The 144,179-nt window shown below is 32.2% G+C and overlaps 6 protein-coding genes and 3 long non-coding RNA genes across 9 annotated transcripts; all 9 read right to left on the reverse strand.

The window, feature by feature from the left end:
- Nucleotides 1-8,421: 8,421 nt before the first annotated feature.
- On the reverse strand, nucleotides 8,422-12,683 carry LOC136269911 (receptor-type tyrosine-protein phosphatase C-like). Its single transcript, XM_066065780.1, has 4 exons — nucleotides 12,579-12,683; nucleotides 12,337-12,482; nucleotides 10,103-10,238; nucleotides 8,422-9,584 (listed from the first exon to the last, which is right to left on the reverse strand). The coding sequence occupies exons 1-4, from the start codon at nucleotides 12,675-12,677 to the stop codon at nucleotides 9,504-9,506; spliced, it is 462 nt and encodes a 153-aa protein (XP_065921852.1). The 5' UTR covers nucleotides 12,678-12,683; the 3' UTR covers nucleotides 8,422-9,503.
- Nucleotides 12,684-12,689: 6 nt separating this feature from the next.
- On the reverse strand, nucleotides 12,690-16,077 carry LOC105334356 (receptor-type tyrosine-protein phosphatase mu-like). Its single transcript, XM_066085829.1, has 8 exons — nucleotides 15,955-16,077; nucleotides 15,715-15,843; nucleotides 15,344-15,492; nucleotides 14,164-14,299; nucleotides 13,718-13,864; nucleotides 13,207-13,294; nucleotides 13,027-13,100; nucleotides 12,690-12,920 (listed from the first exon to the last, which is right to left on the reverse strand). Exons 1-8 carry the CDS (start codon nucleotides 16,015-16,017, stop codon nucleotides 12,690-12,692), a joined length of 1,017 nt encoding a protein of 338 aa, XP_065941901.1. The 5' UTR covers nucleotides 16,018-16,077.
- Nucleotides 16,078-16,142: 65 nt separating this feature from the next.
- LOC136269912 (uncharacterized) lies at nucleotides 16,143-17,501 on the reverse strand. The gene is made up of 4 exons (XR_010707535.1): nucleotides 17,196-17,501; nucleotides 16,965-17,052; nucleotides 16,287-16,351; nucleotides 16,143-16,180 (listed from the first exon to the last, which is right to left on the reverse strand). It is a non-coding gene; the product is annotated as an uncharacterized lncRNA (long non-coding RNA).
- A 257-nt stretch (nucleotides 17,502-17,758) lies between these two features.
- Nucleotides 17,759-19,621, reverse strand: LOC136269914 (uncharacterized). The gene is made up of 5 exons (XR_010707537.1): nucleotides 19,335-19,621; nucleotides 18,941-19,060; nucleotides 18,359-18,487; nucleotides 18,005-18,111; nucleotides 17,759-17,865 (listed from the first exon to the last, which is right to left on the reverse strand). It is a non-coding gene; the product is annotated as an uncharacterized lncRNA (long non-coding RNA).
- A 4,416-nt stretch (nucleotides 19,622-24,037) lies between these two features.
- On the reverse strand, nucleotides 24,038-50,292 carry LOC105334358 (uncharacterized). The gene is made up of 27 exons (XM_034466187.2): nucleotides 50,160-50,292; nucleotides 46,785-46,846; nucleotides 46,486-46,554; nucleotides 45,495-45,569; nucleotides 45,129-45,236; nucleotides 44,624-44,705; nucleotides 42,944-43,070; nucleotides 42,565-42,646; nucleotides 38,673-38,855; nucleotides 38,220-38,343; nucleotides 37,895-38,011; nucleotides 36,564-36,691; nucleotides 36,227-36,351; nucleotides 35,278-35,420; nucleotides 34,110-34,226; nucleotides 33,647-33,741; nucleotides 33,022-33,151; nucleotides 32,715-32,890; nucleotides 32,409-32,490; nucleotides 32,089-32,211; nucleotides 29,532-29,648; nucleotides 28,176-28,409; nucleotides 27,656-27,757; nucleotides 27,085-27,213; nucleotides 26,758-26,880; nucleotides 26,346-26,579; nucleotides 24,038-24,402 (listed from the first exon to the last, which is right to left on the reverse strand). The coding sequence occupies exons 1-27, from the start codon at nucleotides 50,242-50,244 to the stop codon at nucleotides 24,155-24,157; spliced, it is 3,420 nt and encodes a 1,139-aa protein (XP_034322078.2). The 5' UTR covers nucleotides 50,245-50,292; the 3' UTR covers nucleotides 24,038-24,154.
- A 3,381-nt stretch (nucleotides 50,293-53,673) lies between these two features.
- LOC136269918 (uncharacterized) lies at nucleotides 53,674-55,582 on the reverse strand. The gene is made up of 2 exons (XR_010707540.1): nucleotides 54,938-55,582; nucleotides 53,674-54,822 (listed from the first exon to the last, which is right to left on the reverse strand). It is a non-coding gene; the product is annotated as an uncharacterized lncRNA (long non-coding RNA).
- A 7-nt stretch (nucleotides 55,583-55,589) lies between these two features.
- Nucleotides 55,590-78,191, reverse strand: LOC136269915 (uncharacterized). The gene is made up of 27 exons (XM_066065786.1): nucleotides 78,065-78,191; nucleotides 75,663-75,724; nucleotides 74,563-74,631; nucleotides 74,067-74,141; nucleotides 73,709-73,816; nucleotides 73,490-73,571; nucleotides 73,120-73,246; nucleotides 71,424-71,505; nucleotides 70,827-71,009; nucleotides 68,275-68,398; nucleotides 67,946-68,062; nucleotides 67,620-67,747; nucleotides 67,258-67,382; nucleotides 65,489-65,631; nucleotides 64,709-64,825; nucleotides 64,064-64,158; nucleotides 63,096-63,225; nucleotides 62,741-62,916; nucleotides 61,823-61,904; nucleotides 61,233-61,355; nucleotides 60,189-60,305; nucleotides 59,855-60,088; nucleotides 59,316-59,417; nucleotides 58,776-58,904; nucleotides 58,059-58,181; nucleotides 57,659-57,892; nucleotides 55,590-55,998 (listed from the first exon to the last, which is right to left on the reverse strand). The coding sequence occupies exons 1-27, from the start codon at nucleotides 78,147-78,149 to the stop codon at nucleotides 55,751-55,753; spliced, it is 3,420 nt and encodes a 1,139-aa protein (XP_065921858.1). The 5' UTR covers nucleotides 78,150-78,191; the 3' UTR covers nucleotides 55,590-55,750.
- A 5,303-nt stretch (nucleotides 78,192-83,494) lies between these two features.
- On the reverse strand, nucleotides 83,495-101,978 carry LOC105334384 (uncharacterized). Its single transcript, XM_034466188.2, has 27 exons — nucleotides 101,801-101,978; nucleotides 100,299-100,348; nucleotides 100,115-100,180; nucleotides 99,219-99,293; nucleotides 98,835-98,945; nucleotides 98,513-98,597; nucleotides 98,275-98,401; nucleotides 97,763-97,844; nucleotides 97,310-97,501; nucleotides 96,863-96,983; nucleotides 96,346-96,462; nucleotides 95,423-95,550; nucleotides 94,966-95,090; nucleotides 94,402-94,544; nucleotides 93,767-93,883; nucleotides 93,354-93,448; nucleotides 92,920-93,049; nucleotides 92,340-92,515; nucleotides 91,736-91,817; nucleotides 91,081-91,203; nucleotides 90,747-90,863; nucleotides 89,407-89,640; nucleotides 88,547-88,648; nucleotides 88,062-88,178; nucleotides 86,896-87,012; nucleotides 85,617-85,853; nucleotides 83,495-84,276 (listed from the first exon to the last, which is right to left on the reverse strand). Exons 1-27 carry the CDS (start codon nucleotides 101,892-101,894, stop codon nucleotides 84,029-84,031), a joined length of 3,411 nt encoding a protein of 1,136 aa, XP_034322079.2. The 5' UTR covers nucleotides 101,895-101,978; the 3' UTR covers nucleotides 83,495-84,028.
- Nucleotides 101,979-111,269: 9,291 nt separating this feature from the next.
- On the reverse strand, nucleotides 111,270-114,050 carry LOC105334385 (uncharacterized). The gene is made up of 3 exons (XM_011437836.4): nucleotides 113,934-114,050; nucleotides 112,500-112,659; nucleotides 111,270-111,929 (listed from the first exon to the last, which is right to left on the reverse strand). The coding sequence occupies exons 1-3, from the start codon at nucleotides 114,000-114,002 to the stop codon at nucleotides 111,388-111,390; spliced, it is 771 nt and encodes a 256-aa protein (XP_011436138.3). The 5' UTR covers nucleotides 114,003-114,050; the 3' UTR covers nucleotides 111,270-111,387.
- Between the last annotated feature and the right edge of the window lie 30,129 nt (nucleotides 114,051-144,179).

The raw sequence follows: 144,179 nt of genomic DNA on the forward strand, positions 1-144,179 counted from the left end.
ATTTCTTTGATATTTTAATGGAATCGTTTAAAAAATTGAACGGAAGACCTACTCGTTACTCGTAACGAGATCGTATCTAGTTATTATTATTATTTTTTTCCACAAATTTTGTGCACGAGATTTCTCGAAAACTATTCGACCGATTTCGACCATTTTTTCATCGAAGATGAGTCTTGATGTAAACTTCATACGTTTTCGAGATTTTTCCTGTCGGCACTTCCGGTACTGATTTATCGGCCATTTTGTACATTTTTACGACCTATTTTGTGCAGAGCTGATCTCAGAAACTATCAGAGATATGACTATGAAATTTTCAGGATAAGTAGTCTATAGTCTGAAGTTGTGCACTATTATTTTGTTTTACGCCAGTGGCGCCATTTTTTGGAGCACGCCTAGGCACGAAAATTGGGTACGAATTTTCATTCAAATTCATCATACGTTTTCATCTGTATCTTTTTATCAGTTGATATTTTGTTAAGACATATATAACAAAAATAGTAGATAATTAAACGTTCTTTCTAACAAAATCAAGAAAAAGGGGCTGGCCCCTTAAATTAGGGGCCAAGACACTTGTAAACTCTATTGCAAATAACTTAAAAACGATCAAAATTTTGTAATGCAATATAGAAGCAAAGTTGTTGATTGTAGCAATATTTATCAGGTAAAATCATTTTCACACCCATTTATGACGTAATTAGGGATTTTAAGGGGCCAAAGTACTTAAACTTTGATGCAATATATCTAGAGAAGGAGACATATTTTGTTAGGCAATGTAGAAAAGAAAATGTTTGCATTGATGATTCTAATCAATTCCACTAATCAAAACTCCAAAGTCTGTCCCCATTAAGGATCTATAGGACTGGCCCCTAAAATATTCAATCATTTGTATCTCAAAAATGAACAACAATTTTAGATGGGTGGAAGAACAAAAAATGTTAGTATTCGTGAGAACTTTCGATTGAACTCAAGAAAAAGGGGCTGGCCCCTTAAATGAGGAGCCAAGACACTCGTAAACTATATTACAGATAACTTGAAAACAAGCAAGATTTCAAATATCTTTGGTACTTAGCCTTTTTTACAAAATTGATACCAGCGAGATTTTAGTCACTGTAAGTGATTGAGACACAAACTTTTATAAATGATAGACAATCGATTGAAGATATATTTAACGGGTTTTCTTTTGTCAACCGTCACTTCCGGTACTCACCAGAAGAGTTCAAACAATTCATTTTTTTCACAAGTTTAACTGATTATCTTTGGTGTTTCATCTGCTATGATTAACAGTAGTGTACACTAAACATATGTATAAAAAACCCTAGCTTTTATTTTCATAAACCTCTTTTGTTCGTCCGTTTTCGGTCTCGAGACAAAAAACCTAGATTCACCAAGATCGCAGATTTGGCAGAGAATATCGATATTTCATCGTATCATATGAAAACAAAATCGGACGGAAGACCTACTCGTTACTCGTAACGAGATCTAGTTATTATTATTTTTTTCCACAAATTTTGTGCACGCGATTTCTCAAAAACTATTCGACCGATTTCAATCATTTTTTCACAGAAGATGGGACTTGATGTAAACTTAATACATTTTTGAGATTTTTTCTGTCGGCACTTCCGGTACCGATTTATCGGCCATTTTGCACATTTTCAAGACCTATTTTGTGCAGAGCTGATCTCAGAAACTATCAGAGATATGACAATGACATTTTCAGAATAGGTAGTCTATAGTTTGAAGTTGTGCACTATTATGTTGTTTTACGCCAGTGGCGCCATTTCTTGGAGCTCGCCTGGGCTCGAAAATTGAGTACGAATTTTCATTCAAAATTTTCATACGTTTTCATCTGTATTTTTTTATCAGTTGATATTTTGTTAAGACAGATATAACAAAAGTAGTAGATAATTAAACATTATTTCCAACAAAATCACGAAAAAGGGACTGGCCCCTTAAATTAGGGGCCAAAACACTCGTAAACTCTTTTACAAATAACTTTAAAACGATCAAAATTTTGTAATGCAATATAGAAGCAAAGTTGTTGATTGTAGCAATATTTATCAGGTTAAATCATTTTCACACCCATTTATGACGTAATTAGGGATTTTAAGGGGCCAAAGTTCTTAAACTTTGATGCAATATATCTAGAGAAAGAGACATATTTTGTTAGGCAATGTAGAAAAGAAAATGTTTGCATTGATGATTCTAATCGATTCCACTAATTAAAACTCTAAAGTCTGTCCCCATTAAGGATCTAGAGGGCCGGCCTCATGTATTTCATTTGTATCTCAAAAATGAACGACAATTTTAGATGGGTGTAAGAACAAAAAATGTTAGTATTCGTGAGACTTTTCGATTGAACTCAAGAAAAAGGGGCTGGCCCCTTAAATGAGGGGCCAACACTCGTAAACTATATTACAGATAACTTGAAAACAATCAAGATTTCAAATATTTTTGGTACCTAGCCTTTTTACAATATTGATACCAGCGAGATTTTAGTCACTGTAAGTGCTTGAGACACAAACTTTTATAAATGATAGACAATCGATTGAAGATATATTAAACGGTTTTCTTTTGTCAACCGTCACTTCCGGTACTCATCAGAAGAGTTCAAACAATTCATTTTTTTCACAAGTTTAACTGATTATCTTTGGTGTTTCATCTGCCATGATTAACAGTGGTGTACACTAAACAAATGTATAAAAAAAACCTAGCTTTTATTTTCATAAACCTCTTTTGTTCGTCCGTTTTCGGTCTCGAGACAAAAGACCTAGATTCACTAAGATCGCAGATTTGGCAGAAAATATAGATATTTCATCGTATCATATGAAAACAAAATCGGACGGAAGACCTACTCGTTACTCGTAACGAGATCTAGTTATTATTATTTTTTTCCACAAATTTTGTGCACGAGATTTCTCGAAAACTATTCGACCGATTTCGACCATTTTTTCAGAGAAGATGAGTCTTGATGTAAACTTCATACGTTTTTGAGATTTTTCCTGTCGGCACTTCCGGTACCGATTTATCGGCCATTTTGTACATTTTTACGACCTATTTTGTGCAGAGCTGATCTCAGAAACTATCAGAGATATGACTATGAAATTTTCAGGATAGGTAGTCTATAGTCTGAAGTTGTGCACTATTATTTTGTTTTACGCCAATGGCGCCATTTTTTTGAGCTCGCCTAGGCACGAAAATTGGGTACGAATTTTCATTCAAATTCTTCATACGTTTTCATCTGTATCTTTTTATCAGTTGATATTTTGTTAAGACATATATAACAAAAATAGTAGATAATTAAACGTTCTTTCCAACAAAATCAAGAAAAAGGGGCTGGCCCCTAAAATTAGGGGCCAAGACACTCGTAAACTCTATTGCAAATAACTTTAAAACGATCAAAATTTTGCAATGCAATATAGAAGCAAAGTTGTTGATTGTAGCAATATTAATCAGGTAAAATCATTTTCACACCCATTTATGACGTAATTAGGGATTTTAAGGGGCCAAAGTACTTAAACTTTGATGCAATATATCTAGAGAAGGAGACATATTTTGTTAGGCAATGTAGAAAAGAAAATGTTTGCATTGATGATTCTAATCAATTCCACTAATCAAAACTCCAAAGTCTGTCCCCATTAAGGATCTATAGGGCTGGCCCCTAAAATATTCAATCATTTGTATCTCAAAAATGAACAACAATTTTAGATGGGTGTAAGAACATAAAATGTTAGTATTCGTGAGACCTTTCGATTGAACTCAAGAAAAAGGGGCTGGCCCCTTAAATGAGGAGCCAAGACACTCGTAAACTATATTACAGATAACTTGAAAACAAGCAAGATTTCAAATATCTTTGGTACTTAGCCTATTTTACAAAATTGATACCAGCGAGATTTTAGTCACTGTAAGTGATTGAGACACAAACTTTTATAAATGATAGACAATCGATTGAAGATATATTTAACGAGTTTTCTTTTGTCAACCGTCACTTCCGGTACTCACCAGAAGAGTTGAAACAATTCATTTATTTCACAAGTTTAACTGATTATCTTTGGTGTTTCATCTGCTATGATTAACAGTAGTGTACACTAAACATATGTATAAAAAACCCTAGCTTTTATTTTCATAAACCTCTTTTGTTCGTCCGTTTTCGGTCTCGAGACAAAAAACCTAGATTCACCAAGATCGCAGATTTGGCAGAGAATATCGATATTTCATCGTATCATATGAAAACAAAATCGGACGGAAGACCTACTCGTTACTCGTAACGAGATCTAGTTATTAATCTTTTTCTTATATTTAAAATAAATGTCATATGCCTAATTATACAAGATACCCATCGCCGACATCTTGGATTTATTTCAAACTGTCACATTAGATGGAAAGTTTGCTTAAAACTCATCGGTGAAACTATTTTGCGACCCTCCTTGTCTCCCGATCGGAGCTTCAATACCATACATGTAGCTGACTACCGATTCTACCAAAACGACGCGTCACATCTGTTTTTAATAAAAAGTTCCCATCAGTTTGCGTCTACTGTCATGGATATGCGACAAAACGCTGAAGGGTGAAGTCTCCTACAGGACCAAAATAACGCAACGGCATGTTCAGTCGTCATAATGGATCTCCTAGAACATTGCATAACGCCATGCGACGATACACACTTTGAGAATGCAAGAAGTAGGCACCATGGCTCTTCGTTATGATAAACAAGCAGTAAAAACAAATTAGGGTCGCCGTGACAGCGCCGTAAGATATAAACAACAGCGCCACTAGATAGCTCCGTTGGCGTGCTCATTTTATTGACATAAGCACAGTTTAACGGCAGATTAAGTCGATTGCGCTTGCATAGGGACCCCTATTCTGTGATTTCACTGCGTCATTAAGGTGCTCTTTCAGCGCATTCACAGCTTTTGAACATGTTGTTTTTCATTTTGCTGTGTTATCAAAGCGAACCCAAAGAGCCGTTGTTACAATCATCGCACTGTCTTGACGTTTCTTTTGCGTTCTTTAGGGTTTAAACTGTCTTATTTGCTAGTCATAGATTTCAATAATTTTGTGTCTTTCCCGTAAAATTGTACAAATTAAATTTAAAGAGACAGTACAGCTGAAAACATATGTGTGAATAACTTCAGATTTACCTATTGTATCGTTAGGAAATAAGAAATAACGTTGATTGTATTAGTTGAAATACATAAAAAAAATGCCTTTTCATACTTAATTAACGTAATTATGACCTTCCGGAAATTTAAGGGTCGTACAAACCGGAATCATCATATCGTTTATTTGTACCACGTGGACTTTAATTGACAGTAATTGACACGTGCTGAAAACTACAAGATCTTCGTCCGACTACGGTCATACGAGGTTAAAGGGACTCTCTAAACGGAACACATCTTCTATTACTCGATAATTTATAAATGGTTTACCAATTTCGGTTCATTTTAAAATGAAAAGACATAAATATGTAAAATAACCTCTCAAGGGGCCTCATTTACAAAAATGAATTAAGATTGTAGCAACTCCTATGATAAACACGAAAGATATATGATTACCAAAAAATAATTCTGATTATTTTAAAAAAAAAACTTTGAACAAATCCTACCTGGGAAAAGAAGAAAAGACATATTTTTATCAACAAAAATGTCCAGGAGAATCTTCGCGAGCCCTGCATGTGTTTTGTTTACAGTAAATACGCATGAATAATAGTATAGAAGGCTGTACCCCATAACACGTTGTGATGTAAATATGTGATAGGTTATACGTAATTATTAATTTTAATGAAATAATTAAATTTATTTCATGGACAACTTTGTAATTTTCTGAAAGTTTATACATTCATGAGGAGTACAAAAATTCCGAACCCGATCGGAAAATGTTTTCAAGTTGGGTTTTTGATAAGATGTGCCGTGCTGTCTCTTTAAATATCAATAAGAAAAGAGCGACTTGAGCACGCAGTCAGCGCGCATAGCACGCCGTAAACGCGAGGTAAAAAACTCGTAGCACGTAATTAAAGTTGTAGGATACTCAGCAATGCGCAGTCAATCGCGAAATAGAACTCTAAAGAAACGCAGTTACACGCCGCGGGAGTTCCGTGTAAACGCCCCAGTCGCCGTTAGGAGGCCTTGACATCTTCACTTGAAAAAAATTCAATAAAATTGAAACTTTTTTCTGAAGCTAAGAACTACACTGGTCTTGTGCAGTAAGCGAATTCTTCGCTACACTCCAGTGATCTATTATTTTTTCCCTATATAAATATTTTGAAAATAATACATTAATGTCTTCTTTTTCAACAAGGAATACAACTGATCTGAAAAAGAACATTGTGGTATTCACAGGATGCAACTTTTCCCATTTTAGAGAGGAATTGATTCATAATTCAAAATATGTCTTTACACTACGTGCACACAAAGAACGAATCTTAATCGGTCAATGTCACATTATTGATAACATTATCAGGTAGGAGAAGCCTTTCACCCCCGAAGATTACACACCCGCACTCGTGCAAAATCGCATATTTAATGTAATATTTAATTTAATGATCAATAAAAAGTGGGTGAATGAATTTTTCTCCATGTGTACTTTAACTATGCAAACATTTTTATATGGTGGTTTTTTTTTACAAAATAAATTTCTAGAGATTGAAAAGGACTCTCTTCGGCAACTAGAAAATTATGTTAAACTAAAAGTGCATTGTCGGTTTGGAAAAGTAATTTAAACTACTAACCAAATCAAAACACATATCTTCAAGTTTTTAATGCGATTCTTTTTTGTGGATAACAGTTGTTTTTCCTGCCTTAACAAGTGACGCGATGTATGGACAAACACTTGTAACAAGATATCTGTGAGCCAATGCTCACTAGTAATACATGTGCAACCGCTCTGATGTGAATGTGAAAAATACGCAAAGACGTCATTAAACAGGAAGTTGACGTTCGATTGGTACAAATATATATCCCACGATATGACATGCTTAAACAAATAGTGTGGCAAAATTTCAAGCGTATGCGATGAATAGTTGCTAAGAAAAATGCAAGACAATGTTAGTTACGGACAGACAGACAGATGGGCGGGCGGACGGACGGACAGACAGACAGACACACAAGGGTTAAACAGTATACCCCCTTTCTCCTTTGGAGCGGGGGGGGGGGTAATAAAATTAGTCGTTAGATTCTAAAACTGTTATATTTTATACCTTTTGATACCTTATGTAAAGATCTTTTCTACTCATTCTGTAAAGAGCGATTTTTCTGCTGCTGATGTTGTTAGTATTAAGTACAATTTTTCGAAACTCAAGGTTCCCATTGTGATGATTTTTACCTGATATTTTAAAATTTTAAAATGCAATGACATTTTGTACGGATTAAATACCAATGGCAGGGCAAACATTGGATTAGCATACGACGCGCGATACCTTTATTTATTTGATAACGATGATTTTAATATTTCACGATAAAAAAGTACTTACTGACTTGCTCGTGGAATTGGACTGCAGTGTACTGATATATAAGTGAAGTGCAAGGACAAATAACTCCCAATATCTATTTGAATTACCCAACGGTCAGATTTCTGTTCTAAAAGTATATAAACTACGCAGACATGTATACATTTTTAAAAATAATCAAGAAAGTATGTATATAAACAATGAGACGTAACTCTTTGATCTAAATATCATGATTAACTGTCCGAATCGGATCACACAAAATACACAAACCCACTTCTTGGACAATAGCCACGGTTTGTAATTTATATAACGACTTGACTACACGTTAGGGAATTTCTGCTCAAGTCAAACCTCATCTTGTTTTAGTTCTCTTTATTCCATTGCTGTATTGCTCTAATTATGTTCCAGCTCAGTTGCTCCTGGTGATTACTACAACCCGTGGGTGTCTTAATGTAAGACACACATATGATATTCTAGTGCAAAAATCTTGTTGACTCAAATGACCTGAAGCTTGAAAAAAAAATAATCAGTGCAGGTAAGTCCAATCATTGGAGTTCCAGATATGGTCCTTTTTATAAAGTATGCTAAATCCGCATTCCTTTCAATTGAGTCGCCGAAAAACTCTGTACAAGAAAAAAAAACCAGTTGGACGTGACCGATGAACGGAAATGAGAACTGAAATTAATGAAAGTGCACTACAACAGCTTTTTTTTCCATCACCTTTGAACGTTTTCTTTTTTTTTTGTAATTTAAAGGGTCCATCTCTACGTGGGAAGAACGCGATATTTATGCAAGTTATCAAAAATTAAAGCGGAAAAGAAAATCATACACTGTTTCAAAAATTAACTGAAAAGGGGAAACATGATATGAAATTCCTTGAAATCGAACACGGGTTATCTGCCCCCCCCCCCCCAAAAAAAAAAAACAACAACAACAACAACAAAACAAAACAAAAACAGCATGCGAACAAATACTGCTTTGAAATTTCAATAACAAAAATAACGTTTTCAATTTCAAATCCATGATTTCCATTTCACAGTGTAGTGGTAAAATCAATAACGGAAGCAGTCAATGACCAGTCAAATGAACGCTCATAAAACTTTTAAAATATTTCTTTAGTTTTTTATTATGAGAATTCCTTGTGGCATAGGCTATTTGCACTTACATTTGTTAAAACAATTCATTACGAAAAAAAAAACTCTTCGTGTGTATTGTGACTCTACGCTCAGTTGACAATGAAAATGACAAAGATAATTTTTAATGCGGTGACCTGTATCATCTTGAAGATTCAAAATTGATAAAGACTTTTCATTTCTGCCTTGTACCAATTAGGTTTGGACTAATAAAAAGTCGATTTGATGGAATGAATTGGAATCTTTTGATTTACACAGAGGTTTTTAAAACAAGCATACGATTGAATAAAACTGTTTAATGCGGCAATTTTTTTTAACCATTTAAATATACTTAAATTGTAATATGATTTGTAGTACATCGCTGAGAATTACACAAAAATGACATACGTAATAAAAATAGAAACAACAGAGATAAAAGTTTTAGGAACAAATACAGGTTATGAAACAACTTCACATAGGTATCTGCTCATATAAAAATAATAATTGTGTTACAAAACAAAATACGGGTTTCAGTTTTGGAGAAATCGTTTAAGTTATTATAAAATATCTTATAATCCTAAGGTAAAAATATGACTCACATAAACTTTTCTACAGAAAAAAAACAAATGACACAGCAATGCAAATCATATGCAATGTAAATCATAAAAAAACAAATTCGTTAAAAAAAATAAGTGCAAACAAAGTGCAGAAATTGTTACACGAAAAAAAATAAATCAACTTTTTAGAAAACACTCCTTGTGCAGCGATGATTTGGCTGATCACGAGTCGCAAAAGGTATTTTTTGTCTAATTTCTCAAATGGTGTTTGAAATCAAACGCAGGTCTCCGATCAGATATTAAGTTTATCCATATAGAGTAGATCGACTTTGGATAGTTTGTTTCAAATCTTTTCACTTAAAAGCCATCGTCATAGAACTCCATGGTGTGTATTCATTGATTGTAGTAGATGTGTTCTCCCAATCGCGAGCGAATAAAACTCATCAAGATGTCGTGGATCAGTGTGTATTCTTCCTAATAAGAATAAGATAAACACCTTCTTTAATACATTGTATAATTATTGATGTAGTATTACAATATTATACTTGCCTATTATATGCGCACCGTATTGTATTTGTATTTCTTTCATGTAAATTTTTTTTTTAAAAAACGATAATTTGTATTGTTTGGGTATGTACCTGCATTTGTGGTTATTAAAATATTGGACAATTTAGTTTATTTTATGTATTTTTTTTATTCAACCTTTGTAAAAGTAAAAATGAATTGTTTATTTATTTACCCACTGGCAAATAGTTGTCTTTAGTTATGGGCTGTTGATATAATTGACATCAAATCTGAGTAAGAAAACCTGATATTTCTATCTACTAACTTTCTCGGATTGAAGTTAATACATTTACGAAATAGAAGTGTAAAGTATTTAATATGAATTGTAGATAAAGTTTAGTTTATACAATGTCACTCATCTAAGCCTTAGTTTTAACTTTAATCTGAAGTCGATCTATTAGTGTATTTTTAAACCACATAAACGTTACCAAGGTTGAGCACAGCTCCGGACGTCGAGTTTGTAGTAGTCTGACCACAGAGAACACGTCTATCTCCTCGTCCATTGTCAGTTGTTGTATCATGTTGTATACAGCACAGAACACTCCACACAGAGCAGCTCCATCCCTTACAAGGAAATAACATTCTATTATTAAGGAAATGGTTTATTTTGTTTATATTGAAAATTACGGAATAGAATAGAAAACATACTGATTGTTTTTCTTTTGTTACATGAGACTATTATTTATTATAAATATATTATGCATATAACAATGTTTTATGGTGATGTGAGGCTGGTAAAATGAAGATTTTAATTTTTGAAATAGTACGCCCTTAAGTGGTATTGTAACGATTTATGCAAATACAAACACGACACAAGCCTTCTCCACATGACAATGAACCAACACAGAAGATTTTGATTATCATAAAAATGTCATGAATATTTCATACGTTTGATAAGATTCTAAAATTTGTATAAGACTCTCGACAAAAAATCTGTAATTTTGGTGAAAAAAGGACGTAAACATGAAATCTTTAACTTAAGTGAGGACGAACTTAATACGTCTGCCTTTGTCATACTTAGCTATGTTACAACGCACTTTGAAAGATTACACACTTTTAAAAAAAAAATTCAAAGTGCGTTAATTTTTGGACCAAGTCAACGCACTTTGAAAAAAAATTCAAAGTGCGTTTATATCGTCGATATTAACGGACTTTGAAAAAAATAAGTCGAGATAATATATAATTTTAGATACAATAAATAATTGTTTTAATCTTGTGTAGCTTAGTGGGATATATTTTAGAAAGAACCCACTGCATTCTCAGCTAACTTGATAAACAGTTTCTAGATTAGAAATTTCCCCTTTCCTCATAAGCTTAAGGAGTTTGACAATTTACAGATAGAACAGCTTGGGAGATTTGAATTATCCAAATATGACATAAACTGCATCGCTTAGCAAATGTTTTTTCTTTTTCTTTTTTGTGTATGCAGCAAACTCATTATCTGGTACATTGTGCATTGTGCTGTGCCAGAAACGAAAACTGTTTAATTTGTTTATTTATAATGGAGATAACGTAAAATTATATTTTTACTGTCTTCAATTGCATGTGCTCATAAACAAGCATAATGTGAGAAAAGGATACTTAGTTATGATATCATAAACAATATGATCTTTTAGAGGATCAGCGCGAGAAAAAAAAAAACCCTCACACCCTAATGCTTATTTTTAAGTTTATAATAATTTAATGTTTGTCAACGTACATGTATTTTTTATAATGATGTGATTAATTTGATTAGAATTTCAAAAGAGAGTTTATGTTGAAACAGCTATAGATTTTTTTAACATACCGTTAGAGAAATTATTGTTTGAGCAGCTCGTTTCTTTTTTCAATATCAGTATACATGTACTTAATTAACAACAAAGGGTATTTCTTTTTTCTGATTTTATACATTTCCTCTTAGTTACTGAATATTATTTTAGTTTTAGAAGGAAAAAAGAGGGGTAGGGGACCTTTCTCCTGTAATCAATGAAATGAAGTACTGGTAATTGACCTGTACCTTTGGTTAACCCCCACCCCCATTTCTATCCCCGTTTTTAAAGACGGCCAATAAGATTTATAAATGTTAACAAATTATCATACTATCAACAAATCAAGAATTTAATTCCAGAATTTGTGATTTGTACATATGTTTTTCAAAGTGTGTTAAGTGTCTCGATACTAAAATATGTCGATGTACCTTCATAACGCACTTTGAAAAATTATTTCAAAGTGGGTTAACCTTGTCCAAAATTTAACACACTTTTAAAAAAAGTTCAAATTGCGATGATTTTGTCTAAAATTTAACGGTATTTGTAAATTTTTTTATAAGTGCATAATTTTTTAAAATGCGTTGCCACATAGCCAGCTGGTTCTGATTCATGTCTTTTTCTCTTTGACATGAATGTATCTCTCAAATGACGATATAATAAACGATTAAGTTTAAAAGACCTCTTTATAATGGCATAATATAGTAAGTAATTAAAAAAGGTACACATTTACTATCCCCTGGAATTTTTGTGTCCCGTCTTGGCATTGTAAATGTGTTTTATAAGAAAACATTTATGTACAGCCTGTACAAATCACATGTTTGTGCATTATAATTATATCAATTAAGGAAATAGAAATGTAAAATGAAAATTTCTAGGTTTAATTATAACTATGCCACTTGTAATATAATCAATACCTGCTGATAACGATAATCGGATTCTTTGTTTCCGTCTTTTGGACAAACGACACAAGGGCAAGGAATTTGGCAACTGTTTCTGAATTGTCCAACGTCAGAAGGCTGGTCGGATCTGCCATATTGACAGCCCATGTCTCGTCGCTTTTCTAAGCAAAGTGGAAGAATAAATGCGTAAAATTCCACTCATATCCATATATAAGAATAGAGATATTTTACTGTGTACATAAACTCACATCTCTTACCGAAATATTTATTTTACAAATCCTTATTTCTGAGTCCTGATGTTGTTCTACATTTAGTGTAAAAGGAGAAACTGACAAAGGTTTTAATGAGGATGGCATCCAATAATTTGCCTAAAATTTAAAAACAAATATACGACTTTTATTAATCAACTTCAATAATTCATTAGCAATTCCATTGGACTTTCTTTTAAATAATGAAAATCGTACTGATTCAATACTGCTGAGAGGTTCCATGCAGACAACAACTTCAGAGTCATAATCAGTTATCAGCCGTAGGAAGTCTACGACGGTCTCCGGTTGTGGGTACTTAGTGATGATGAACGCAAACTGTTTGGTCGTAGACTAAAAAAAATAACCCCACACCAATTTAAGATTATAGTGGGAGATACAGTAGAAGTTAAATAACTGAAACCAATAGAAACACATTGAAATATATCGTGAAACTTACAGGGATGGTTATGGCATTAATGTAGTTTCCTCGTTCCGGGAAAGTTGGCATCAGGTACAGGATGTATTTATCAACTACAACATTGAAATCATTTTATTTGAATTCCTTAAAAAATATGTTATTTATATTAGAAATTTTCACATGGTTGGACACGTTTGGATAACATATCAAATTACTTACGGGGGCGAATAGATGATGAGAAATCCCCACATTCTGATGCCATCGTGTAATCTGCTTCTGTATAACGGGGTCGAATGGCCTGAAGTTTCTGATATAGAGAACAAAAAATACTCGATTTAATGAGATTAAAAAAATAGAAATTATTGACATTCTAATAAAATCTCACAAATATAAAATATGCAATTCGGTCAACTGAATGTTAACTGAAATTTCTGGAATGATGATAAAATGGCAAACGTATGTCATTTAGTCACCTTTTATCTTTTTGCCATTCACCTTTCAGATGACCGAATTGCAGATTTGCTTTCTCTGAGTTTTGTAAATTAATGGGCATTTCATCATTCAAAATATAAAAAAATTCCAGAACAGTTTCAATGGCTACTAATCTAACCAAGTTTTTTTAAACATAGTTTGGGAAGAAATATTAAGATAATAGACGTCCTTGTTTGTGCTACAGACATGTACATACATTCAATGAATATACCTCACATTTGGATACAGGTCAAATTACCTGAAACTCTTTTCTTAGTGGAGATTCACTCGCAGTTGTTCTATTACTTGACGGCTTTAGTTTTTTAAGAAGTGCCATGGTATTTAGCGCCGCAGCTGGTGCTTTAAACATGTCATTGAGCGTCAGAAATATAGTCTTGTATTGTTCCTGGTGATAAAATTGTACTGTATTATGATTTTGATATAAATAGTACCAATTCTCTCAAACTGAATAAAAACTTGTTTCTCAGTAGACTAGATTGTATTTATTATAAATTACTTGACAAATTCCACTCCACCCTACCCATCAAAAAATCATATAAAATAAAAACAAAACAAATGCAAACATCACCCCCCCCCCCCAAAAAAAAAAAGCAACAAAAAGATTTTAAAAAGAAATAAAAAACACCACACCAACTCCCACCATACAGAAAAAAAAGAGTGATAACATAACAAAATAAGACTCACATATGTTTGAACCATATTCATCCTGTTTCTTCTCATTTTCTTGACAAATTCTGCGATATTGATTTTATTTTCTATTTTTCCAGCTTCGAAAAGTACATCTATTGCTATGTATGTACCTGTTCTGCCAATCCCAGCACTAGATATAACAATAAACAAATTTCATATTAAAGGCCATGCAAACACGTTCAGTATGATCATAAAAATTGTATGTTGATACTCATTTATCATCATCACGTTACCTGATTAATTGCGAATTGTCTGACATTATTTTGTTTATCTAGCCAGTCGCCAAATATATATTAGGCTAACTTAAAAGAAAAGTTATAAGGACAAATGTACAAAATTGTTAAATAGTGCATCTCTTTTCCAATTAGTAGATGGATAAAATTTTGTTTTATTATTTGGATAAATGTCATTTAACATTAGAGAGAGGAATTCTGGTGATTAATAACGTTCGGTTAAAAAATATTACATTTTTTCCCCTAAATTCTGTATAAGAAGAAAATCACCATTTAAATGCAGGTTTTTGTGCATTATGTTTGTTTAATAAGAATGTTAAAAAAAATCTGAAAAAACTGATAATAAACCAATAATATTACTTAATTATATATGTAATAATATTATATTCATGCTACAAAAATTATTCGTGTCAATGCAATTTATAAATTTGAAGCATGCTATGAATGTAATACTTGTATGCTCACATTCAGTGAATTATTTTTAAACAAAATAAATCAAGATACGATAATACGACATTAAATAATGAGGAATTCTACCAAATATAAAGGAGCATTTTTATGAAATCATGATTTTGTTTTGAGGACTTTTGTGGACATTACTTGGTCATTGAAACATAAAAAAAAGAATAATGGTACACCAAACGTGTGATATGTGTGTTTGATTTTTTCTTCCTTAAGACGACATGGCTATTTATTAAGCCCTACCTCAATTTTCAAAAATAAAAGAGATCTACATGAATTAACACTAGAAACCTGTTTTTAGATGTTAGTGTGGAGCAATAGTAGGCTAATAAACGCTTTATACAAGTAAATAAGTTTTACTTATTTCAGTCAAAGAACAAATGATGTTATATTACAATATCGTTTATATATATATATATATATATATATATATATATATATATATATATATATATATATATATATATATATATATATACCTGCAATGAACCAGTGTGGGGCCATCTTGACTTTTACATTTTGATCTCATCACGTGATCGTGGAAAAGTAAAAGACAGAGTGGATACGGTGTACTGTGATCCGGCCAAGCAGTGTAATGGTACTGGATTATTATTTTACTGCATTTAAGCTGAGAATTAAACAGGTTTCATTACAAAATAAATATTTTAGATAATTAGAAGAAAAACATTATTATTCAAAAATCAACTTTTTAAAAAGAGTTGAACATCATATATTTTAATGTATTATTCAAATCATGCCATAACAACTTTAAACATATTACTATAACAAAAACAATTTTTAATTGCAAAGTTTTTGATGTTACATTTTATTAATGATTAGACTATTTTACCTTTTGGTTCGTCAATTTCATTTTGCGAATTACATAGTTTGCATATTGTTTTTCGTCTAATGTTTGTACACTGTTTTCGCCCAAAGTCATTGATGTTTCTAAATTTGGCCAATATTGGTCACACTTCGTCTATCAAATAAATGAAAGACAAGATTTGACACTTTCAAAAGAAGATTTATGCAATATGGTAGTTCTTATCATAATTGTATTTCTGTAATCAGGAAAAATAGCACAGTTTACCCTTGTTCCTTCCTTAAGATTTGTTAACATTACAATCTGGTCTACTCTTTCTTTCCAAACCATCGACCAAAAATCCACAAGTGTGTTAGGTGTAGGTCCTGTTTGAATAAAAGGGGGAAAAATAGAAGAACAATAACATTATTTCTCTTTGTGTTCTTAATAAAGCAATACTAAATGAAATCTACTAACCTTGACACGCAATGTACTGATTTTTCTTCTTGAGACCCTTAAAGATAATTATGACATAAGGGATAGCATTTAATTCTGTTTTGACACTTAATGTTTATAAAAAAGTCAAACAGAATTCTATCGAACAATGATTGCATACTTACATCAATATAATTAGCGTTTATATAGTCCCGAGATCTGTTTGCCAATATCACTCTTGAATGGTCGTCTAAATAATTTTCATTTAAAAGAAAACACGTAGTCGTGATGGATACAACATATTAAAACAACAGTAATTCTTATGCTTATGGAATATAAATGAAATTTTAAAAACAATTATTGTAATTGTGTAGTTGATGAAAGGATGAAATAAACTTATTAATTGTTACCGCTTCAATTACTAAGGATCGTAATTTTTTAATCGCACTATTTTTGACATTGTAATTGGTAATTTATCACATTGTAATTGGTAATTTACTTTAAAAAGTTTTAAAATTAAAAAAACAATCAAAGCATTTTAGAACTGATCCATACATTTTCAAGGACAAGATATGAGATTATCTAGCACATATTTCATTCACGGTCAATTTACTTTAATCAGGGCAAATATATATGTATTGACCCCAGAAATTTTTTTTCTGTATGTTAAATTCTGGAAAATACATAGAGTCGATTACTGTTATTTAAACTATTTACCACAATCATGAGTACCGATGTAATCTATAAAATTGTTATGCTTTTTTTTTTATATTCGACCCTTGTGTTAATTGCTCATTCGTTACATTATATTTATTGTGTATGTCGAGCTTTAACAAAACCTACCTTTTTAAGCCGGTACTTACATGGAAATATATATTTGAATCGATTTTTAGACAGGTTTTCTGGAAGTTTTCCTACTTCACAAGGGTACCTCTCTCCGTATTGTAGTGTCTGGAAAATTATGGTGAATATAACAAAGATATCTAATTTTAGAATCGAAAACAATCTTTTCATATTGATGAATAAAAATCGTATATTTTGTGACGTTCGTATATATGAACTCTTATTAATTGTTAAGCACATTTGATACCCACTGCATATTCTTTCTTAAAGCCATCATTTTCTTCCTTCGATTTTTCTAGAATTTCGTTTTCCAAGTTTCTCAGAGGGATGTCAGGAATTCGCTTGTTACTCGCAGGTAAATTTTCATAAGGGTTTTCGTCATGTATTTTGTCATCGATGTCAACATCCTCCTCGTTTGAAATGTCAGGATCCACGTCCAATGGTGTGTTATCCTGGTTTTCTATAGTTGCCGTCGTTGTACTTAATGGACCTTGGTTAAATTCTATGTTTACATTCTGATACACGTTTGAATACTTTGGTGGAACCAGGATAGGGGGAACTGCTAAAGGAAAAAATATCTAAAATTTTTGTACTCTCCTCTTCTGACCCGTGTCATTAAATTTGAAGCTTGCATTATGCTTACCATTTTGGTTAATTGAAACTGTGTTCGTATGTTCAATTTCTCTCTCACTATCTTCGCCCTTCGTCAAACCTCGAGATCTAGAACTATGTGAATAACATTTAAAACGATCAGTCAACTTATATGAAATCTAAAGGTACCCATCAATATTAAGTCAAAGTAAGTCGTTAATACCATGTACAAATACCGAGGAAACCAATAATTAGGAGTGGTGTAACGATAACTGCAATATATCCTCCTATGACGTATATCGCTGGCAGCTGGTTTGTTATGTTGTATGGCTGATACGAAATACGATTATATAAAAATATGAACAGTAGCATTGAAAAGAGTGTAACAATTGCAGTGCATTTGATTTAAGAGCTTAATTCGCGTATGTATATTTTTAAATCTGGTATACGTTGTATATATATACATTACCTGATAATCAATGTCAAATTTACTGGCCAGATTGTCCCTGAGATAATTGACGTAACTTTTTTTGAATTGGTTTGTGCAGTTGAGTCCATAAAATAGGTCATGGCACGCTAAGATGAATGAATGAAAGCGTTTTAAAGGGGAAATCTTTAGATATTGCCATGCTATTTAATGAACATCGTCTGAACCAAGATGCATTTATAAATATCGTATAATGTAAGATAATATGCGGCAAAAATATACCGGGACAGTCCATGATTAACGCCATGCATCGATGATTATTGAGAAAAAATAACTATTCCTTTGTAAAATATTAGATGAAAACATTGAATTTTTTTAGATACAAATATTATTTACATATATTGTAGAAAGGTCCCTGATATCCGGAAGAACATTCGGTAAAGCATGACTCGTTGACAGAGAGACACAAAGTTTCAACATCAGTGTTACTACAGTTGTCATTGTAGCTTACTTCACATCTTTTGTCTAAATATTAAAAAAAATGATAAAATCTACAATGAAAAAACAAATAGAATAAAACGGATCAATGAATTATGTTAACTTCTTTCAAGTAAGTCTAGCTTTAGTTTCGTACATTTAGTATAGGTGTGTAAGTGTTTATTACAGAACCACTCACTCAAAATTGAAAAAAAGACAAAGCAATTATAAAAAATAAATGCACCCGCTCTAATGTGTTGAATGCAAAAGTTACCCCTTTTGGTAGAGTTGCAATATAATATATTATAAATGCAAGAATGCAACACCATATTATAAATAAAAATAATTCAAACAATAAAATATGACCTATTTATAAAGCATAACCTCTTTAAACAATACTTACCATTTTCGTTAAGAAAAATAAGACATCAGTCACCGACTTTCGATTAATTTGAGCAAGCTTTGATACAATTAAATCAGCAAAGATAATGGAAAACATACCATGACTACAACTTAAGCCAATGTATCCTGAAACGCATCTCAGACAGGGACAAGTATTGAGATCAAATCCCCATTTCGTACAGTTTACCGTATAGTTTGAAGGGAATAATGAATTATTTCCTATTGAAAAAAATGCACAAAAATTTAGTCGATTGAAACTCATAATCGTATTTACTATGATCTGTATTTTTAAATCTAGTATTACATGTATGCTTTTGAAAAACAAGAATGCTGTGTAAAATTTTCCACGTACATCATAATCATTACAACTCTGAAAACTCTCTACTTCTTCAATATTCATAGATATAATCTTTTATGAAATAAAAAACAAAACAAAAAAAAGCTATAGTCATTTTTGACAAATCCGCTACTGACCGATAAATGTTAAACTTACCCGAGACAGGGAGTTGATCTGTGTATACCACAATTTGAACCATGAAAATGGCGAATAAACAATGCCTCATAATCTCAATCAGAAATACGACGAGCAAAAATATACTAGTTATTGTTGCTCGTATCAACTCGAAAATAGAATACAGAAAAAGGCGACCGACGTATGTAAAACGACAACAAAATTAGAAAAAACCCAATCTGCCCTTATAACACTTGTTTGGATAATTCGTTTGTTTGTTTTTTAATTCAATAAATTTGTACAAGTTATGTATAATTAGGAAAAATAATATGTTTATAAATTTACATTTACATTTTGTATTTCCTCCTTCTATACAACTTCAGGAAGTTCGTAATGCCCATTTGCATCTTCTATATTTGTGTGTCTTAAAATTTAAACAACAAGTTGTCAATAGTATATATTTTTTATACATGGCTCAATGACACAAATGCACATCTCCTATAAAGGTACGTCTAATCATATGGTTAAGCGGATGAAATATATAATTTATATTGAAATTTGATTATAAGTTGAAAAAGGGGAAGAAAATGGACCTACTATAATAGGTCCTTATCAAAATTAATTTATATATTTCCCTGTAGGCAATCATAAGATTGGCTTGCCAGTATATATCCTATGTCATCTTCTGTAACAAATAAATGAGCATATACTGTGTATATCTTCCTGGTGAAAAATAAGAAAGCAAGAAAACTTATGTAGTTTATTACAGGTAATTTGAATGGGATATCAAAATACACATCAAATAATGGACTTACGCTTTTGGCACATATAAAATTTATTTTTTTTAGGCTTTACCTGCAGTCTGTCTTTTCAAAATTATTACTTGCATTGCCTATTGTGACTGGAATAATTAAACCACGGGACTTTTTTATTCTCTCTCTCTCCCTTTTTTGAAAATACATTTTGAGTTTTATTACTTGTACAGTCGGTTCAAGCATATCTTTATCAACATACACCATAGCATTGAAATATCATAGCATAGCATTGAAATCTCATAGCATAGCATTGGAATCTCATACCATAGCATACAATCTCATAGAATCGCATTCGTCATATCATACCATAGCATACCATAGCATAGCATACAACATTCTTTTAACTCGGTTTTAAATGTTTTTATTTGAAAAAATAAATATTTACATAATAGATTTGTGGTAAACTTTGGCTTCTTATTATTTTACTTCGAAATGTGTGGAACTTTTTTGTGTATGGAGGCGTTTTTGATCAAATCTCATAGCATACCATATCATAGCATAGCATACCATATCATTAAGCCCTTCATTTCAATTTCTTATAGCATAGCATACAAATCTCATAGCATAGCGTACAAATCTCATAGCATATCATTAAAATCGCATACCATAGCATAGCATAAATTTGTAAAAGATATGCATGAAATGACTGTAATGTGAAAAAGTTTTAGTCTTTTTTTCTTCATAAAAATGATTATTATCCGGTTTTTTTCAAACGCAACAATTTTTTGGTCATATACCAACCTTTGTCCTTTATAATTGAAATCTTGTTTCGAATTCCCATTATATTCATATAATAATATACTAGATTGTGACCCGTGCGACATTTACGAAATAGATACATCGACACTATAGAAATAATGCCTGTTTGGGAGGGTAACAGTTGAAATTGACACCCCGCGGAAATCAATGTCAACCGACGCAAAACGGAGTTTGACAATGGTTTTCGAGGGTTGTCAATTTTAACCGTTATCCTCCCAAACAGGCACTGTTTATTTTATTATACTGAATGTCTTAATTTTAGAGAATTCTTTACTGCTTTTATATAGAAATGACGTGAATTCTACGGCGAACCGTACGCGCATAATTTACGCGCATGTAACAATTCGTTGCGTTACCCGTTTCTAAGTGTGTTGCCAACGCTGAGGGTAAAAGATAACCAAGCTTTAAGCCTTCAACAATGCTATAAATTAGTTTCACTACATTCTGCTTAGTTGAATAATTAAACTGTGTCTCGAGACAGGCATTCATCACAGTTAAAATGCTACCCATATACCCGTAATGTAGCAAAAAATTGCAGAATCGCTAAGAAACGAGTTTGGAGAAAATTAATGAAACTGTATTGAAAATAACAGTCAATTTATTCATTACAAACCATGTTGAAATTCGCAACTCTCGGTATTTTTCATATTAAATGCACTGAGTTAGAGGTATCTCCCGTATTTTCTTTGATGAATAGAATATATAGCAAATTTCCAATGAAAATTTACACGCATTTGTATTATCGTTTTTGAGTTAATCCATGCAAATGTGATATGAATTGTGGGTCAAAATTTACTGACTCCGAAAAAATATATCGGATCAATGTGTAAACGTTTGTGACGTCACACGATTATTTTTGATTGAAAGTGTACGGAGGTGAACTTTAGAGGTAACATTGACTGTTGTCGCTTACATCGTTATTGTTTTTACTGTCTAAATTTGTCTTGCTGATTCTCGTGAGAGTGTGAAGTGATAAAAATTGCCATGATTACAGGGAACTACTGGGACGATTAAAACGATGCATTACTGGTCCGATTTACTGACGCCAAAAAAATCCGTTGAATGAATGTGCAACTATAGTCCGAATTTTCTATTCACACACGCCTTGCCGGTAGAGCTGCGCTCGCTATTAAAGAAACATAAAATGAAGATATTTATTTCTGTGATTTAGCGTGAATGTAATGCGCATGCGCAAAATTGTAAAATCCGACAAATCCAGATGATTTCCGGAAATTTTAAAGGATTTTTTGTTCATATTAAATCAGCGAAGCTTGATTGAGAAAAAAAAAACAAATTGGTAATCTTCAAGTACCAATTGTGTTTAACATATAAAAAACAAGACAGCATTCTTCTGATTTCTCGAGTTTATTATTTTAATATAGTATTATAGATAGGTAGAGTTAGCACTCGACTTTGCTTTTTTTGCATATTGACATTAGAGCGGGGGTAGCACTAGTGAGCATTGGCTCACAGATATCTCGTTTCTTCTGAAATTCTTCCATGTCTTGACTTATCTGTTAGTTTTGATTAAAATTTTAAAGGTGACTTTAACATCATTTTGTGTCATCTGAATAGTGCCAGAATTACAATGGCCTCTAATTGCCTTGACCTCTGTAATTGTCTTGACCTCTGAAATTGTTTTCCTAGAATCCTCTACTTTGGCTTCACTTCTACTGATGCCTCTATATCTACCCCCGAAAGGTCTGTGCAACCTCTTTCTCCATTAAAAGACATTGTATTCACTTTGCTTTTTTGGCAATTCAAGGTTATTTAACTTCCCTGATAAATCTTGATAATTGTATTACTGAAAATTAATATTCTGTTCTAACTTGTCAATCTTGGATACTGATTCCTTCAATTCTTTCTTCAAATCTTCATTTTACGCCTTACTTTTATTTATCTACCTGTTTATTCGCTATGAGTTTCTTGCCCCCCCCCCCCCCCCCGAGACATCAACTATTATACAAGGCAAACCGATGAAAAAAGTTGCTGTCGACGGGAACAATAAACGTGCGATCGTCCGAATAATTAGTGGATAGGTAATTGAAAATACCGATGAAAACTTTATATAAAATTGTCGGCAATGCTGTAAAACAATTAGAGTTATCGAACTTTAAATTTATTCTTTCATTCTGATACAAATAACGGGGCAAATTGAATGCCTCTAGTAAATGGTTTCTATGATTTTTCACCCGGGCAACTAGCACAAGCACTATTCTACAGTTACATCAAATTTCATGTTTATCTGTTGTTAATCTGCATAAAAAATTTACTCAGTGGTATAATAACAAGTGCTATTCTGCACTTAAAATACGATATTTGTTTTTTAGTTTTTTTGTTTTCATTTTTAAAACTCTCTAGTATTTGTATATTTACATGCACAATCGTAGAGCATTTAGAGAACACAAAGGTAAATATTTGTACAGAATTGATGTTATCTGAGCGATATAACATCTGTTTTACAAATTTTATTACATTGATTATATACGTGTAATACGTGTTTTATTGTGACACCTATTTTTATGTAAAGATTTATTCACATTGTATTGCGACCAACCATTACTTTGCTAATATCTATACACACGGCACTACAAGGATATTTGGACCCCGCTTTCGTCTAATCAGAACTTGTTTTGCAAAATGAATATGGAATAGGTATATTTTGTCAACATGAAATCCACTTATCTAATTTATACGTATACACTAAAAATGTTCAGATATTCGTCCACTTTTTTTTGTGTTTATGTATTGAATGGAGATACAATTGAATGTGATAAGCCGAAAACAAATTGTAAAAATTGAAAATATCTCAAATGTCTATAATGATCGAGGTATCTCTTTTTAATAAAGAAGCCTAAACCTGCAAAAGACGATAATATGTTGAAAATGTGATATGGAACCTTATAATTGATGTAATATGAAGTAAAATCGTTTACATAAACTTAAAAACTTAAGCATTTCCCAAGAATTTAATAACAAAACAAATATACGTTGATCTCATTTTTGATATCTTGATTTATAAAGGATAATCAATGCAGCTCATCTTTTCATTGCAGATAACATATCTAGAATTACTTGTTTATCAGCTAATCATTGTGAACCTCTATAAGTTACTTGATTCGTTACTTTTTTTAACTCTTTGTCTGTAAATATAAAAAAAACTATGAAAGATGAAAATGCGTCATCTTTTATTACAAACATTTTGCATTGACTAACGCTATTCTAGAAGTAAACATGTATCTTAAACTACTCGTCTATATCTGACATAGCATTTGTCTCTGTCATACTTTAACAACGTGGAATAGCGCAGAGCTCCCATCGGTTGTTGACATTCGTCGTATAGCACCAAGGGGCGCTTTCACCGTCAGGATTCCTACAGTAGTTTTCTTGATCAGCCAGCCCTCCAAACCGGTGTGTATGTGGAGTTTGGGAGTCCCAGCGCTGACACGGGTCCCCGGTCAATGTCACAGTCATAGTTCCAAAGTATTTCAAGCCCTGGGGGTCGTTGGTTGGAAGGCATTCCAATGCAGTGGTTCCTGTGGGTAAGACAACACAGAAATGATAGATTATATCCTGTATACAGAGTTATTTTCGCCTCGTGTTATTTTCGCTCTTCTACACTTGCAAATAGTTTCGCCCCGTTTGAAATTTGCCCATACATAAAAACATATATATCAACTCTGTCTAATTTACATAGTTATTTGAAATGTTTTGAATCATTCCAGTCTTAAATTGGCCAGCTGAAAAGGAGAGGGAAAGGGGCAAAAAGAAATCTAGGGCTGAATATTTCTGATTGTACAGTAAAATGAATATTAATAATAATTAACATTTTATACCATAAGTTTGTTGACATGTTATAAATCGTAATGTACCCCTGTATTCAATTTAGAGACACCGATTTTTTTATATCTCAAATATAATGAGTACCATTTACTTTGACGTCATTTAAGATTAATATCAAATTATATATCACAAAGCTGCAATTAAATGTAAATAAATCATAATTACAGGACACGGTCGAATCAAAAATATATATTTTTCAGAAAAAGGCTCTGGGGATTTTCCCCTGTTGGCTAAAGGCCCCTTAAAGACAACCAATCAAACACCTCAATCTACACTAAACGCGTGATCTAAAGATTTTGATATTTTTATATGTCTTGAAATAGGGGTTTTCAAGGTAATGCCCTTTATCTAACAACATAAACAAAATATTTACAGAATATATTTCATATTTCACAAATTTGTTTTGAAAGGATATATACCTAACCTTTTTACCAACTTGCCTGATCCACCGGTATTCTTAAAGCTAGGACCGCTGTTATGAAGATAGAGATGGCGGAAACTTTTGCTTTTCTTTAAAATTAAGAATATGGGTGTAAGCCTGAAAATGACTTCCATAAAATACTTTTTGACTGATTCCCAACGTAAAAATTATTTTTCAAAAGTAAAGATTTTATGTTACACTCCCCTTTTTTAAATAATAAATGGCTAGTTTAGTTAAGTTTAGTTTAGTATACGTAAGATAAAAATAAAACAAATTTTCAAAGAGAACGAAGGCTCTTGTAATTTCATTTCTATTAAGAATATATTGATACTTTATACCCCTTAAGTCTTTTATAATTAATGTTTCCAAGCACATGCCTTTCAGCACTTCATATGGGTGCATTCTTCTGAGAAAAAAAATTCTTTAAAATATTCCTTCTTAGAAAAATTCGTAAAATTTTAACTTTGTATTGGTTCATTAATCCATCCCATTAAAATATTTCAATCTTATCATGAACATAATTTGAAGAAACCGTTGATCAAAATTTATTATTTAAATCGCATAATATGATTCTTTCGTTATCGATAAATATTATGGATTGAAATCAGTATTTAGAATTTGCGGCAACATACTCAAATAACACTAACTTATTGATATGATTTCAAGAGAAAAGCTCTATTCAAAATTTTCACTGCTTTTAAAAACTGTTTTAGAATAACATATTTTTTTTTCTTTAACGTCAGTTAAATTCTTAAAGTAATTTTTTTGGGGAATATATTTCTTCTCGTTGATAAGCGTATAGAATACAGATTAAATAGCATAAGAAGTATGTAAAAAAATTTCCCTGTGTGTTTATCTACTTTTTGCACTGGAATCGACCTTGGTCAGAATGTGGATACATGTATGTTTCTAACCTTTTATTGTTAAATGTTTAAAGATTTAGTACGATCACTTGGGTTTAGATTTTATTTTAATTAAATGAATTTTAGGTTAGCATGGTTACCTTTTAAAATGCATGGTTTAGGTCTGAATTAGATCGGGCACGGACAAGACATAATAACGCGTGAAGTACGTATCACATTTTTTCGTGACGTATGGATAATTTCAAAATTTCAAGAAGATTGATGAATTTCAGAAATAACATATTTTTTCACCAATTCCACATATATGATAATTTCAAGTTATTTTTTTCAAAAAAAATAAAACGTTTGGTACCACAATCCGAGATGTTGCAGATTTCCCATCGCTTGTATGGATCTGTAGTGTAGCACCAAGGGGCGGGCTCACCATCTGGGTTCCTGCAATAGTTTTCTGGAAGACTGGTTAGGGAGTGTGAATGCGGAGTCTGCGAACTCCATGCCTGACATGTTCTCCCGGACTGTGTGATGTGGACCTTTCCTGTATAATCGTAACCTGAACTCGATCTTTTGCAATCTTCTTCAGCAGATTCTATAATGCAAAATTCATATATATTTGTGTAAAATAACGAATATATAGGCCCATAACATATTTTGAAATTTTTTAAATCTGATTCATAAGACAGTTCATTTAAAGAAAAAAAAAAAGATGTGGACTTTGATAATACCGTGAAACCAAACTTAAATTCAGTTTTGTACAATTGACTAACCAATTGCTTGTATCTCGCAGTTATTGCCTGAGAATCCATGCAAACAAGAGCAGGAAAAAGAGGTTCCCTCTACAGTGCACTGTCCTCTGTTTTTGCAAGGATTTGGAAAGCATGGAGAATCAGCTGTCGTAGAAAAAAAAAACAACTTAGTCTTTTCAAAAGTAGTGAGCCTTTTCTAAAGAAGAAATAAAAAAAACTCTTGAGTGTGTACAGTAATACATCTTAGTACATTTGTAACTCCCCTATTTAAATTGATATAATTGTATAAAAGGGGCAGGTACTGATAAAAAAATAATTATCCGTGTTTCTCATTTAACATTTACTGACCACAAGACGGGATGTCACAGTGTTCTTTTTCAGGCCCGGTCTCTCCTTGAACGTAACACCATGGTTTAGACGAGTAGTCAGGATTTCTGCAGAAGTTAGCATCATGTTCCATCGATACAGGCAGATATGCTTTGAATAAACCAGTACATGAATTATTATGATTTGCAAAATATTGAATTTCAGTTCACTTGGGTTTTTTCTTATGTAAAGGTATACTTTAAAATTTTGCTGAAATGTTAAGAAACATATATTTTATTAATAATGAACTTTAAAAAGCATAGGCATACACTTTTTTTTTTTTAAAGATTTTTGCATCACATTTCGCTTGAGGCTGAATGTATCAGTGTAAGTTTATATGCTAACATTTACTTAAAGTGTGTAAGTAGGTAACATGTAACAACGAAAACACCAACCCGGTGATTTACACTTTCAATTAAAACAAAATTAGAAAAAATCATCACCCCCCCCCCAAAAAAAAAAAATCTTGATTTTTTTCTTTATTAAATATCTAACTGAATATTGAACGGAAAATGGTTATTATTTTGTTTTAAAATAATATTTTTACACATACAGCTTGCCCAAGAGAGACAGGTTTTTCCGCTCTGAGAAATGCTCTTTTTTCCAAAATAGTCCAGTCCCCTTCCTGTCATTAGACATTCTCGCTCGATCTTTTCTATAAATAGTAAAAAAATCATTTATAATTACTTTCGCATTATTTAATTTAACAACGCTATTGTTGAATGCCTAATACCCAAGGTTCTACTGAAGGAAGGAATAGCATATTTAAGAAAGAAATTTTAAAAGGGTGAAAGTAACGTCTCTATATATAAGTAACATTACAATAATACACATATTTAACACTATTTTAAACAAAAGAAAACATCCCTTTTTCCAAGCACGTGTTTTGCCATTAGATACTCTTTACTAGAATTGACAAAATTAACCATGCAATACTTTGACATAATTGCATATAAAAAAGAGAAAAAAAAATAAACGCTGGAAAAACGAGATCTCTAAACTGTACGGATCGTTTAGATACCATTTTGTGAATGGTATTTACAAAGATCTAAACTAAAAATAAAACCACCTACCACATTTAGGTACATCGCAGAGCTCCCAGCGTATATCAGGGTCCATGGTGTAACACCATGGTCCAGCACTATTGTCCGTGTTCCTACAGTAGTTTTCATCTTTAAACAGGTGATCTGAGTTGTGATTGTGGGGAGTCTGAGAGTCCCATCTCTGACAAGGAATACCTGTATTAGTGTGGCTGACAGTTCCTGTATACTCCTCACCAGTAAGAGTATAGGTGCACTCTGTTGCAACTGAAGGCATATAAGCAGTTGAAGATAAACACTACTGTGTTTTACGATATAAACAGTACCGATCAGACCCAATTTAACACCAGAGTAAACCCTAACTTTAACCCAGGTTTACTTTTGTGGTTTATTTGGGGTTTACTCTTGGGATTTCGGTCCACTCGTGGTTTACTTTGGGTTTAAAAGGGCTTTACTTTGGGTTTACTCGGGCATGGCTCTTAGGGTCAATTGTACATACTGAAGTGTGAAGCAGAACCGTAGTTTATCTTACCATCTTGGTGCCTATAAACATTCCCCTTGTATTTTCCAAATACTCATGCACGCGTCGGCTTTTAGGATTATACTTCTGATCGAAGTTTACCGTGTATCCATTCTGGGTTTAATTTGGGATTATTCTGGGTCCACTCAAGTAAACCCAAAGTAAGCCCAGAATTTAAACCCAGGGTTATGTTGGGGTTTACTCTTTGTTAGGTTGGGTCTGATCGGCACTATATTTTATGTGTATAATGTAAGGAAAATATGCAAATCTTGTACGAATACTAAATGACGACAGTAGACGATCACTCTAATTTGCAATAGGATTCACTTATCCTTCTATATTATGTCAAACACTTCGTATAAAATATATTTTAAATCCTCAAGATAAAATGGATCATGTTTCTTTTCAAAAACGTGTTTATATGCACACTGAAGGTGCTATGGAACATTTCCATGTTGTGACCTATTAATATTGTTGATCGAAATAAACAACAAAATGAAGAGTAATTACATAATTATTTTCTTTCACAAAATTGTCACCTAACAGCGTAGTGCAGTAGGTTAGAGAGTTTACTACAAATCTGTTAGTCATAAGTTCGAATCCCCTTCGGGGTTTTACAATTTCAACCTCTCCAAATATTTTAAAAAGCTTTTTATTTCTTTAAATGTTGTAAAATTTGAAAATTCTAAACCGTTGATAGTATTTCAATTATAATGTCCTTTTATCTACATAAATATCGACATATGTCCCATACCACCTTAACACAGGTTTCATGTAAACGGTTATATTGACAGAAAGATGCAAACAAAAATTGGTCATAAACAAATGGCACATTACACACACGTGTCGTTTGCTTTGAAAAACCTTACAGCAGTACGGTACACTGCACCAGTCCCACCGAGTAGCGTTGTCCATTGTGTAACACCATGGGCTGGGCTCGTCAGCTATACGGCAGAAGTTCGACTCCGATGCGAGGTAGGAGTACTCTGAAAAATGATATACATTGTAGGTGAAATATGCGGTAAAGACACCATCTGCAAACACTTTTTCTAATATGAATTTATAGAATATCAAGCAGGTTCAAATACAATGATGTGATTACTTTTTAACTATTTGCTTTTCTCAAAGGTAAATATGAATAATTAACAACTTTTTACAAGATTTGATCATTTAACCTACCAGGGTTATGTCCCAATTAACATTTGAACAATTTTAAGATTAATTTGATTTTGATGTTACATAAGAGTTGACGGGAGTTGATTTTATCGATTATCATTTATTTTAAAATCAACTTATCTTGCACGGCAATTAGTTTCTAGTCGGTATTTTAATTACGCTTTTTTTATTGTATGAAGTTTCAGACTTTTCCGAGAAGAATTTCGAGAAACTCCATATGAATGATGTTGTGTAATATTTAAAGATAGATTTCAAACTATGTATTAGTAATCGAAACAATTCTAAGAATCGTATGGATCCAGGCACTATTGATATTGAACTCTAGTCTCGTCCAACCAGTCTCTCGGCTGTCTCCGTTAATCTCCTATAAGCAAGAGAGCCTCTCTGCTTGTCGGAGATTTACGGAGACAGCCGAGCGTCTGGTTGAACAAGACTAGATTAAACTCTGGCTTAGGAACACATAAAACAGCAAAAATATCTTAATTGTTCGTATAATATAAAATATGACTATTTTCAAAGTGTTTATAGTTAAGTTTCCTTTGTGCGTAGGTCCAAACACTGTTTCACTTTCGGTTTGCCAGAGTAACTACATAAGTAAGTTGATTAAAATCAAATCCCCAAAAATAATTCCATGAATTAGACTGTAAAATGTTGCTTAAAATCGATCATACTTGGTCCATAACGTCATTAAAGAAAACAAGACGTTCATAATGTGACCATTTAATTAGAGATGTTTGTGGGTATGTTCAGGCTGTCTATTGGATTTAACCACAACGTGTACGAAGTCACTTGTCTGTCCTTTATAGTTATGATGATATGAATAACTTTGACGTTACGTTCTACATTCCCTTTCATCATTCTCGAGTAGTGTATCGTAACGTAATGAGTGAGTTTTTCTAACATTATAAAACTGCTTGATTCCTTTACATGGACGTTTATGTAAATAATAGGGATAAAAATTTCAATATTGAGTACCAACAAATCAGCAATTTTAAAGTTTTATATTAGGTAAATACTTATTTTTAAACAAAAAGTTTTAATATATTCCCTGCTACATGTAAAATAGTGAATATTTGGATGCATTTAAAATAAAAAAAACAGCTTGGCGCAAGTGAAACATCAGTATAATCTTAGTATGTTCGAGTGAAATTGGGAGTGCAAATACATATCAATGTAAAATATGCTCGGGAAACCTACCAATTGATCCAATTTTGTGTAAATGGAGCTTGAAATGTAAAAATGTGCCTAATTTCGATGATAGTGCAAAATGTTTTGACACAATTTTAAATGAAAAATATGATTATATGAATCCCAGCAAGAACTGCAAAATACATTAATTATTGCAGGATTTTGCATAAAAATTATTTTGATATTCTGTCATTATTATCTTGCGTCAATGCGATTTATATTGATCATTATATTGATCATATTGATTAAAGAAACTCGCTCTGTTAAAGTATTTTTTCGATAATTAAAACAGAATCGTTTTCCGATATAAACTTAGCTCCGGACAGCCTTCACATTGCTGCGTTAAGCATTTGAACCTGTACGTCTATTGGTAAGCGTGATGCTACAAGTATTTTTACACGTATACGTACCAAAATTTAGGGTATGTTTGATAAACTGTATTTGTTATCAATTTGAACATTTTTTTTCATGTTCAGTTTCTCTTACTGCTTACGAAAACATTCTATGAATTTGATATAACCAAATGACATCCTCAATTTATCGTCTGCTTTACAAAAAAAACGCCGTTTGATATACACAAATCTATTTTTTTTTTATACTTTTATTAAAAAAATGTTACGTTTTTCACTTCCGTGTACGATTGATTATACACGTTTTGTACAACTACACGGAGAATTACACGGTAAGCAGAAATTATGACGTAATACATATAAAACTAGGGAATTTCCCTTGTTACAGGTACTCGTACACGTACACCTTCGAATGCTTAACCTTTCTATTTTTTGAATCAGAAAGACCTATTGTGCCTATAAATAATTATGTCAGTAATTAAACTACTTAATATATCAATCTATGGAATCTTATAAGGTTATGTGAGCTCATCTTGAAAAATGAATAAAAATGTAATTCTTTACAAATAATTTCCAAATCTTTTTTGGAACAAGTATCTCAAAAAACAAACAAAACAAAAAAATCCACGTGTAACATATTTATACTTATAGTAAGTAATGTGTTCTTAAAAAAATGTGTTGTTTTACTTAATCATCTTAAAACAAACTGTACTTGGGGTTTTCTGATGAGGGATGTCAGAGGACCAGGCTTGGCAAGTCACACCCTTCCAAGTGTAGTCACGTGTCCCTGTATATTCTTTTCCAGCTACCACACAATCACTGAATATGTCATCTCCTGAAAATAAACGATCACTTTTTTTGATAATATACAATATTAAAGTAGAGCAAATCACTGGAAAAGTTTTGCAAGTTTTCAATATTATTCTGTTTTTTATTTAAAAAATATTTTGTTTTGTTTCCCCGAGGTCGTCATGAAAAATATCCATATAAAAGAAGATTTACAGTTTATCTTTAAATAAAAGGTTTACTTACTACATGAACCAACTTCCCACGTGATCTCATCCAATGCAACGTCACTGTCCCAGGACTCTCCGGTTATGGCCTCAAATGACAGCTACAATGATATGAAAGATAATTTATGCTATTAAACCATATAACTTTTTATTTTATCTTTTAATTGTTGGTTTCTTAAACAACTACAGGGTAAAGTTTAAAGTTTAAATACATTGTAGAACTCCTTAGAATTATTCTTACTGTGTAAATAATCTTAAAATCAGTAGCTAGTCCAGCAGCAGTACATATTATACATTACTCTCTTTCAATCATAAACATGTTTACCTTCATTCCTTCGGTCGCCGTGACATCCACTGTCGCCGTCAACCAATCGGATCCTTGGTTACCTTCCTTTAACCACAGAACTTCTCTGCCAGAGCCTGGTCCCTCGGCGTATAACGACAGCTTATTGACGGTGCGACCAAACATATTGTATGCAAATGAAAGGCAACCAGCTTTGGCTAATACCGACAAAGAGAGTAAATGTAGCGCATGTTCATCAAATAACGTATCAATTTTTAAAAAATCTTTCGTTATAATGATTTAACAAAAAACAGTTTTTACTACATTTCCAGTTATTATCATTTTTTACCTGGAAGGGGAACAGTTGTCTGTAAAATGGCTTTGTCGCCAGGAACTCTGGGTAACGACATTTCGGTAAACAGAAAACGTTCTCCCCTAAAAGCGTCCTCTGGACCCGTCTCGTTTGAGATAGTATGTCTCTATAAAATTAAAGGCAATATTTAATTGAAAAAATAGCCAATTCTTGAGCTGGTAAATAAATTAAAATGATATAAAACATTGAAGCAAATGGTATGTTTATTCTTCGTCATATCTGTTGATGATGAAGTCTGACAAAATCTTAATTTTGATCCTGTTTAGGAATTCTATTACATGTAGATTTAGATAAATTGTTTTCTTTTTGCTTAAAAAGTTGATTATCTATCTATCTATCTATCTATCTATCTATCTATCTATCTATCTATCTATCTATCTATCTATCTATCTATCTATCTAGTTTTGATCTGATCGATTTGTTTCTGACATAAAACTTGCTCATTAACAATTGTTTATAATTCTGTCTGAATATATTCAACTTCTAGTCATTTTGCGATTGTAACTACTAAGTTGTAAAACTTGATATAAGAATCACATTGAATCGGTTACGGAATAATTCATTGACTAAAGCATTATTTAAACTTCAAACTGCTACTTACAAAGCCCTGGCCCCATTCAAAGTCATCTCCTTGCTGTACATTGTCAAAGAAACATCTCTCGAATCTTTCAAATGTGCATTTCAGTTTTGCATCCTCTAAAATAGATCACAGAGTTTAAAAAAATTATAAGTGTAGTTATAATTTATTTATTTTCCTAAACATCAAAAACCTATGTTATAAAACTCAAAAATCTACAGTTGTCTTCAAGTGTGTATTTTAAAAAAAAATACTATATATTTGTGCCGTCATTATTCACCTAAGGAAGTTATTTCTTCATGATGATTTTTCATGAAAGTAAATATTACTTTCAATCATATACGTCTTTAAATCTAGAAACTTAAAACTTTAAGAGTTAAAAGAAAACAATATTAAATATCAAAAAGTATGTTTGTTGAGAAGTTTCACGCACAAGCACACACATCTATCTAATCTTTTTGAGCTTTCATTTCGGAAAACTACTCACCAATAACTTGATCACACTTCTCTCCTGTGTAACCGGACTGACAGACACACTTATACTGACAAGCCTTAGCTTCACTTGGAACGCAAACACCGTACAGACATGTGTTGTCTCTGCAAGCTGTTAAAAAAATGATAAAGTAAAAAAAAGTTTCGTTTCTATGAAACACAATATGCTTTACATATTGCATCTTTAAACCTAAATAGAGATACGGTTGATCTAATAGCATGTCGTGAAAGTTAAAGATTAGGTTAAGAAATAAACTGTAGATTCCTAAATTTATGTGAGTACCTAATTCCGAGATCCCAGTGTTTTGTATCAAAACGCGAGAATATAGAATCGCGAAAGCGGAACATTTATCCTAATTTCTTAAAATGCGCAAATCTCAGAAAATAAAAACGATATTTTAAATTCCGCGAAGAGTTCTTCTCGCGATTTTACGCGGATATTAATCCCCCGCGTTTAATTAGAAAGGACTATATATGATAAGGGCCTAAACTGGCCCCCTAAAATGAACATCATTATTTTACTATCATTCTTTGTTTTCTTAGTACAGATATGTATGTGATGTGTTTACATAATATTCATTTTAATTCAAGTGCCCACAATTTAGAAATATGACATTGTAAAGACAACCTTTTCCTGCCATTTTTGCATTTTTAGCTAAAACAGCTTGTTTTCAAGCAGTTTTTCCTTCCAAAAACATAGAGCGCATTCTTGAACAAATAAAATATTTTCATCAGAGATGTATCTAGCCAAGACTAATAAGTGACAAAAAAATGTTCCTTGTTCAAGCATGCGCTCTATATTTCCCATTCGTAAATAGATAAGAAAAATGTCAATTTTTGGCTGATTTTGATTGAATTATAGAAATGGCGTCACTTCTGACGTCATATACTGCCAGTGAGTGCAAAAAAATCAAATAAATAGATGAAAAATATATTCTATATCAACTCTTCTAAAAAATTATTTAACATTTTATTGTACCCGAAACACTTAAAAAATGGCGAATTATGGGGGCAAAATTTAACTCTTATCATATATAGTTCTTTACAGTACATGTTTTCTCATCGGGTGTTCTTTTCTGTCCTTTTATCATAAAAGTTCATTTAATAAATATGTATCAAATAAATCAATTAGAATTCTTCTGCAAACCCGGTTTTATGCATACCTTCTTTTTCTTTTTCAAAGTGAAGCTTAAATCCTTTGTGTGAGGCTTTGTGTCCAGCGAATTTCGTATCCATTGTTACAATCATAAAATTTGGAGAATCCACTGATGTTAGGAAAGTTTCACCGACAATATCACCACAACGCCTAAAACAGTAAAAAAAAACCTAAAGTAGTGGTACAGTGGGTTTTTTTTACAGGTGTGGGAAATATACACTAAATATGCGGTAAGCTGAGAACAGGCTAAAATACCCCCCCCCCCCCCCCGATGGAATGTTAAATGTGAAAAAACACGCATCTGCGTATTTAATACCCAAGCGTAATGTTTTGACCATAGATCTTGAGTACTTATATCTTCTTTTACAGTACAGTAGACTTGAAATCTAAAAAAAAACATATCTCAAATTTCATGATGACATGTTGAGATATCTAGGATAGAAACAATCTCTGTTATAACAGTATTGAAATTACTCTTGTTTTATTTTTTGAAATGATATCAATTGAATATAGTTATCTGGGTTTCGTTTCCCATGATTTGATATTAAGTGAAAATAAATTGTTTCTTTTTTAATTATTTCCTTTATGGCCATACAACTAATCTATGGGGAAAAAAACCCATATCAAATTAAAGGCATAATAGATTAGACACCAACAACTTTCCTTAAAGAATTCATTTTCTAGCTGCCAACCTTCGCCTAAACGACTTTTGACAACATGTCAAATTATGAATTAAACCATACACAAAACTCACTTAATATGATTGTTAGATTCTAGCTCTGTATTAAGGGTAAAACATAGCAATAGTAACATCTGTATATCTATCACTTCTACAATTAACCATTGCTTCCAGTTGTTTAGTCATTGAATGACATTTCAAAACTACTAAGCCAATTTTTTTTATCATTTAATGTCTAATCAATTATTATTTAATAAAGTTAAAAGCAAGATCACACCTTACTCCTGGCTGGCCAGGCAGGTTGTACTGAATCTCCAGCCAGTGGTAACAACGGAGTGTATCCGGGTTATAGGCCATGTGGAGGTCATCTATCGTCATCTTGATAATGTAGCCAGCAGGTGCCTATGTTTAAAAACCAAGGAACAAAAAAAAAACTGATTTTTTCACCTCTATCTCAGTCTCAAAAATTATATTTTTTTAAAAGTATAAACTACATATATGTTTATTATATTTTGAAGATTGGAGAGGGAACACCAACACAAAAAAAAGATCGTCAAGAACAATAATAGCGAAAAGAACATTTTAATTTGATTTTTGAATAAAAAAAATACTACCGTTATTGCCCATCTACAGATTTTTCCCTGGCCAACTGGCCACGGGTAATTTGGCGATATCACACTGATATCTCTATCTCGTTCAAGGGAAGGGTCGTTTTCTTTAAGGTGTATAAATCCACCACAATCTTAAATGAGAAAAAAGTCGTACACTGTTAAAATCAACTATCAAATGACATCTCAATACATTTCAAAAGAAGTTTAAAGTTTAGGTCAACAAAAAGTATAACAACGCAGTACAGTTAAGGCGGTCAATAAAAATATGGGCAAATTTTTGTGATGAAAACACGTATACTTTAGTTAAACTGGCATGTCCTTTTTAAAACCAATAACAGTCACTCAAATGCAATATATTTCTAAAATATATATATAACAGTACAATATTTTATGTTCATAGTGGTCACGTGATATGGCAGTCGCATGGTACAAGCAGATGTATTTGTGGTTTTGAGGTCATTTAAAAAATTCAATATTGCAAGGGCATAATCATGTCAAAATTCACAACTGAATTATGAAATAACTTGATGTTATATCGTAGATTTTGAAAAACGGTGCGAACTTTTTAAGATAAGAATATTTGTTAGTAGAAACCGTAATTTATAATGCATATGTTGAATAATTTTGAAGGTCACAGGGTTAATTTCATTAAAAAATAATTAATTTGTAAGATTTTACAAGGATCGTAGAAGTTTTTAAGTTACATAGCATATTTCAAATTCACATGTAAAAGTTTGTCGGGATCAGGTAAGTGTATGCCCTTGCAATTAAGTGATATATTTAGGTACTCAGATTTTAGATATACGATATTTTATACAAAACCGAGGTGGCTTCTTTATACGATGCATACTTTTAACAAAATGAAAATAAGACTATATAGGTAGCATTCTACTAATAATAATTTTAAACAAAATATTCATTTATACTTTTCCGTTAATGTATGACATTTATTTTTCTTCGCTATAAAACTGCACGATAGCCTTCAATGATTTAACTTAATGCGTCATTTTGAAGCATATGACGTCATATTTTGTAGTACAGCAAGAACGACATCTCGCTTATTTTTCAGTGAGTACGATATAACGGACATCAAAATTGTAAGTAGTAGCATTTGCTGTTTTTAATTAAAAGATTGGTATAAGTTAATTTTACTAATAAATAGATTAATAAATACTTTCGAGGTTTGTAATATACTGTGATGTCATAATGCACATTTCCCGTACTTTTTGTCTGAACGGAGTTTATTGACAGCCTAATCTGTGCTGCGAATTGACTTTGACAACAATTCAAGGGGAAAAAATATTAAGAACAGACAACTGATAAAAACTACAAACCAGGGTTTGTGATTATTGTTTCACAAAAGGTCCCAGTAAAACCTTCAGGGCATGCACACTTGCACTCTACATTGACATAGCCTTCGTTTTGACATTTTGGTGGAGACGTGCAATGAGCTTAAAAAGTTAAAAAGCATAACAATTCAAAAGTACGGTAATCGTGCAATATTTCAAATTTGTAAAATGTTGACAATATTGGTTCTTGTACAGTGTATTAGTTTTGTTTTAGATATTGAGTCAACAATATGAATTTGCAAACTTTCTTGATCTTTTTATATAACAAACATTAATTTGTTTAACTCCGGATTTCAATCACGTTTGTAACCTGTGCAGTCGTATTGATCTAAGACATCCTTGATATCGTAGAAAGACAACACTTCGTTTCCTGGAAATTCCAAATAAAGCAAATTTTTATCCCTCAATTCAATGGCTCCCCCTGTTCCATATCCCTGATAGAAATACAGAAAAAAATCTGGTTTAATTTAGTTTTCTAACAAGGATTACCATGTTCTAAACAAATTCATTAATACATATTTTGCTGCAATTTCTTCTTGCAATTGTTATTTTTTTTTTAAATAAAGGTGGTGTTTATTTAATCTACGTCATTTTTTAGGCCATTTAGATCAATTTTTTTATAAGTATGTGAAACCAACTAAAATTCGATAAAAACACAAACAGTAACAATACTAAAATGAACAAAATTTTACTGTTTCAAAATTAGAAACCTTCATACACACATTAAACACAAATACAAATGCGGTAATTGTGAAATACTTACATATTGCATTACACTCCCGATGTCATACGGGTTTCTGTTGTACGTTAATCGTCGATAATAGTTGTATTGGGAGTCGGGATTGATCCGGTCCCATCTAATTTGTACATACCGATCCCGATCACTACGACTTTGTTCATGCCTTTGTCCGAGTCGATGTAACATTTCATGAGCTGCTATCCCAACCTTAAATTAGGCATTGTTTTCTTGATTGAACGTTTGAATTACCTTTAACCCCAATGAGAAAACACAGTTGTGAAGAAAAAATTCTACTTTCAACATGGAAAAAGGTTATTCAAAAGTAAATTATAAATAAACAAAACCAAGGGACATCTAAAATACAAGCAATTGTAAACTACCGTTTGACAATGAAAACCTAAAACAACGATTTGAAGGGAAACAAGAGGCCCATGGGCCACATCGCTCACCTGAGGAACAATAGGTATGATAAAATCAGCTTAATAGAGTCATAATACAAACTATCTGGACAATGTACAATAATACATGTAGATCCTGTATAAATAAAATCCATTTTCCCCTGGATATTCTTATGTTTATAATCATTAGTCCCTTTTCTAACAAGATGATTTTATAGTCATATCATATGTTGAGTATTGCAGTTCTCAAAATGATCCTTAACAATAGTTTATATATTAGATATAAACGTACATCAAACTCTGAACCTTCTCGGGAGGCCAAAGGATTGTCCTGGGGCCAAAGTCTTGACAATTATAAAGAAACATCTGGCTGATTAGTTTCTTAGAGGATTTTTAAAGATTTACCCTATATATTCCTTTGTTAAATTTTGACCCCCTATTGTGGCCCCACCCTACCCCTGGGGATCATGATTTTCACAACTATGAATCTACACTACCTGAGGATGCTTTCACACAAGTTTCAGCTTTCCTGGCTGATTAGTTTCTGAGAAGAAGATTTTTAAAGATTAACTCTGTTTATTCCTATGTAAAACATCGACCTCCCATTGTGGCCCAAACCTACCCCCAGGGTTATGATTTTCACAAATTTGAATCTACACTACCAGAGGATCCTTCCACACAAGTTTCAGCTTTCCTGGCTAATTAGTTTCTGAGAAGAAGATTTTTAAACATTTACTCTATATAATCATATGTTAAACTTCAACCCCCCCATTGTTGCCCATTCTACCCCCAGGGATTATTATTTTCACAACTTTGAATCAACACTACCTGAGGATGTTTCCGAAGAAGTTTCAGCATTGCCGGCTGATTAGTTTCTGAGAAGAAGATTTTTAAAGATTTACTCCATATATTCCTATGTTTAACTTCGATCCCCCATTGTGGCCCCACCCTACCCCCGGGGGTCATGATTTTCACAACTTTGAATTTACACTACCTGAGGATGCATCCACAAAAGTGTCAGCATTCCTGGCTGATTAGTTTCTGAGAAGAAGATTTTTGAAGATTTACTCTATATATTCCTATTTTAAACTTCGATCCCCCATTGTGGCCCCACCCTACCCCCGGGGGTCATTATTTTCACAACTATGAACCTACACTACCTGGGGATGCTTACACACAAGTTTCAGCTTTCCTGGCTGAAAAGTTTCTGAGAAGAAGATTTTTAAAGATTTACTCTATATATTCCTATGTTAAACTTCGATCCCCCATTGTGGCCTCACCGTACCCCGGGGGTCATGATTTTCATAACTTTGAATCTACACTACCTGAGGATCCTTCCACACAAGTGTGAGCTTTCCTGGCCGATTAGTTTCTGAGAAGAAGATTTTTAAAGATTTATTCTATATATTCCAATGTAAAACTTCGATCCTTCATTGTGGCCCCACCCTACCTCCGGGGATCATGATTTTCACAAATTTGTATCTACATTACCTGATGATGCTTTCACAAAAGTTTCAGCTTTCCTGGCTGATTAGTTTCTGAGGAGAAGATTTTTAAAGATTTACTCTATATATTCATTTGTTAAACTTCGACCCCCCATAGTGGCCCCACCCTCAGGTGAGCTGAAAAGGATAAGTTTACAATACAATAAGTTGTTAAAGTTGGTTTCTGGAAGAACAGACTTTGAAAATTTTCTTAATAAATATTGACAATTTTTTTACTTTTTTAAGCTTTAGTTTTTAAGATCTGTGTACAAACATAGAATTGTGAGCAAATCTCTGTATCTTGCTTATAATTCGAAGCTTAACACTCAAATATGGTTAGAAAATAGAAATTGTAAACAATTAAACACAAGAAAGATGCACTACATGTATAACAAATAAAGAACACAATTTATTTTTTCGAAATGAATCATATATATACATGTATATACCTACATATTTCCGTCAGCGATATCAAACTCTATTTAAACTGAATAAACTCGAGAAAATGCCGAGCATCTCAACAAAACCTATTGCATTAATCTACATTAGCTGCAGGACTGTAGCTCCCGGTCTGAAAAAATTCGGATGGACGACCTGGGAGATACAGTGCCTCCCATAGTAAAAAACTGCAATTTACGGCGCACTTTTTTCAGACCGGGAGCTACAGACCTGCAACTATAATCTACATGTACCATTACGCAAAAGATAATGCCGAATTACCGATAGAATGAATTGTATTTCAGTACCCCTACATCCGATTTTGCTTAATTTGCGCAGGTAAACAGTTAACTGTTTGATTTACCGAAGTCTCTGTTTGATTTGATACGTAAAAATCACGAAATACAGACGATAGTTTCCAGGTTACAAAGCATAATGAGAACGAAACGAAAATCAGAACAAGCTAACACTAACGTCATGTGTGAAAACTGTCAACGCATTGAAATATTTAGCCTCAATTTACTTCACAAAATCGGCACCAATATATTTTGTATGTTTCAAAATATCCCTTCATACGCGAACTGTTGCACAACAAGCAAATTCATCATAGTCAGATCGACCCTTTTTCGTATAATGTCATGGCTGCTTTAAACAAAGAACCTCGTTTTAGAAGTATGGAATCATTTTACCGGATGCCGAACCCGAGGCTATTAAACTCATTGAAACACGCATTTCCTTTATTAATATTTTCGTAATAACTCAGATTTGAAACAGAATTACCACTTAATTTTTGCAATTTATATTTTACTTTCCATAAGGATAATTTATGCTAAAGTAGGTTGAATTTGCCTCGGTAGTTCTTGAGAAGAAGATTTTTAAAAATGCACCCCCCTTTTTCTACAGTTTCAAGGTTTTCTCCGCTTTGAATACAGATCAAACTTTTATTTCTGCAATTTATATTCGCCCTCCCATAAGGATGCCAAATTTGTGCCAAATTTGGTTGAAATTGGATAAGCAGTTTTAGAGAAGAAGTTCAAAATGTAAAAAGTTTACAGACGGACAGACGGACGGACAGACGGACGACGGACAAAATGTGATCAGAATAGCTCACTTGAGTTTTCAGCTCAGGTGAGCTAAAAAGCTTTCAATATTGTAACATTTCATTAGCTGCTATACCAACCCAAAATAAGGCATTGTCTTATAAATGCTATTTTTTTCGTTCATTCTAATTTCCTTATATTCATACCAATTTAACAAAATAGAAAGTGCGTTTTAAATTACCTTTACATGCACTAACAATGAGAAAACACAATTGTGTAGAAGAAATGTTACTTTCAACAGGGAAAAAGCTTAATCAAAAAGACATTATATATCAAGAAAACCAAGGGGCATTTAAGATTCAAACAATTATTAACTATCGTGACAATCAAAACTACATTTGAAGGGATAACAGCTTTTAAGATAAATGCAAAAAGTTACCTGCAAAAAAAGAAGATAACAAAAACAAAACAATTACCATTTAACATTGAAAGGCTTGAGGTTTTATATTATTAAAAACCGAAATTGTAAAACATTTTTCGAATCCCTAGTTATTACCGATCCACAGCCTGGCTCCATCAAGTTCACGATGTGCTCACCGTCACCCCAAAAACCAACACCAGAACTACAGCTTGTGTGACTTTGAAAAAAATTATTGCACAGATAATGAACTATCAAACGATATTTGTTAATCGACAAACATGGACAAAATTTTAAAAGACAATCATTTTCTATACTAAATATCCGTATTTAACAAGATAATAATAATCAAAATTCTTTGAAATAATAGTTATATACACAGTAACATGAGAATTGTTACAGGTGCTGGTAATTAATTTATTAAAATTTCTCTAAATCATTTGATAAGAAGTTTTGATTTTAAACTTTATCAGTTGATCTAAGATATGATTTCTTATGTAACTTGTATATTCCGTACTTTCTAACTAAAGTGTATCCTCGATGTCCGACTTCAGCTTCCACTTCTGACGATCTCGGCTTCCATCGAATACAAGTTAAGTTATGGAAAAGATCCGCCGCTTGAAGGAAATACTTTCTGTTGGCAACTAAACATACATGTATATAGTTTAATGTTATTTTCATTTCAATAATTACCCTGCTTATTTGAAAATGTTCTTTATTTTGGCTCATTCACTTTTCTTTAAAGCCCCTATCACAATTGGTGCACGATAAGAAGCCACAAAATATTTTTGAGACCGAAACAATTAGATATGAATCGTAAACTGTTGACGAAATAATCGCATTTGTAAAAGTATTCGAACGAAATTCGCACGATCTAAGCGAGCGTTGTGCGAAGCAAACCCATTAATCTTGCGATATATCTTGCGTCTATATGCGACTGTTATACAGTGAAAGCGACTTTTGAAAGATAATGTGACAGGGTCGCGCGAGAGACCATATGATTGGACGATTGAACGTGCACCAATGCGATTGGACGTTCGATCATGCGTTCCATGGTACGAATGCTCGTGCCAGTCAGAGGGGGGTATATACCGCCCATTTCGGACGCTCTTCAGTAGACATAGTTGAAAGCGAGAAAACATGCCGCCGAAGAAGAAAGAGAGATGCAGCAGCATTTATTAATATACCTCAATATGATAATTTTATTATATCTGATTGGTCTAGAAAGTCACGTAAAAGGGCGATTTCATAGGAATGAAAAAGCCGATATGAGCATACGATGTAGACAAACATGATTAAATCAAAAATATTTAGTCATTGTGATTCTCTTTATATCATAAAATCAACTTAACTATCCTTGATCCGAAATTATCAAAGAAAAGTGAGACAGTAACATAGGAAATCAAACAATCACGACGTTATTGCTATTGAAAAGTCAGACAATTTTTAGAAATCAACGTATTTTGTTTAATCATATTATGTTCGGTATAATAAAACGTTTATTGCATTAATGTTTATATTGCAAAGCCCTCGGTAAAAATGATTTTTTTAGAGTAGTAAATCTTCATATTTCCCTCACCATCATGCAATAAATGTATATTGTCAATTATGGTCTGAAAAAGAGATGCTTTTACAGGGTGTATATACTAGTGGCATATTGAGGCAGATAAGTCGTGCAATGATTGTAAAACACTGCAAGATTACATGAGACATGTTAAGCAACCGTCTCATGGTCGCAAAACACATGCGTATACAGCAGCGATTCATCTTACGACCTTTAAAAATCGTGCATCACTCTTGCGAGTACACAAAACGTTGTAAAACGTTCGTACTATTGTTCGTGCATTGCACTGCGATGATTTGGATCGCGGTCGGTCGCGTCTGAATAGTGTGCATGTCCACTATTTTGAGGAGACATGATGCGAGCACTAAAACGCATGCGAGACCTCGTGCAACGTATGAGAGAGTTCATGCAAATCTAAAAACTTCTGATCGCAAAGTGTTGTAAAGTGCTCGTGCGCCAATTGTGAAAGGGGCTTTAAATAGTCTCAAAATGAACACAGCGTATGTCATTTATTTGTACAAAACTAGAAGGTTTTTTTTAACACAACGTGATTCAAAATTTTTATGGAGTTTTGTATGTTCGGTGATGAATACAAAAGTTATGCTATTAATTATCGCAAAGATCTTTACTTACACAGACTGGAATCAAACACATACGGAACTATCCCCTTGGGCCAGTTTGGCCAATTCGGTCCAAAGTTTCTTTTCTTGCGTTTCTAAAACATTTTTAGAGAAATGTAAATGATCAACAACTATCTTCACCAAAAATAAATAAAAAATCCTTCAATAAATAATGGTTTTTGAGTTTAAGTGCGATTATGAATATATATAGTTTGCAGCAACCTTAATGTTTGACACCCAAGAGAGTCGTAAATGATATATAAACTATTTGATTTGCACATGAGTATCGATTAACCAATAAAAAGTGTCGATAATGTTCTTAATTAATAAGGTCATATTAAATAAAATTTAAGCGAATTTTCAGAAATAATAAGTCTTAATCTTTCGAACGATATGCAGTATAACAAGGTAATGAAACTACTTAACGATGATTCGTCAAATTAAAGTTGAACTTGATTATTGTACAATGCATATATCGATAAAAGCAATGCACGTCATTAATAATCAGTCATTTAAACCTGTTTTCCAGGCTCCCCTTCTTTTTCTCTTTCTTCCTCGGTCTCAATTGTTCTGTCCAAGTTCTCAGCTTTGACCTTTTTTGAATCATCAGGGTGTAGTCCTTTGGGCTAATTATATGAAATAAGTGATTTCTTTATCATTTACAATTATTTGTTTGCATTTGCTTTTATTGTTATTTCTAATCAATCATTTTAATAGATTATTAATTAAGCCGTTTTCTTTTACTTTAAATCTTATCGACTAAAAATAAGAGATCTTGGTTTACAACTATCATAACATTTAGGGTGAATTAAGACATTTTTTACTGTTTGTCTTTACATAAACATATACGCATTTATCGCAATAAAAAATATATTATTTCTTACATGTTTAACAACACCGTCCTCAACGACTCCCATGCTCAGTAATAGTCGCATATCTGGATCATCGGGATCGACATCCTAAAAAAGAAATCTGTTTTTTCTGATATATATATATATATATATATATATATATATATATATATATATATATATATATATATATATATATATATATATATATATATATAAAAGACAGTTTTATAACTCTTTTATTTACTATTAGGGTCAATGTTTCCATTTCAAAAGATGGTCAATTTTAAAACCTTTATAACCTTGGAAGCTATCTTTTCAAAACTGGCAGATCATGATATTTAATTATAAAATTATTTAAAATTTAAATATATTGATTGCAACTACATTAAAAACAAAAGACGTTTGTGAGACACTAATACCCCCCTCCTTTGGAAATAATCACGAAGAAAATAAACGGACACTGCAAATAATTAGAATTTTTCTAAGTCCAAGGGGCATAATTCTGTCTAAAATTGCTTGATCTTACCAAAAAAAAAACTTGACTTAGATACAGTGTATTATAATGATAAATCTTTATAATAAAATTCAATTCAATACGTGAAAGCTCTGCGATGAAAATGAACGGAAACTGCCAATAAGTGAAATTTTACTATGCCAAGGGGTATAGCCATTTCGAAAATAGCTCGATCGTACCCAAAATCAAACTTGACCTAGATATTATTATAATAAAACTGTATATCAAATTTTATCTCAATACATGCAACCTCTGTGAAGAAAATGAACAGAAATCATTGGTGGACCGAACGACCGACATACCAACAGACAGACAGACAGACACAGACAGACAGACAGACAGACGGACAGCAGGAAAGTAATATGCCCTCCCTTCTTCAAAGGGGGAGGGGACATAAAAATATATATGTTTAGGGGAACATTTTTGTTTCTCATTTAATATATATTACTTTGTTTTTAAAAGTAACAGTGTTTAAAGTAAACTGTTACTTAATTTTTCACAACAAACCTCATCATCCAAAACTTTAGTGTTTTCCTCACTGTTGTCTTCTTTCTTGTCATCTTCCTGATTTTCACTCTATCGAGTACGGAATAAATCGGAAATTAATTGGAATGATAAAAAAATAACTACACTTACAAAATATATTTGTATATCATGTTCACTGTACAACAACTTAAAAATAGTATGCATCATCACTTTCATGTAGTTTTCTTTTATAATTAAAAAAAGTATTAACACTTTAAGTAAACAGCACTTTATACGTGAAAGTTGTCATTTTTTTTCAAAATGTCAATGTGTCACTTTACCTTGACAAACTCATATCTTTCCAAATCTCTCTGTATTTCATCAATAAGTTGTCGTCTTTCAGCTGAAAAATAATAATGTTTCTATAGCTTATGCAAATTTTTAATTTTAACTTTCATCATTTGTGTGAGGAATTTTCGTCTGGTTGAGCAGAAAGATGTAAAACATTTGTAGACATAACAACATTGTATCAACACTTTTTGCATTGGTGTTATACAGTGACGTTTTTGTTTATGAAGATTTTAAAAACTGTAACTAGGTACATGCAGCTGCCAGAAAAACACAGAAAAGTGTTGCTCTGGTTTTTGAACCACTTATATCTTTAATGCTGTTGATGCGATATTTGTACTGAAATTGTTTATGAGCCCTATATATCGATGGGAAAATTGTTTGTTTATAAAGACTCTTTTGTAGAATAATTATCGGATGGCCCCCTAACTCCGTCACTACCCTAACTCCGTCACTTTCGGGAAACTCCTCGCCGTTTGAAATCAAGTGCGGTTATAACGTCATTTTTTATATGTCAAAAATCTTTAATCCGATGTCAACAAATTGCAATAGTTAAATTTAAGAATGTGTCAAAATTAAAAGAAATAAACCTTGTTCTTTTTCTGCACCATTAATTGTGTGAAATCAGCTAAAACTTTTTCACGGGTGCACTAATACATCGATATTTATGACATGCAGGCCCATTCGATCATTTACGGTGGTCAGCCATTTTTAGAGAGGTAAAGATAAAACATTTCACACGTTATACATTTTTTTAAGGTTATTAATACATTTTTTCAGTCCGCAATAGCCTATATACACAACACTTGATGATAACGTCAAATCGCTCATGCCGTAATTTTTGCCTTATACATGGTATAGATATATCCGGTATATCGCTATTTAGAATATGCTACATTTCTAAAAATGCAATAAATAAATAATATAATTAGTAATATATTAATTAATATTATAAAATATTTGAAATATGTAAGGTCAGAAATCAAACGCGTACATTCTAAGAAGGCCATTGTGATTGTTGTTACATGGACCCATTTTTTTTCTGGAGATCATTTCATTTCGATGAAATTAAATACAATTTAAATTGTATGCACCATTTGTAGTTATTATAACTTAGCCTTGATGCAAATTGGGTTTTAACTAAATTGTTAATGTGTCTTCATTCCCTGCCATATCATAGAGCATGTGGGTGACAGAGTAAGGTTCATAAGATATAATAAGCAAGCGTGATAAACGTCGAATTCAGAGGGCTTATTTGAATAAAAATAAACATATTTTTGTTAATAATTTTTTTTAATTATGTTGTTTCAGATTATATTAAGTGATTGCAAATGATAAAAAACCACAAAAAATAATTTACAGAGAAACGCAAGAGGTTTTCTGCTTATGGTGACGGAGTTTTGGGTACTCGGGAGGTAGTTGAGCATAATGATATTTGATTTCTTTATGGGCATTACAACGCATTATCACACCAAATATTATCCAGTTTAGCAAATTGGCTCCTGTTGGTGTAAATTAAACAATCCTTAAAATATATCACGCATAACAAAACATTTTAAATTATTTTCTTTGGTTCTCTGATCACCTTTCAAGTTGTTAATGCTATTTGCGATTTGTGTAATTTTAAAAGCGTCTCTTTGAACATATTTTTACGTTTTCACGGTGAAAAACAAATCAAGGTGAAAAACAAGTGCGCTTGAACTTAACTTAATTCAGTTCAAGGTCTCAATCATTTCAGAAGTATTTTACAGTATAAAAGGGAATGGTTTGAGCTAACGCATTATAATACACATTTGATCCAGAAGAAATCATTCCAATAGACCATTAAAAACCCATAAAACAAGATACATTTAAACATTATAGAAACAAACTGCAAGCCCCAAAATTAATGTAATAACCAGTCGTTTAAAATGTGAATTTTAATACAAATACACTCAGATGCGATTTGTTATATTCAGGAAAGAATAAAAGGTCTAAAAACACAAGGTTTTTTTTTCAGTTACACCTCTTATGTAATAAACTGATGGCCGACATGATCAGTATCTTGATAAATAGTTGTCTGGTCATAGATCTATCTTACCCCTTTTAACATCGACAAACGTTCATTTTGACTTTGACATAAGCAAAGTGATCTCTATGTCTGGCTAGTTGATGCATTCTTTTTAAATGATTAACAAGAAAAATCTTAATAGAGAGCCGGAAGGAAAAGAAAACAAATGATAGTGAAAATGTTGTTTTGCATGTAAATAAAATTCATCAAAAAAAAACCCATCTTGTATGTTTCAATGTAAGACAAATTTTACCCTGAAATATTTAAGATATACATGGCTCTTTTGTGATTGTGGTTTAAAAGAAACTGCTTTTAAATGTATCTCTCTGAGGGCAACCATATCAGATGTGTTTTTTGATAAACGCAATAAATAGTATTAAGAAATAGATTGAAATGGATGTTTCTTTTTCATTTGTTCACGATAAACATTTAAACAGCATTTATCCCACGTTTAAAAGGTCTCAATATGTGTGCATTAATTCTTTAAAACAGTGAACATCATGGCATAACGTAAGCAACGACTACAGAATCATACATCTTGAGAATACTGTGCCACTTGATATTGAGGACAACAATCGTTTATTCTTTACCCATATATATATTTTGATGTCAACGAAATTGCTTTTGTAATGCATTTTCTGTAGCCAGATGTAAAACATAAAAGTAGATGTTTTAAAGACATGAACGAATGCACTTTTTGCAATTTTTATTGCTAAAATTAAGATGAGTTTTCGATAAATAAAACTTCTTTTCTTATAAATTGTTATGTATAAAAGTGATACTCCTTCATAAATTTAATATATGTTATTTAAATCGTCGTTAATTTCCGAATAAATTCATAAATCAAGTTATAAAAACAAACAAACAAGCAAATTAAAAATATGTCTGTCATCAATTGAAGATTTTTAATTGAAACAACATACCAAAGTATGTATTGGTAAAGTACCAAATGTTTCATGAGGAAAAAAAAACAATGAAACTAAATTCATATTACATTAATCTTTAAATCAACTAGTGAAAATATTGTTTTTTTTCATTTTTGTAGGAATATTGGATAATGTATACAGGGTTATTTTCGGCCTTTTACACTCGCAAGCTTTTGCTCCCCGTCTTGAATTCGCCCAGATGCAGTAGCGATAGCAGAGATATTATTTGCAACAGAGAATTCGCACAGTCTTAGATTCGCCCTCTGACAACGAGAAAGGGGCAAAAATAAAACAGAGGCAAATATTATCCTGTATATATATATATATATATATATATATATATATATATATATATATATATATATATATATATATCATTGCTTAATACTCACCTTTTGAATAAGCCTTTTCTGAAGACGGATGGACAAGCCACAGAAGAAGCAGGGTAAACACCGTGAAGGACATTGACCTATGCATCTTGGCAAACTGAATTGATTCCAGCTAGCTACTGCATTTTATTTATACTGTTAAAAATTTACTGAACCGGAGAATTAAAAGGACGTATGTTATCTGATTTCAGCGAATTTCGTCTCAGTATAAAATTTAGCACAAATTAGGTGGTTAAAATCCCACTCTTTTTTGTGTTTTTTTTTCTTTCTTTTGCTGTGGTTTATCATTTACTGATTTTGGAAAATTGTCACAATCTGTGAGTTTGTAAATACTTTTCAACATTTTTTTAATCGAAAAGGACATATACCTTTATGATCATTGAGCTAAAGAGACGTTATGCAGATGTTCATTAATGTATTGGATATTAAAAAAAAAAAAGAGAGAGGGGGAGAGAATGTGTGTGTGTTGATTGAGTTACACAACACACAGTTACATGCATATATTCTAATTTGAAAGTAACAAATGTTTCAATAGCCGTTTTTGGTATATACCGATAAAGTACATGCATGCACATACTTGGGTGAAAAAAATGTCTTAGTATATAAATAGGATACTGGAACCTTTATTATTGGTTGTATTTGCATTTGTTGTTTTGATAAAGTTACAAAGTTGAATAGATTTAGTTTTGTTTTTCGTATGCTTTCAACTTCTGGTATGATATTACTTTTAAATACATTTTTGATTAAGGTTATATAATCCTCCGCCTCAAAGTATTCTTTACATCCTTCATCTTTAAAATGTTATTTATCCCTCAAACTTTATAAATGAAATAAAAAGAAGTTTTCGATTGTATCCATGCATTTTACTAAGTTATTGCAATTTTGGCCACGATGAATATAATGGAATAAATAACGTATAAATGTGCATACTGAGATCCGATTAGATAAAAAAAAAAAGGTATCGGTGCAACGGTGGCTCGAAATCCTTTACCTCTATGTAGTAGGTCTCCGTGGAGCCACTAAGTAAAGTAGATCGTTGAATGGTTTATGGTAATATTAACATTTCAAGACTTATTAAATTTGTCTATACAAAATGCAGATTTATGGTATGGATAAAATAAATCCAGATAATTTAGAGTTATCTAATATTGCTGAGGATCGGCAATCGTTAGGTCATTACATTAAGACACTAAATAAATGTGTTTCCAAAGTAGTAAGTGAGCGGATTCTGGTCTTCAGATGTTCAATTGTAGAAATTTGATAAAATTTAATAAGATGTAAGTTTTGTCCTACTCAAACCAATGCATAACATCGGAGGCATTTAAAATAATCAAAATTAATGCACTTGCGCAGCAAACGAACTACGACGCAGTAAATATTGAAACTCTAGGTTGGGAGTATCATCTATATGGAAAATTTAAAAACCTGTTTTTATATTTTATCTATACGTAAATTTATATATTTGTTATGCAAGGTTAGTCCACACAATGTCATAGAAAAAGTTTTCCCCGAAACGTTCGGTTTTCCACGAAATTTGAAATTCAAAAAAAACTCAAGGTAAGGTGAATAAGCTCTGGAGCCATTGACCTAGATTAAGTTTGTTATTGCGATCGACTTTTAATACTGAATTGCTATATGCTGACCCCCCCCCCCCCCTTATTTTTAGAGTTAAGTTCCATTAAATAAACACACACATAGAATGGAATACAATTACACAATCAATTTTTACCTTGAGCACTATCTAGTCATAACATAACGTGAATATTGAATACATGTTTTTTTTTTCTGACGCAAAATCTGTCTCACTGTTTACCGAGTTGTCTATAACTTAACCTACATTGCAAGTTTATCACCAAATAAATTCAACGTTTATCCCCAAACCATCCCAAATACCTTAAGAGAGAAACAAATTATTATGCAACATTTATTAGAAGATAGTGAAATATCTGAGCAGCAAAATTCTTTCTTTAAACCTCCGTTAGGTGTAAATGTTACTAGAAAACCTAAAACGCAGTACTTACTCGCCGGTATTTGGTCAGTCCGGGCAAACATTCGGGGTTCGCGCTTTTTGTGTAGAATTGATGTTGATCGAGAAATAGGTCAAGTTCAGTAGTGGTGACTTAATTTTAAGGGTTTTTCGTTCTACAGTATCTATATTCATTTGCAAACAGGTAGTTAATTACAATGATTTAAAAAGTAGAGGAAATATAAAGAGTTAATGCAAATGTGATCAGGCTTTTTAATTATCCTATGGATGTGCTATTGAAAAATAAAGTAAGGAACAATTCACGACAAGCAAAGCACAGCTAGTGAGCTTAACATTTCGAATTAGGTGTAATTTGTGAATGTTTGTAATATTTAACTAATGTATTCAAGTCATTTTGGAGTAATCGACAAATCCTTTTCAATCCGATTCAATATTGTTTTGTTAACTAAAATTAATAAATTGTTGAGAACCGTACGTTGCCCGTTTGAAATACTTAATAATTCATATAAACAGTTCTTGCAATTTTTATGGAGTTGAATTTTCAAAGTTAAATCATAGTGTGCTGTCCGCAGTCTTATGTAAATATCCGTGAAATTGTTAGAAATTATAGCTTACATCTGAAATATTTTTTTATCTGTCAAAGAAACGTGTCACTTAAACACCTATACATTGAATGATTTAAAAATATGCCCCAAAACAATCATACACATCATAAAAAGGATTTAAGAGAAAAAGAAAATGTGTTCTGATAAAAATACATGCGAATTTTTCCTTTGTTATTTGTTTTATAATGCATTTAAATAAATGATATGCGTTTTTAAAGACAGAAATAATGCTTAAAACTGCTTTTAAATTGTGTTTGCATTTTAGTTTTTATTCATACTTAATTGATAAGTGTAAACCTGAGCTTTTTACGATAGGAACATAATATATCCTTCGATGGACATTTTCAATAAGTTTGCGATTTTTAAATAAAATGTTCTAGCTTAAGAATTTTTTATTGATGTATTTGGTTGTAGTATTCAAACTCAAAGTATTTTAATTTTTTTAAAGAACATGTTAAACATGTAATATATACAGCTGGCTACATGTTATATTGATTCATGAGTTAAAAAAAATGTGTTCAACCTTGTATTTTATTTTTGTGCATATACTCTAGTAACTAAAAACGATATTTCTTCAAAATACCCGTTGAATTCTTTTTAAAGAATAAAACATGCCGATGGTTATTCATTTATAAATGTCATCATAATTGCTTGAAACAAATCCAAATGGGAGATTTGTCAGTGTTTTTTCTGCCAAACCGATTAGGAGTAAATACTACTGTAAGTAATTTGTTGTCAAACGTTGACATACCTCTTTTTTGTCATGTACTGTCCAAAAAACGCTATATTTTGCGAAGTTTTCAAAGATATCCGTAAACAGATATGAAAAGTCATGCTACTATCACATGGTTCAATGTTTGTTTAACATTTTACACATACGCATTACAATAACAACTTTAAAAGACAAACTGAAAAAAAAATAAAATGTATTCTATAATATAACGTTTATTATTTTTGTCAGGTGCGTAACATATCAAACAACGCATAAATGCATAATATTTTGACGTTTTTGATACACCTTCCCATGTTCTTTTAACCCACACTCTACTTTCTATGGCGAATTAAAAAATAAAATAAACCAGTCATCAAATGAAATAAATTTAATGGACGTGTGCATCAAGAAACTACGTATTGTAACTTAAAATTAACAACATATTCACAAGTTTTCACATTATGTGACACAATTTTATTTTAGTGTACTTTCATCTTACATTGAGTGGTCAAATATGAATAGAAAATTCTATATTCACGACTCTTCACTTTTTTTCTTTTCAAACATGGTACAGAAACCATTGTGTTAAATTTTAAAGAAAAACTAATTTTGTTGAGTGTCTTATTATTTTCAACTCCTTCAGATGCTTTATAATGTTGTTGTGATCATTATTGTCTGAAAATTACAAAGATATATCACATCTAGAAGTCATTAAGTTGCAATATTCTTTTTATTATACAAGTGTACGATAATCCTACTATATTGTAACACTCACAACAAGGACTTATATAAAACATTGTTTTCCCTTGGACTGAAATGTCACACTTTCATTGGTTTAAACATTGCACGTGACTGCCTCATATATCTCTACATTTGTTCGGTGAGAAATAATATAATAACAATATGGCCGTCATTGGCCGACGCTTCGCTTACTTATTTCGACATTTCATAGTATTTAATACATAAATTGCATGCCATAAGTTCGTAAAGTATTTTGAGTAGTTGCCCTTTAAAATTCTTAAAAATTAGAGTAGTTGCCCTTAGAATATTGACGTCACATTGTTTTGTCTGGAGCAGAACAAAATGGCAGCGTCGAAATTTGCTCAAATCTTTGGAAAGGAAAGGGAGAAAGCATTTAAAATTGAATAGCAACAAAACATTGTAAGTAAACATGGGTGACGCTAAAATTTTTAAAAAAATATTTGAAAGGTGAGATTGAAAATTTTAAAGAGTTTTTAAATGAGTTAAATTGGACGAGATGTTAGGCATCTTTTACATGGCTTTGCATAGATCATCGCTATTTGTGAATAAATATGTCGCTTGATAGTCCTCGGGAAAACAAAACACTTATTAGGTTAGTTACTGACTCACTACGAAAATACATTGGGTTGATCAATATCATAGACGGCTCGGCTTCGCCTCACCATCTATGAGATTGATCAACCCAATATATTTCCGTAGTGAGTCAGTAACAAACCTGATAAGTAATAATAGAATACTTGTTTTCCGGTCTCTGTATTTACAGTATCACAAAGTTAGTTGTCCCTTCTGCAGGGTATTTATTCATATTTTAAACTACCACCATATTTCATAATCTTGTTGTGAAGTTGACTCAAAAACGGGAACTAATGCCGAATTACTATTTGTTAAAATGGTTATAAAGAAATAATCTTAAACTTTATCATGGTATTACTTATATTCAAAATAATTATATCGTATGGGTATTTATCTATATAAAACTCCAATGACAAATATGCGTTTTACTCGACAGCATTTAGCCATTTACTGTTAGTTACGTGTAGTTTCTATCTTTTTTCACCAAAACTATTATCTGATATTTGTTGGTGTTTGTCAATTTTTAATCTCGAAACTTATCTAATGTTTATATAGTTGTTGTGGAACAATCAAAGAAATTATCTGAAATATAATATACATAAGAAATATTTATAATTATTGAGCAAGCTTCGCTTATTAACATAGAAGCTTCAAAATACAGAAGCATGCGCGGATCTAGAGGGGGGGGGGGGGGGGGTCGGGGGGGTCCCGACCCCCCCTGGAAAATGAAAATTTATTAAATTTACATAGAAAAATTATCGCGAAAATATGCCTCCGACCCCCCCCCCCCCCCTGGCAAACACAATTATCCTTCGGACCCCCCCCCCTGGAAAAAATTTCTGGATCCGCGCATGCAGAAGCGATAACTTGAGTTAATATAAACAGTATTTTAGAGATAAACATCAATCTTTAAGTACTGGTCTATATCTGGCGAAGCATGTGCTTGCAGTCATGATCAACAATGTGGAATTGCGCAGTAATCATATTTGTTTTTTGGATTAGTTGTGTAACACCAAGGGACCTTTTCGCCGTCTGGATTCCTACAATAGTTATCTTGATCAGCCAGCCCACCAAACCGGTGTGTATGCGGTGTTTGGGAATCCCAGCGCTGACACGGGTCGCCTTTTATTGTCACGGTCATAGATCCAAAGTATTTCTTGCCTTGAGGATCATTGGTTGGAAGGCATTGCAGTGGAGGTGTTACTGTGAGTAGGAAAATAGAGTTAATATAAAGTAAACGAAAAGATGATAACCAAATACTTCACAACTTGAGAATATTTTTGACATGCTAAAATCGTTACGTATCGTTTTAGATGCACCAATTTTCTGGAAATTTCAACAAGTGTACTTTTAATTTACTGCAAGTTAAATTTCAAAATTAATAAATATTCACTTCCTATTAATGTCAAATTCTGAAAATAAGGGAAAAAAGCCTCTTAAGAATTTCTTTTGGTGATTTCCAAAGACCTCTTAAGGACAATCTAATGGACACCTTATACTACACCAAGCTCCCGACTTCCATTGTCCAGATCCACATACATGTACACATTTTAGCCTCGACTATTATGGAATATAATATATAGTATTATATTTTGGATTTTGCCAAGTAATATTGATCGATATCGGTATTTTAAAAGTGCAGCTACATAGGAGTCACGTGAACAACCTCATGTGTAAATTTGTCAGCGATGCGTCATATGCACAGCAAGTGATGACGTATCGCTGATGACGTTCTCTGCTTGTTTATTGATTAAGCAATATCAGAGGTATGTGCGAGGGGAATGAATGACAGTGGGGAGCTAGGCAACAATTGTAATTATGTTTTATTTGTTCAAATAAACTCGTATATATATAATATGTGGTTGTTCACTGTGACGTATGTTTCCATAAATAGGCATTTTAATATTACATGATATGCTTTCAAGGAAATAACATCTATTCAACATCTTTTCTAGTTGTAAAGACTGTTTTGAAATGATTTTTTTTTCATTTTATAGTTTAAGGTACTTCACTACATTTAGGCTTGTACTTATTAAGACATTTCGTCACAAAATGGTGATTTAAATCTTTAGTTAAACTGTCTATATCGTTCAAATGGCTGGTGAAGCGTCGTAGCTCAATGGTTATAGTATTGGGCTTCTGAACTGCAGATCTTGAGTTCGAATTCCTCTAGAGCATTTGCTCATATTTATTAAATTAAGTTTTCGAAAATGTAATTTTTCATCGAATATTGCCGATTTTTTTTTGCCTATTTGTGTTATATTATATTTATCATTATTAAGTAATTTTCTGCTGATTTGAGAAAATATTTCAAGGTTTAGTGAGCCATCTAAATTCTTAAAGCAGTTTTTATAGAGTTAAGATCTCATAGGTTTAACTAGTAGGTTAAATTATTTTTGTGAGTTTATCTCCTTCACTGCACTGGAATCGACATCAGTAAGTATTTTGAAATGTTTATTGAACTTCAGTGATTAATGTTTTAAAACAATCATAAGGTTAAGATTTAACCCTACAACGCACAAATGTATATACAGGGAAAAAGTAAGCAATTTATATTTTCAAATAGTTTTTGCAATTTCAAATGGACGAAGAATGTTCTCATTTTGTGAGGTTAATATGTGATTAGCGGAGTAAGCGTTGTTAATATATAACATTAAATTTAGTTTGATTTCTTTGTCATGTAGGCCAACAAGGTTTACATATCATGGTTTTATTATAACGCCTAGATCACTTCTGACGTACTGATAACATTTAAGAAAATTTATATATTACAGATATGGCCAGGAATATCATGTAGTATAACTTATTTTTAACACATAAGATATGTTGCAGATTTCTAGATACAAGACCAACAAGAAATTACCACAGTCTGAGATGTTGCAGAGTTCCCAGCGCTTGTTCGGATCTGTAGTGTAGCACCAAGGAGCAGGTTCAAGATCCGGGTTCCTGCAATAGTTCTCAGGGAGACTGGTATGGGAGTGTGAATGCGGAGTCTGAGAACTCCATGCCTGACAGGTTATTCCGGATTGTGTGACGTGAACCTTTCCTGTATAATCATAACCTATTCTCGATCTTTTGCATTCCTCCTCAACAAGACCTATTAGGTAAAACACTTTGAAATAGATGTGTGTACAATAACGACTCTATAACTTTGTAAGATATTTTGTAATTATTTCAAATATGATTCATAGGAAAGTGCATTAAAAAAAGAAATTTTAACTTCGATAAGACCGTGCAACCACAATCACGTATATTTCACTAACCAGTTATTTGTATCTCACATTTGTCGCCCGAGAATCCTTGTAAACAAGAGCAGGAGAACGAGGTTCCCTCCACCTTACATTGTCCTCTGTTTTTGCAAGGACTTGGAAAACATGGAGAATCAGCTGTTTTGGAAAAAAAGAAACCAACTTAGCCCTTTGAAAATTAGTTAGCCCTTTATATAAAAAATATTGAAAACAAGCCTTTAGTCTTTACAGACATAAACATTATCAACTTTCCTACGTAAGAAATAGGACAATAAATAAAAATGATATATCGAATTCACAAATTAAACATTTTATGTCCATGCGTCGCTCATTTATTTTATTATACTTTCATGTTAAATATAGTAATCTGATTGGATCACCCGCAGTTGGTAATCCATTCTATTACCCTCAGTGTTAGCAACACACTTGGCAACGGGTAACACAACAAATTATTACATGTGCGTAAACTATGCGCGTACGGTTTGCTTTAAAATGTACTTCATTTCTATATAAAAGCAGTTAAATTTTCTTTAAAATTAAGACATTCAGTATAATAAAATTAATAGTGCCTGTTTGGGAGGGTAACTTTTGAAATTGACACCCCTCGAAAACCATTGTCAACCGACGCGAAGCGGAGATTGACAATGGTTTTCACTGTGTCAATTTCAAAAGTTACATGTACCCTCCCAAACAGGCACTATTTATATATAATATTATATAATATCCACTGACCACACGATGGAATTTCACAGTATTCTTTTACAGGTCCGGTATCTCCTTGAACGTAACACCATGGTTTGGACGAGTAGTCCGGATTTCTGCAGTAGTTAGCATCTTCCTCCATCGATACTGGCTGATACGCTAGTAGTATACAAACAGATTTAACAATATTTTTTGTAATGAAATATTGCACCCGCCTAGGTAATCTATTTAAATGCTTAGTGTAATGCTATTATGCGTAAATGTTAAGACACTCGTTCATGAACAAAACTCGTTTATGTTTTGTTGATCCCACTAAAACGAGCATGAAAATAAATTTCTTTCTTTTGGTACACAATTAAATTGGTTGAAAATTTCATAAGTGTAATGTTGTGGCCACGCATTTATTGAAAGTTTGGAATAATAACTTATTACAACATCTGCTGGTTTACACTGTAAGAGAATGTTTACAAAGAAAACTAAATGGATTTTACAAAACACATTAGCTATGAATGATGAAATATTTGATGGGCAAACAATAAATTTGTCTTTAATCATTATTTTCACACATACTGCTTTTCCAAGAGAGACATGTTTTTCCGTTCTTAGAAACATTCTTCTTTCCAAAGTAGTCCAGTCCCCTTCCTGTTATTACGCATTCTCGACTAATCTTCTCTGTTAACAAAATTACAAAATTCATTAATCACTTTTTTAGGATCATTAAAGTTAACGTTGTCTTTTGCGTGTCTGATTCACCAGGTCCCGCCTCAGAGAAGACGAAATTTAAAAAGAAAGAAATATTTGATATGGTGAAGTCAACGTCTCTCTAATTCTGTAACAAAATAAAAATACATAGAAGAATTAAGCCATATTTTGAATTACTGCAAATATAACCATCTTCAAACTCGTGTTTTTTCGTTATATACTTTTTACCAGAACTAAGGGACAGCAATCTTTTACAAGATGTGTCAAACACTACTTTTGACATTTTATAAATATTAAAAAGAAACGAAATCCAATAGAAGGAAGATAGTCCAATGTTTTTACTAAACAACACCGTGCCTCTAGATGACACTAAGGGTAGGTTATTAATTATGTTATGAACTTCTTACCACATTTTGGTACATCACAAAGCTCCCAACGTATATCAGGGTCCATGGTGAAACACCACGGTCCTGCACTCCCGTCAGGGTTCCTGCAGTAGTTTTCGTCTTTAAACAGGTGATTTAAGTCGTGGGCGTGGGGTGTTTTGGAGTCCCACCTCTGACAGGGAATACCGGTCTTTGTGTGGCTAACAGTCCCTGTGTACTCCTTGCCGGTGAGGGTATAGGTACACTCTGTCGCAACTGGCAAATAAGCATATGTTGATAAACAATTATGTGTTTTATGAATAGACGTACTCTATGTATAAAAATAAAAGTGTCATTTGGATTGAATAAGACTCACAGCAATACGGTACACTACACCAGTCCCAACGAGTGCCATTATCCATTGTGTAACACCAAGGGCTTGGCTCGTCAGCTATACGGCAGTAGTTCGACTCCGATGCCAGATAGGAGTACGCTGAATGACATACAAGTCAGAGAAATAAACTGCAATATTAAGCACTTGCAAACAGCTTTCCAAAAATGATTTTTTTTAGAAAATATTAAAAGGTTTATTTCAATTCAAACGTCACAATGATTACCTAACTGTCTGATTATTTTGGCGGTAACATCATTGTTAGCAATAAAAAGCGTATGTAAATACTTTTGAACGATTTGAATTTCTTAAAGGTAAATATAAGAAATAAACAGCTTCAAAACACGTTACCAAAGGGGTTGGTGGTCAGATGAACTTTTAAACATACCGTTTTTAAAAGAATAATGCGACTTATAAATTTAAGCAAAGAGTGTGTTGTAAGATAACGTTATCAGAAACAAATACAATTTAAAAGACTGTACACATTGTGCTCAAAAACGGTATAACGTGGTCCCTGACGTCATACTAGAACATGATATTTAAGAAAACTTTTCAATAAAACAATGAACCGAAAAATCGTATTGTACCCATCAAAGATTATGACTTTTAAAGATACCTAATTTTATTATTAATTGAGTTTTCTGTGAGTTTATGAAAATAATCACTAACCAAGCATTAAAATACAATTCTTTAATAGAAAAAATTCTCTCAATCTGATTGGGAATAGGTCAATCCAGATCCGCCCCTTTTCCTTGATATCAAATGAAAGATCTCGTAAATATAGTCATATTTCGTTCAATAAGTGTTGAAGAATTGTTGACCGTTCTAGATATATCTAGCAGCTGTGTTAAATAAATTCATATTAAAAACAAAAAAGCTGACCCCCCCCCCCCCAAAAAAAACCACCAAAAAAACCCCCCAAAAACCAACAAAAAAAACCCCAACAAACAAACAAACTACATGTAACTTATTTGCACTAATTGTGGGTTTGTTCGTAATGTATGAATAATAATCTAAAACATGTCGTACCTGAATACACCTGATGCGGTGTATTAGAGGACCAGGCCTGGCATGTCACACCCTTCATAGTGTAGTTTCGTGTCCCTGTATATTCTTTTCCAGCTACCACGCAATCACTGAATATGTCGGCCCCTGAGAATAAATATTACTTTGTTGCATGTAAAATGTATAAGTACAGTAGACTTCGTTAAGTGAAAAAGGAAGGCAGAACAAAATGACTAAACATGTTTTGTGTAAATTTTTAATATCATTCTATTTCTTTACGAAAATGTTCAAAAACTTGAATATAATGTAAAATCCCGTTTCGACTCTTATGAATTAAATTTGTTTGTTTCCCCAATATAAGCAAACATGGATGGGGTAATGGTAATTTTTGATAGTAATCGAGTGTAATTATTAACAAATTATGCTGCAATTAAAAGTTTTGTGTGATTTGCTAAATAGCATTTAATGGTAATTTAATTAAATACTTTTCGTTGTAATTGACCTCATTCCAGCAAACAAGTAAATATCAAACATGTTTGGGGAAATCAATGGCTTCATTAATATATTTAATAGTAAAACATTAAACTATATTTTAAAAGTAAATGCTTGCTCACTACATGAACCAATTTCCCATGTGATCTCATCTAAAGCAACGTCACTGTCCCATGATTCTCCTGTTATGGCCTCAAAGGACAGCTGTAATGATATCAATTAAAAATATGATGTTATCAAACCATGTTAAAAGTTTATTTTATCATGATTAGTACTGTGGAGTTATCAGAATTCGTTGTTTGCTCAGTCTTTGTGGTATATGTGGGTGGCCTTTACCCAGGACTTTGCAACTTGGGCGATAACTAATCCTAAAGTAGTTACTGTTTGCGCACGCATTTTGCCTTGCACTACTTTATTTACTTTACAATAATAGCTTCATGTTAGTCTTTAACTACATGTAGATTACTAAAACATTATTCTGATGCATTTGCCGTGAAGGTAAACATTTACACAGTTACATACATGATGAATCAAATCACGTTTTTCTTTACATGTGTAAGAATATAAATTAAAATTAAATAAATATAAATTGAAAGTACAATTCGCGTACTAAAAGTAAAGTCTATTCATGCCTTTCTATTTCGGAAATCAATAAATGGTGCGATATATCTAATTTTTATCATGTTTATTGCATGGTCAGCAATGCTTTCGCGCTACATTTACAAAGCTGATCAAAGATATTACATGCCGATCATTCCTTTAAAAGGAATACTTGTTCAACATCTATGTAAAACCTTACGCATCCACAAAAATTACATCCCCACGTTAAAGCAAAGATCCAAGAATCCATATAAATTGGCCGCCACGAAATTAAATTATTTCACAGTATCTTTTACAAACATCCGTTAATTCGTGACATTTTTCCCATAACGGTATTGATTAGGTTTTGATCATTTGACAAGTTCCTAAGACTTACCCGTACTGTATAAATATGGTAATTAGTACATTTTTATTACTAATTACACCTTTAATATAATTACCTTCATTCCTTCGGTCCCTGAGACATCTACTGTCGCTGTCAACCAATCAGAACCCTGATTACCTTCCTTTGACCACAAAACATTTTTGACAGAGCTTGTTCCTTCGGTAAACAAAGTCAGTGTCTTCACAGAACGACCAAACATATTGTATGCAAAAGAAAGGCAACCTGCTTTTGCTAAAACCGATAAAGAAAGTTTAATGCTAGTGACGGATATCATATATTTACAAAAAATATATCTATTTCTTTTAAATTAAAAAAAAATTAATAAAACTTCTGTATAGGCTGGACAAAAAACAATCTTTCATCATATTTTCAATTGTGTCATACTTGATTACTGACACTAGTTTATGCACCTGGTAATGGAACATTTGTCTGTAGAATGGCTTTGTTGCCAGGAACTCTGGGTAGCGACATTTCAGCATACAAGAAGCGCTCTCCCCTGAAAGCGTCCTCTGGACCCGTTCCTTCAGATATGGTGTGTCTCTTTTGAATTAAAAAGGTACCATTAAATTTAAATAGCTGATGCATGTGCAGCTAATGTATTTCAAAAAGTTCTATGCAAAGGATGTTATTCACAAGAAAGAAAGAATCATTTAATACTGTTACTTGAAGAAATGAACCCATCAAAAACATTAGAAAGGAAAATCAAATATTTTTCAAAATCTTCAGTTAAATTATGTTATTCAGTGAAAGGGACATTTTACATAGCCATTTTGAACATGAAACGATACTTAAGAATCTAGGTACAGAACTCTATAGAAACATAACTAATATATGAATATACGTATGTCAAAATAAATATACATATATTGAAGTACACAAATTGTATTAAAGAATTTTCAAATCGTCTTCTAGAAAATATTGGTATGTTTTACAATATCATGGATTCTCCTTTAAGCGGTTGTGTTTTAAATGTTATTTTGTACACGTTTTATAGTGTATGTAATTAACAGTCAGCCAAAAACCGATGTAAAAAGATCAATAAAGCAGCATAATAAAATTTAACGATGCATGTCACATAAGCCATTGATCAGAACAGTCTCCTTTGTAACAAGATAACCAAATCTTTTGTACAACATATTTATTTTTCTATATTTCAGCAAGTCCCTTCCAAATATGATATATTTTTAGAACTGAACATAAAGATGCATATGCTACTTACATTCTAATTTGTAATGTATTATAATGTGTAATGACTATTCAATATTTCCAAAATTTTAGGTGTAAAGTTGTATGTAAAACTCACGTTGAATTTTGATCAGGAATTTAAAATCAATGCGTAAAATTATTATTATTATTATTACTTTTAACTGCTACTTACAAAGCCTTGCCCCCATTCAAAATCATCTCCGTGCTGTACATTGTCGAAGAAACATTTCTCGAATCTTTCAAATGTACATTTCAGTTTTGCATTTTCTAGAATAAATAAAGGTATTTGAAAATTGTAAACAAAGCCATGACAACATATTTATTTTTACCAAATAAAAAGATCTTATCTTAAATCCATAAGCTGAGAAATGTATATAACAATAAAATTTCGGTAATCAACCCGTAATGCAATTTAATACAAAAATTTTCAATTTTTTTTTTTTTGGGGGGGGGGGTCTAAATAATAAAAACCCAATACATACAATAGAGGAGGATAACATTTACATCTATATGTTTTAATCATCGGTAATTTTCGGAATCTAAACAGAAAGTAAGCTATCAAAATTCTTAATAAAAAAAAACACAAGATTTTGTTAACAGTTATAAACCTATGAAATAAGATTTCTAAAAGATTACTCTTCCTGCAAACAGCTAGTGATGTTAATATATAATTCTTACTTTTATATTGAAGAAAAACGAGGAATAATTCAATTCATTAACAGGATAGTATATTTATCTAATTAATATAAAGTGTCTGATTTACCTAAATTGCATCACATCAAATTTCATGAAAAAATAAAATATCAGATCGACTCACCAATAACTTGACCACACTTCTCTCCTGTGTAACCGGACTGACAGACACATTTATACTGACAAGCCTTAGTTTCAGTTGGAACACACACACCGTACACACAAGGGTTGCCTCTGCAGACTAATCAAAGAAAATATTCAAGTAAAAAAAATGCTTGCGTAATTCACAGCATGTTTTAATTTTAACTAAATGAAACATTATTGATCTAAAAGTTAATGAAAGTTAACTTTTGTGTTTAAAATACATATGTTTTCTCTGACGCTGTTTTTTTAATCCATTTATTTTAAAAGGTGTTTATATATATACGTGAATTAATAAGAATTCGTCTGCAGGTGCATTGATTTTAGACTAAGTCAATGAACTTTTTATGTTTTTTTCTTTTTTCAAAGTGCAATGATATCGTCGATATTAACGCACTTTGGAAAAAAAAGTTTAGTGTTTAGTAGAAAAAAATAATACTTTTATACAACATAAATGATTATTTTTAAATTGTTTCGTTCAATAGGCTATATTTAACGGATGTAAATTGTTAAATGAGATTCACTAGTGTAAACAAATGATCATACTAGCTACAAATTAGAAATTTAGTTCCATAATGCGTGATTTATACATATTTTTTTCAAAGTGCGTTAAGTATCTCGATAATGAAAAATATACTGATTTACCTTTATAGCAGACTTTGATTTTTTTCTTCAGTCCGTTAATTTTATGCTACATTTAACGCACTTTAAAAAAAAATCAAATTACGTATTTTTTTTCAAAGTGCGTTGCTACAATGAATACCTTCTCTTTCCTTCTCAAAATGAAGCTTGAAACCTTTATGCGAGGCTTTGTGCCCGGCGAATTTTGTATCCATGGTTACAATCATCAATGTTGGGGAGTCCACTGATGTAAAGAATTTTTCACCCACAATGTCACCACATCGTCTACAACAGAAACAAGATGTGGTAAAGGCTGCCCTTACTTTTTTTACCTTTTGATTTAATACAATGAATGTTTCTTTTCTTGTAAGCTATCTGTATTAAAGAAAATCGATGGTAAAAAAAATATTTTTACATGTATCAGATTTGACTTAAAATTGTATATACCAAATGGTGGTAAACATATATTTAAAAAATGTTGATCTGTTTAAGTGTAATTCTCAAAAACAGCACAAACATGCCATTGCTAGATTTACTTTAGGTATAGATATTTTTGTAAATCAAGTTTAAAAGTCAAAATGAATATCAAGAAACATATAGTCCTTACTTTATACTATACTTGCTTTTGATCTGCTTCCTAAAGTATGAATACAGTTATATCTATTACTTTGGTAATGTTTCAAAATGAAACAAAAACAGTTGTTTAAGTGTAATTCTCAAAAACAGCACAAACATGCCATTGCTAGATTTACTTTAGGTATAGATATTTTTGTAAATCAAGTTTAAAAGTCAAAATGAATATCAAGAAACATATAGTCTTTACTTTATACTTTATACTTGCTTTTGATCTGCTTCTTAAAGTATGAATTCAGTTATATCTATTACTTTGGTAATGTTTCAAAATGAAACAAAAAACAGTTTTTTAATGTAAAGATATATTCATTGTAGCTGAAAAATGTAGAAAATAAAGGAAATCAATTCAATCACTGTATACAGGGTTATTTCCAACAGTGTAATGTTCACCCTTCTACACTTGCAAACAGTTTTGCCACGTCTCAAATTCGCCCAGACACCGTTGTGTTTAAAGAATGATAACTTGAGATATTGATATTCGCCGAGTCTCAAATTTGCTCTCCGACGACGAGGGCCAATGGGGCGAAAAAAAGGGAAGGATATTTCCCTGTATATGCACTTTGACATTACAATTGACCAGGCCCCCCCATTTTCTTTTTTATATATGTACTAGACATCGACCATTATGACAATACCGTTTAATAACATCTTACTCATTTGGTTAGTCTTTACATTATATTTTAACATAAATCTAGCAGAATACTAAGCCTTATTTAAATACCAGGATAATCTTAATAATTATTGTCAAATGACAAGAATATAAAACAAAGTTATAATAAGCAGACTTAGCTGCAGGTCTGCAGCTCTCGGTCTGAAAGAAATTCGGATTGACGACCTTGGAGCTAAATTGCCGCCTTTGATAAAAAATTGTGTATTTATTGCGTAAAATGGATTTTACTACCAATATCCTCTCTTTACTTGCATCTGGTATTCTTTTAAACACCATCATCTGGCCCGTAAAGTTAAGTGGTGCAGTTTGTTAACATGTTAAAATGACGATTCCCGAATCAATATAATTAACATACTTAATTTTCCGAAGTGTGTAGTGTCTTCACGAAGTACAGAGACGATATCAGTAGTACAATGCATGATTAATTCAATGGTATCAATTGTTTTCATTGAATTTGCGTAAAGATAATGTTAATTAGTCCAAAACTAGCGTACGTTTTTTGTGCGAAATAAGTATAATTTGTTTCAATAAATGGCACTAGAGCTCCCAGGTCGTTCATATTTTTTTCAGAACGGGAGCTACAGACCTGTGGCTAAGCAAAACTATACCTCACTCCTGGCTGGCCAGGCAGGTTGTATTGAATCTCCAGCCAGTGGTAACAACGGAGTGTATCCGGGTTATAGGCCATGTGGAGGTCATCTATCGTCATCTTGATAATGTAGCCAGCAGGTGCCTATGGTTTGAACATCAAAGTACATAATGATAAAAAGTATAATATAACAAATCACAGTGACTATTCAAGAGGTCTATTTTTCCGTGATTGTAGATAAAAACAATTTTATGATATCGATAATGATTATATTCTGCAGACTATAGGGGAAACAAATTAATAATCTTACTCAAAACGTAGAAACACAGCAGTCATATGAAACAAAATATTCAACATTTATTTTTTGATAAAAATTGTAACCTTTATGGCCCATCTACAAATTTTGTCCTGACCAACTGGGCCCGGGTAATTTGGAGACGTAACAGTGATATTTTTATCTCGTTCTAGGGAAGGATCAGTTTCTTGCAGTTGTACAAATCCACCACAATCTTGGAAAAAGTAAAAAAAAAACAAGAATGTCCAACTGACTGTTCAACGATGTATCTAACTTACCTGACCAATAGTTTTCAAACCTAAAAGGTTACTACATGTACTGGAATTAGAATGGCATGTTACATTGTTTAACACTGCCTTTGACGAATAGACAAAAATGATAACAAAAGCACAGCTGACAAAAAACTACAAACCAGGGTCTGTGATGATTGTTTCACAAGTTGTCCCAGTAAATCCCATCGGGCATGTACATTTGCATTCTGCATTGACATAACCTTCGTTTTGACATCTCTGTGGAGTTTTACAGTGAGCTTAAAAAAATGAAAATTGTCGTTCTAGCTCATTGAACAAAAAAATTAATATAAAATATATGTATGTAATAATATTTATTTGCATTATTTCTTGATGTATTTGATACAAAATCATAGATATTTAACAGGTATAAATGATAACAATTTTATATTCATATAGTTCTATGTTTGAATACTTTTCTCTCACGCTTTACGATGGCTGTTATATGTACCTGTGCAATCGTATTGATCCAAAACGTCTTTGATATCGTAGAAGGACAGCAGCTGGTTGCTTGGAAAAACCAGAAAAAGCAGATTTTTATCCCTCAGTTCAACGGCATGACCCGCTCCATATCCCTGTTTGATATATTCTGCTTGTATTATTGCAATTAACAACAGGGAATGATATATAGTACAACCTATAGTAAGTAAACGAATGCATGATAACAAATGATGCAGCAGAACAATACTACATTTTGTTCGACGAACTGTTTTCTTAAATAATTGTTGGGAATCATTTAAATCTGAAGGGGTCAATTTTAATTGATTAAAGGTTTTTGATACTTAATTTTATGGATGCAAATTTTGTGGATACGTCGGTTTTAAGTTTCAGGAGGAAACATTTCTTTCTAAATGACATGTAGTGTAAACAAACTGTTCAAAATAAAAAATCCACAGAAAAATATAAAACAGGAGCAGAACAAACACGGACCTCCACAAACATAGAGGTAGGATCATGTCCCATATAAGTCAGTTTTATGTAACAGAAAAAGGGACATTTATTCTAAATGACATATGGTAATAAAAAACAATGTTTGAAATCAAAGTTTAGAGAAATGCAAAACAGGGACAGAGCAACACGCATATAAGAGATCAGGTGGCATGAAGGAATGGGCATCCTCTGTTGACCGGTCACAACTGCCGTGTGCTCTTTGTCGTAATCGGGAAAAACGTGAAAATCCGTAGACAATTAGATAATTACCTATAGTCTAACAATAAAGCTGAAAAAAGTATGTCAGCATGCAACCAAGTGGAAGATTTTATTTCCTGACAAGGTCGTTTCCTCGAACATAAAGCATACGAAAACGTTAACTCCAATCGAGACTGTTGATAGTCCTGTTTTGTCAACTTGTCAGTACACATGTAGCATGCCTTGTCTTAGAAACTGTTCCTACGTAGAGCATACAGTCATTTCATGCATATCTTTTACAATTTAATGCTATGCTATGGTATGCGATTTTAATGATATGCTATGAGATTTGCATGGTATGCTATGAGATTTGTATGCTATGCTATGAGAAATTGAAATGAAGGGCTTAATGATATGGTATGCTATGCTATGCTATGGTATGCTATGAGATTTGAACAAAAACGCCTCCATACACAGAAGAGTTCCACCCATTTCGAAGTGAAATAATAAGAAGCCAAAGTTCACCACAAATATATCATATGAACATTTATTTTTTCGAATAAAAACATTTAAACCGAATTAAAATAATGTTGTATGCTATGCTATGATATGCTATGGTATGATATGACGAATGCGATTCTATGAGGTTGTATGGTATGAGATTCCAATGCTATGCTATGAGATTCCAATGCTATGCTATGAGATTTCAATGCTATGCTATGCTATGCTATGCTATGGTGTATGTTGTAAAAGATATGCTTGAACTGACTGTACCCTTGCTCACCGAAAATACTGATAGACAAACTCCATATGCAGGTGATGAAGGTATACTGCTACATAAGTAAGGAAAGTTAACAATAGAAAAATTGGAGTCATTGCGTTTATCATCTAGATTTGTCGGTAGGCTACCATCAGTGTCCCTTTCCGGTAAAAGTGTTCTGTTTCACAAGTCATATATCTTTGAATCAATTCAAGTGCATGCTTTTACAAGTACGAGGTGTGACCTCTCGATAAAAATATAGCAATAAATACGCCAGAAGGCAAAATCAGCTTGGCTTGAGTGTGATAATTCTTTATAGCCGTAGCATAAAAAGAGGTCAATTGCAGGGAAACTAAAACCCACACTCCAGAAAACCCATGGCCAGCTGAACCCTGGTAATTGGTTAGAAAGTCATTGGACAGTAAGTAGCAAATGTATGTCTCTCTGTGTGACTATAAAGGATATCGGAAGCGTCTAATTTAGTTAGGTGTTTTGTTTACTGCTACAACTGTGCTATTTATAGGGACACTGGAGATTTGCATGCCTACAGCCAGGACTTTGCTTTTAGCAAAGTCCGACTCAACATGAATAGTTTTAGTCAGGTGTTTCTTTTATTGTTACAGTTGTGGTGTTTATAGAAACACTGGTGATTTGCATGCCTATAAGCAGGACTTTGCTTTTAGCAAAGTCCGACTCAACATGAATAATTTTATGTTAAGTTTTAATGAAAATGAAGACCTAGTATACGATTTCAGAGCATCGTTCTAGAAATTCATTATTAATGCCTTCATCATTTATTTGTTCCTTGTATTTTACAGTTTTAAAATAAATAAGTCTCTGACCATTTTTTAAATCATGGAAAAAGAATTCTCAGAACCTATGCATTTTTTGTCAATGTATTACTAAATCTGATTGGTGTCAGTAATTGTTTGCGATTCAAGAAGTGCCTCATAGCAAACAATAAAGGAAAATGTTTCCCAATTAATATGTTGTTTTTGAAAACTGATCACTAAAAGAGCTAACATTAGATTATTGCAACTATTAACTAATTAAGGTTATAATTACCTTAATGTTACTATGAAGCACAAAAAATAGTCTTGCAGTAAAATACTTACATATTGCATTATACTCCCGATATCATAGGGGTTTCTGTTGTACGTAAGTCGTCGATGATAGTTGTACTGATTCTTTTGATCGATCCTGTCCCATCTAATTTGTACATACCGATCGCGATCACTTCGAGTATGTTCATGCCTCTGCCCTATTCGATGTAACATTTCATGAACTGCCACACCCACCTAATGAATAAATGTATGTACTTCTTATTTATGATTATACATGTAATTGCTCTTTTTTTGTTAAATAGTAGTATTTTCAATATTTACACAACATTTAATGAATAGACACTAAAATAGTTTTGTCTTCAGTTAAAATACATTCAATACGTGAAAGATGCATTTTGAATTAGGAAAAAGAAACTTCATAAAACATATTACATCAATAGAAAATTAAGTAATATTTAAGATACAGATTCGTATCATTTATCGTTGGACAAAGAAATCAGTTAAAAGAGCCAAGAATTAAAAAAAAAAAATTATTAGATGTTTGAAATCTCTGGAGAGAAAACGAAGTTACACGTACTTGATATGGCTTGTAGTTTATTTTATAATTCGATATTATAACAAAGAGTTTGTTTTATTCTTAATGATTACCGATCCACAGCCTGGCTCCATCAAGTTGATTATATGCTCACCGTCACCAGAGAATCCAACACCAGAACTACAGCTTGTTCGACTATGATAGGAAAAAGTGATTTCAATAATTTAATATTAAAGTCTTAAAATACTGTTTAAATAGTGAAATAGTTAAACTATGAGATCCCTAGTTTTAAAATGACATTTGTTAAATCTAATTTGGTTATTGACAAACGTATTTGGAAGATATTATGTAGACAAGTAATTTTCCAAAGCATCTACACTTTCAATGTTCATTTTCAAAATCAAAATTTAGAATACATCAATTAAATACATGTAAAATATGTTAACAAAAATGTGTCGGTAAAAATTTTTTGCCCCCAAAATAAAGTATTATAAAGAATTTTTTTAAAAAAAGTGTGGAAGTAAGTTTAAATCTTAATATTTACATTTGCAAGTATGTTTCCTTATATGAACCTTAAAGGGGCATGGTCATGATTTTGGTCAAAAATTATTTTTTCGATTTTAATGTTTATAATGCTTCAGTAAGGCATTTTTAATAGGCAACCGAAATTTGAGTGTCATTTGTTGAGATATAAGCGAGTTACAGAGCTTATAATTCCTCGCCATGTAAACAAAGCTTCTGTTTACATTTTGAATGTTGAAGTGAAAATTACAGTTTTAGACCTTAAATAAATGTGGCAATCGTTAGGAACTTTTTATTTATGCATAAATGAATAAGAATATATACAAATCATCTTGAAAAAGATTTTTTACTGGTATGTTGAACCTATGTAAACAAAAACAGGGAACGAGCCTTGTTTACATGACGAAGAATTGTGGGCCCTGTATCTTGCTTAAAACTCATCGACGGGCACCCAAATTTCATTTGATCATTAGAAATGCATTCATAAAGCATTGTAAATAATAAAAACAGAAAAATAAAATTTGACCAAAATCGTGACCATGCCCCTTTAAGAATAGCGAAAACGTTTAATTCTGTATAAACTTTTCATGACGTCACATTGGTCATGAAATCTCGGTTATTTCAACATTTCTGGACGATTTGTCTTTTTCAAACGTAAATATGAGCAATGGCAATAAACAGCAATGTTTTGAGGCTTCACAAGATTTGATCACATGACAAACCAACTTCATATTCTGGTGAACTTTTTAAATTGCTGTTTATTTCTTAATCAAAAATAAATGTGTAAAAGGTTATCACCACAGTGACGTAATGATATTGAAATAACGTCATGAACTATGTCTTATTTTGGTAAATTGGTTTTTCGTCTGGGAAACATCGAGAGCAGGCTTACTCAAGTATCATTTTTTATAATGATTTTTATTATTATATGAAGAAAAAACATATGTTAAAATCGTACTTAGCAGACATGCACTCTATGTTTCCGAATACAGAATATAAGGAAAAAAATGACAATAATTTTTATTTGTTTGCAAAATTGCAGAAATTGGTTAAGGTGACGTCAAAGATAAACAGCAGAAGGGCAATGATGATTTAAATCAAGATTACAAAGATAAGCATCCTCTGTACAATGATTAATGAAGATTTTATTCTCTTACGATATTTTCTAAAAATTGGTTAAAATTGGGGGCAGCCCTTTAACCATACCATATATAATTCTTTATTTCGTTTTGAACATCATTGGGTTTAAAAAGTAATGATTTCTAATGAAACTTGATACTCCCATACTTTCTGACGAGAGTGTATCCTTTGTGTCCAACTTCAGCTTCCACTTCCGGTGATCTCGGCTTCCACCGGATGCAGGTCAAGTTATGAAAAAGCTCGACCGCTTGTAGAAAATACTTTCTATTGGCAACTAAACAGTTTTAAACAATAAAATACAATTTCGTTGTGTTGAAAATCCGTTAGTTTTAACTCACTTTTCTTTTAATTTGCATTGAAAATTTATGCCCAGTATATACAATTTGCATGTATATAACAAGAATTATTTTTACCTAACACATCATGACTACAATGTATTAGTGTTCTTCATTTTTAAAATTGTTAGATTTGTGAGAAATATTCATGGTTTCAGTCACCGCAAGAATTTTGTACTCACCTAGACTGGAATCTATTACAAATGGAACTATCCCCTTGGGCCAGTTTGGCCAATTTGGCCCAAAGTTTCTTTTCTTGCGTTTCTAAAACAATTTTTCAGATCAATTCAAAAAAAGACATTCTCTTCCTACAGAATTATTGTAACTGCTATATCATTTTAGCAATAGCATAGACAAGATAATACAAAAAATGTAGGTAATAACAAATCAAACATATGAACCTCTTTTCCCGGCTCCCCTTCTTTATCTTTTTCTTCCTCTGTTTCGATTGTTCTATATAAACCCTCTGCTTTGACCCTTTTTGATTCCTCAGGGTGAAGTCCTTCAGGCTGGATAATTATAGATTATAGACAATTATAGATTGTTGTTATCAATTAAATATTATAACACTCGTTGAAGGCATTGCAAAAGCTGTAATCAGTTATTCCTAAAACGATTGTTTTTTTAAAAATCAAACGAATATATTCAGAAATATATTAATTGGTAAAAACAATCTATAGAATTTTATATATAAACAGTTGCATTCCTATAAACTGCTTCACATTGCATTTATGTTGAAGATATCAGATTGAAGCTTACATGTTTTAGAACCCCGTTCTCAACAACTCCCATGCTCAGTAAAAGTTGCATATCTGGATCATCGGGATCGACATCCTTAAATTAAGAAAAATGAAGGATTTTATTTTTGAGTGTATAATCATTTTGAAATAATGACAATTTGGAGTTCAGTGACAAAATGTTGAATAACTGGTACATGTAGTAATGAATTAAATGTATGTACATGTATCTAATATGATATGGTAAGTTTATCTTATTGAAAAAGAAAAGATGATTCTCCTTTTAAAAGCATGGTTTTGCACAGCAAAAGCATCAATCCTTGCTATGATTATATTAAGCATTATTAAGGAACAATCATCCCTCCCTAACACTTCGTTTTAAGGGTGTTTTACTGTAACTTCTTTCTTATCAAACTAAAAATTAGTAAAGAATTATTCAAAAGACAGTTGTAAACTTTATGGATAGTAACACAGCTGCTGTTGTATACTATATCACAACATAATATTCAACTACATACCTCATCATCTATAACACTTGCATTCTCGTCATTGTCATCTTCTTTTTTCTTATCTTCGTTATTCTCCCTCTGTAAAGAATGCAATAAAATAGCAAAATTGATCAGTTATGATAAAACATAAGAAGACATTCAGAATAGATTATTGCTAGAAATTAGGACGATAACATGTTTATTTTACCATGAGACAGCAATGAATGTTGTCAAATGCAGACAATAAATACTATCGTTCTAATTCTGTAGAGCAAATATTCGTAGATTGCTGAAGTTTTATAGGTTTAGTGGGAACGTAATTTCGTGTTTTATCTTATTCCTAGAAAAGGATATATGACTTTATAACCCTAATCTATCAATTCGTTTGGGATGTTAATTCGTGGGTGAGAGGTTTCAACGAATACTACGAAAATTAAGCCAACACTAAAATCTAATGAGTCCACAGTAGTCAGTAAATAGGTATATGCATTTGAATATACCGGTTTTTTAAAGGCGATGCAAATTTCCTTGATTGTAAATAAATCATAGATAAAAGAACTTGAATCGAATACCGTGAGTCAGAGTACAGCAGAAATATTCCGAGTTTAAAAACAAAGGAAATTCTAATGCCGTAATTGAATATTTTCGTCGCGAAAATTACTCACCGCAAAGCAGCCCTTGTCGTATGGTTGTTATAACAGTACATGTCTTATAAGGCTTACTCGCTAAAATTTGTCATCGCGAACCAGTTGGTGTCCACTGAAGCGCAGATTAATATTGTTGTGAATAAAAGTTGGTTTACAATGAACGAAAAAAATATGAACAAAATAATGATCATTCTTTTCCCCCAATCCTTTTTTTATGAACTTACAGGCTAGAAGTTGGAGCTAGGATATAGGTATCTTGAGACAGTTTAAATTCAAATTTGTTATTATTCATACATAATTTCAATCGAAAGTATGAGTTAATTTGAAGTATGTTAACATTTTAAAAAGCAAGTGCATTTTAATAGTATGTATATTCATCTATTTTGATATCCAAAATAGGTTTTTACTACCTAATGTAACATGTATATGCAAATAAACCGTGACAAATTGTCGTGTTCTCGTTTAATGTGTAAAACATTTTACCTTGAAAAAGTCGTATCTTTCCAATTCTCGCTCTATTTCTTTGAATAGTTCTCTTCTTTCACCTATAAAATATATACACGATTTTTTTAGCTTGATAATATGTTTTTTATTTGTTATCCTATTCGTGAAACATTAAATTTTTGCTTCGATCGGTAAAAAGTTATGTAATTTTTCTGTAGACATTGCGACTATTTATCAAACCATTTGCTTGTGTAAAATATATGTAAAGTGTCTCTTTGGTAAAAAAAAAATAACAAAACATTTCTTATGACATTTCTCTGGTTTGCATTGTTTGAAATGTATTTTTTGAAAAGCCCAAATAATTTAAATGAAAAGATATTAAGAATGCCCAATTGCAGTATGATTACATAACCGCATCTGCGTGCATTTATAACGTGTTCAAGGTGACAAACAAATTAGGCCGACTGCTTTCCAAAATCTGCTAAAACAATATTTTTTTCATTTCAACGGTCTCAAAAATGATAATACTACAAGGTTTAAAAAACATTAAAAAAATTAAGCTTATTCATAATAAAATACATTGAAAACAATCCCCTCCCGACATAAAATAATTTGAATTGACTAAGCGATTTTTTAAAAACAAAAGGGATAGAAAGAAAAATGTGTAAACACAAAAATAATCCCATTGTAAGCAAAACAAAATAGTCTCAAATCGTTCAAAATGTAGATTTTAATATACATACACTAAATAGTTTTTTGTTATATTTTTAATATAATGAATTTGAAACACGTTATCTACGGCATCCAATATATCAAAAAAACTAAATAAAATGCTTGATTGGCGTAATATCTTTCTTCTATCCAAAATCTACAATAAATATTCATAACTTTAAAAAAAATCTACATGATTATATTACCAAAGCACTTTCTCAACCAATTAAACCTATTTCGCCACACAAATAGATGACTATTTTTGCGTTAAATTTGCAAATTTATGGTGAATGTCACATTTTCCTTTATTTGTGGTTACAAATTAGCATCAACGTTACACATCTGAAAACAATTGTAAACTCTCTTTCAGTATTGCACAAATTGTAAAGGTAGGGTTATCATTTTCCCGATATACATGCACCTTACACGCATATGTAATTACAAGCAATAGAAAATATAAGTAAACGCAAACAACGTTGCAATTGTCGTTAATTTTTGGATATTTTCACCTTGTTGGTTAAAAAAACAAAACTCTGTTGCATCAAGAGTTACATTAGTAAAGGATATTATTGTGTGGATAAAAAATTACATCGATAAAGACCAGTTTAGATATCCATGCAGGTATTCTGGGTTTTTTTTTTCGTAGATTGACGCTCTTCCTTAATTTAATAACTCAAATTGGTTGTTCTATTGTTAACTTCCCCGAGAAAACAAAAAAATTATTGCTAATATTTTACACTGATTGGACTGCTTTGAAAATTTTATTTAAATTTATCAGATATCTCTTTTAAGGCAATTCCATACTCGTTAAATTCTCTGATGAAAGTTGAAAAAAAAAGAACTGATTTCAACTTAATAGATTTAAATTTGATCAACTGTTAGAAAAAATATATATGTCATCACACTTTTTAAGACGTCAGATAAACATGAACTAGAGCATATTTTAGAATAAGAAAACCGTACTTTTTGGTTAAAAGTAAAATCTTTGTAGGCAGAAACGTGTTTATCTTTTTTAATGTTTTGTCAACTGTGTTAAAAAACTAAAACTACAAACACATTTTAATATTGGTTGTTGGGATTAGAAAAATTGTAGCATTCAGAACTGAAAGAAAAGTCAGAAAAAGAGTTATTTCCCCTTAGCATAGATGAAATGTTTTAAAAAAATGAAAATTTAGGATAAAATTAAGCTGCAAAAATATCTTGAACTTAAGATTATTTCTAAGTACATCCATGTGATTGTATTCTCATAAAATAAATAAAACTATCTTTCACAAATTTTAAAGAATTCAAAGTTTTACAATAAAGTATGACACAGAACACTGAATCTACTTTAAACAAAAAAAAAAACAAAAAAAATGAAAAAAAAAAGAACTGCCTTTATTTCTCTTATACTTTTTATTTCTAAGACAGCTTTTTCTTCATTTATTCAATATGTGATGTTATAGAGTATATATTTTTCTTGTTTCTACTGTCATTTTCCAACAAAACTATATAAAAATCTGTTAAATCAAAATATGTTAAATACCAAATAGTAAATAGAAAAAGAAAATATGTCCTTCAGCACATTTTAAATTACAACAAATTGTTAGGATATCTGATGTTTTAGAAGGAAAATACTTAATAAAATTAGATCTTTTCTACATGAATAAGAAAATAAATGAAAATGGAATATTTTCTTACTTTAAAGCCAATTACTTTACTTAAATGATATCTGAATGCTTTAAACTCACCGCTTAAATAAGCATTTTCTGAAGACGGATTAATTAGCCCAAGTAAAAGCAGCGGAATCGTCGTGAGCAAGATTACTCTCCACATCTTGCCGACTAGTATTGATACCCGCGATTAAGTTTAATTTATACTATTAACAAATTGACTGAACCGGAGAAGTTCAAGGACAGATATAATCGGGCTACATGTAGATTTCGTTTTAATATCAAAGTAAACATAATTAGGTGTCTAAAATCTCCATTTTTTTTCCTTTGTTTATTTTTTGTTGCTGCTTTAGTCATTTAACGATGTGGAAAAATTGTCAGAGGAAAGTTACACCTATGTTCTTTTTTTTTTTCAAACGAATGCATTTAAATTAATGTTGCACGTACCTGTAACGAAATAGATGTTAATCTGCAAAACATTATTACAGGGTTTATCCAAAAGTAATGTCACCAAATGCACCACGCCTTTTATGGGTGCTTTATTATATAAACAGATGTATATGCATTAAAATTTGCCTAATCAAGTTTCTAATTTTGATTAGAAATTTGATTAATTTTTGTTAACAAATTAAAGGATGGGAATGTGAATAACATCAACTTGCTGCGTCTTAATTAAAGCCTTATAAAGGATCTTATTTCTTTTTCGACGCAATCAAATTTAAAATTAAAATTACTGTTATACCAAAAAGAACAAATGTAAATATAATGCGACATCTGTCATAAACAGTTTGACATATATAAAACTGATGATATAAACAGTCAACCATCTCTAAAATCCATAAAACGAAATGCATATTTAAAGCAGAGCAATGCGGACTTCTAAACAGATAGACTTATGATCAGGTGCAAAGGAGGAGTGGGTGAATTTATTTTTTGATATTTTTGTGTAAGGATTTCGCGGGTATGTCAAATATGAACAACGGTCGTAAATAGGCATCGGCACACAGGTACTTGGTATAAAAACCCTTCGATTTTGTTACACCCAATTGCAGACTTGAAACTCGTGGCCGACATGTTGTATTCCTTTCGTGATCTTTGGATTGTATGCATTTATTTCTTATTAAAGTTTATATTATGTAGGTAAATAACGCATTTGCCTATCTATTTGATATTAGTATTCTTCAGGATTGAAAAAAAGTGTGTAAAATTTGATAATTTTATCGCGACCGAGTAACACGGCGAGGCAATATAAACGTCCATACAGGTGAGACCTCTACAGCAAAGTACTTTGAACTGTTTAGAGGTCTGTGTCGTATATAAAGATTGTAGGGACAGCAGTAATGAAAAAGAAATATGGCGGACAGTGCCTATTTACGAGCGGTGTTCAGCTTTATGGCTTCCCGATCGATTTTATAAATATGTGTAGAAAGTCACTTGTCTGTACTTTTTACGATATTACGTCATAGTTAACTTTGACATCATGATATTCATTCCTGTCTATAGTTTTCAGGGAATGTATCTGAAAGGTTTAAAAGTGAGCAATATCAAATAAATATTAAAACTGCATGTTTACTAAACACAGATGCTGTCGTTAATGGTAGATGTACAGAATTTATTATATATTAATAACCAGCATCAAATAAACGGCAGTTTTAAACATTTGTTTAAAGTTAAAAATTATTTATAAACTAGTTGAAACAACTGAATACAGAAATTTTTATGCATATAAAAACAGCTTAGCGCAGCTGAAAGATCAATTTTTAGAAAATATGAGTACTGATGTGATTTGTGCTTGAGATTTACCCCGATTTACCCCGATTTTTGTAAATCGATTGAGATTAGTAAAAATGTGCCCTATTTTGATGATTTTGTAGAAGGTTTAACAAAAGAGAAGTTTAGCAAACCAAGGTATACGCGTACATGCTCACGTACGTGTAGAAAAGAAAATCTGTGCATTACGTCATCAGTTTGTGAAATGTCGTACCCGAATAAACATACGTGGTAATTGCAAACCATCTATTTTAACAAATATGTTTATTTTTCTTAAGCCTAAATATCTAATGCGAATACTGAAAACAAACGTAAATTCTCATTAAATCTAAATATTTATTGCAGTTTTGATATAGGTATCTCTTCACCTAACACATGCAATGGCTCTGTTATTTTATTCATGTATGATAAATAAAAATATACATATATAAACAATGATTTTTAATAGAATAACACATGCAGGATTCTCAGTTTTAGACTGTTATAAAATTCTCAGCTAAGTAGGAGTGGGTATTTAAAATAACAATAAAACGTTTACAGATACAGGCACACGTTACAACTGCTAAACAAGAAATGTAATGCGAGCTGGTATTCGCAGTTATAACTTGTAACCTACACGAACAAATACGCGTACCTGTTGGTCTGCTAAACCTCTCTAATATCTTTATGAAACAAAATGTCTCTTTCAAGCCTAAGGTAGAACTTCAAAGTACATCACATGACAAAGGGATTTTCGTAAGAATATTTATGATTCAATGTCATAAATCACCTGCGCCGATGTAATTTAATTAGATCATTTGCAATTTTAGGATTAAGCTGTCACGTTATTAAGAAGTGCACATAACGTCACAGACATCAAATTTAATGTATAACATCCTTGTTAATAAATGTTAGAGATTTTGAGAAACATCCTTAGTCAAACTATTTTTGCAAGGATTCAAATAATATTTTTTTCGAGATGTATTTAAGCTCCAGGACGCCTTCACATTGCTGCGTTACGATTTTATTTTTGAAATGATAGATCTGACTATATATCTGTAAAGGTGTTTGTTAAGGTAGATCATTTTTCATTCGTTAATTTTCCTATTTCATGATATATGTAGGAACTTTTAAAATCAGACTTATATAATGGTATATAAAACAAATCGTGTATGAGTAAATTGAGCTTCAAATTAAATGTTGCCATACAATGTTTTCGAAATTTGGAAATAGATGAATAGCGATGTTAAGCCTTACTTACATAATAGCAGTACATAAATGTATTTGTTACTGTAACAATATACATACATTCATTCATTACAATTGAGATAGTTTTCAATCATTTTTTATAAAAATAAAACCTTCTTAAGAAAAAGTATGTTTAATCATATGTTATTGATTTGATCAGACGCACACAAGCAAACAGCGCAGTTTAACATGCATAAAGTGATAACGTTTTTTATACCAATTTTTTTTCGACCGAGAAAAAATTTAACATGCTTGTGCTTCATGAAACTGGGTATCGTATTGTGAAATGAAATTCAAAATATATTTGAACGTTTTTAAATAGATAAGCATTATTTTATTTCTAAATACCCTTAAACTGAAATACATTTTTGCATTTTTGTCTTACGTAAGTTGAGAACATAAACAATTATTTGTATTATTGGTTGCATTAAATTCGACAGGAAACTATTTCAATGATGACAGTACATATATTTGTAATGCATTTCATATGACAATTAGCAAAATAACACGCTTGACCGATATGTTTTCTTACAACCCTAACATGAACAATCTGTTTGAACATTATCATTCACATACAAGTGTAATGGATGGCTAGCATCTTGGATAAGTACAATGTTATAATTTGATTTTGGATAACTCCTAATTCACTAACAAAAGTAGGTTTGACACAAGTAACAAATTAATTGTTGTTTGATATCTCTTACATAATGCCTCTCGACTTCTTCTGCATATTGAAATATCTATACAATACACACAAAGTTAAATCAAATTATAGAAGTCTGTTGAGGCAATGTTTTAAAGTTTGAATAAACTGTTTTTCTTTAACTCTTCTTTCTGTTGCACTCTCTGTAAAAAAGTAAATAAAATGAAAACACTTTGAATTGCCCTTGTCCGCATACATCAATGTGCTCGCTGAGTTTTATTATCCGGTACTCTGGGTCTTTAATCTGCTGTTTATGCACCCGGATTCTTGTTCGTAATGTAGTCCCTGTTTCGCTGATCTAAAGTTGGCTGCAACCATCACATATAATTGTACTAATTAAATTTTTGGATTGATATGACATGTCCTAATTTATATGGAATCGTTTTCCCCTGAAGTCAATCGAGCTGCCTTGTTTTAATCAAAGTACTAAAGTACTGACAGAAGTTGATTTTATCGATTATCATTCATTTTAAAATCAACGATACGTTACAATGTACTTTCTCGGACTTTTCCGACAAGAATTTTTGGGGAAAAAAAACATATGAATCGTGTTGTATAATGATTAAAGATAGAATTGATTCCATCAAACTATGTGTAAATAATCTAGATATTAAAAAAATTGTATGGATCCAAGCAACAATGAACTCTAGTTTCGTTCAACCAGATGCTCGGCTGTCTCCGTTGATCTCCAACTAACAAGAGAATGTGTACACCAGGTCACGCACTAGCTTGTCGAAACGACCTCTTAATATAGAATGACTCTCTGCTTGTCGGAGATTTACGGAAACAGCCGATGGTTGAACGAGACTTAAAACTCTGGGGTATGAATACATACGACTGCAAAAAATATCTAAATTGTTCGTACTATTTAACATCTGACCATTTTCAAGGTATTCATAAATAAGTTTTCTAAAAACCAATGCTTCAAGATACATTACATCGAATTTATCGATTATTTTCAAGAACTAAATCTTGTATCAAAATCAACTTCCCAAAACGGGCCCGTGCCGCAGCATGTCTCCACATTTAGATACCGTTTTAATTGACATGTAATGGTAGATGAACAAAGTATCATCTTTAGGTTCATTAGTTGCCTTTTGCTCTTAATAAACTTTAATTTAGATAAAACGCGAGCCATATCTTCGTCTGTTACAGATACAGTTTTGAACAATTCACAAAAAACTTACATACATATCGCTAAGAGGATTTGCAGGGAGAAAACTTTTTGCTTGATATAGATGAAGCATTTCTTAAAGTTTATTTGCGATTTGTTTACATAATGTTTTTGCTATTGCAGACCTTTTTTTAAAGGATTGTGTTGTAGATTCAAACCCGAAATATCTGCAACAGTACAGCTGGATATATGGTATATCAAGTCGTGAGTTGGAAAAAATGTGTTCATCTATTTTTTGCGTATATTCTAGTAACTTAGAAAGGTATCTATAATACCCCTTGAAATCTATTTTTAGGAATAGGACATACAGATGGTTACTCATTAAATAATGTCATCATATGCGCTTGAAACAAATTCAAATAGCAGAATTTAAGGTGATTTATCAACAAAACTATTTAAGCGTAAATTAGACTTTAATTTAGTAGTTTTCAAACGTTGGTAGTTCTCAGTTGTATTACATGGCCCTATCCAAAAACGCTGTATTCTGCGAAGGTTTCAAATATACAGGTAAACAAATATGTATAGACATGCTTCTATCGCATTCTTCAAGGTTAATTTAACAATACATGTATACATGTATGCATTACAATAACAACTTTTTTGAGACGAAGTAAAAAAAATGGCTTTGAAAAAGTATGTTATGTGACATTTTATTGCTTTCGTCAGGCGCATATGAAATGTAACAATGCATAAATGCATAATATTTTGATATTATCGATACCACTCCCCATGCCTTTTAAACCCACACTCTCCTTTCTATGGCGAGAGAGAAATGATAAACAAGTCAAAAAATAAGACAGTCTAAAGTCAATTTAATGGATGTGTGCACCTAGACACTAGGTCTCTAATTGTATCTTAATATTAACTATATATCCACAAGTTTTCACAGTAGTTGACACAATTTTATTTTAATGTATTGTCTTCTTAAATTGAGATCATTTTTTTTTTGCTGCATTCAATTAAGCAGAAGTTTATTTAATTAAAGAAAGGACACAAATCTGTAGTGAAAAACGATTCTAAAAAATCTTCGATGAATATAAGTCACACACACAAGTCCAGAAGAATACGTTATTATTGAAACAGAAATCACTATTGGTTTAAAAAGTCAGAATATGAGAAAATAAGAAAGAGACAATGTCTACTTTTTACGGTTTGTTCAGAAATACGTTCAGCAGTAAGGAACGTTGCAGTAGCCATATCGCCTGTTTACATTGGTCGTGAAACACCATGGTTTCAAGTCGCTGTCAGGGTTACGACAGTAGTTTTCCTGGTCGCCTAGGTAACTGAAGCTGTGGGTGAAGGGAGACTGGCTGTCCCAGCGTTGACACGTGTCGCCTGTCTCCGTCACGCTCTGAGTACCGTAGTACTGTCTACCCCTCAGATCAGAGTTTGGGATACACTCCAGGGGAGGGGACACTGTAAGGTATTATATCAGTTCAGTTTGTTATTGAATAACTTGCATAACATATTGCATGCTACGAAAATATCGATATTTGAACTTTAACTTCAAAACAGCGTTTTCCAAATGCACTTACGACTAGCGGTCAATTCTATGATAGCTTTTAAATTACAAATTAGTCACTTTTTTTTATTTATCAGCTGCTTAATTCTGATGGAAGAAATCAAAACTATTAAGGTTGAATAGATTTATATAAGTATTGTTTGTTGAAGGTCTTTGTACGGGAATAATCCTTTTTTAATGACATTAACATAATTTCCTTCGTAAAACGCAGCCCATGTTTTGATAACAGAAGATAAACGTGTTCCGTTGAATCAACTCAATTTACAATTATATGAATGTCTGAAAAGTGACTGATTGGCAAAGTTATGCCATTGAATTACACTTGGTTAACTCTTTGTTACTTTCCAGTTGACTAAGTGGGACAGATGCATAACGGGTATCTAAAGGCAGCTGAGTGGTCAACTAATTAAACATATCTACATAAAAATTTTAAATCTAATTAGATAAACTACAAACTTTTTAGTACAGAAAAATCTATAAATTTAAGCATTGAATTTTTAGTATTTTTCTATATTTGTCTGTATATTCTTACACAGTTTTCCAAGCGATCAATAAAGTCGAGAAATAGCCATTAACATCTATTAAGACCCACATATCGCTTTTAAAATATCTACAGAGAGAATTTAACGTAATCTGTCAATAGAACTGATACAAATTGTTTGATTCTATTCACATGTATGCATTTGTGAAATAAGCAAGATCTTAAGGTGTGTTTATAATGCGGGGATCATGCATGGCATAAAATTGCAGTAAACTTTGATTCTTTTTTAAATTTCTTTTGTTACAAAAACCAAAGGAAATAATTAGAAAAAAATACATGTAACTGTAAGAATTGTACGGGTCTTCTATAAGGCTGTTCATCCATAGCAGAAGTGAATTTTACATTCTTTGATGGTATATACTACATTAAACATGTAATTTAATATCATAATGAGGCGAAGAAAAGACAACCTATATTAAAGAGTTGTCTGCCATTTGCAATTATTAAAAAAGCCCCTTCGTATCACATTAAGATTTTAATGATCTGACATGAATTCTAATAGTTATGAAATAGGATAATTACGGTTTGACCTCATTAATTCCAATAAGAACAAATCTTTATAAAAAACCCAGTAAACATATAAATCAAATTTGGAAGACATTGTTAATTTAGCAAATGCCAAAATATAGAAAAATCAAGATATATATCCTTCTTTAATCCTTAAATGGAGGGAAAAAAACCTGTTAAACGTACCACAATCCGGAATGTCACAAAGTTCCCAACGTTTGTACGGATCTGTGGTGTAACACCACGGCGATGGTTCCCCATCCGGGTTTCTGCAGTAGTTTTCAGGATAGGAAGTGTATCCATGGGAATGTGGAGACTGCGCACTCCATACCTGGCAAGTCCTTCCGCTTTGTGTGACGTTTCTCTTCCCGGAATAATCCCAACCATTGCTTGATCTTTTACAGTCCTCTTGATTTCCTAATTCTGAAACATTAAAAAGATGCAGTACTAATCGGTAATTTGAAACATCTCGGCTGTCTTCCATTCAAGTGGCACGATGACTTAAAATAGATGTTTTACTTTTTGATTATGTCAATGTCAATAAGAAGAGCTACTTGAAATTTCATCATAGGAAGGTTTCACGCATCATAAGCCATCACCTATCAATTTACAAGTCATTGAATCTCATCAGGAAATCGCACATGTAAACAAACCGAGATGTTTGGACATTGGTTAGTGTCACGTGATTGCGATGTCTATCTAAAAATAGTTACATTTGATTTGACAACTGGAAAAAAGGCTTTGAATTTGACGCTATTCGTTGTCTGTGGTAAGGAATGTGCATTTATAGAGAATGCATCTTAATAAACATATAGTTCTTGAAGACATCATATTTCAATGAGATGTTTCTGGCTCATGATGTATGCCACGCTGCAGTAGTTACATTCCCCTGCGTTTGTGTGGCTATGAAGCGGAAGGAATACTCTATATTTATGTGTTTGCCCAGCGCTTAATTCTATTTTTCTATTTTTAATTTGATTTATTTACTTTTGAATAAAGTAATTTTTCAAACGTTCATCTTTTCATATATAATATTTTAATATTTGCTAAGTCATTGGTTTGTGCTTCACCATGTCCCTTTAATACAGATAAACAATAAAAGTATAAATAGTTTTGCTCAATCATATTTCGAAAATTTTAAGTAGGGTTTAAGATATTGCTATCCCGTATCTATTTAATTTAACACGAAGTTTCTTTTCCTTTTAGCGGTGATTTTTTGAATATCAACAAAAAATCAATGCAGTATTTAATATATAAATATATCTAAGTTTTTTATTGCATTAATACAATACTTTGAAACAGTGTCCTGTTTTATCAATAAGGAGACAATTTTCAAAATGCTTAAATGATTAACAGAAGAAAATGAACTTACAAAACATTCAAATTCACTCATTCTGGCAATATTTATAAAACGCAACCCCATGTTCCCCTTTCTTTCTTATTTCAGATATATGGTAAACCTTACCTTGTATTTCGCAGTTATCGCCCGAAAAACCATTCAAACAAGTGCAGGAATATGAGGTTCCTTCCACTGAACATTCTCCTCTGTTCTTACACGGATTAGGAAAGCATGGTGAATCAGCTAAAATAAAATGACTTCTTTAAACAATCATTATACTGTAAACCCTGACTCAATCCTGCCATGTCTCCGTAAATCCGTATAGATACTGTAAACCTATTTCATTACTAGTTCATTACCCGTATAAATAGATGCTGTAAACTCCTAGATTTACCTCAATAAATAAACCCAAATATTATCTTCATATCGTGAATAACTGCTGTTTATGTATTACATTTCATAAATACGAAATAATGAGTGCCAAACTTGAGTTGTAGTTTTACAATAAAATCGGTGTTTTAAAATTCACGAAGAAGGGGTGATGTTGCATATACGCGGTTATAAAAATTCGTTTTTGACTAGAAATGTACAGCACTCGCTAATAAACCTATGATAACAATGATCATCGTAGCAGTTTTATAGTTAATATTATTACTGGAAATTCCTTACTTTACGTGGGTACTTAATTCCGCGTTTTCCATTAAATCGCGAGAACAAAAAATCGCAAAAGCCGAACTTTAATCATACTTACTTGTAATAAACTAATCTCAGAAAAATGAAAGCGAAATTTTTAAATTTGGAGAGGCACTTCTCGCAATTTTACGCAAATATTAATTCCTCTCGTTTAATTGCAAATTTACCGTATATAAACTATGAAGAAAGAACCCCAAAAGAAATCAAGTTGACTAACAACAATATATTAATGCAGTCACCTTGCTTTGCATTTCATTCTTTATATAAAATACAGACTACAGTATGAAATGAATATTCATTAAACGTAAGAGCAACTTTTATGTTTTTCAACATTTAAAGTTTTTTTCAATGTATGTAAAAATGAAGTATGAATAAATAAATAACCCAAAAATAACAACAACCCCCCCCCCCCCCACCAAATACACTTTTAAAAAGCTTTGACAGTTTCAAACAAAAGATACATTAATTACCCTTACTTTAAATCTGTGGAAAATCTAACAGTACAACAGATCTTAGATTTATCTATGCTTGATTTTACCTGTGTATATTTAAATGATATTATTTTATAATCGGACTGAGTAAATGTACACTGAACTCACCACACGAAGGTATATCACAATACTCTTTCACCAGTCCAGTTCCGCTCTGAACATAGCACCATGGTTTAACTGACTGGTCTGGATTTCTACAATAATTTTCGTCCTCTGACATTTGTTCTACAATGATAAAATAATATTGGTTCTATATGACATAGGTATAGTATACATTGTACACCAACACATTTTATAGAACTCGACAATGTATAGCAAAACCAAACATTTTGATCTAATTGTATCGCAACAGTTTGGGTTGTTTTTTAAGTTATTCTTTGAACGACATTTTCTGCAGAACGAAAAAACATTATTGCATTATAATTCTAGTCAACTCTCACGTCTCTGCGTATACACCCCCTCCCCCCCCCCATTTTTAACCATTTAACATACTGAATATAACAATTCATTGTTGTAGCGATACAAGCACTAGAAATCAGATGATGTTGTCATAATTAGGTACATATATCTATATTTTATACCTCCTTACTTACCATCGGTCCAGTGTTCACAAGTTTTGCCAGTATTCGTTACGCTTTGTTTTCCTGCGTAATCCAAACCCCGACTTGTCATTAAACATTCCTGTTCGATTTTCTCTAAAATACAATATTAAAAAGACAAGTATTAATTATCATTGTTTTCAAAATGATAGTAAAAACATGCATATATATATAATGCATTGGTATATTATCATTGTACTTGGCCTCTATATGAAAGCAATACAGTTGCATCAATATTAGATGTGCATGTACACACATTTCTTTGGACCCAATTGTTAAATTGATCCAGATATCATTTTTTTTGTTTAAGAAGAACATAATGCAATACACCCCTATTAGTGTTCTCTATCATCTCTGATATTAGTACCCGGTCAACATTAAGTAAGACTTACGGAGAATTCAGCGAGAATAAAAAATCGCGAACAGGAAATTTTTCTCCTTATTTCTTATTGTTATCAACTCTTAGAAAATAATGGCGAAATTTTTAAATCCACGAAGCCTGCTTCTCGCGATTTTACACGGATATTTATTCCTCGTATTTGATTAGGTATATACAATTCGACAATCTTCTAATAATCAAGTTAATATAAGTAATCAATTGGTAATGGCTTATTAAACACAACATTATTGTAATTAAATATCAGTAATATCAACGAAATAAAATAAGCTTAAAACTTGGTCCATGAAAATATAACGCTTAATGAATTTTAATCAGGGCTCATTATATCTCATGAACGTAAAATTTAAATTATATTATCGAGGAATTTTTAAATGCTATAAAAGCAAACCAAACAGTGATGAACAATTCACGAACATTTGGTCAATGCGAATACAAATGGTTCAGTATTACTCACCACAGACGGGTACATCGCACAGCTCGTAACGTATATCCGGGTCCTGTGTATAACACCAGGGCCCCTCGCTCCCGTCCGTGTTCCTACAGTAGTTCTCGTCTTTGGACAGGTAGTCGTAGCTGTGGGGGTGGGGGGACTGGGAGTCCCACCTCTGACAGGGGATACCGGTTTTCGTGTGACTGACAGTACCCATGTAGTCCTTGCCGGTCGGCGTGTAGGCACACTCTGTCGCAACTGTAACGAGAAAAAAAATGAACACTTAAGGATCCTCGACACCACGTGACTCATTATGACAGTAGGTCACAACATGGCGATTAAACGCATTTTTAAACAGTTTATATCTCCAAGATTTGATGTCTAACTCTTGGTAGCTTTGTCAACCAACTCTAAGATCTCCAATACTGCAAGGAATTATATTTTCATGAAAACAGTAAAATTTAAGACGATGATTTTTCCCCCGAAATTGAAAATTTTCTTTGGTCATTTTTCAGTCGAACACCTGCTAAATCTTTACTTTATCTAGAAGAGTGCTCCTATATGTAATAACTTTTTCATGAGTGATTAGGACCCTAAAGGAGACTTCATGGTCAGCAAGTTACTCATACCATGAACTGAACTAAACTTTTTTTTTTAATTTAAATTTAAAACGATTGATAAACAATTCTAACACTTTATATTGTTATCTTTCGTCGGCACTGATGTTTACGCGAGCGGGGTCATTGATGTAGGAGGAAGCCGGGGTGACCGGAGAGAACCAACGTGTCCAAGCGGGCAGCCACCACACCCTTTCACATACAACCACTGTCGATCACGGGGATCGAACTGGGTTCACAGCGGTGATAAGCGACACCCTAAAACGATTGTCTCAATAATATTTTAGAAATTTTCCGATATATAGCATTAAGTGTAAGAGGGAAAATCGATTATTTGAATTTTAAAATCTGGAATAGTTTGCTATGTAGAGAGTTTTACTTTCAAAAGAGGTTAAGTAATTCAGGATTGGCCACGACCATCTTCCAATTTGAGTTACAATGGAGCCGGGGTTTACTGTATTAGCCGTATATAGGGTATCGTATATAAGAAATACAGAGCATTTTTTTAATCATTGTGTTGAACAGCTACTTTGATTTTTGTACAGTGTACTATTCATACGTTTATTGTGTTAAATGACGTTGTTTCAGTATGTTTCTTGTCTTAATTCATTGGGTAAATAACTGTAGTTTTTTATTACACGGGCAAAAATGTAACTTGTTTGATGTTAGTAAAATCTGCTATTTTGTGATCACATAAGCTTTGCAGGTGATAATGATTTGTTTGTATTATTTAAGGATTCAACTCACAGCAGTATGGAATACTACACCAGTCCCATCTGGTTCCGGCATCTGTGGTGTAGCACCAAGGGTCGGGCTCGTCAGCGATGCGACAGTAGTTCGAGTCCGATGCTAAATACGCGTATTCTAGGGGGAAAAATGAAGATAAAAGTTTTTATGTATATATGAAATGTAATGTATACATTGGAATGTTAAGCTTTTTTTCGGGTGAGGTGATGAAGGTGAACAGTTGCATATTAGTCCAACATGTAATTGAATTAAATTCAGTGCTATATTTCTAATATCTTATACACCATCATGGTGACTAAATGATCGAAACATTTCTAAAACATTTCTAACGTACGAGAACCAGGTGTGTGCGGTGTATTGGACGACCAGGCCTGACAGGCCACGCCCCGTTTCGTGTAGTTGCGTGTTCCATCATACTCTTCTCCAACTCTGAGACAGTCATTGAAAGTATCAGGTCCTGTAAAAGAAAGTCATTATGCAGGTATATATACTGTACCCATATGTTTGGTTGTAAAGTCTGTATTTGTTTTTTTGTAAACATCCGAAAATGTAAAATATATACACATGTATCCATATTGATAAATAAATTAACAAATTCTTTTAATAAGGTTTGCTATTTTTCGAACAATAAATTTTCAATCTAGAATTAATTTTTTTAAGCAGTGAATAGAATAAGTTTCTTGTCTAAATTATTTAAACCATTATCATTATTTTTTTGTGATTCTTAAAAGCATACTAAATATCTAAATGTACATATATGTTAGTAATCTACTAAATTTTCCATAATAACTATCAGTTATTAAAAGTATTTAGGTTGCTATCGGACCAACTAAAATTATTGATATGGTAAACTATTAATTCCTACCCGTGATCTTCAAATATATTATTCTGCGCATTTAAAAAAAAGGGTATTCTGATTCCGTCTTGACATGTTGAAAAAAAAAATCATTTTTCCGTTAGAATTATTTATTCTAAAACAAATCGATTACCACATTGTCCAGTTTCCCAGGTGATCTCGTCTAACGCTATGTCACTGTCCCACGAGTCTCCTGTCACTGCTTCAAAGGACAGCTGTGGCACAATAATAAAGACTAAGACATAGTAACGTTAATCACATACTGTGAAATCGATTAAATTCGCAGGCCCGAATTTTCGTGGATTGTTGATATTTAGCTTATTCGTTGAGATATAATTTTGTGGATAGGTCGGTTTTCAATTTTAGTAAGAGAAATAAAGCTCCCGAAAGTTCTTGTCTTTGAGGATGTAAATTTGTTGAAGAGGGATAACCACAAATACTACAAAATTGAACCACCACGAATTTGAATGATTCAACACTATTCTAATTGACAGTTAAATTTAATACAGAGAAAACATTAACATTTGCTTTATATCTTATGCGTATGAGAATAGTTATTACACAGTTTTGTAAATCAATTAAAACAAATTAATCTGATACTCAGTATTTTTGCTAAGAAGATTTTTTGTGTCTTGGAAGAGAGGATGTTTATATTGATAAAATAAAACTACTAACACAGATAGGGAATTGTATAACGGGAAGGGTGGGGTGATATTCCGTTATGAAGAAAACCGTACCTTTAGTCCTTGAATTGCTGGGACGTCAACTTTTGCTGTTAACCAATCGGACCCTTGATTTCCTTCTTTTGACCACAGAACATACTTAAGCGAGTTTGTTCCCTCGGCATACAGAGTCAGTTTGTACACGGTACTCCCAAACATGTTATAGGCAAACGACAGGCAACCTGCTTGCTCTGCGATTCGATTTTAGTAAGATAAAAATAAAACAGTGTGTTAATGAGGCATTTATACTCTTCCCTTGACTGTTAATCCCAGACGATCCCAGTGGTTAATATCAGCGATTCAAATTATTTCTATTATTATGAAACCCGGTAACGTTACTTTTATGAATGTCTACACAAAGTTAATAAAAATTCATGGAATAGTTAACCCGTTCTAAATTACATTGTATAAATTGTATAGATATATATATATATATATATATATATATATATATATATATATATATATATATATTTACCAGTGTTTTTATCAATTTACATAATCAACTTTTTGTTCATATCAAATCTTGAACAAAGAACATTGCAGTTATTATTTACTCGGTCAGAGAAAAAAAAATCAACACTAGTTAATGTACCTGGTAATGCGACGGTTGTCTGTAGAATGGCTTTGTCGCCAGGAACTCTGGGTAATGACATCTCAGCAAATATAAAGCGTTCACCTCGGAAGGCGTCCTCTGGTCCTGTCCATTCGGATATTGTGTGTCTCTGTAAATGGTGATTGCTATTTATATAGTTAATTTTATAACTCCTGAGAATCAAAAAAATGTGTTTACGTTTTTTGTGTAATTATTTTACAAATGTGTTAGTTTTAACACCTCCTTCCCCATTAGCACTATCCCCCCTAAAAAAAACCACACTCAATCACAACCAAGTAACAACAAACTAACAAATATTACCATCCTCCTACCAAAACAATATTAATACATTACTAACGCTAAATTAACACGTAATATGAAACAACATATACTGTGAGCAAGATTCTTTCGTTTGCCTTAGAGGGATGACTTACAAAGCCTGGTCCCCACTCAAATTCATCTCCTTCCTGCACGTTGTCAAAGAAACATTTTTCAAATCTTTCGAACGAACATTTCAGTTTTGCACCGTCTAAACAGAAAATGAAATGGACATCATCAATACATAAATTACGTTAAATGATCGCCGTTTATATTTCCTTTGTAAGTAAGTAACAGACGCCAACATGGCAGAACAATCCTTTTAATTATTTCTTAAGTTATTCATGTACAAGAATGTCTGGTTTTCGACAATGCAAAACGCTAGATAGGTTTGTCACTGTGTACGAAAATATGGCGGGTGGGTTGTTAGAGTACAGAGAAGGATTCCTTCATCTTCATCTATGGACTTAACAACCCGACATATTACCGTAGACGGTCAGTAACAAACATTATAGGTGATAGTACTCACCAACGACCTGGTCACACTTGTCCCCCGTGTAGCCTGGCTGACACACACACTTGTACTCGTATGACTTCCTCTCGGTGGGAACACATATTCCGAACACACAGGGACTGTCTCTACAAACTAAAAAAAAATCGCAGATCTTAAATCACTTATTCCATTTTTGTGAGTTATTTATTCCCAAAATTTTGTCGTTTTGGACAAAATCGCAAGACTATAGAATTTGCAAGCGCCAATTTTCTATAATCGTTTCATATAGTTTACAACTGTGTCCATATAAAACAGGCATTTGATGAATATTCTGCCAAAAATCATTTTCTGTGCCGGTTTGTTTGAAACTCGCTTTTACATTGGCTAAATGAATAAATTTTACTCTTTTATAACCATGATATGGTTTATAAATACTTATTTAGAAGACATTGAATAAATTTCTATGATTAATAAATCAATATATTTTTCCTATATTTGCTATTCATTTTTAAAGTTTGCTTTATAAAACACAATGCATGTAATTTAAATCAAGCTAGAAATAAATACTGCTATTGGAAATATAAAAGTTTGATCTGTGATCCTGCAGACTCAAAAAGAATATCCCTTTATGAATTGACGGACAGAAAACAAAATGATGTTCAAATATCTACCTTCCCTCTCCTTTTCAACATGGAGTTTGAATCCTTTCTTGGTGACCCTTCCGCCTGCAAGTTTGGTATCCATGGTGATGATCATCAGAGTGGGAGAATCGATAGAGCTCAGGAAAGTCTCCCCAACAATATCACCACAGCGCCTGTAGGCAAATATTAGAGTATTCACAAAGCACTAATTAATACTAAGTTCCAGCCACACGTTTTGATCTTGAATTACACATTTATTTTTGAACATCATTTGATTGTAGTTTGCATTCTTTGAAACATTGAGTTACCGAAGTTCCACACTTGTCTCCCTTACACCTTACTGATTAGGTTTCTAGAAACATCTTTTCGTCTCTTTTTTCATTCGAAATTCGCTAATTATGTTTCAAGAAATTATTTAGAATTCAAGGAATATTAATCGGTTGCAACAGTGCATTAGGATGCCAAAACTGCTCACATTGTGTGAGATACGACAAAGCCTTACAAAGAACATTTATACGCAGTTTATTCCGATCTAAAAAGAAAAATCAAATTAATAGCACAAAACATAGATTAGATTTCTTTCTGCATACTTACCGGATTCCCTGCTGGCCAGGAAGGTTGTATTGAATCTCCAGCCAGTGGTAACAACGGAGTGTATCCGGGTTATAGGCCATGTGGAGGTCATCTATCGTCATCTTGATGATGTAACCAACAGGCACCTATTACGACAGCAGATTCAAATCATAGTTTGGTTTTTTATTGGTATGTTAGAAAATTATCCTAAAAACAAACTTTTACATATTTTGGTAAAAAATATTCATTACTTACATGTTTTCTTCTTTTTTTTTTTTTAAAATACAATACATGTTAATTTTGTAAAGAATACATGTATCATTTACTTGTAATTCAGCGTTATTAATTTATCACAGCAGAAATGTATATATTTGGTCCTAAAATAGAATAGACGATGTGGATGTTATCTTTCTTACATAATAATCATAATGAAAAAACATGTTATCCTCTTTAAATAAATTATGCAAGAAGAAATTACCGTGACTGCCCATCTACAAATTTTGCCTAGACCCATTGGACCCGGGTAGTTCGGTGACGTAATAAAGGCTACTTTCTCTCGTTCCAAGACTAAGTCGTTTTCTTTTAGATGTACATACCCTCCACAATCTAAAAACAAAATGACGGAAGATTAGAATACTCTGTCAAAATTCTTGCTGTGAATGAAAAAAATGTTTCTAATCGAAACATGACAATTGAACTGAAAATGGTTTCATCAAACATCTTCCTTTGTTTTATTTTAATGAATCAGATATATAAAAATACTATTAAAAAATTCTTTTTATCTTTTTACCTACCACCCTAAGCAAATAGGCCAACACAAGTTTAAACATATGAAAATCTGCAGTTAATATGCATTAAATTGTACATACAATTTACATACATAGTACTTTAACCCGTTTGATTTTAGCACACGTTTTCAAAGAACAATTCATTAAGTAACAACTACTATGCGTGTTTTTCTTATTATACCAGAAAAGTCATAATTTTACAATGTAACTCTCCATTGTATGATATTATATAAATAGTGCCTGTTTGGGAGGGTAACAGTTGAAATTGACACCCCGAGAAAACCATTGTCAACCGATGCAAAGCGGAGGTTGACAATGGTTTTCGAGGGGTGTCAATTTCAACTGTTATCCTCCCAAACAGGCACTATTTATTTTGTTATACTGAATGTCTTTTTTAAAATTTTTAAAAAATTTTACTGCTTTTATATAGGAATAACGTGAATTCTACAGCGAACCGTACGCGCATAAGTTTCGCGCATGTAACATTTTTTAATGTTACCCGTTGCCAAGTGCGATGTTAACGCTGAGGGTAATAGTAAATATTATTAACTGCGTCTTAACCAATCAGATTTCAGTATTTAACATGAAAGTATAACAATAAGAGTTAGATTACCCGGATCTGTGACAACAGTGTCACAGGACACTCCACTGAATCCCTCGGGACACGTGCACTGACAGTTAGCGTTGACGTATCCTCCGTTCTGACACACTGGTGGCGATATACAGTGTGCTACAAAAGTAACGACAAGCTATGATATACTTCTTTAAAAAAAAAGAAAATAAGACCACTATTCTTCCATTCTGACACACAGATACGATACACATTATGCTACAAAACCCATTATCTAAACATTTATTTCAAGGCGATGTTAAAAAGAGTCCTGATATTATAACGTACCTCGAATTTGATTTGCTGATAAATGCATGAAAATATGAATAAGATATTTTTGAAAAATTGTATAATTATAATCTATTCTTTACTAGGTATCTTGCATTCAGTGTCAACCATGCTTTTAAAAAAATTCTAGGTCTTATGGAAATTAATACTGTATATATAATTAAGATATTTGTAAGATATTTTTATATAAAAAAACTAAATATTGGAATGTAAATTAAAACAAAATCCTAACCAGCACATTGGTACTGGTCAATGACGTCCTTGAGGTCGTAGTAAGAGAAGATCTGACTTCCAGGAAACTCCAGGAAATTCAGGTTTTTGTCCTTCAACTCTATGTCAGCCGTCTCAGATGACTAGAATAATCATATTAAAAGAAATTACAATGAGTTATGTCGACTATTAGCGATGGGAAATTTTAATCTTTTTTAAATATATTTTTTGTATAACTTCTCTTTTTATATGAAATTAGCAGTTATATGTACGCAATGCAAATACAGAAGTTGTCTCATTACCATTAAACCCCCGTTACCACTACATCCCTTCTATTCACTATGATTAATTGTAACAAAATTCGCGTCAATTTCAGAGAAACGTGTATTCTAATGTTTGTTAAAGGGATAGCGAGCGAAAACAGATAAATTATATTTGCTCTGACTTTTGATCTGTCATCTTTACTTACAGAGTACCCATAATGCATCACGCTCCCAATATCATAGGGATTCCGGTTGTATGTGTTGAGCCGGTAGTAGTTGTATCTTCCCGAAATATGGATATTATCCCAATTGATTTTGACATACCGATCCCGATCGCTCCGCGCATGCTCGTGTCTTTGGCCAATCCGATGCAACATTTCATGAACCGCAACATCAACCTAACAATATAAGGCATTGATAATAAAACAGGTTCAATTGTTTATATTGAACCTATGATCCGGAAAGCTTAGCTAAATATACCATTAATACGTGTAGAGTTGTTATGAATTCTATTAAATAAAAAAACAACAACAAATGCTCAAAATATACAATAGAATTCAATGCGAGGACAAAAAATGAACAAAGAATGAATAGGATTTTTGTAACAATATACATAATTATATGTTGGTGTAGGGCTGGATACAATAAAATGTTCTTACCCATCCGCATCCGGGCTCTTTGAAATTTATGATGTGTTCCCCGTCGCCGTTGAAACCGACCCCAGAACTGCAACTAGTTCCACTGGTAGGCAAACAAATACATTGAACTTTAGTTGTGTATTAGGGTTAAATTTCATTTTGCTTTTCATCATTTATTTTATTTTCGGATAATAAACTCCAAGAAGCAATATCGGTTTAAAAAACAAACAAATAAACATCAATAAATTGCAAAAAAATGTCATCATGTTTTTTATCTATATATACAAATTTTGCAACAACAAAAAATAACCCAATACTGCAAACTGAAAGTTTTTTTTCGACACAATTTTTTGAAGTAATACGTATGAACCTGTATTGTCAACGTTAAATAACCTCACCTAAATTTTATTGATCCAATGTTTGCCCTAAAGTCAATCAACCTTATTCAAGTTCTTTTTTTTTAAAAATTATCTTTACTGTACAAATAATGACCACTTATCCAAAATGAAGCTGAATGTAAAGGTAGATTGTACCTTCTGACGAGCACATAGCCCTCGTGGCCTACTTCCGCTGCTACTTCCGGTGATTTCGGCTTCCACCTTACACAGGTAAAATTATTAAAGAGCTCAATCGCTTGCAGGAAGTAACCTCTATTAACATCTGGTATTAAAAATGATATTAATTGATTTAATAGCACAATTAACAAAAGCACAGTTTAAAATGTCGAATTGTTAATCAGATATTCGTTACAATGGTCATAAAAATAAATACCAAGGCTGGCGTCAAACACATAGGGGACAATTCCCTTGGGCCATTTGCCCCAATTTGGGCCAAAGTTCCTCTTTCGTCTTCGTTTCTAAGTAAATAGTAAATAGTAAATTCGGCTATAATTTATTATCAACATTTCATTTAATCGTGTATTGTAAACACAGAATTTCCATAACATGATAGTATCAACAGGAATTAAAAGCAATACCTATAAAATCATGTTTTGTAGACAAATTACATTTAGTGTATAATTTAAAATTTTTTAGATGTTTATTAATATTCTCAATATGAGAAACAGATTATTGTAACTGTATAGCCAACACACCGGTTTTCTAGAGGGTTTTCTTTTGTTCTCGGTCTTTTTCTCTGAATCATCAGGTTTGTCTAAGCGTCTTGCTTGTAGTCGTTTTGAGTTTTCCGGATGAAGTCCCTTGGACTGGGCAAAAAAAAACCCAAATAAACACGTTATAAAACACATAAAGACAATAACATTAACACAAATATACATATTGTAATACATCTTACGTGCTCTTAAAATAGGGTACACTGAATGTATACACTTTGAATTTTCCTATTTCATAACGAATTGCTTATAATTGCTTAATGATTGATTGTTAAAAAAACCGCAGCAATGTTTTTTTGTAAAAAGCTCTTTCTAAATACTGATTATTTAACCAGTGTGCTTCCCTTGTTTTTTTTTTTTACTTACGTGTTTAACTGCGCCATCTACTCCTACCCCCATACTAAGAAACAGGCGCATGTCTGGATCATCCGGATCGATATCCTATAAATTGAAAACCCACGAAACATCATCATTGCTTGACACTAGCAACGTTTTTGGCATTTCCGCCAAAATATAATAATTTTTTAATCTCTGCCGTATAAGGTATTTGGTGAGGGTTGGCGCTGGGTGTATGTTTACAATTTTTTTTTCGAAATATTAAATAAACAGGTACACGTACTTGTACATTAGAAGACCTACATGTTTATAAGTTGAATATAAAGCAACAACAATTTCAAATTCGTGAAATTACGATTGACAGAGCTCGTTTAAAAATTAAATTTTTACCAACAGTTTTTTAACAGATATATAACAGTTATATTCAAGCAAATAATATAATATACTCCTGGTACTAAAACTTTAGACAACTGAGAAGAATAATTTAACTATATAATTAATTCATTTCATCATTTTCAGAAATGTTAATAAGTTAGTTTTATTTAAAGATATGCTTTGACATTGACTTCGTAGGTCGTTTAAATTTCTCTTCGACTAGTAATGTATTTTTTTTCTGGAAACAAATATCATTTAGAAATATCTTTTGTAGATTTTGAGATTTACATCTCTCTCTCTCTCTCTCTCTCTCTCTCTCTCTCTCTCTCTCTTCCGCCTCGTTGTATTAAATTGGCAAAAAAATGTATAAAGAACCTGAATGAGTCAAACAATACCAATACAAATTACATCGAGCATAAACCCTGTAAAAATTATTCACTATTTTATATTTAAAAAACCTGAAACACATCTCTTTAATCCAACTGTTTCTACTTCGTGGGGCAGATTTAAAACACCATTACATTGAATTAATGGCAGCGTATTGAACTTACCGGTTGATCGATTTTATTTTCCCATTTACGAGCCGTCGCTTCGTTCTTTCCGTCTTCATTATCGGTCTACAGAACAAGTCAAGCATTAAACAAAGCGTTAGAGAAAAAACTGACGTGTTCATAATTTTTGTTAAATGTATAAAAAATTGAAATGCGTGAAACAAATAATACTTCAAAATACCACCTCGGTTACTTCATTCTTGGACTTTTCCTTAAGATCTTTTGGTTTGAGGGCTAAAATATGTAAAAAAAAAAAAAAAAAGGGTAAAGTAATAATACATTAATACATGTATGCACGTTAAACTAATTTTCTAGTAAATATAATTTATACCCCTCTGCTGTTTTCACTTTTACTTATTCATAATAAAGATTTTTGGTAATCAGATTCAATTTATAATTCTTAAGTCCGAGATCTGTTTGTTAAGTCTTGAAAAATCATTTAAAGAAAACAGTGGTAGATATTGGCGTCGGTAGTCGAGTGGTTAAGGTGCAGGACTCATGACCGAAAGAAGGTTGTGGGTTCGAAAGGTTGTGGGTTCGAATCCTGGCCGCGGCAAGTCGACGTTGTGTCCTTGGGAAAGACACTTTACATGTAATACCTCACTCCACCCAAGTGTAAAATGGGTACCCGGCTTTAGACAGTGAAAGATATTGTCGGAATGTGAGTGTTTGAGCGCCTTAACGGCTGCCGCACTGAGAATGCTCTGGAATGCTTTAAGGTCTGCTGGGGGTAATAATTGTAAAGCGATTTGAGAAATTGATCGCCAATTTTAAAAGCGCTATATAAAAACTTGCAATTAAATTATTATAGATATGTGTTACAGTTGCTTTTACTTCATATTTATCAATATCACTTTATAAGATTATAAAGATGGTAGACACAATCTGTTTTTTTTTTCTTTATATATTAATTTCTATTCGATACAAATGTTCACTTTAATAAATGTTCACTTTGCTTGCAGCTGATGAAAATTCATTATTATGCAGTCTTTAGAATTACGCTCAGCTGGACGAGATATTTATGAAGAAAAGGTTTGAGGGTACCCTAGCTGAATGGCTATTGCAATTAATTCATTGAAACAGACCTAAGAACTGGCAACATTCTCTTATAAAAAACATTAATTGATTAAAAATTTCGAAATCGGAAAATTAAAGTTAGTGATATGATAATCTTGGAAACAGTAAACGGCATACACAGTCAACCCAAATTTACAGGAAAATTTTTCCCTTTAAAAGATGAATAACACGTTTCTTCATCAAGCAATGTGTTGAAGTATTTCTTCATCTCATTTTTAATGCAGGGGTCGTTTACAAGATTTGAATTAAATCAAGTACACGACTACAAGTATATATGCTAAATAAAATTCAAATACACGACTCATTGAACGAATCAAAAATAACGTTGCTTTATTATTAATGTTAAAGCATAAAATGTTCAGGATTTTGGTTTTAATCAATAGCGCATAATACGCGAATTTAAAATTTAATTTTATTGAAATTATTCAAAACATTTTCCGGAATACAAAACTACTTAAACTCTTTAAAATCATTACAAAGTCAAAGGAATTGATATTTTATTCAGAGTAGAGTGAAACATGAAAAAATATCCCATAAAGAGGACATTCGATGCTTTAGAATTAGAATTATGTCGCAACTTTAATCTGTGAAAAAAAAAGAAGTTCTTACGTGATTTGTGTATCTTTTCCTTAGCGGACGCTGCAACGACCAAAATCGACAGGACCAGGAACAAGACATATGGCTTCCACATCTTTACCCCCATCTACCGTCTCTGTGGCGACACATCTCTCCCCCGGTCCAATTTATACCCAGAACAATCAGTCTCACCATAGAAATTGGACTGACAAGGACTCTTGTAGTGAAGGCGTTGAGCTGATTTAATTCATCACCAAGATTTTGGAAAATACGGAGTCTTTTTTAGGGGTAAGATCTTAGGCCTTGTAATTTTTGTTTATTGTTGGTGAATTAACATGAACGCCTGTTGCATAATATGATTGACAAGTTCATGATTTGACGCTTTTTTACCCCCCTTTTTGGAGAAAAAGCTTAATTCGTTGAGTGACGTATGTCATTAGCTGAATAAGGTCTCCCAGTGAAGGGGGTTTTAAACGAACTTGGAGAGGTTATAGAAAAAATTACCCTTTATTATACATTCCGCATGCTGGGCTTTAACTATAATGTGTGTTGACCTTCTAAATTAGTGGAGTTGTTAAACCACTTAATTCGATATCTTTATCTGCATTCATCGGCGACATGAAGAGTTGCCAATCACCTTGCTTTAACGTCTTCTGTTTTTGCATGTTCAAAAAAAAAATGTCTGTCTATCAATGTCTCTGTAAAACTGAATTAGTTTATTGCGAAAGCAAAAAAATAACAAAAACATATCTGTCAATGCCCTCTTTCATTTTAAAAATTGTACTGCAGTTTCATCTGAATTCAAAAGTGGTTCTGTAAATGAAATATTAATTTCTATAAGTTGCACTTAACCATGAGGGTAGATACTCAATATTCGAAATTAAAAAAAAAATCGTTGACACATTTCTGAATTGCGCCATATCAAATAATCTTGACGCATATCGTACGGACTCTAAAATTGCGATGTTGAACACGTGCTTCTGATATGAAATTTTGAATGTTTCGCTAAGTCAATAATATTTAAGAACTAATAAAAACTTTGAAAACGGGTTATCAATCTGTTTTATGAATTTTCCTCGCAACATTTTATGACATTTTTATTTATGTTTATTTTGAATTTTAAATTAATGCTTCAAGATTTAACAAATGATCATTCCATCCATAAGAATTCAAAACTTCAGTTACACTCTATCATTATAAGAATGTTCTAGAACAAATGATGAAAGACTCGAATTAATGTTCGGTTTGTAATAAAATAAGTTTTTTGTAACCTCATTAGCCTAAAACTGTCCATTCTGTACGACAAACATACTGATTGAGGGTGGAAGAGCCGAATCTGGTTCTTTTTCTCAAAGAATTGACAGTTTGAGGCTAATATCGACTTGCCACATTACCTTCTCTGTTTTAAGAATGGACACTTTTAGGTAAACTTGTTGACAATGCTGATAAATATTTTCTTTTCACTTGATACAATAAAATCAGTCTTAGGTAAAAAAAAAATTTTGTCACTGAAAGTTTTAGGTATATGCAAGAGATTTATAAAAGCTGTGCTTAGAAAATTTCAAATTTATTGCCTCTTCTTCTAAACAACGCAAATAACATTTTCTCGACTGGGGACTTCATTTCTTATTTAACAATATTCAAAAGTGTAAAAAAAAACCAGGTTATGCGTTTACGGACGCTGTCCTAATTAATATTCTGGATATGGAGGGTGGGAATGCTGGGAAAATTTAGATATGACTTACAGGTGACCCTGCAAATGAATTATCAATTTCTATAAGTTGCACTAAACCATGAGGTTAGATACTCAATATTTAAAATTTAAAAAAAGAAAAATCTCGTCGACACACTTCTGAATTGAGACTTATCAGTTCACCTGAACGCATTTGTATGAACTCTGAAATCACATTGTTGAACATGTGCTTCTGATATGAAATTGGAATATTTTACCAACACAACACAATTTAATAACCTTGTTATGAACTTGTCAAAAATGATCTTTATTTCCAAATAGGTAAGAATGAACGGAAGAAAGTAGATAATTGTGTACTTTATTATTTGAAACAACAAGTGATAAGATACAAAATATTCAACAATAAAAAAAACATATTACACATTTCACTCGTTTTAAAATGCAAGAGCAAGGTATAATGGTAAAAATAACCTCCCATGAATATATTGTTATAATTTAACCGTTTACATTTACGTTTAAGGAGTTATTCGTTTGACAAGCTACATGTAAGTTCATATCTTAAAAAATAAGTTTTATGATTTAAGCATAAAAAAATCCCTATAGTTAATGACTAATATCCAAGTAGTCGAAAACAGAATAATGGAGTAAACGACTTTGTAACAAACAATGATTCGGGAAAAAGAGGGCCACCAAAACTGGTCAATTAAAGTTTAGATTAAAATGCATGTACATGCACTCTTTGTGACATTTATACTGTGTGTTTGCTTTAACACTAATGAAAAAGATTTTGGTATAATTTTATTGTTCTATTTTTATTTTAAAATGCTTTTGAAACGCATTTCTAAGGATCAATCAAATGTTGAGTACCAGTCGTAGACTTATACGCAAGGTATATACATACAGTTCCAGCGATATAAAGGCAATTGATGCAGGATTTCAAATTTATTATACGATAATCAACGATCGCAACATTATAACAATTTGACATACAGACATGATATAAACAAGTGGGATATGGCCAGTAGTGGCCTCCAGACTCAAGACTCTGGGTGAGTCGGACGTGAAAAGCAGGCCGCCGTATTCCGGACTGCCGAACGACAATTGTACACAACTATGTTATTATAGGAATCTGAAAAATAAGTAAAAATTGACAGGTGATAATATAAGTAAGCTGAATGAAAGATTGACAGATATAAACTAATGAAATAAAGTCAACGAGTCGCTGATGTCCTAGGAATGGAAAACATATAATTGCACAATGTTGTTTTAACAGCTTAGCAGTCCTTGAGACTCAGTTTCTTTGAAATAAATAACATAGAGTCCGAAAAGTGTCAATCACTAATTGAATAAACACATGTAACTTTGATTATATATATTGTGAGAAAATATTACATAGAAGATGTTGAATTCAAATTGTGAAGTCCAAAATGAAGTAGTAATTTAACAGTGAATTTTGCACGGTTATAGTTTTTCACCGCTCCGCGTATTTAACACGTCCTCGTGCTTTGAATGAAATATCACCTTTCTTCTTCTATTCTTTGCTTTTCAAGCACGGATAACGGGCAATTAGGGAAAGTTGATAGGTAAAAAAAGGTGATATAGATAATAATCTTAAATATGCACAATGAGCGCATTAACCATTCCAAATTATGATTTTCTTTTATCAAAATTAATTCCCATTTTAAATTTCATTGATTATAAAGGTCATAGTACCAAATATGCCGCGCAGCTATGACGTCACTAGTTAATCATATCCCTCCAAGATGCACAACACAAACGCAAATGTTACTAAAATGACGTCATCGGATTCTATTGTAGGAAAATTCAAAATGGCACAGTTAATGTCTGTATGATCACTTGTATCGTAAGTGTCTAGGTACCTGTACTACACTTCAACATTCTCATTTGCTGTAGCATTTGAATCTCGGGATGATAATTAAACAACGTTTCCCGATTTGTCGCGTATATAAGCAATGAATTTCTATTTCGCAGCTGTCTTCAACAAATATGTCTGGATGCGAAATGAAAGTTTGGACCCCAATTTCAGAGTCAACCATCTTTCGAAGTTGCTGTTGTCTGACAAAATTGCTGCAACCACGTTGTTTCGTCCTGAAAAAAAATTGATGAAAAATAATGTCTGCAAATTTGTATGGCGTTATATTAATTTCTAAAATGATTTTATCGACTGTAGCCAAACCACTGTAAATGTTCTTTTTTTTGATATTTTAATATGATTTTTTTTAAGCTCAAGACTAATATTTAAAAAAGGACAATTTGTCATATTAATATTAGAATAATTCATATGGACATTTCCTTGATATCTTGGGATATTATTGTGTTCCAAAATAGCATACTAGTGTAATATCCAATCTTCTTTGTTAAAAGAGTTTAGAAAGTTTAACGTACGGAAACAAACCTTTATTGACGCCTACTATTTTTACCTTCGTATTCAAACTGTGTGTCTGGTGGGGCTAGAAAGACGCCTGTATAAGTTGTGTCGCTGTCGTTAACCGGAATAGCTGTCAGAAACAAAGTTTGTAACAAAATTTGCGAACTGTTTCAGAAATCTAAAATGTTTTGATAAGAGCCTTAAAAACTTTGAAATAACTCACTCAAAATAATCGTTTACTTACAGGGATCGAGTCCTGACAAGTTATTAACAGCCATAAATACAGGATGTTTTGTAATAATCTTACTTACATATAATGTAGTACATTCAATAATGAACTGTAGTTAGGCATTTAGATTGCATTAAATATAACTAAGTTTACATGAGAGTTCATACAAAATAACAAAAACGTTCGCTGAAAAAGCCAAGCACTACAGTTTTATCATGAGAATTGTACAAAAGTTTCAACACCATCAACAGGAAAGCTACAGTATAGCTAAAAAAAAGAAGCTTTTGTGAGACTGCGATCAGTCTCAACAATCTAGTTTATGTTGTTTTACTCACTTGTTGAAAAGTAATCCACATACACAAAAACAGTAAAAAAAGATACAATTCAAAATGATGACTTCCTAGGTCGTTTACAACGAAGTTTTGAAGAAGACAACCTTTTAATTAAATTCATGTAGCTTGCCCGAAAAACCCACTAACTCTTTGGAGTCAAATTGAACACAAACTAATAAAAGTGAAACAATTCAAATTAAAAGCTTAATGAGAAAATGAACAGACCTAGCAATCTACAAAATATTGTGTGCTCAAAGATTATATGATGCCTTAAATGGATATAATTCTGTTCGGCCAATTCCAGTTAGAAAAAAAATAAGCTTTTAATTTGGAACATACACTTCCTATGATTAAAATACAACAAGCTGCAAACTGAAGTAAATATTTTAACTTTGTAGCATCTGTCATTTGGTAACCTTTCAAAGGTTTTCAACTGATATTTTAAACATTATCAAAAACGGCACACCTTATACATTTTACGATACAATTTAAGAAATGAAACTGTAAATAAGAATATTTTTGTATTTCTTTCCAAATTTATTAATATTTATTATTTACTTACATTTTGTTTTATATTAGAATGAAATGGTTAAAAGATGTGAAAATATGAAAAGGAGTTAACGGCTGAATATTAATAAAAATGCTTACGCATTTGTGGTTTCTAGACCCAACGAATATTGTAACAATAAAATGATAACGTCCTGTCAATGGCAATATGTATATCATAGCTGACTTCGTTTTACACAATTTTTAAAACTTATCTTTTGCCATCTTTATAGTTAATTTAATTGTTTAATTACTCAATTGTTTTCAACCATTGTAAACGAATGAATGAAATTTAAGAAGATAATTCATGATTTTTAATTTCGAATTTCGAAATGCTTAAACAGGCTTAAAAAAGCTTCGACCATTAAATTAGCTAAATTATTGCATTTAACATTTAGAAGATGGCGAATGATCTGCCAGTTTGACATCTGCCATATTAAAATTAATGAAGTAATTGTATATCAAAACGTCAGAGTTCTTTCAAAGTCCACAACTTACCGCATCTGTCTCTTAAAAATGGAAGCAAATCACGCTCCCTGTTATTTATGGGTTTAAGTTAGGAAGGAAAACATAAAAACAATTTTAAATTAATCTTAATATTTCAATTACATCAAATTCAATGAAAATATCAATGGCATTGTGAATTTTATACAAGAGAGAAATATAAGGTAAAAATAATGTTCGGCACGTAGTTGATATGCTCAAAAGGTTCATTTTAAGTAATTACTTGTAACAGATACGATACATTTAGTTAAAAAAAATGATGCAACTTCTATAATCTTTTATTATTATGTTACATTTTAAAGTCTAATTGTACTTTTTGAAACAATTTCAATAGGTTTTTCTTTTTCTGTTTTTGAGTATACATTTTTGTGTCACATATATTCTAAATATTCTGCATCCTACATGTATATTAGTTTTACTCATTCATATAATAAAATTCGCATATGATTAAAGGTTAGTAAGATATTATCATTTGTTGCGAATTATTTTAAATCAGAAAATGATAGTTTCTTTTTTTATTATTTTAAAATTGATAAAGTTTGAATATGTACATGTACCCATGTAGACCATGCTTGAAAAACCCACGGAATTATTCTAATATTATGTAAATTACTCTTGATTGCTAAAAATGTACCCTTTTTAGGGTGGGGCAAAATGTTTTAACAATATCTGAACCCCCCCCCCCCCAAAAAAAAAATAAATAAATAAATAAATAAATAAATATTTGAAGCTCAAGGAAGAACAGCAAAGTACATGTGTATATGTCTCATTTAGTGTCATTAATAACCTGCCATTAATTAACTGCACAGAAGCGATTTATATTGATCATTTGCATGTTTGGATTTGTGCGTCACGTGAAATAAGTGAAGTCGCACAAATGCATTGAATGTAGCTTTTGATAAACTTTTCAATTCCGTTATAGATAATTTAAAGCGATACTCTCGGTCAATTTTTTTATTTTTTAATTCTACACTGTATACAGTCATTTATGTTAGCTTCGGACACGTGAAAATTGCTGTGGAATCTTAAGCGTATGAAAATACTGCTTCATAAGAGTCCAAAATATCAATTATGTCATTATATTTGAAAAGGTTTCTCTTTTGTTATTCTTATTTTATTGATGTTAATTTAAAATTCGGATAACAAATTTACCTTTTTATCAAACGGAGTGAAACTTCGTTTTTCAATAAAATAAATATTGCATAAACTAATATGTTAGAAATGACTTTAATGAACAATATATGATAGACAGCAATATTGTCTTCGTAGTTTTTGATTGACGTTCGTAATTTAACTAGATGACTTTTACATAGATTGACAAACCTTTTCTCTGTTAGTGGGTACATGTACTAAAAAGCAAAGTTATAAATTAGTAAAACTAAGGCTGGAATATATGGAGGCAGGACTAATATTAATGAGCTTTGAGTTCATGAATATTCATGAGGGTTATTAACCATAAATTATTTCTATTTATTGAATGTTTCAAACATACGATTTCCTTTAATTTTTTACAGTGAAATGTCAACTTATGAGTAAACTATGTGCAAAATATAAAGTAAATTGACCGGATAGTTTATCTGTTTGTCGCGCTCAAATTTTTGTCGTATGTCCGATTCATCACCGACATTTTATATAGGATTATATAGGGAAATGAGGGTTTTCATTTTCAATTTCATATTTAATAAATTACAAACATACGATTTTCTTTAAATTTTCAGCGATGGAAGGTTAACGTATAAGTAAACTTTTTGCCAAATCAAAACGAAATTGACCGGATGGTTTTTAGGCTAAACGTCCTCATATTTTGATCCTTTAAACGTGCCGTGCCAGCCATTTTACATAATAGAATTGTATAAAACAAAAAGATGTTAACGAATCAAATTTAATTTTATTTGTATTAAAAGAAGAAATACATTTCTACTCACACAGAACGTAGAAGGGTCGCGTATATGTTTTTATTTTGCAAATTATAGTTTTGATTTTAATTATTGACGCTGTAATAGAAAATGCACGACGTTAATTATTGTCAATTGTTACGCCAGAGTCTCATCTGACGTCATCCTAAGACGTTGACTCCGACGACAATATATCGATTTTGAAGAAGCGGCGTAAAAATTAAAATACTTCTGACATTATTCTAACGGTTCATTTCACTTCAATTAAATTTTTGATAAGTAATTTTTTTGAAATAAAAACGTTACATGATAACTTGTATCATTAAACATTTTACTTTAAATATGTGTTTTACAACAGTAATGCGCAATACCCTTCGCAGAGGGCGCAACATTTTTAACCCGCTACCGACCTTAAAGAGAGTTAGATAAATATTTCGCACATGCATCTCCTATCTGAATATGATATTGACCACATTTCTTATCAGCATTTTCATTTTATCACATAACCAAGTGGTAATGAATATAGGTGTTAGACTGGTAGCCTGAATGTTGTTGGTTTAAGCCCCGTTTGGGTCCCATAATGTGTTTTGTTGTTCGTATTCAATGTAGTTAATCTCCTGTCTCTTAATACATCAACTTACTAATGGGTACCGGTTTACGAATTACTTGCATCCGTTTAGCATCAGAAAATACTGCTTTCTTGGTGCCCTAAGGCTCAGCTAATCATTTCTAATTTTATAAAAATTTGGAAAATAAATAAAATATTTTTTCGATGTTGAGTATCCCCGGTGTCGTAAAACAAGTTTATTATCAAAAACAACTTTATTTCAGCCTCTAAAACCAATTTCCTTGATATTTCATTTAGTTTTTGGGAGTTGATTTTAATCAACTCTCCTATGCAGTCACTCAGACAAACCGAAAGTGAAACAGTGTTTGGACCTCAGCACAAATCATTGCTGCTGACAAGACTTAGTTCTTGAAAATAATTGATAAATTCGATGTAATGTATGCTAAAGCATTGTTTTTCAAGTAAACTTATTTATAAATACGTTGAAAATAGTCAGATTTTAAATGGTACGAACAATTTAAATATGTTTTGTAGTCGTATGTATTCCTACGCCAGAGTTCAATATAGTCTCGTTCAACTCGACGCTCGGCTGTCTCTGTAAGTGCTTGTCGGAGATTTATGGTGTCAGCCGAGCGTTTGGTTGAACGAGACTAGAGTTCAATATTGCTTGGATCCATACAATTTTCGAGAAATATTTCTATTACTGATACATTGTTTGATTGAATTAATTTTATCTTTAAATATTATTAAATATTATTTAACATGGTTTATATGGGGGTTTCTCGATAATTTGTCGAAAAGGTCCAAAAGTTCAAATTATAAAAATGTGCATAATTCAAATTAGAAACTACACGTACTTGTCATGCAAAATAACATATCATTGATTTTAAAATAAATAAACATCGGCAAAATCAACTCCCGTCAGTTCTTCAGTACTTTGATTAAAGATTATTTCCTGAATTAATTTAATCATTTTGTCAAGCACTTCCTTCACCTCTGTATAAAAATACAATTTATCGAATTCGACCACGGAATGCATGTGTAGTTTATAAAATATGACTCAGAGTTACAGAATTACAGAGGAACCAAACAATAAAGTAAATATTCATTAAAAACAATAAAGAGACTTTGGCTGCATCAATTAGTTTATTTCATTACTTCAAGTATATTTCAGACAACCCATTTGCGAATCGTTCAAATGATTTTTTATAGTAATTTACACTTTTCTTTTAAAAAAAATATCAAAAACACCTTTGACCGAAAAAAATTAACCCCCCCCCCAAAAAAAAACAAAAAACGACCATACTTATAGACATAGTTTGATTTAAGTATTTTACTCTTGAAAATAAAAAAAAGTGATCCAAAATATTTTCAAATCAACTAAATGAACGGTTATATCATATCATTTGAAATGATAATGTCTTTTTCATAACGATTTACTCTTTTAAAGCCCTTATAAAGTTTTTATAGATCATAGTACCAAGCCTTAACTTCAGCTATGGCGTCTCCTGTGTAGTCATATCTCGCTGAAGCATACAAAACAAACGAAAAGCTTTGTATAATAAAACCATCAGCCTCAATGGCGGGATAATCCAATATGGCGTAGTAAATATCATCTTCATCACTTCTATAGTAAGTGTTGACGTACTTGTTTTCTGAAATACGGCCATTTTCCTGAGAGCTTATCTTTCGAGACGTTATTTGAGTTATACGGTCCCCTGATTGGTCGAGAAGATGAACAATAAAGTATTTTGAAATATTTTCGGTCTCCGCGCAGTTTCGTACAGTTGCTTTATATTCGGTGCGTGTGTCTTTCTGAAGCTTTTCTATTCCAAATTCGCAGCTGTTTTCAACGAAGGTCTGGGTGCGAAAGTTGTAGTTGTTATTGATGTATAGTTTAAATGTTTCTTGCTTAGACTCTGACGTCAGAGTTAACCACCTTCCATATCTATAGTTGACATTTTTATCGTTATTTGACAAAATTGCTTCCACCACATTGTTTTCGCCTAAAAAAGAAATCAATTATTATATGTCTGTTTCATAACACACAACGTTTTTATATGTTCCTTATATGAAAACTTTTAATGTAAAATCATTTTTATTTGTGGGAATGCCCCCCCCCCCCCCCACAATTAACCCATACAGAAGTTTTTTGAGCAAAGCACTTTAAATACTGTAAATCGGTTGATATATTATTTTAAAGTTGATGAAAACAAACATTTTACCAAAAAGGATTCTAATATGTGGAATAAACAAAATCTAAATAAAATATTACAGAATTATTGTGAACAAAGTAGATAATTGTTGATGGCAAGATGATAGAATATCTATTGCTTTTTTTCATTTTAACTAGACTCTCGATATGGCTAAATGGTCAACATCTTAATCATCAGATTTACCTATTTTTTTTAAAATTTGATTTAGAAGCCCTTAACTACTAATTCTAAACATTTTAGAAGAACATCATAAAAATTGTTAATTTTCATTAGAGACTCTTCTGATCGAGATGATTTAATAATTCTAAATTGATAAAAACCAAAAAAAAAAGTCTCAAGAAAGTTTATAGAGCGACAAACCTTTTGTGACGTCTATCATTTCCCCCTTGAATCTAAACTGAGTGTCGGGAGGAGCTAGAAAGACGCCTCTATAGGTGGTATGGCTGTCGTTTAACGGGATGGAAGTCAGAGAGAGAGTTTGAAATGACGGCTTCCCAGTGTTGCGGACAGTTTCTGCAATCTGCAATATGTTGTTCAAATGTAAGCTGCAGAAACGTAAGCAGCACACAAAATAGTAGAAAACGAAATTATTTGTGAATGCTGTTAGTAAACCTTACCAAAGACAAACTCTAGATGGAGCCTAATTTTTCAATTAACTGATGTGAACTGAAATGTCGGAATTGAAAAAAAAATGACATGATACATGTATTACCGTGTACGTTTTATTTTCTATGTACGATTTTTCGCATTACGAATATTTAAGTATAAAAGCGTATTCTTTGACTGATGACATTGACCTCGTTTGCTAATTAGTGATTTAAAGATTGGTCCTGTAAGTCAAACTAGTGAAACTACTAAAGTATTTTATCATCCCGCGGATATATACGTATATATTTTAATGCTTCAATAGTACAGCAGATTTCAAGAATTAAAAAAACACCATATTATATGGCTTAATCGATACAAAGCATTTCAACGAAGTTAATGCCATTAAATGTAATAAGAAATTTCACGTATTTAGTGTACTTCATTAATTATACCTCGGATTCGTACACGAATGATCTTAAAAAGCTTTCAAACATCTTTCCAAAGCATTAGCAATTTATACGGTTGAAATGTTTTTCCGTATGCCAAAAGTAAACCAGCATTTATTATGATAAATCGCGTTGTTTTGTTGCTTTCCAAAAGGCAAGGAAGTATGATATGATTAGTAGTATATTCCGAACGAAATTGATTATTTATGTAACTATATAAACCTTAAGTCAAATACATTACAATGGTGTTCCTTGGTTACATGTATAACACTTTAAATCGAAGATTTACAAGAAGTTGTCATTGCATTGTTAACAAAGAAGTGAAAAACAGTGTTAAGCGTAATGTGTATGAAATTAATAAAGCTTGCAAGGTGTCTCTTATTGCAGAAAGCCAATTACATTTTTGAAAAAAATATTTTCACGCACATTCTACATGTACTATAGTAAAATCAGTTATAAACACCAGTGCATTTTTTAACTTTATGGTGAATGTCATTTAGTAGCCTTTTTAGACGTTTCAATGGATTAAAGTCAAGTTTAACATTCACAACACCAGAACAACCACTTTATACTGTATTTTATACTGTACACTCAAAAATTGAAAAAAATATAATTGTTGTGCAATGTAGTAATCATCCGTTTCAAAATCAATGTTTTACATACATTTTGATTTATAATAAAAAAAAAACATGATGATAGAATGAAAAATTCAAGACTAGGTTTTTGAGCAAATTGAAAAAAAGCACTTAAATAAACTTACGCATTTGTGGTTTCCAGACATTACAAATACTGTAGCCATAAAAAGATACAGTTCTTTCAATGCCATCATGTATATCTATGTGTGCCCAAATTGTAATCAACTTTTAAAACGTTTAACTTGTCATATATATAGACATAGAGCAAATTCACTTAATTGTGTGAAACGAATTTAAACGATTTAATGGGACAAATGAGCAACAATTAACGGCAATTGCGATTAATGTCTCTGGTAATTTTGAATTCATAAATACTAAAGTACCAAGTAATTACCTTATTAAACAGGTTTTGATCATTGAGTTAGTGAAATTATTGTATTTGACATTTGGAAGATGGCAATTTAGATCTCAGTATGGCGTCTGCAATATATATTGATAGAGTATTTATTTTATTTAGATAAGTCAAAGTTTCATTCATAAAACGGTCCCATTTGAACTACGACATAAGTCTCTTATAAGGAAAGGTACATGTACACTTTATTGCCTTTATAAACAGTATACGATAGTAAATTATGTTTTAGCCAATGTAAACAAACCTTAATATTTTAATTACGTCAGACAAAAAAACCTCAGTGTTTATGGCATTGTACATTTGGTGTCATATACAATTATAAAAGAGAAAATATAATGGACACATAAGAAAGAAAAAACTATAGACTTAATTAAAATTACTTTTTAAGTAAGGTTCAATAGTCCATTTGCATTTTTAAAACGATTGAAGTGTGTTATAGTTTAAACCCTGAAAAAAGAATTCTCATTTATTTAATTAAATCCTGCAAATCTTAACTTGTTGCCCGCCATGAAAACTCAAAACACTACTATGACCGTCATCCTTTCAGCTAAATACCATTAACAAAGGCATAAACTTACGAAAAGGAAATTTGGTATACATATTATCTTAATAATATCTAGGTCATATTCCATTTTGGGTACGATCAGCCACATTTTTTTTATAGAGTTATGCCCCTTGGGCGTAAACAATTCCAAATTTTTTGCAGTATCCGTTCATTTTCTTCGCAGATGCTTGAAAGGTAGGCGGCATAAGTGTTTTGCAAACATTTCTAGTGTTATTGATATAAGCGATGTAGATTGTATTTGTATGGTAAGCTTCCTGTCACGTGATCAATTCATTAAACCTTTGAACGCCGTATTGTGTGCAGTGCTATTGTTTTACAGCTGTTTGGCAATGTATTTTGGTTTTTTTTTACTTTCAGTTTGATTTGGAGACAGTGCTGATATTCTGAAAATTGAGAAAACATTCTTATCCTATCTTATATCCTGAACTATAAAACTGATCAAATTAAAAGAAAAAATAATAAAGTTATCGGCTCAAACAATCTAAGAAACTCCCTGTAAAATCAAGAAACCAAATATTTTCTGAATGAGGTAGCATATCTATCATTGTATTTGTGATGTTAAATCGTTCGCATTGTGTTAACAATAACCTATAAACTATTAAGTATGCGATTCGATGCATATTGTTTTATACCAGTTTTACACTGTATTTGGGAGAAAAAAGAGAAAGAAATGCCCAATATGTCACACAGCTGCTTACCATCGTGGTCCTTAGTTCATGCACAGTTCACCACATTATTTATCTCAATTACCATGAACGACCATGCACGCGTCAAGAGGAGATGTGATCGGAGATCCGTAAAATTGAAAGATTTTAACTTACTAGTAGTACAAAAACGAAAAAAAATGTCTCTGACCTCCCGTGGCTAACTTAAATATCCATTGCGGCTACCCTCAACCACACCTTTGGAAAAAAAAGTTTAAGAAATTGTTAATCTGTCCACTTATTTGCTCTTCCGTTGTTTCGATCTGATACGTATTGTCTATATAACAACAGACACTACATGTAGCTGTACTCATACCTTCTTCACTAGATAATGCCTTCTCTTGTATAGAGTATTCATTAAGGTTAGATATATGACGCTTGCAGACATGATTAGTACATTACTTTTTCTTCACATATACACAGCTTGTGTTTTTTCTTTCTATGAACTATTTGAATCCCATTCCTTAACACATTAGTGTTCGTTTGGATCGAACGACTTATTCTTTACGTCTGACACACAAAACATTTCATTTCATATTAAAAAAGGCAAGTGGCTAAATTAGGGGCAAACGGGGCTCTTTTTATTATAACTCTCTACTGAGCAAAAATATTATATCAGGGTTAGAAGCAAAAATAGGTTTCTTGACCTTTTCTGCCAAAACAAAATCACGCCGAGTTTATATCTGAAATCCATTTTAAAATCAAAGATTGCCAAGAAGGGATATTGATGTTTTAAATTTTTATTTCGGAAATTTTTATTCCGCGGTCTTAGTTTAGAAATAAGTAAACATTTCATTGCCAGTCAGGTATTTTTAAGGTTTGAAAGTTACCTTTTTTGAAAAAGTGCAGGCAACGGGAGCAAGCAATATCTAACATTTTCGTAAAGAAGATAAACCGATGCTATATGCGCTGGGATTTGACCCGGGTTTCAACCATTTGGGCAATTTCGTTCACCTTGAAAGGGTATATAACTCGTGTGTCGCCTTATTAACTGCGGCCTTAGATGTACATTAAAACAATTACTAGTCAAGTGTGTATGTTATGTCGATAGATTTCTTCTAAATCATTCGATTCAAAGTAAAATATATGTTAATGGTTGTTACAAAGCGAATGGCAAAAACTTCATGTCACCCCCTCCGCATGGATCTATGGTAATTGATTAGTTTATTCAAACCTTTGGACATGTCAGCCGTTGAGAGATAAGGCAGGACTTTTCGCCATAATACAGCCATTTCATGCATATCTTTTACAATTTAATGCAATGCTATTGAATGCGATTTTAATGATATGCTATGATATTCCAATGCAATGCTACGAGATTTGTATGCTATGCTATGATAGATTAAAATGAAAGGCTTAATTATATGGTATGCTATGCTATGGTATGGTATGCTATGGGATGTGAACAAAAACGTCTCCATACACAGAAAAGTTCCGCACATTTCGAAGTAAAATCATGATAAAAAGCCAAATTAACTTCTAATCTGCAATGTGAACATTTATTCTACCAAGTAAAACATTTAAAACCGAGTTAAAATCATGTTGTATGCTCTGCTATGGTATGATATGACGAATGAGATTCAATGAGATTGTATGATATGACATTCCAATGCTATGCTATGAGATTTCAATGTTATGCCATGAGATTCCGATGCTATGCGATGCTATGTTATAGGTTGTAAAAGATGTGCTTGAACTGACTGTAATTATGTCTGAGACTCATCATTCATTATTTTTGTGCTCCGATATTCAAAATTGTTAGTGCGCCGATGTGTGGACGAGTTCAAGTTGGCATCATAGACACGGAACATCGGAGGGGGTGGGCTGACCCCCCCCCCCCCCCCAACACAATTTTATGAAGTCATGAAATTATCTCACCCCAACCCCTTCTTCACTTTTGTCGGAGCATGTATTAAGTGAAACTTTCAATATGGAATTCTTATAGAATTGAATTGAATTGAAGTTACAATGAAAAATAACACAAAAATGCCTTACACCTTGCATCTTAATATAACAAATAATTTTTTTAATTATCCGCTTTCAAGCTTTCGTGCAATTATTTGATACATGTACATTCCTTAAATCATTGAAAATAATATCATGATTTAACCTCAATTGATATACATATACTTGCATTACATCGAAAGATACAACTTGAAATTGCTTCTTAAATCTGCACGTTCCGTTTATGAATTTATGATCAGCAGCTAAAATTTAAATTCATTTTTTTAATTGATAATTGACACATGCATGCTACACATTGTCTGACGTCAGGCATATCTAAGATTTGAAAACTGTGCATTCTCCGAAACAGTGCTGACAATGGGATCAAACAATATCAAGATTTTTCATAAAAAGATAAACTAATGCATGTTTAATGTGTCAATATTTACCTTAACAATTGATGAAACTGTTAAATATTATGTAATGAATTGATGATCAGCAGCGAAAAGTAAAATTCATTTTTTTAAAAAAACCTCATATCCATCCATGCATGCTTACATTGAATAATTTTGATTAGTCAGGCAAGCTTTTTGGAAAGCTATTTCTTGTTTACAGTTCACAGGACGTGCTTCGCCTGTCAATCAGTTTAAGTATAACAGTACAGACCACACCATGTGCCGCGTGCTACCTGGCTCCTCCTATATGGCTAGAAGAAAATTATCGAATGAAAACGTTTTTGTTTTATGTTTTCTTAAATCTCTATTAAAAAGAGTGTTCCTTTTTGAAATTATTCAACAATAATTTTCTTCCGACTTCATGATAACATAACTCATGTACTGGCGATCAGAGTCTATTTCCCTTGCTGTCGTATTATTTTTGTTACTAGATAAATTCATAATATATTTATTACTTTAAGCATTCATTTGTTGATTACCGGGTATTTTCCTGTCACCTGTTTACTACAAGTCTGTGTGTAAAAAGGTAAATAAAATATAAACAGGGTTAGTCAGCATCTGTAAATCATCAGCTAAATCGCATGCATACATTGAAGAGCGGACATTTGTTCAACAGAATGATAAGTACATGTATCGCCATTAAATGCTATATTGACTTGTGTATATCCAGTTGCGTACATATCGTAAGAAATATGTTACATGTACAGAAACAAAAACTAATACCAAAGTCTAAGAAAAAGGTAAATATCTATCTCGCATATCTTAACTAATTATGGACATGCAAATTTCGAGTTCATTGATAAGTACAATGTATGATGTCCTTGCCAAGTCTTCATTCAGCGTAAATTAATTGTTGTGCCAAATAACCTCTTTACAACCTTCTCTGGTTTGACATTTAAAAAAAACAAACTTCTAAAATGTGGAAATCATGTCTGAACTCATTTTTTTTTTGTACACAATATAAAAAAAAAATTAACACATATTTAGATATTAATGACATACTTACAACACAGATGGTCTATAGCAACAAAAAAACAAACTAAATCAGGATACATGTTGCTAAAAATGTTTGAATTCAAGTTCAATGTCATTTCATTGTCTTTGCTTAACGCAGATTGATTGCAGTAACATTAGCCTTACACAACCATATATTGGTTATGTATAAGAGAGCATGAATAGACAGACTTTCTCAGACGGAAAAATCATGTCTGAGCTTGATTATATTAGATTATTTAAAGAACATTTTAAACACATATACTTAACACGTACTACATACAGATGTCTTCACCAACAAACGTATTTATATATATATAAATAAGCATACCTCCTCAAATGAATAAATCATGTCTGAGGTTACTAATATTACAATATTTGATGACTGTTTTAAACGCACGTTTAGATACTGGACACATAATACATAGGCAGATGGTCTCCAGAAACCAAAAACATTTATATTTGAATTCACGTTTTTTTTTATTTTTAAACACAAAAAAGCTTTAAATCATGTATGTTCTAAATTTAAATGCTTTCAGCATACGTTATATAGCATGGGATTCTGTTAGAATTCCACAGTCTTTGTAGCTGCAGTTAATGGTCATAAAACTGGCAAGAGAGAACGTAAGTATTTCTTTTTAAATCTCCATTATTGTCATATTATGCGTTGATAATGATAAGATTCCTTTTGATTTTTAATTCTTTATATATACATGTATTAGGAACTCGTCAATTTTGATTTCTATTAAGTTTTTTTTAAATAAATATTTTTCATAGAATTTTATATAAGAGAACAGTATGAGTATTTTTTATATTACAAACCTTACTTTCATGTCAACCTGAAAACTTAATTTGCTATAACCCATTTGCGGCTATTTGACATGACAAGCGGTTTGCGCGCTGTTTTCTGGCTGTGTATATTTCACATGCATAGTAACCTTTGGGAATGTATAAATAACACATGTTAATGTGTACTTTCTGTTTTCTATTATACGATTGCAAACTGTAAATTGTGAAAGTTTGGTAAAATTGATCGCACAGACATACATGTATGTACAAGAAACATAAAGGACACTTGAAAAGAGTTGATCCTGTTTTAGTCAGACTAGCAAAAGATAACAGCAAATGCTATGTGAAGCATACTTAGTAGCTCATAGCACTATACCCCCTCTTCATAACTGCTGTGATGTCTGTGACAAAAAAGTGAATGTAATCAAAGTGAGTGTCCATATACTCAGAGATCTATTTTAAAGGATGAATGTGAATCTGAATCATCTGATGATGAAGAAATTTGTAGACAAGTTTCAGACAATGACAGAAAGATTTTGAACCAAAACATTATTTCATATAAACATTCAATGTCATTTTCCGCTTGTGGAGGTATTGTTGATATTATACATGGTGTAACTGATGAGCTTGTAACTCTTATATTGCAAAAGTGTGACAAAATATTTACTCCTGATGCTGTTCTTAAAAATTTTCCTATACGGTCTTTCCAAACAGCTTTTGAAATATGCACTATTGTTTCAGAAGTTTTTTGGAAATACAAAAATGTATAATCTGCTTGAAGAAACTGAAGAGAGAGAATTTTAATATTTCTTTCCTTTCATTTCCTTGATTTATTGACGAGTATTATATGCATTTTTATGAAAACAACCAAAACTTAGCATTTTGAAATGATGTTAAGGTGCCTCACTACACCTTGAAATAGTTACAGAAATTTCAAGAAAGTAATCAGAAAATTACTTGATTATGATAGAAAGCATGATGGATAAGAAATATTTATGTCAAATAGGCGAACAAATGTGTAATTTTAGATAAAAATGATATTTTCCAAAAAAATTTCAGTAAACATGAACAAAAGACCCAGACAGATTCGAACTCATGACATGCGGTTCACAAGCCTGATACTTTAACTACTGAGCTCTGACGACATTCCTCTGAATCGATTGATACAAACAGTTTATCAACACATTTAAATTGCCATCTTGTGACGTAGTGTCGCAAAAAGTATAAGTCTTGGTGTAGCGAAGTACCTTAAATGGTTAATGAGAAAAAAAAACCTTATTTCAAATTGATGACAATAATTCCAATAAATATTGCTATGAATACCAAGTATTTAATTTGTAAGTTATAAATCATAATGATTGGTACATTTATTTAATTTCGCACTTTCAGAATGTTACGTTGTAGTACTTCAAATTCTTTATAAGCCTGTGGGACACACTAAATACGCGTCATGAGGCCACCCTTACACAAATTTCTGTTTATTGTACAACGTGCATCCTTTCATCTTCAAGGATACAGAAAAATAAACAAAGCTGAAATTAAAAATTGAAAAACAGCAAAACTTTTTGTTTTTAGAAAGAACTGTGAAAATAAAAAAAAAATCCTTTACTAAGTCCTTGAATATATATTTTGGGGTAATATATTGGATGGTCAGAGTACATCAAACAAAAATATTGTTTTCATTGACGCTATAAACAGAAATAACTTAAACATGTACCGGTAGTTACTGGGTATTAAGCGTGCTGTTTGCTTAAGGAGGCTGGGTGGTTAACAAATTGACCATCGGATCTACCTAAAGATAATATGGATTTTTTTTGGCCAAAAACTTTTGAATAATTCCATACACCTTAATACAAAGCTCTCTTTCTAAAAGAAATTTCTGGTAAAATATTCTACAACTGACCAAGACCACCCAGCCTTCTAAAATAAATAAAATCATATATGCACAGTAAACAAAAGAAATTAAAATTAAAAAAAAAATAATTTGGTTACTTGTATGTTTAATAAGTACACTTAAGTGAGCTTTGTCATATGGAAAATGGCAAATAACTTTGGAAATGTATCAAGTCAAAAAGTTGACTGATAACAAGTTTTAAAGTTTTATGAAATGTTTATAGCTTTCATAAAACATATCAACCAATTTTTTCAAAAAATTACAATGTCTCATAAGAATGTCTCTCTTTATTGTCTGTTAACCATTTATGTAGGTCTGTAACTTTGATCCGAGAGAAGACTTTAGAAAATCCCGGAAATTTCTTAAACTTGCGCCCTAATATGTAGTCAAATATTTAAGCAGACTGCAGCTCCTTTACCATAGGAGTGATATCATTAACTTTTGATGGTTCTGGTCTTCTTGTTCCTCCTCTCCCTTTCTTACATTCTTCTTGCATATTCTTTGTGATTTCTTCTTATATTTGTAATGCAAGAGCAGCAGATCGAACATTTTCATAGGTGGCATTAGCTCCCTCAGCACGAACTTTCTTCTTAACTGCCTGCACTAGCAATTCTACATTGTTATCATTTGGTATATTGTGTCCTAAATTACTGTGCAGGTTTGCAGTGCAATTCCGAATGTATTCATACACCATTCTTGGTGTCAGTAAGGAAAAGCATTATGCCATAAACCGAAACAACCAGAGTTCATACTTACCATGGTTACCAATGCGGGATAAAAGCATTTGGAACTTTGAATTTCTTAAAATTCTCTCTCCGTCACCCATCTTGTATGCGTCATCATTTGTGTCCCGCAAAAGCAGAGAACATTTCATTAACGAGGCCCGGTATAGTGCAATGTGATACTTTTTGGATGAACTGTTTGTGACTTCCTCCATAAAAACCCAATCATGTTCTTTCCGTAGATGTCTTTGCAAGCCTCCAATTGTTTTGAATTTCTTGGTGCATGCTTAACATAAATATTTCTGTTGTCTGGTATCGTACATGTCCTGTAATTGTCTGGTCTGTGTGTCTAATGCTGAAGTTCTTTCTGAAATGAACAGGACTTCTGCAAAAAAGGAAAAACATTTGATATATACATGCACGTACATGTAAGGATAAAGTTTCAATATAACCTGTTTAAATCATGACTGAAGTAGAATAACATTTACTGAAAACACAAGATATTAAAGTAAATTAACTTCAAATTACCATCAGTAATCTTTATGTATATGTCTAAAATATCTTTGGCAAATTTGGCAATGTAATTCAATTGCTGTTCTTCAGGAAGAATATCGAAAAGAGGTTGATAAATGCTGGGTATTGCGTCAATGTCCGGCAAATCTAAAAGATGCATGCAAGCTCCAACAATATAGGAATACAGGCAATCCTCCATGAAAGAGTAATGGGCTCTGAATTAAAGAATTTAGTATGTCTTGGGTAAATCACAAAAAGAGATTTAGATTATTTCTGTATAAATAATCTCTTTTTTTACGGTTAATTACCTGTACTTCTGAATTACTTCTTCAGACCCGTGGACATCAATTCTACCGACAAAATTTCTTAGGTGACAAACACTTCCTTTATCATGCGCAGATGAAGTTTTGTTGAATGTCTGATATATAAACTGCAAACAAAAGTGTAAGGACTATTAAAATTAAAAGTTGTCAAACATTTCTTGACCTTACTATGATCAATATGGCCCAATTCTTGACCATGAAGAAAAAATATGCACTTTAAGGATTGTCTATGCAATTGAATAAACACTTCCTATTGATTAATATCATAGAACAGAATCACTTCATTTTACCACATTAATAATCCTTTGGCCATCATTATTAAAATCTTTGTTTCCCGTAACTGGATCCTAAATTTTAAAGTTGGATAGCTAGGAAGGTAATTTGATATGATTAACATTAATATTAAACCACCATATTGTGTCCGTCAATTTGGAAAACATTCCGCAATCAAAAAAAAAATATTCTGATAGATTAACTATATACTATTTTCAGTCAGCCAGAATTAATTACTTGATATCTATATAGATAGATAGATAGATAGATAGATAGATAGATAGATAGATAGATAGATAGATAGACTTCTCAATGAAATACCAAGAGCAGGTTCATCATTCGATGCAAGCCCTCTGGCCTGTGGACAACTCCCAGCAAGTCTCTCAAAATCTGTCTGGCCACTTAACATGGCAAGCTGTGCCAAATATGCTATTTCATTTGTTAATTCATCACCACCAAAAACCGTTGTTTTAATAACAGATGGATTATCATCATCTGTTCTTGGTATGTAATTAGTATGGATATTCTCTAAGATGCTGATCATATTTTCAGCGTTGTTCTCACTTTTATCAACAAGGTCAAGTATGGCAAAATCTGATTTTCTGGATAATTCTTCCAAGTAAAGATGTGATATAAACTTGGGCAAACAGTTCTTATACTTTTTCAAGCAACGAATATAATTAAGGAGGATATGCATGATGTGGAAAATGAAATTCCTATCCAATGTGCTACAGTCATTGAATTTCGAAACAAATGTACTGTTCTCTACTGAACTGATCTCGACTATTGGTTGCGAATCATCTAAATCTGGGTTTAGAACTCGTTTATTCAAAACGACAAGCAAAAACCAATGCCAGCTTTTCCTCCGCCTGTCTTCGATCATTTGTGAAGGATTTCTACTTATGTCGATTCATCACCACCAAAAACCGTTGTTTTAATAACAGATGGATTATCATCATCTGTTCTTGGTATGTAATTAGTATGGATATTCTCTAAGATGCTGATCATATTTTCAGCGTTGTTCTCACTTTTATCAACAAGGTCAAGTATGGCAAAATCTGATTTCCTGGATAATTCTTCCAAGTGAAGATGTGATATAAACTTGGGCAAACAGTTCTTATACTTTTTCAAGCAACGAATATAATTTAGGAGGATATGCATGATGTGGAAAATGAAATTCCTATCCAATGTGTTACAGTCATTGAATTTCGGAACAAATGTACTGTTCTCTACTGAACTGATCTCGACTATTGGTTGCGAATCATCTAATTCTGGGTTTAGAACTCGTTTATTCAAAACGACAAGCAAAAACCAATGCCAGCTTTTCCTCCGCCTGTCTTCACTCATTTGTAAAGGATTTCTACTTATGTCGATGTTGTTCCCAATAATATCACTACACTGCACATGAGACATACCTGTTTTTTCTCTCAGCATCAAACTTTCGATATTTTCTGCTTGTCGCTCAAGTAGTTGTTGCTTGTGATTGGATGCTACAGAAGAGGAAACGCAAATGCCCATCTTGCCTAATGTATCTATTGTCTGCAAGTAAAGAATTGTATGTACAATGGTTATACTGTTTAAATGAACACAACATGAAATATAAAGCTTAAACAACACATATTAGAAAATTTGGACAGGTGACTGTCCCCAAATTATCAAAGAAGCAATGTAGGTGAGCTAATTTATACATGTACATTTTATCTTCTTTAAAGCTGCTTGGTTTTTTGGCTTTTTAGCTCACCTGAGCTGAAAGCTCAAGTGAGCTATTCTGATCACATTTTGTCTGTCGTCCGTCTGTCTGTCTGTCCGTCTGTCCGTAAACTTTTCACATTTTCAACATCTTCTCAAGAACTACTGGGCCAATTTCTACCAAACTTGGCACAAATCATCCTTAGGCAAAGGGAATTCAAAGTTGTGAAAATGAAGGGCCACACTCGTTTTCAAGGGGAGATAATTAGAAATTAATGAAAAATTTCGAGAAATTTCAAAAATTTTCTTATCAAGAACCAGAAAGCCAGGAAAGCTGAAACTTGTGTGGAAGAATCCTCAAGGAGTGTAGATTAAAAGTTGTGAAATTCATGACCCCCGGGGGTAGGGTGGGGCCACAATGGGGGGGGGGGGGGGGGGTCGAAGTTTTACATAGGAATATATAGAGTAAATCTTTGAAAATCTTCTTCTCAGAAACTAATCAGCCAGGAAAGCTGAAACTCGTGTGGAAGCATCCTCAGGTAGTGTAGATTCAAAGTTGTGAAACTCATGACCCCGTGGGGGTAGGGCGGGGCACAATGGGGGTCGAAGTTTTACATAGGAATATATAGAGTAAATCTTTAAAATTCTTCTTCTCAGAAACTAATCAGCCAGGAAAGCTGAACCTTGTGTGGAAGCATCCTCAGGTAGTGTAGATTCAAAGTTGTGAAAATCATGATCCCTGGATGTAGGGTGGGGCCACAATGGGGGGTCGAAGTTGTACATAGGAATATATAGAGTAAATCTTTAAAAATCTTCTTCTCAGAATCTAATCAGCCAGGAAAGCTGAAACTTATGTGGAAGCATCCTCAGGTAGTGCAGATTCAAAGTTGTGAAAATCATGATCCCTGGGGGTAGGGTGGGGCACAATGGAGGGTCGAAGTTGTACATAGGAATATATAGAGTAAATTTTTAAAATTCTTCTTCTCAGAAATTAATCAGCCAGGAAAGCTGAAACTCGTGTGGAAGCATCCTCAGGCAGTGTAGATTCAAAGTTGTGAAAATCATGATCCCTGGGGGTAGGGTGAGGCCACATTGGGGGGGGGTGTTTAAGTTTTACATAGAAATATAGAGTAAATCTTTGAAAATCTTCTTCTCAGAAACTAATCAGCCAGGAAAGCTGAAACTTGTGTGGAAGCATCCTCAGGTAGTGTAGATTCAAAGTTGTGAAATTCATGACCCCTGGGGGTAGGGTGGGGCCACAATGGGGGGTCGAAGTTTTACATAGGAATACATAGAGTAAATCTTTAAAAATCTTCTTCTCAGAAACTAATCAGCCAAGAAAGCTGAAACTTATGTGGAAGCATCCTCAGGTAGTGAAGATTCAAAGTTGTGAAAATCATGATCCCTGGGGGTAGGGTGGGGCACAATGGGGGGGGGGGGTGGGGGGGGGGTCGAAGTTTTACATAAGTATACATAGAGTAAATCTTTAAAATTCTTCTTCTCAGAAACTAATCAGCCAGGAAAGCTGAAACTCGTGTGGAATCATCCTCAGGCAGTGTAGATTCAAAGTTGTGAAAATCATGACCCCCAGGTGTAGGGTGGGGCCACAATGGGGGGTCGAAGTTGTACATAGGAATATATAGAGTAAATCTTGGAAAATCTTCTTCTCAGAAACTAATCAGCCAGGAAAGCTGAAATTGTGAAATTCATGATCCCTGGGGTAGGGTGAGGCACAATGGGGGGTCGAAGTTGTACATAGGAATATATAGAGTAAATCTTTAAAAATCTTCTTCTCAGAAACTAAACAGCCAGGAAAGCTGAAACTTGTGTTGAAGTATCCTCAGGTAGTGTAGATTCAAAGTTGTGGAAACATGATTCCTTGGGGTAGGGTGAGGCCACATTGGGGGGGGGGGGGGGGGTGTTAAAGTTTTACAAAGGAAAATATAGAGTAAATCTTTTAAAATCTTCTTCTCAGAAACTAATCAGCCAGATGATTCTTTATAATTGTTAAGACTTTGGCTCCAGGACAATTTTTCGGCCTCACAAGAAGGTTCAGAGTTTGATGTAGCTTAATATCCCATATATAAACAATTGTAAAGGATCTTTTTGAGGACTGCAATACTCAACATGTGAAATGACTATAAAATCATCCTGTTAGAAAAGGGACTAATGATTATAAACATAAGAATATCCAGGGGGAAAAATGGATTTTATTTTTACAGGATCTACATGTATTATTGTACATTGTCCAGATTGTTTGTATTATGACTTCATTAAGCTGATTTTATCATACCAATTGTTCCTCAGGTGAGCGATGTGGCCCATGGGCCTTTTGTTTTGGCTATTACTGTACCAAATAATTTTCTATACAAACAATTTATTTTAAGAACTTATAGACGTTCACCTATTTACACCAGCAGAATCGTCCCCTTTTTTAAATATAAAAATATTTGAAGTAAATAAATACAATTTCTGTATGGGAACACTAAAAATGCATTATAGGCTTGTTAAGAAAAGGGAACCATTTGATTTCGCCCCCTGATTTACTGGGTTTATATATCCATATATTATGCATTGCTTTAAACACAACAAACTTTGGAAAGATTAGTGAAAGATGTACAATGGTTTATTCTTGATTTGCAAAAATACGTTTGAAGTATTATTTCCTTTAATTAGAGCGAATGTCTTTGATGCTTCCTATTTTACACCTATTTAAAAAAATCATTTAAAAGCGTATGTAAAATTTGATATGAAATCGGACCAAGCAGATTTAACTGTTGCACCACCATGGTCAAAAATATGTGCTACTACATGATGAAAAGCAGATAAATGCTTGCTGTGGAACTTCAATGCGATGGCACATGTAACAACTGTTCCCAAATCAGATCCTTTGACGACATGCTGTAAAATCCCATGAAGAAGTGGTGCTCTCTTCTGAATTTCAACATTCAAAGTGCTTGCTGAAAATGTAGCAACATTTTCACTACTGTAGTTTCTTGGCAAGGACATATCTTTCCTGGAGCACAGGTTCATACACTCTTTGTTAGCTTCGTTATATACACATTTATTCACTGAATCTTTCAGTGAAGATTTGTAGATAAGTCTGCCTATTTTTTCTTTTGATGAATGCTGTGACACACTTTTTACTATTCTCTGAAAATCTCCTTGTGGAATACCTCTGCTTTTGATTTTATTGGAAGACATGTACATCATCTATAAAAACATTTACAGTTGATCAGTTTATAATTATTTTGACAAAAAAACCTTCTTTAAGATATTTCATTAAACAAATCTGACCACTAGCTCTATTCATTCAGGCCCTGAGGTCTGTAAATATTTTAATCAATCATAACGTTTATTCAGGCAAGTAGCATCAATAATGAAAGTGGTGAGGGGGGAACCTCATCCGAAACCTTGACAAGCTATAAAAAAACTTATTAGCCAATTGTCAAAATCCATTATAGTGCTTTTTTGTTATTTTCCATACCATTTTTTTGGAAACAGTCCTTAAAAGTTGTTTTTTGTTTTGTTTTGTTTTTTTTTTTTTTGGGGGGGGGGGGTGGCAAGTGCCTCCAAATTCAAATTTATATATGTATATTTAAAAAAATTCTTTTTTGCCCCAAAAGTGGGGGGGTTAGCCTCCTACCCCCGATGCTACGTGCCTGGTATTTACATATCTATAATCACTTAAAATATTCCTTAAAATAACAACTAGCATATTCACTAGTTAAAAGGAAAAATAATCTTGAACAAGTTAACTATGAATACATGTATATTATATGGATATACCTTGACTTTACTTGGTGAGAACAATTTCACATTAACTTGCTTTGGGGTCTTCATATTTCTTTTCTTCTGTTACAGTTCTTTTTGGCAAAATTGTTCGTTCAGTCGTTTTCTTGGGTGTAAAAAACAAAGGCTACTTGCATTTCCTTGGTGTAGGAAAATGGTAAGTTATGCGCTTCCTGGATTCTAAGAGTTTAGGGTTCCTCGGAACCGACTCTTAAGTAACGAACTGTTGACGTCGCGGGGACTTTATTGCAGCATTGGTAGATAAATTTTTGTCCCGTAAACTCATCAGTAGCGACAAATTTCCGACATTCAACGTCTGCACTTTGTGTTTCAAGTCAAATTCGATCTTTGACAATTTGTTCAATTTAGAAAAACAAAACCCACAAACGTACTTCAATAAGCCATCATCATCTCGTGGAGTATAACCTAAAACTTCTGTAAGTTGAGATGAGATCCTGAATGTGTAAAAATTGTTTTGCGGTTTTTCACAGATAAAAACTAATGGCAAAGCCTGCACACAGCCATTGTTGCACACAATTCTCAATCGTCAAGACTCTTTTTTCGAACATAAATTTAAGATTTCAGAAGATTTAGACTAGTTGTTTACACATTCTATTTTCTTGCTCGTGGTTAAACATAAAACACTTTTCGATTGGATGGAGGGGTTAGCCAGTGCGTCCAATCAAATGTAGATAAGTGAAGCTACGAAATCAGAACTAAATCTGCCAAGGGTTGTAGAGGAGAGAAGCGGATCGTAAACCCTTGGATAGCGAAGATGCGTCAGGTAATGAAATAAAAAAAACGAAAACAAATATAAACCTATATGTTATTAAATAGGTTAATTATTATTATGATCTAAAATTGCTTGTAGCAGTCAATTGTTTTTAGGCGAGAAAGATAACTTGTGTTTCACTCCATTACTTTTGTTCACCTGTAATCGATCGTCGAAACCGCAGGGTGTTGTTTTGAACGTGCTGAACCACCCTACCGTAGGGTACGCCATTCAACCTGAGACACCTTCTGAAACCTCGTTTGAATTTGGACCGCCGGGCACGAGAAAAACATGTGTTATGTGTTGTCTGTACTGCAGAAGATCAAATTACATAGAAAAGAAATAAATCATTCAAATGTAGGTTTCAAAATTATCAAAATACGATAAACTTCAATTTTTGTTCTGCCTTGAATAATTGAATGGTTTAATTTGAATCATTCTTTTAAGATGCGGAAATTAAATTAACTTTTTTTTATACATGTTTGTCAAATCATTAATTTTACAGGTGTTTTGTACCACCCTATTTTTGTAACAATTAAAAGACATATTAATACAGTAAACTCGATTATATCAAATCATTATGGACTAGTGGATATTTTTTTCTCTCTGTTCGTAATCTTTATTATATTTTTACCAGTGCCCTTAATGACCAAATTTTTCTTGCATGCAGGACAACTAAATATTTTCTAAGTTAGAGTTTTTAATTTTGAAAACGTGTTACTTGTGATTTGTTGCGTTTGCTTATAATATTAAAATTCATTCTTGATATTTTTGAAAAGGTATATTCATATAGTTAAATACAAGCAAACGCTACATGTCATTAAAACAGTGTCCATTCTTTTCTCTTTTTTTTTTTTACAAATGTTTCATTTTTATTAGTTTAATCGGTTATACATCTGTCAAACATTTGTAAAGTCATGTGCAACATTAATTCCTTGAATTGTGGTTTCAAAATCATGCATTCTTAATATGAAAATGATGTTTTGTCAATGTCTAGGACAAACAAATATGTTGATAATAAAATAACGTTTCTTTCAATATCATTTCAAAACTGGAAATATATTCAATGGTCATCGGATTTTATTATTTGTAAATGAATGATATATTTTAGATGAAGTTCATCTTCCTGCTACTTGTCTCAGTTTTCCTTATCAACGTAAATATTACAAGTGTACAGATGACTCCGGTAAGTATTATTGCAGCAAATATGAAAATATATATACACAGAGATATAAAAAAAATGACATTCCTTGTAAATCTTACCACCCTATTCGTTATTATATAATAACGATTTCTATATAATCAGCAAATTAATCTTTAGTAACCTAAAAGTTATAAACGGAGCGGTAATCAGTTGTGGATTACACAAACAGTTATGATCAACGCTTTGCGTTTCATATGTTAGTTTCTGTTTTGTAACGTCACCATTGTACTAACTTTCGGTAGTTTATACCAACACCCTCGTTTGAAATTCACAGAATATGAGTGTCAGTAGTAAACTAAGGAGATATGTAGCAGGAGGGATAGTCAAACGACAAAACGATGGAGACCTAATGATGTGGGAAAGGACGGGAAGGAAGAAAACGAAAAGAATACTCTATAGGTTTAGGTTAAGTATAAAAAAATATCTAGACTATAGACTGTCCCAAGTTATTGCTTCCATCAATTTTTGATGATTTTTATTAAAAATACACATACCCGTGAAACAATACAATTGAAATCGATGGAAGGGAATCTATCCAAGATATCTTCTTTTAACAATTATCCTTTTTCACTCATAAAATTTCACAGGAACGAAAACAATTTTCTTACGGAGATTTGTAATGGGAAATGTTTACATCTTTTCTCCATTTAGAATAAACTCGTAATACATCGCGCAATTTTTTAACATCATCATCCGGGCTTATTAATGGCTGATGCAATGCAAAATCTCCGTAGACTTTGAATTTTTGGATGTGTATTGAAACCTGAAGTAATTGAGGGAGGCGTTTCAAAACAGATAATCTGGACATTTTCATATTAGTGGATGAACGTAGTTTGAGCACAAAGGTATTTACTATTTTTGAAATATCAAGCAAAAAGTGATGGAAGCAAAAACTCGGGACAGAGCATAAATGATAAAGTATGACTTGTTTGCATAGACACAGATTTTTCACTCATCATTTATTTACAAGGTCTTAAAAGAATTAATTAAGGTCTTCCGTTTCCAACGGAAGACCTTTCTATTATTGTGCGGGTTAAGATTTTTCTTATTTTTCTTTTTTTTTTTGTTTCCTAGACGCGAACTTTGAGGCTTCATATCTTGCTCATTTCTGAACGGTTTTTGCTCAAATTTTCAGGGCTAATGTACTTTACAAAACACTATCTTAAGCAATTCATAAAGTTTAGAATTCCCTTTCCGTTAAAGAGTTATTCCCCTTTTAAAATTTTTTAGGGCCTTTTGTTTCCAGACAAAGGCTCTGAGACTATGATAGCAGGGAATGGGAATCCAACGAATTTGAATAGCAGAGACATTGTAGTGGTGCACATCGGTTTTTGTTTTTAGATTACGTTTTTTATTTAGGAAAAGGTAGGGGGTCAAAAAACAGGATTTAAAAAAGTGCAAAAATTTAGACATGTTTTCCTTTATATCTTTTAAACAAAAAATATTTTGTTAAGACATGTAGAATAAAAGTTGTACAGAATATTAAGGGCTTTCATTTGACACCAATAAAAAAGGGCTGGCCCCTTAAATTAAGGGCCAATGGCCCCTAAAAGTTTTTGCTTAATAACTCAAAAACGGTTAGGATTTTGATATGGCTGTCGCTGGAAAAGTTGTTTGTTGGGATCTCATAAAGGTCGTTACAATGTTATTTTGTATGAGATTTGTGTAGTATGAGTGTAAAAAGCTTTACATGTTAACATGTACCTGTTTTCATTTGACAAGTTATCGAAAGTCTTTGCGCGTACAACTGGCATAAAGTTACCGCAAAAAATGTATGCTGGTTTATACAAACGGCATTAATTCATAAGAATTTTTTTTTTAGAATACGTGCTTTATTTTAGGAGTTTAAGTCATTGTTGTTAAGTTCTTATAATGCACAATCCTTAAAAAACGGGATTTGGAAAACAAATCATTGTTTTTCTTTTCTAGTAAACCACAAAATATGGAATTAAAAAAAAGCTATGCATTACATTTTAGTTATTAACTCCATGCATTTAAAATCTACCTTGAATCAGAGCTGTGTGTGTGTACCATTACGTAAACTCTCCCTCGCCCGCGGCCGAGAAAATCGGTCACCATGGTCGCGGCTGGACTACCTAGCGATCAGCGGTTATCTAATACACGAGAGTTGCGTCTCTCATATATGACTTTATTTATTCGCAAACTCAAGAATTGTTTTCGTTTTAATTATACATATTTTTTTATGGATTAAACGATTGGGTGTCAATTAAGAAATCGTTCAGTTAATTAATAAAGGAATGTCATTTTCAATCTAAAGCAATAATAGACATAGATCAATTGTGGGTTTTAAGTTTAAAATAAATAACTTCTATTTGATAGAGTATGGTCATTATACTGCAATCTTTTCAAAGCTTCCTGGGTTCTGAGCTGTGCGGGTCTGTGCGTTGTACCTTTACGTAATCTATCGTTCGCCCACGGCCGAGGATCTCGGCCACGGCTGCACTACATAGCGGTTATTTAATACACAAGATTCGCACACCGAGACTCACACTTCCATGCATATGAACGTGTTTGAGTTAATATAGCCGTAAATACAAGAACTGTTTTAATTTTATGTTATCAAAGTTTGTCCATTTTGTATTTTTTTAATTAAATTTGAGTGTAAATGAATATTAATGAACGATATTACTCCAAATCGGAAACATCGTCAGACATAAATTAATGGTTGGTTTGTTTATGTAAAATATTTTATAAACTGTACAAATAATGCTTTAAATCAACAACAACAAACCCTAAATATTAAACATTTAAATGATGATCATCCATCGCACATGGCTGAGGAGATCCGGCGCGAGTGGACAAGTGATCCGCGGTCGGTTCGTGATCTTCTACATGTACCTTATCACGCGTTCATGTTTCATATTTTGCACGGACACAACTATATTTTATTATGTTTTCAACTGTTGAAACGATAAATTTATTTTACGTGTACAGTTGATTAAGCATTGATGTATACGATAGCGTACAAGGTAGTTTAAAAATGAAATCAAATTATAATCAAAGTTCCATGTTACATGTTTGCGGTAGGTGCTAGCACGATAAAAGAATGTCCTGAGTTGAGGCATTCGATGATTATTTAAAAGAATATTCACATGAGTTTTAAACAACTTTAGATTAGTGCTATCGGTCACATATTAATCACTTCTGTAGTTTTTTTACATGTTCGTTTTATTGTGGAAGCGAACTCATTGCTGCCCCCCTCCCTCCTCCCGCCCCGCTGACCGGAGCTCGCGCTGTATTTTTTTATTTTGGCGAAACGATATCAAGATCTGTCGAAAATCATTTTTGGTGGCTTCGCCTTATGTGTAACATTTTGTTTCACTTTCCCACCCGTTTGTTTATTCGGTCAGTCTGTGTTAATTCAATCGCCACGTGCGACCCTTACATGTACATGTATAACGGCGTACATTGTATAGATTATCATGATCTATTTGAATTAAGTACCATACGTAAAGATTCCCATAATAATTAATTGCATGACTGTGTACATTGTAGGCAAATCCCTGTGAATTAATTACTTCTAAGACCTCTTGTTTTCCGTTAACAGTGGTTTAAATAATTATAATAATTACTTGTAAAAATATCTATAATCGGGATTCCAAAGAACTTACTTACCGCAATTCATAGAAATGATCAGTATGTTTTCTTTCTATGTTGACATTTAATTTTGTTCAAATAATTAATAAATTTTCTATCATTTAATTGTGTGCTTCATCAAATACTGATTCCGACTACCTTGAAGTCATTCATTTTTCCATTGGCTATTGACAAAAAAAGAGACGCTTGACCATCCAATGAAAACAAATACACAGAGTTGGATTGACAGGTTCAGCCAGGTGCAGGTCTCACCCGATGTCCGAGGTTATGTGTTTATGTGTGCCGCTTGTACAAAGCCGAATGGTCTTAGTAAGAGTTATCGATGTAAAAAAAAAAAAATACATGCTTATCAAAACATGCTCGTGTAAGTTAAAGTTGATTAAGGCTTGTTCCAACAGAAATCATGTTTTGCTAATTGTATTTAATATTTTTTATGTATAGCGAATTTTAATATTATACAGTCATTTTACCGGTAACGAATCAGTATGCGGTTTCTTCGTGCATGCAACTATTATTATCGGAATCCCAAATAATAATTTTTTTATGTTTAAATCGCGTTTCTTTGTCCTTCTAAACTGTAGTATCAAACTTCCAAAAATATAAAGGAAGTAATTTCAACACCCCCTCCATTTTCCTAGTTTCGAATTCGTTTCCCAGTATCGAATTAAGCGCCCTTTATCACTTCTGACCGAATATTTTGAGGCGAATTAATTTCAAAAATATACTAGAGGTACATTTTAATAGAGAATAAATGAAGAAGGAAAAACAATAATGGGAATATGTCCTTTAAACAAATAATATGATCGTTATTTTTATCATACCGTTTTCCCGTCAAATTAAATCTGGACTTGAACAGTTTTCATTTGCGTTACTTTATAATATTGAATTATCATAAAAACACTTTATAATAGTAATTGATGATAAGTAGATGCCATTTCCCTTTGTTTTTCCCGTATATCTATCAATATATGAAGCCAAATAATACTTCTGTCGCAATGAACCGAAACTAGGAAAACTACACGTGGTTCTATTTGAAGTCGTAATTTCATTCAAAGCTCCATTATTATTTGATATGATGCATTATCTTTTTAAATGAATTATATTTACTTATTATCCACTAAATAGGGATCAATAACAAACTTATTTTCATAGTAAGGCTTAATTGTTTTCACATTTTCGTTTTTTCTGCTTTGAACTTCCGGCAGCTCATATCTGGGTCACATTTTTAATTTGTAAACAATTCGGTAAATAATCGTGCAAATGGCAAACAACTTCACGCACTGATAGAATATTTATTTCTGTTTTATAATTACCTAGCTATGATTTTTTAAAACCTCAACTTCGTCTTCCACTAGTAATTTTTCTAAAAATTATTCGATTCTGGCAAATATTCGTTGTAAAAAGATAAGTATATAATTTCCTCTAGATTTTATTTCATGAAAATACCTACAAAAGAGTTTTGCCAATTACAAACAGTTTAAGGTACATGTAATGTAAAACACGGGCGCCATTATGAAACAAATTGTCAGAGAGTTCCGAATAAAATCTGATTAACGTTTCACATGGTTCTCGCACGCTTTGCTCGAAGCGATTCACACGCTTTGTCCGAAACTCTGCACGCTTTGTCCGAAACGCTAAACGGTTTACACGAAACGCTTCACGATTCACACGAAACCTAAACGGTTAACGCGAAACGTTTCTTGCACGTAAGTCGCACGCTTTTTTGGTGTAGTAGTAAGTTTCAGGGTCTGTAAATTTTGTCAGCACGCAACAATTCTAAATTGTTCACTGTTTTCAAAAATTTAGAAATATTTAGATAAAGAAGTTATCTTAGAGAAAAGGTTACGTGTTTTGTAAACGGGTTCGGTTTTTAAAAAAAAACCACAATTCCTGACATGACCCATGAGTACATACTGTTTACAACAATGCTTGCTACCCTCTGAAAATTTAATTCGCCAATAAATATCTCATTTTTTAATTATGTTTGTTACGATTACATAAACTGTGTGCGACAAATAGTTTTCCTAAAACATTTTCTTATTTTCTTTTTCAATACACGTTGTATATGCAGGCTTTCAATCACAACACGTTTTTATAACAAAAACAGAACTGAAAGTTTAGTAATTATAATCGTTTGACACCACATCACATATATTTTTAACTCGCAGCAACAACGGAAGACCTACTCGTGGCTTTGCCACGAGCTCTGCTCTAGTTTGATTTGTATTATTAAAAGAACGTAAGGCAATGTGTAAATTGAAAGGAATGGGACATGAGATATAATTTTTATTCGGTCCTAAGACCAAGCATATGGTCTACGTTGTATTATTTTAGATTTGACAAATGTTGGATGAATAAAATACGGAACTTTGTTTCTTGAATGTCTGAGTTCATTGTGATGCATATATTAAAACGCATTCACTTGCGAAGCGCGACCTCTGGTGAGAGAATGATATAGGTGCAAGATCCAGGATGTATAGGGAGTTCTTTCGTCATCCAAAATATTAGCCTTTCCCTCTTTCACCACTTATGTCATTTGAAAATTATTGTCCACGACACATGTCGGCTATCTCCAGCAGCTTTTAAGAACCTCATGGTCTTAATCGGAGATGTTCCTGCGTGCAAACAAACTTTATGTCGACCCGGTCTCCAAGACATAAATGTACATCGATATTAAATTTTTTGGCACTGTTTCCTAGCATTGATCGTTCATATTTGGCGATAAAACGGTCAGAAATGCTTCGACTGAATTGAAACTTTCACAATATGACTTTCATAAGTTATTTTATACATATGAAACATTGTGAATTGTTATGCGCTTAAAACGTTTATTTACACATGAAGGGGAAATACGTACATCATATTTAAAAATAAAATGCTCTGTAAGACAAATCAAATCATAATAATTAAGGTTTATCGTAATTGATGTTGCTATTTAAATAAAAACCCAAATTGTTACATACCAATATGACAATGCGTCAAATTTAGACCTAGACAATTTTGTATGTATCATGCAAAAAGTCTAATCACAATCGAAAATTGTCGGACACACTATATACAAACAAGAGACCTATGGGCCACATCATTAACCTCATCAACAATAGGGATAATAAAATCTAAACATCTACCTTTTACGTATTTTTGTATCGTGTAGGTTTTAAATTCAATACTATTTTTTTTTATTTCAGGTAACCCGGATGATTACAGACCTCTTTCTTCAAAATCAGTGTGTTAGAAAGCCCTGTGTTATCTGTAGTAACAATTAAAAATTGACATCTAAATCCTGCAGGCATTTGTTTTTTTGGGTTTTTTTTTGTTAGCTCACCTGAGGTGAAAGCTCAAGTAAACTATTCTGATTACATTTTGTCCGTCATCCGTCTGTCCCTTTGTCCGTCTGTCTGTCTGTCCGTCTGTAAACTTTTTACATTTTGAACTTCTTCTCTAAAACCGCTTGGCCAATTTCAGCGAAATTTGGCCCGAAGCATCGTTATGTGAAGGGGAATATAAATTGCAGAAATGAAAGACTGACCTTTATTCAAAACGGAGAAAACTTCGAAAGAGTAAAAAAAGGGGGTGCATTTTTAAAATTATTCTTCTCAAGAACTTTTGAGTCAAAGTCAACGTAGTTTAACATAAATCATCCTTATGGAAGGAAAATATAAAGGACTATATATGATAAGGGCCTAAAATGGCCCCCTAAAATGAACATCATCAATTTACTATCATTATTTGTTTTCTTAGTACAGATATGTATGTGATGTGTTTACATAATATTCATTTTGGTTCAAGTGCCCACAATTTAGAAATATGACATTGTAAAGACAACCTTTTCCCGCCATTTTTGCATTTTTAGCGTAAAACAGCTTGTTTTCAAGCAGTTTTTCCTTCCGAAAACATAGAGCGCATTCTTGAACAAATAAAATATTTTAATCAGAGATGTATCTAGCCAAGACTAATAAGTGACAAAAAAATTTTCCTTGTTCAAGCATGCGCTGTATATTTCCGATTCGTAAATAGATAAGAAAAATGTCAATTTTTGGCTGAGTTTGATTGAATAAGAGAAATGGCGTCACTTCTGACGTCATATACTGCCAGTGAGTGCAAATAAATCAAATAAATAGATGAAAAATATATTTTATATCAACTCTTCTAAAACATAAGTTAACATTTTATTGTATCCGAAACACTTAAAAAATGGCGAATTATGGGGGCAAAATTTAACTCTTATCATATATAGTTTTTTTAAAATTTAAGGGCTATTTCAAATTTGAGTATATATAATAAGACAGAGAGAATGGGGTAGAATCAGTTTAACTTCGGGCTTGATATTTCATATATCGAAAACCAGTCTATGTTACAGTCAGTTCAAGCATATTATTTTCAACATACACCATAGCATAGCATAGCATTGAAATCTCATACCATAGCATTGAAATCTCATAGCATAGCATAGCATAGCATACAATCTCATAGAATTGCATTCGTCATATCATATCATAGCATAGCATACAACATTATTTTAACTCTGTTTTAAATGTTTTTATTTGAAAAAATAAATGTTTACATGATAGATTTGTGGTAAACTTTGGCTTTTTATTATTTTACTTGAAAATGTGTGGAACTCTTCTGTGTATGGAGGCGTTTTTGTTCAAATCTCATAGCATACCATACCATAGCATAGCATACCATATCATTAAGCCCTTCATTCCAATTTCTCATAGCATAGCATACACACCTCATAGCATATCATTAAAATCGCATACCATAGCATAGCATTACATTGTAAAAGATATGCATGAAATGACTGTAGAAGCAGCCATCTTGAAGTTGAACGGAGATGAGTTTGGTTGTTGTGCAACAGGGAATATCTGAATCATCCAAAATATATTTGTGCCGTTTAGGTGAAGTAAATTGAGGTTAAAAATTTCAATGCGTTGACATTTTCATTTGTGACCATGGTTTTAGCTTGCTTTGATTTTCGTTTAGCATGTTTAGTTTAACTTGAGAGGAACCGTCTTTATTTTCGAATTTAATTTTTTTACGTGTAGACCGGTTAATCAGACAGCTGACTGTTTAAATGTACCAGCACAAAATCTGACGCACTAACAACATTTTATAGAATACTATTCATTATGTTGGTACATGTAATTCGGTACGATCTCTGCGTAATGGTTGATTAATGTAACATGTTTTATTAAGATGCTCAGCAATGTCAATCTAAACGGAGATTATTCTCGCTGCTAGAAATATAAAAGTATATATGTGATGAAACATGAATTGTGTTTTTTCTTTGTGTTAGTGCATTTTTCTTTTGTTTTAATTGTTAACAAATTTATATTTACTAACCTAAGAGTCAAGCTTCTAGTTATAAGCAAGATACAGAGCTTTGCGCGCAATGCTATTGTATGTTTGTACACAAAGCTGAGGTCATGCTTTAGTTCATTTATATTTTAAATGCAGCTATGCTGAATAGGAAATACCAGATTTAAAAATCTTAAAGTTGAATGTAATAAAATCATGTGAACAAAAACATGACTCGCACCAAGCGATGTATCTTTCTTATAATTCTACGATTGACGCTGAAATTTTGGTTGATCAATAGAAATGTCTTGCTATAAGGAAGATATGCTGTAACTACTTTCTGGTGTCCCTTCTTCAACGATGAATTGCATAAAATCTACACAAATTTTTCATAGTTTTTCGAACACAAGTAAATAAAAACGACGTCTTTTAAACAGTTTCAATAGTCCTGACACATTATTATTATGAAGATAAAAGCATTATCGATGTTCTTAAAAATATTGCAACGGAAAATCATCTTTGTTTGTAGACATTTGTTGGGTTTTTTTTTTCACCAATAAAATGAAAATAATGGGTGAGCCTTGGTACAATAGAGCGATATGCCTGCCAATACATGGATTTGAATTATAACTCTTTCACATATTTGACAACATTTTTCAGTTAAGTTTATTCATCAATGAAGTGAGTAAGGAAATGGAACGTCATACGAAATGAATTCATGCCTGGTAAACGACAATCGTTTATAATGGAGAAAGCCTACTAAATTTTTCAATGTTTTTAATTTGAGGAATTGAGCACATTCATTCTGGTGCATCGATGTTCATTTTTCTTCTTTCGCATATAGGATTTTTAAAAAATAAAATATAATAACTATAGTCCGTCCCAAGTTATTGCTTCCAACACTTGTTGATGATTTTTAATAAAAATACACATACCTGTGAAAGAAGTACAGTTATAATTGATGAAATTGACAAATTATCCCTTTTCTCTCATAAAAGTTTACAGGGATGAAAACAAATTTCTTACAGAGATTTATAATGGGGAATATTTACATCTTTTCTCCATTCGGAAGTACTTGGGACACCCTGTAGACTTTTTATTTTGGGATGTGTATTGTAACCTAAAGTGGTAGAGGGGGCGTTTCAAAACAGATAATCTTGACATTTTTCATATTAGTGGATGAACGTATTTTAAGCACAAATGTACTTATCATTATCAAAATATCAAGCGAAGTGGTGGAATAAAAAAATCGGGACAAAGTATAGTAAGTAGTGGAGGGAAAAATATACCTCTATGCTCTCATGTATTTTAATTGTATATAAAGTGATGGGGGGGGGGCTATAATAAAGGGAACTTGAAGTTAACTGTGAACACCAACTGAACATTTAGTTATTTATATTGGATATGGCATAAACGATTTTTGGCATTAAACATTTGTATGTTTGCTCGTATTGTAAAACTATAAATCATGTCAAATGATTTCCCCCTTTTTTATTTGTTGCGCAGTGTAAGTAAGAACTAGCAGTAACATGAAATGAAAACGACTGAGAATTTCAAGATAAAATCGTTGTTAGATTAAATTAAAAACATGATATTAAAATGGATCCATACGTGTGTAAATGGATATACAATTCTCGATTTCAGTTTAAAGATTATCTTCGTATCCAACATAATTGGAATAAAAATATTTAAAGGTTTGAATGCTTTTCGATAATGACATGTAATGATGTATTGAGAGAGAGAGAGAGAGAGAGAAAGAGAGAGAGAGAGAGAGAGAGAGAGAGAGAGAGAGAGAGAGAGAGAGAGAGAGTTATTTTTCGAAAGTGGGGGTTGTCCGATTCATTGACACTTTTAACCTTTCACAATATGCATTGTCCAGTTTATTAACATATATGAATATTGTACAGAACTGCATATAAAGCAATGATACAGTTCACCAATGATTTAACGCATAATATCACGGCAATTTGTTTGGCATTTGAAAAAAATAAACATGTATGTCAAATAATCAATTTCACATGTGTGTTGTACTACACCATTTTTGTATCAATTAAAAGACATATTAATACAGTAAAACTCGTTTATATCAACCACTATAGATATGTAGATATTTTTTCTCTCGGTTTGTAATCTATATTATCCTTTTACCAGTGCCCTTAATAAACAAGTTACATGTAATCTTACACAATAATCAATCAACGCTAAATAAAGACATGTAAGGACACTATACTTATTTAGTGACTTGAAACTTGCATGTCATTGATTAGTTAAGACGTAAGAGATAAATAATTTTCTTTTTTAAAACTTAACTTCAAAGGAACAATTGTCTATTACAATTGAATTGACCTGTACAGCTGGTACATGTATTGAATTCTGTCTTTACAAATAGCATATCTATTTCCGTTACACTTCTTGATTTTAGGCCATACACAGTAACCTGTTTGGTTCTAGCTCTCATAATGTTTAATGATTGAAAAAAAGGTTTCACAGTCGTTGTCCGATCAATATGAATAATATACACTATTTAAATTTGTTACCTTTAATTTTTCTTTTCATTTTACTTTCTATAATACGACACATGTACTTTATGTGCGTTTATTTACAACCAGGGACATATACGCAACTAACGAAAGTCTCGCGTGAGGCAGTTTTAAAGCTCGTTTTATGCATATTTTTTTCTTATTCTATTGACACATTAACATGTTATCCTTTAAAAAATAAAGGAATGTTTTAATTTACTACATTCCCGTATAGGATCATACATTGTTACTGTGATGACGTTATTCTTAAAAATGTCCACAATGATGGTAAAATCGGGCATTTTTTTCCTGATTACTTTAAAAAATATATGTTTCAATAAGAACATTCTAATACATGGTTACTGATTATGTTGTCCATCGTAATACTAGGTGAGTGTACATACAAGATTTATAATAAATATGTCATAATGTGAATTTTGTGATACCACCAAGTCAATTTGTTAAAACTATGATAATTAAGGTCTTCCGTTTCCAACGGAAGACCTTATAGTTTTCGTACGATTTCTTATTAAGGTCTTCCGTTTCCAACGGAAGACCTTATAGTTTTCGTACGATTTCTTATTATTATTAAGGTCTTCCGTTTCCAGCGGAAGACCTTATTGTTTTCGTACTGTTTCTTATTAAGGTCTTCCGTTTCCAACGGAAGACCTTATTGTTTTCGTACTGTTTCTTCTTATTATTTTTTTCCACAAATTTTGTGCACGCGATTTCTCAGAAACTATTCGGCCGATTTTGACCATTTTTTCACAGATGATTGCCAGAGGTCATAATTCTAGACGTTTTTTGATATTTTGAAATCGTCACTTCCGGTACCGAGTTACGGCGGATTTTCTATTTTTTTACGACCTATTTTGTGCAGAGCTGATCTCAGAAACTATTAGAGATATGAATACGAAATTTTCAGGATAGGTAGTCTATAGTTTGAAGTTGTGCACTATTGTATTGTTTTACGCCAGTGGCGCCATTTCTTTGAGCTCGCCTAGGCACGAAAATTAGGTACGAATTTTCATTCAAAATTTTCACACGTTTCGATATACATCTTTTTATCAGTTGATATTTTGTAAAAACGACCTATTTTGTGCAGAGCTGATCTCAGAAACTATTAGAGATATGAATATAAAATTTTCAGGATAGGTAGACCATAGTTTGAAGTTGTGCACAATGTATTTTTTTGGCGCCAGTGGCGCCATTTCTATGAGCTCGTCTAGGCTCGAAAATTAAGTACGAATTTCGAATCAAATTTTTCATACGTTTTGATCTGTATCTTTTTATGAGTTGATATTTTGTTAAAATATATATAACAAAAGTGGTAGAGAATCAAAAGTTCTTTCCAACAAAATCAAGAAATAGGGGCTGGCCCCTTTAATTAGTTGCCAAGATACTCGTAAACTCTATTTCAAATAACTTAAAAATGATAAAGATTTTGTAATGCATTATAGAAGCAAAGTTGTTGATCGTAACGATATCTATCAGGTAAAATCGTTGCCACGCCCATTTATAACGTAATTAGATATTTTTAGGGGCGAAAGTACTGAAACTTTGACGCAATATATCTAGAAAAGGAGATATAGTTTGTTAAGCATTGTTAAAAAGAAAATGTTTGCATTGATGATTTTTATCGATTCCATTAACCAAAACACCAATGTCTGTCCCCTTTAAGGATCTAGAGGGCTGGCCCCTAAAATATTTAATCATTTGTATCTCAAAAATGAACAACAATTCTAGATAAATGTAAGAACAAAAAATGTTACAAATCGTAAGACCTTTCGAATGAATTAAGGAAATAAGGGCTGGCCCCTTAAACTAGGGACCAACACACCTTAAACTAGGGGCCAACACACTCGTAAACTCTATTACAAATAACTTAA

The sequence above is a fragment of the Magallana gigas genome, chromosome 1, assembly GCF_963853765.1.
Source record: "Magallana gigas chromosome 1, xbMagGiga1.1, whole genome shotgun sequence".
Taxonomy (NCBI): Eukaryota; Metazoa; Mollusca; class Bivalvia; order Ostreida; family Ostreidae; genus Magallana; species Magallana gigas.

What these genes read in the sequence shown, in the direction of transcription:
- LOC105334356 (XM_066085829.1), bottom strand. Translation starts at nt 16,017, where the DNA reads ATGGTTTGGAAAGAAAGAGTAGACCAGATTGTAATGTTAACAAATCTT. An exon ending in ATCTTAAGGAAGGAACAAGG is followed by an intron (nt 15,844 to 15,954) that starts GTAAACTGTGCT and finishes TTTATTTGATAG; the next exon opens with ACGAAGTGTGACCAATATTG. An exon ending in CCCACACTGGTTCATTGCAG is followed by an intron (nt 14,300 to 15,343) that starts GTATATATATAT and finishes TGTTATATCTAG; the next exon opens with TGCTGGGATTGGCAGAACAG.
- LOC136269915 (XM_066065786.1), bottom strand. Translation starts at nt 78,149, where the DNA reads ATGTGGAGAGTAATCTTGCTCACGACGATTCCGCTGCTTTTACTTGGG. An exon ending in TTGTGATGTACCAAAATGTG is followed by an intron (nt 59,418 to 59,854) that starts GTAAGAAGTTCA and finishes TTTTGTTAACAG; the next exon opens with AGAAGATTAGTCGAGAATGC. An exon ending in ATGTGAGATACAAATAACTG is followed by an intron (nt 57,893 to 58,058) that starts GTTAGTGAAATA and finishes TTTACCTAATAG; the next exon opens with GTCTTGTTGAGGAGGAATGC.
- LOC136269911 (XM_066065780.1), bottom strand. Translation starts at nt 12,677, where the DNA reads ATGCCATCCTCATTAAAACCTTTGTCAGTTTCTCCTTTTACACTAAAT. An exon ending in TTTGTAAAATAAATATTTCG is followed by an intron (nt 12,483 to 12,578) that starts GTAAGAGATGTG and finishes CACTTTGCTTAG; the next exon opens with AAAAGCGACGAGACATGGGC. An exon ending in CCGATTATCGTTATCAGCAG is followed by an intron (nt 10,239 to 12,336) that starts GTATTGATTATA and finishes TTTCCTTGTAAG; the next exon opens with GGATGGAGCTGCTCTGTGTG.
- LOC105334358 (XM_034466187.2), bottom strand. Translation starts at nt 50,244, where the DNA reads ATGCATAGGTCAATGTCCTTCACGGTGTTTACCCTGCTTCTTCTGTGG. An exon ending in AAAGATATGAGTTTGTCAAG is followed by an intron (nt 46,555 to 46,784) that starts GTAAAGTGACAC and finishes CGTACTCGATAG; the next exon opens with AGTGAAAATCAGGAAGATGA. An exon ending in TCGGGAGTGTAATGCAATAT is followed by an intron (nt 38,344 to 38,672) that starts GTAAGTATTTCA and finishes TATTTCTATCAG; the next exon opens with GGATATGGAACAGGGGGAGC.
- LOC105334384 (XM_034466188.2), bottom strand. Translation starts at nt 101,894, where the DNA reads ATGGGGGTAAAGATGTGGAAGCCATATGTCTTGTTCCTGGTCCTGTCG. An exon ending in AAAATAAAATCGATCAACCG is followed by an intron (nt 99,294 to 100,114) that starts GTAAGTTCAATA and finishes TTCAATTTATAG; the next exon opens with GATATCGATCCGGATGATCC. An exon ending in AAGAGCCCGGATGCGGATGG is followed by an intron (nt 97,502 to 97,762) that starts GTAAGAACATTT and finishes TTATATTGTTAG; the next exon opens with GTTGATGTTGCGGTTCATGA.
- LOC105334385 (XM_011437836.4), bottom strand. Translation starts at nt 114,002, where the DNA reads ATGATGGCATTGAAAGAACTGTATCTTTTTATGGCTACAGTATTTGTA. An exon ending in TGTCTGGAAACCACAAATGC is followed by an intron (nt 112,660 to 113,933) that starts GTAAGTTTATTT and finishes AACATATTGCAG; the next exon opens with ATTGCAGAAACTGTCCGCAA. An exon ending in AATGATAGACGTCACAAAAG is followed by an intron (nt 111,930 to 112,499) that starts GTTTGTCGCTCT and finishes TTTCTTTTTTAG; the next exon opens with GCGAAAACAATGTGGTGGAA.